The sequence below is a fragment of the Dipteris shenzhenensis genome, chromosome 25, assembly GCF_047967505.1.
Source record: "Dipteris shenzhenensis isolate YYH24624 ecotype China chromosome 25, Dip_SZ_1.0, whole genome shotgun sequence".
Classification (NCBI taxonomy): Eukaryota; Viridiplantae; Streptophyta; class Polypodiopsida; order Gleicheniales; family Dipteridaceae; genus Dipteris; species Dipteris shenzhenensis.
The window spans coordinates 47,755,163-47,899,341 of NC_141620.1; the positions used below are offsets into that span (position 1 = coordinate 47,755,163).

Genomic DNA, 144,179 nt, shown 5'->3' on the forward strand with positions numbered 1-144,179 from the left:
CCAACCTAAAATGAGATCTCAATAAACTCTTGATAAATAGGCATTAAGAAGTGTACATTCAAGTTTTCAAAGAACTTCTTTTGATATTTGAAAGCTTGGGTCAAATCATGCAACTTTTTCTTCGCAAAATGTCGTCAATTTTGTGAAGGTGCAAATAGTGATGATTATTAGTAGAAATTTCAAGCTTATAACCTAATTTTAGTTTCATTAAGTGTGCGCATTGAATTTATGCAACTATTCCTAAAAGATACAAATCCTTACATATTACAACAAGAAAATCAAAGATCTTCCTTCATCTTAAATATTAGCCATTTCCTTTGATTCTATTGCAATTCCTTGCAATAAGAATGCATCCTTGGTGCATTCACTATATAAACCCCCCCTACATCATGTGCATTAAATAGAATGGGTTTTAAATACCCCTTATGTATTTTTTTTTTTGACTCCAAAAGAAGATACCAATGATATTGGATTCATATAACAACAAAATTTCATGCCCACTTGAAAAACAAGATTTTCTTACATGAAGAAGTGTTAATGAATTGTTTCTCCAAACACATTCTAACCTGAATATTGATCAAGAGTGAAACTTTTGAAATCCTAGAGACATGTGCATCTTTTTATAGTTGGTTCTTTTCTTTCGAACTAATCTTATCTATGACTTGTTTCCTATTTCCAATTTTGCAATTGAAGAATTGCTCTTGATACTTTAAACAAGCGGTGTTGTCTCTACGATTGCCTTTGAATAGCCTCCAAATAAGATGTAGTCACTGACATCTAGTAAAGGAGGCATGGAATTTCTTTTTGTTCTTCATGCTAGTGAAATATTCCCATGTGATAATATTGTAGTTTGTAGTAGCTTGCAATCATAACAAAGGATTGAATGATGGGATCTCATTAATACAAATGATAATGGATTCATATAATAACAAAATGTCATGCCCACTTGAAAAACAATATTTTCTTACATGCTCATTGTGAAGGAGGAATCTCTTTTTAGATTAAGCTCATGAACCACCTTTTGACTCTTCAAGTTATGAGTGCTCCCATTTCCACAATAATGAGACATATTCTCCCATTAACTACTTGCATCATATGTGGAAGATGGTCTTCCACATATGATGCAAGCTATGAGTGCTCCCTTTTCCACAATAATGAGGCATATTCTCCCATTAACTACTTGCATCATATGTGGAAGATGGTCTTCCTTTGGGTATCCTTGCAATAATCCCATGGTATAATTGCCATTGAAGCACTTTTACTTTCTTTTGCATTTCAGCCTTACCCCTTTGATTTTTTCTCTCTTTCAATGTGGCTACCACTTCAAGCCTGCAAACTGCCCTTTTGTTGGGCAACCAAGCTTGGTTGCCCCTAGTGATGGGCGCAATGGCAACCAACCAATCAGAGCCCTCCACAGCCAAATGAAGGGGCCAAGCTTTGCACCATTTCATCTATTGAATTTTCGTCAAGCCACATTTCTCCACAGCCAATTAGGTCATGTATGTGCAAACCGCTCGTCCTACTATTTTAGGTGTGCCAACAATGGGCACTTGTTGGGCAGCTTCTAGCAGTCTGTAAACAACTCGCACTCATGGATGCCTAAAAAAGAATCTACTCGTTATCTTTGCTCACCATCCTCTTCTGTGTGGCTTCCCTTTGTCAATACTGTGTTTCACCAATTGCAATTGTTGAATCTGTGTTCATATCCGTCAATAGCTGTTTGCTCCTTTTGTATGCGATGGAGCGTCTATTTCAGAAGATGTAAAGTGCCGATGTTTGCTAAGCTTTATTGTTAGCTGTTCAATGATGGCACTTTCATAAAAGGAATTTCATTGCCCTCTTGCTAACCTACCCACAACTGAGCTACCTCATACACAAGTTAGCTCTCACAACTAAAAGCCTCTCACATGGTTAATCCCCTAACCCCTCCCTCTGGCCGTAGAGGGCCGTGGTCATCAAAATTTAGCTTGTGGCCTTGGCGACTCTCCATACTTTGAGGATGCCAAGGACCGCAATCAACTAGAATTAAATTTCAGTCGTCCAATCTCGAGCATTGAAAAATGAGAAGTTCGAATCTAGAGACTTGTATGTCAACATCAAGAAAGATCAATCGCAGGTTGCTTTCAACATTAGAAGATGCACACAATGCATCCTATCATGCGGAGGATTGTCCTCCCATAGACCACGACGTTTGCAAAATGCCAGTGGTTGGTATTTCTCCCCAAAAAAATGGCTCGCAACTGCACTGCTTGCCTTTTCTCTTTTGGTGAAAGGCAGCCTTAGTGATGAAACTGACCTTCCAAAAGTGAAATTACGAATTTTGATTTCCAAAAACTCTTTCTCCACTCTTAGTCTAGATTTGGACATATTCCAATGCAACTACACTCTTAGACATAATCCCCCCCCTCTCTCTTTTCCTAGAACTCCTTCTATTTTTGGCATGTCCCTCATGGGGTAGGGCTTAGTTACGGTATGAGTTCTTGAGAAGAGAAAATTGGTGCGTAGTGGTGCGAAATTACTTGTTTCACGTGCTTGAGCAAGGTTCATTCGTCAGGTTGTGAAATTACTCATGCATGCTTGAGCAAGGTTTGTGCGCCTTCTTTGTTAGGTTTGCCTTAGAGAGGGTTTGCCTTTCTTAGGCTTTGGCTATGTATGCAGAACGAGGTGCATGGCTTTCTCAGGGTTAGCAAGGTTCGTGCGCCTTCTTTGTTAGGTTTTCCTTTCTTAGGCTCTTCGCGATGCCTTCGTCTTTGTGGAGCAGGCTCACCATGCCTTGTAAGGGCTTGCCTTTGGCAGTGTATGGAGAAAGATCTTAGTTATGTTCTGGCGTTGTGAGTGTGACGCACTCATGGATTGACGCCTATATAAGGTGGTCCTCAACGAGCGCTTTGTTGGCACTACCTTCCATGTAGCGCTCTACTTACACTTTCATAAAAAAGTGTCCCACGCAACCTTTTGCCATATGGATTCTTTCTATTTTTCTGCTCTCTCTCTCATGATCTCTCTCTCTCTCGTTCCCTTTCCCTCCCTCTACCCCCTCCCTCCCTCTCTGCCTCCCGAGTAGTAAAGGCACTCCTCACGAGTACTTGTACTCCCTTGTTTCTCCACCTCTTTTTCCTATAAAAGCGCAGAATGTGAGGCAAACCTTATGTATGAGCATTCATCTTGAGTCCTCCAACTACCCCTTACCCCTATACAACCCATGGAAGTTAGCTCTCCATCTTGGCAGCTCTTAAACTTTGAGATCTGATCACTTCCTCCTTTTCAAGCTTTTGAGCTTCTGTTTGGCGAACAAGATCACCGTGCTCGTCTATGGCACAATTCTTCCGACGGAAGACAGGGAGGCTTTGCCTTCACGCAGCAGATTCATTGATCGGATGTAGTACCCTGGATCTATATACCCAATGGAGCCTTGGACGGCAGGCTGCAGTCCGTGGCGCCATTGGCTACATAGATCCAGACTGCCGTCCACGGCACCATGCTAGAATTGCCTGCGTTCCTCCTCAGTTTTTTTCTGATCTTGGTGGGAAAAGACGAAGTTTTCTTGAAGGAGAGGGTTAGCAGTGTAGCACTCTCCTCATCATTGCAGAGGTTGTTTTGTGTGAATGATTGCCTGGAAGTAGTTGTCAATGAAGGAGGTCGGTTGAGTAGAAGATGATTAAGATTTCATTTTATTAATTGTATGGAAAGGGTCTTAAATTCTTCAGGATGTCGTCTATCGTTGCATGCTTGTTTTGTTCGCTGTCATTTGTTGCTGCATAATGATGCTGAAGCTCCGCTCCATCTGCGATCACGGTCTTTTTCCTAGAATATTCGAAATGGTTGTGGGAGCAGCGGGATTAGTGTAGGAGGCGAGGTGCGCTTCTGTGTATTTCGTTCTCAGAAAAGCTTATAATTTGCAGTTGATGGTAGAAAGCTAGAAAACTAAGATAGGTGTCAAATTCTTACATTTGTACCGCCAAGGAGGGTTTCACAGGCTCACAAATGCTGCCGGCTTGTTTCTTGCATCTCAGCTGTTATTCCTGGAGATTTTGGTGCGCGAGAGTGTGCCTGCCAATTGCATCACTGAGGACAGAACCATGCAAATCTTAAGGCCCTCTTTTGCGAATCCTTTGCTCATTGCTTTCAAATTGTCATTTTTCACGAGGAAGGTCCACTGTTCACGGTGGACGGCCTGTAGTTTAGGAAGTTCCAAAGGTACCGATGGAACTTCCAAAACTCTTGTATTTTACATTGTTGATGATGTGGTTTGTCTGGCGTGGTTTATAGTTTTCAATTCGTGCAGATCTCGCTTTAATCGTTTACACTTCGTTCTCCAGTTGGGACAGAACCTGAACTTGTCACTATTGACACAGAAATTGTACTTGTTATGAAGTTTGGAATATAGTTTATGCAAAAATTGGACGTATAAATTTTCAGCTTTTGCTCAGCCTTGTATGACTTTCGGATATGAAAGGCACAGGAAAGCTCTAAAAGCATGGAAGTATTCGCTCATTGGTGGGTCCCCGTATAGAAAAGAAGGGAACATGATCCTCTGAAGATTTTTCTTCCCAATATGCAACTTAAGAAAAGCAATTAAGTAAAAAGAAAGAAGAAGGATAAAATATGTATCTAGAGATGCCTTGGTTGTCTCATCACAACGCTTGTACACTTGATTGTATCTAAGCCGACAAGAGAAATTGTCAATTGTTGTCAAAGCAATAACATGTGTATAGTGCATCTATTTGTCCTTGTTTCATCTGAAGCTCTCAATTCTTGATTTAGTCCTATTGCTTTCTTCCAATTTAAATAGTCGTGGTCTTTCTCGTAGGAGAGCAACATCCTTGTTGTGATTTTCATATGGCTTCCATTCTTGAAATCACATGATGCTACTATTACTTCAAATATCATTCATTCTATACGAATATGAATCTTTTTTTACCTCGTGCCCTTAGATTAAGTCATCTTTGGTCGTGGTGGCTATTCATCTTCCTATTCAAAAACTACTTCTACCAGTTCATTGACAATAGTACGCAATGAAAAGAAACAACCATAAATTTCTTACCTCAAGTCGAAATATAGTGATCCAACCACTTAAAAGAACCGGTGCATACCGTTTGAACAAGCCATCGTGAGACGTTTTTGTCAATCGTAATTGTAGCGTCGATTTTCAAAGCATCTTTGATAACTTTTGCATATGAATTCAAAAGCTAGCTGTCAAGTAGTCGAAAGAATCAAGAAGAACATTCTAAGAATGATTGTGTCATCATATTGGAGAAAATCATGTCGCTTTCCTCCCATAGTTAAGCTAGAGCATAGCCAGGCCTTGATACCACTATTACAGAAATTAGAATTAGACATCATCACAAATTCATGATTTAGCAAAACCATAGAAACCAAGAACAAGGAAACAAGTGGGGGAGAGACGAGAAAGAGAGAGCGACACTGCATGGGGTCCAATCTGTCCCCCAAGATGGTGGCTCTCGCTTCCCATCTAGAGTATTTATAATTGCATATTTCAAAAAGCAAAGAGCTAAAAATAGTACATCCAAAAGCATCCCTTGTCCACAATTAGAGGGATTTCTCAACATAGCTCCACGAGCTTAAAATATCAGAAGGCTTATCATCCATAATTAATAAAATAAATTAGCCCATGCCTTAAGATTCATTACTTTATAATATGGCCCATGGCCTTTAGCAACCATTCGATACTTCGATCAATTCCAAATCACCTTCACCATCTCTGTTCCTCTTTATCCAACTCATCATATGTACTCAAGCCACTAATTGTCTTATTTGTTACAATCAATTGATGAATCATCACACCAACTAATCCCAATACAATTGTACGCTTGATATACAGACATCCAAATACACACCTTGCGACTAATTGCAATAACACCAGTAATACTAGCGACATTAGTATTAACATGGAATCACAACCATCTAGCCTAGCAAAACACATGTAGTTAGGCGTCCCCAACTAAACCCCACAAAGTATCCACTAGGTTCCCCACTGTGTCCGGTGCGCTCCTAGGGAATACTTTACCATAGTCACACTTGAATGAAATAAAGTAATTTCCATAGCAAGAAATATGAGAAATACAATTATGTAACACTCTCCTCATCTCCACTCTTCTCCTCTCCTCTCTCCATATTTGTTGATGGTATTAGAGCTTGGTTGTACCTTTCATTGAGGCACCATCCTTCTTGGGAGAGATTGAGAGTGTTCTTGAGTGATTGTGAGTTCATTTCATTCTCTTCTGTTGAGACAAATTTCATTCAATTCCATCCATGTGAGAAAGTGTTCTCTTCCATGAGAGAAAAAAATCATTTGAGAGAATTTTCATTTATTTTGAATGAGTGATTCTGTTCATTTGTATTTGAGAGATCTAGTGAGAGTTTCTTAGCCAGGAAGATTGATTTGAGAAGTTAGTTTGAGAGATTCTTCCATCCACTTGGGAGTTGAAAGAGAGCTTTGAGAGAGAGAGACCCTCTAGCACTTGGTAGCTTTGACAAAGAAGGATTCCACAAAACCGGTCGATACTATGAGTAGCCATAGCCTAGATGACTTCCAAAGGCATGCAGCAAGCAATTGACAAGAGATAGCTTGACTTCTACAACAACGAAGCAACTAAGGTGCTCAGAAACTAGTGAGCAATCTCCAAGACTGACAAAATCAAACTCTAGATGCCAAGCAAATGGCCTCACACAACACACAGCGACGGTCGGCATAGCTTATCGACGATAGAAACCTCCAAAATCTACAATAATACGACTATCTACAAATGATCCATACCTTATGCTAAAGCACCCACTCCTTCAAACCACCTCTACTCTAGGCAAGCATTGTTTTGAACAATGACCAACTATGCTCTCCCTAGTACTATGCCTACAAGCACTCCAGCTCCCACACATAGCAAAGAGTAGAGTGCCCACGACCATCTACAATGACACACAACCATCTCCTATGATTTGACGAAGGCTAGCAGCACCTCCATCCATCTATGGCCCTAAATATTAATTGCCAGCACCTCCAACCACGATGCAGCCAACCAACAGCTTTGGATGACACAAGCAACTGTAATCAACCCAAAACAAAGGCTCATAGCATGGTAGCCATGCCTCTAGCACCACAGTGCCACCATCGACTCACGAGCCTTCATCACACGACCTCCGTCGAGCTCTCAACACTCTCTCAATGCCACCAAAAATGACCCTGACACCTCACCAACTAGCAACAAGCACTTAGATCGGCATTAGAAGCAAACCGATGGAGTACACACATGCTCCTACACTGACAACATTGCCTTGGCCAACCACCTGCTTCAACGGCCGACTATGACAAGCAAAGCAATGAAGGCTTGACTCAACAAGCCAACTATGACACGAGCAACTCTAACAAGTGCCTCAGCTAGCAAGTGAACAATGCCACCCCCTCCAAGCTTCAACAAAATTATGGAAATTCAAGAGCTTCAAGGGAATATGCCAAGATTCAAGAGCTTTAAGGGAATCTACCAAGATTCTAGCGAATCAAAAAAAGATTTCGACAGAAAACCTTATCCCCTCCTACATGTGGCACAACCTTACCCATAGCTAGGCCTAGTTAGCCAATCACCACATGGCAAACCATCCAAAAGTGCCACATCAGCCTGATCTACCACCTTATCACTACTTCCACATAACCAATCCAACCAATAGTGCCATATCAGCATCGACTACCACATCATCAATCTAATCAATAGTGCAAAGTCATCCCCTCCACGTCTGCAGAGACACATCATCAACTACCATGTCACCTTGCCACATCATCTTGGCCACATCGATAGGCCACATCATCATGCCCCTTGCTAGGCACAGCTACCTTAGCATTGCCATGTAGCATACCCCCTTGCTAGGCACATTTACCTCTTCATATTCATTTGACACTTAATCAAACAAATCTTTAAGCTCACCTTTACTTCCAATGAGCAACCCATCCCCTCAAATGTGATAGATACTTCCAACCTTAAAGTTATTATTTTTCATAGGGATACATGATTAGCCACACAAAAGATGAGGCCCAGAGCCCCTTGTAACTCGTTCACTTCCCCCATATGGGTTCTCTATATTTCTTAAGTGTTTATTCCATCTAAACATCTCCATACATAATTATGAATGTGTTACAACAACATTCTCGGTTCCCCCAATTCCCCTTTGAAATCATAGTAGGGCTTAGTGCAAGATAGATACAAGAGAATGAGATCATCTAGGAGGGAAGTGGGATGTGAATTTTGTAGCACATCACAAGGAACTAGTTGTATCACCTAAAGGCTTCAATAGTTCGCCTAGCTAGATGAATTGATGGTTTCAGCAGTTTGGGCCTAGAGAGTAATTCAAGAATGGAGGAAGGCATAGCATGATCACTACATTCTCAAGAAGAATTTCAATAGGAATATGCTCAATTTACTACACATTACAAAACTACACATGATGCTCATTTTACTAGACATTACAAAACTTATCCCCCTCAAATCAAACCTAGGAATGGACCATTCAAGCTAGTTGAAGTGTTCAACAATGGCACAGTTCAACTGGCCAACATCAAGAGTAATATGATTTCCCATTTTTTCAATGGGAGTAAGGTAAATCCTCATCAAACTTTCATGAAGGAGAAAAGTTGCACGTGCAAGGGCCTCAAATCAAATATACCATGTTGCATAATCATGAGTAGTGAAATCACTAGTTCAAGGTGAAGTAATACATGAAAAGAGAAAAAAAAAGGGTTATTTTTCTAACAAAATCTTATTGTATGAGAAAAAGTATGTTTTCATCTATTTAGTGCTCCATTCATAAGTGTCTTTCATATATTTAGCTCTCGTGCTCTATTTGCATACAGTTCCCAAGCAAGATTTTACTTTGCTATTGTCCATGGCATCCTCTAAGCTAGTTCCCATCCCATCCTCCCTCCATATCCAATGGACTGGAACACAAAGATTCAGCACCTCCTCAAAAGAAACCGGAAGCGCAATGGGCACTAACTTGTATGGGATGAGCACTTCAATGTAGCAAAGATATAAGTTATACTTGGCACCTACAATGACACAAACACGTCAATAATAATAAGTTCATGATCAAGTAGAACTTAATCAAACAAGTCTTCACTTCCAACAAGCACCCCATCCCTCAAACCTAAGGTACGACACTTACTAATATAACTAGAGTCCCCTATTTATGATATAACTTGCCACTTCCTTCATATGAGTTCTCTATTTTCTTTTTTCTTTTTTTTGGGAAAAGAAGGTGATTATATTAATCTCATTAAAATTTGGACATGATCTGAGTCTATCTCCTTAAATTTGGGCCATCATAGGACATACAACATAGAAAATTTTTCAAAAGGGAACACAAAAAGATCTGCATGTAGAAGCCCAGCAAGGTACTTCAGATCCTCCTATAAATGCAAGATGGGACTTGAAAGGAAAAACTCTTTGCAACATCTTCACTAAAGTTAATTATCTGAGTATTTGAAGAAATAGCACTCTGAGAAGGTAATCCCTATAGAAGAGAAATCAGTTGTTCCTAAGACAAGTCACCATGGGTCTGTAGCACAGCATCTAAAGAAGGGGACTGGCAGCACGTGCCTGTGTAGTATTGTTTTGAGCAGCTGAATGCTCAGCTTTAGCTTGGTTTCCTATGGAGGTAGTGTGGCATTTAGTCATGCTCTTCTTCCAAAATACACCTACTTTTGTGTTCAACAAGATCTACACTCAACTTGGTGTGTCCAAGGTTATAAGCACTTATCTAGAAATCCAATCTCCTCTTTTCTTGCCCCACCATGCAGCAAACATAGCATCAATACAAATTTTCACATCATTAAATTGAAAATAGTTTCTAGATATCCAAATGTACCATAGAGCATGAGCCCTTATTTGGGACCAAAGCTCCGGCTTGGTTTTGAATGCATCTCCTAATAAAATGTCCTTCCAGTTAACAAGCTTTCCACATTCAAACCGTATGAACTTCCACACCTTTCTAGCATGTGGGCATGCAACAAAAAGTGAAAAATATCTTCAAGAACACTAGGTCATATTCTACATTTACCATCCCCCTTCCCTATTCTAAGTCCTCTTGCATTAGTCCACATAGCTTTTGTGAAGAATAAACCAAGCTAGGCAAGACATATTTTCAGGGACTTGCTTGTTCCAAAGCTTACCAAACCTTTCATACCATTTTTTGTTGTTGTCGTGGAATGACGTAAAGTTCTAAAAATCTCATCCATGTCAACAACAGGTGTAGGTGTAGGGAGAATAGTAGAGCTTCCTAACCAATAAACTCTCTGTAAAAATTTAGCATAGTACCACCTTTCCAATTGATATCCCCCTGCCAAGCTTGAACCTGCTTAGTATCAAAGCCTACCTGACTTTGATTGGTTGGTGCAAACTCTCTTCTAATTTCCTACCAAGTCTTCCACCTTAAATGTTCCTTGCACCATAGTTGACCCCAAGTTTGCAAGCCTTTTTTTAAAAAAATACTGGCTAAAGAAAATTGATCCTCTGTAAGTTCAAAATTTATAAAAATACCTTGCATTCTTTTTCTGCCCCTTTTTGGACCTAGGGTTGGGGCCATTCAGCTATGTAGTACCTGCTTCATAATGTCTCCTTTTGTGCTGAACCACAGTGAAAGCTTTACCTTGACTGGTGTCTCCTTGACTTCTTGGGGTACCTTTGACTTGATCTTTTTTTTATTCTTCCTCTCTAATATCTTCCCTTTTTATGGCATCCCCTCTACCTCTCTTCAAAAATCTTACATTCAGTATACTCAAACAATTTCTGACCCGATTTGTTCTAATCCATGTTTCAATAAAAGCCATTAGGGGTCTGACTCTAGGAAGGAAACCTACTAGTGCATGGGTGCTCAGCCATCTCATAGAATTAGAAAGAAGCTTGTCATCAAGAAAGGCCATGATGGACTTACCAGGACCAGATTGTTCACCGTCACCCATAGTTTGGCGTGCTCCTTCAGCAATTGATGGTGAACAAGCTCTTGCTCCCTGATTTTTATGGGTCGACGGAACATTCTCTTTCTTCTCCCAGAAGGAGGGTAGCGCTTGGTCATTTGGAGTCTGCCTAGCATTTGTGTGATCATCTCCTGTGGGTCTTCCCCCTATGGGACCACTACTTGTTGTGGAACCACTCCTCAAGCTCACCTTGATTGCTATCACCTCCTCCAGTTCCCTCTTCACCACCACTAATGCTTCTTCCAATAATTGTGCTTTGGAGGTGTCTACCACTGAATGAGGCTCTATATCTCCTAGCTCCTAGACTAGCATTGGAACTGGTTCTAGCATCGTTAGTTCTTGAGGTCACATGTTCTCTTGCTTCGCTTGAACTATATGCTCCTCTTCTGAACTGGGGAGAGTGAAAGAGCGAGGCTTGGTGTAAGTACCCTGAGGCTAAGGACCCATCTGCATGGGCAAGGCTAGAAGCCATACGCAATCCCAGGGGTGTGAAGATAGTGGGAGAGAGGGAAGGAGTCTCACTTGCGGCTTTCTCACATACACAATGGGGGAATACACACAAAGGTGGAAGCTGAAAAACAGTTTTCCTCTTCTTAGTTGTGAAAGCCAAAAGAACTCTTGTATAAAGAAATAGAAGAACCCTATATGTGGGTCTCAAACCAAACTCAACTAACTAAGGTGGCATACTAACTGAGCCACGAACTAGAGTAGATAAGGATAGCTGTCATCCAGCTATTATTCGTGGGCAGTGTACCAACCGCATCTGCAGCTAACAAGTCGGTGACATAAATGCACAACGATCACCCTGGCATATCGCGAGTGGAGCTCGATATCTCAACACTCCCCCTCGAGCTCAATCCCAATTCCTGCACCCCAAGCAGGTCTCTGAACTTGTGCAGCTTCTCTGCGCCCAATGCCTTCGTGAATATGTCAGCTACCTGATCCTTTGTGCTGACATAAACTAGATCAGTAAGACCTAGTAAAACCTTCTCCCACGCATAGTGATAATGCACCTCAATGTGCTTTGTTCTAGCATGATAGATTGGGTTATTTGCCAAGTGTATACTGCTCATGTTGTCACAATAAATGACAATTGGCCCATCTGTAGACTGATGCATATCATAAAGTAGCTTATGCAACTAAGCTACCTCACATGTAGCCATCGCTGCACCCCTGTACTCAGCCTTTGTGCTTGACAAGGCAACTGTAGGCTGTTTCTTGCTGCTCCAAGTGACTGCAGCACTCCCAAAAGAGAACACATATCCGCTGGTAGATCGTCTATCAGAAATACTACCCGCCCAATCATCATCAGTGTATCCATGCAACTATATCTGAACCCCAGCCTCATAGAATAGTCCATACTGCAATGTGGACTTCACATACCTGAGTATGCATCTAGCCACATCCAAATGCGGTTTCCTTGGAGCCTACATAAACAGACTTACCAATCCAATAGCATAGCTCAAATCTGCCTGGTAATAGTCATATAAATCAAACTTCCTACTATGCATCTGTACATAGTACTATGCATCTGTACATAGTAGGGTCTTCCAGAAGCTCACCTGCATCTGTGCTCAGCTTCACATTCTGCTCCAAAGGAATTGAAATAGGCTTACAACCTATCATCCCATATTTGGACAGCATGTCCAATCCATACTGCCTCTGCAAGAGCTGTATCACACCTTGTGATCTAATCACCTCAATGCCCAAGAAATAACGCAGCTCTCCCAAATCCTTCATCTCAAACTTCTGCTTCAATAGCATTTTCACATGAAGGATATCTTCATCACTATCACCTGTGATGATTAAATCATCAACATAAATGACAAGCAGCATAATACCTTTCTCTGTTTTTCTCACATAAAGTGAGAAATCTGCCTTGGAAATCTGAAAGCCAATAGTGATAAGATACTATCCTATCTTGTCAGACCATGCTCTAGGTACTTGCTTCAAGCCATACAAGGCTTTCTTCAACCTGCAAACAAACTCAGGATGAACAGCATGAACATAACCTAGTGACTGCTCCATAAAGACCTCTTCTTGCAAATCACCATGCAAGAAGGCATTCTTTACATCCATCTGATGTAAAGACCATCCCTTTGATGCAGCCATAGCAATGACTACTCTTACGGTTGCCATCCTTGCAACTGGACTGAATGTTTCTTCATAATCAATGCCATATGTCTGTGCATTTTATTTGCAATCCTGTTTCTTTTTCAACCATAGCTATAAAAGCTTTGAAATGCCCAAACACTTCACTTCTCTTTTTCATAAAATGCACCCAAACTTTTCTACTGTAGTCATCAATAAAAGTGACAAAATAATGACAGCCTCCAATAGATGCAGCTTTAGTAGTCCACACATCAGAGTGGAGTAATTCCAATGGCTTCTTACTCTCTTGAACATGCCTAGGAAATGGTTTCCTTGCCTGTTTTCCAAATTAACAGGCTTCACATACCTTATGCATTTCTGGAACCTTGAATTTAGACAATACTGCAATAATATTTTGGGCCTACATTGATTTAGGTCGCTGTACATTAACATGACCAATGCGTTTATGCCAGATATCAATATCTGCAACAACACCGGTCCCATGTACAAACATTGTTGCACTCAATTCAGGCATGTCCGCATCCAACGTAAACATCCTGCCCTTCTTCTTTCCTTTTGCTATCAAGCAACCATTATTTTTCATATCCTCAACAAAGCATTCATGAGGATTAAATCTGACCTGCAAGCCCTGCTCAACCATTTGACCAATAGAAACCAGGTTCTTGGTGATGTTTGAGACATGAAATACATCAGACAGGTATTTCTTTTTCCCATCTTGCATAGACAAAGGAATTTTACCAATCTGCACAATAGGATGTGCAGTATCATCACCAGTCTCCACAAATCCTGGTTTTTCCATTTTCCTTGCATCCTGCATCCATTCTGCATGACCTGTCATGTGGTTTGACGCACTTGAGTCAACATACCACACATCATTTCGTTCTTCTGCACTTGTCACAGAATTGGTCATGTGCTGCACCATAAATAGATGCTCATTTCTGTTATCACCCTGTCTACTAGAAGATGCATAATTGCCTTGCTACAATTTTCCATTCATAATGTCATTCTGCTTTTTGTAGCAGTCTTTAGCCATATGACCCATTTTACCACAATAGTAGCATTCAACGTTGCTGTTTGCATTTTGGCCTCTCTGCCATCCACCACGACCTCTTTGGCTCCCCCTGCCTCTAGCGTTACCACGTCCTCCTCCAAAGGACTGGTTTTCTTGAGTTTGCTGCATATTCTGATTTCTACCACGGCCTCCAGATCGGCCTCCTCTACCTCTGCCTTTACCTCTTCCAGCATTTGAGTAGAAGACGGTTTCTTTTGAAGTTCCTCCTAAAGAAGATGCACCACCATTTCTCTGCTCTTCAAAAATTAGAAGAGCAAACAACTCCTCAAAATCAGGAAATTTTTCACGGACGGCAATGGATGTCCGGAACTGTGCATAATCCTTTCCTAGACCATTCAAGGTCACAGAAACTAGATCATCATCTTCCACTGGCGACCCAATGGAAGCAAGTGCATCTGCAATTTTCTTCACCTTCATGTGGTAGTCATTGATGCTCATATTTTCTCTCTGCACATTGTGCAACTCCTGCTTGAGCTGCATTTTCCTGGCTTGCGTATTTGTGTTATACATTTTTGCCAAAGTATCCCATGCCTCCTTTGGCGTACTTGCATCCTGAATATGCACAATCATAGAATTCGAAATACTGATAGACAGCCAATACATAATTTTTCTGGCTCTCTCATGCCATCCTTTAAATTCCTACATTTCCTGTTGATTGGGAGCATTAGGAAGAACTGGTTCTTCTTCATTTCCTGTAATGAACTCCCAATAGCCTTTTCCCATAAGGAAATTCATCATTCTAAACTTCCATGCTTGGAAGTTGTTCTTGTCAAGCTTTTCAATGACAATCTGTGAAAGAGAATCAGATGCCATTATAGAACACTGCAAAAAATTCTGTCACTGCAAAAAACACAGCTTCTGCCTCACACAGGCAAATCTGCAAAACTGACGAAAGTGGTATTTGACCACACAGTCACTTCCTAGTGACGATTTTCATGAACAGGTAACAAGGATGAATTTGTAACTCCCAATATCTATGCGCACAGGCATATGATGCAATTTTTGCGGTAACTTTTCACCGACCTGCAGAGCAGTGGTCGCACAGCAAAACCAGGGCCTTTTTCTCAGTGCTTCGGAGAACGTCCGCCTTCAAAACGGGCCCCGAAATGGCCTCAAAATGGCCCTGCAGCATATATTGTCCTCTCACCACACCACGAAGGGCATCTCAACCTGAGACAATGCACTCTTCCACTTTTCGACTATGCTACCTGCAAAGATTTGCTCCCAAACTCGAAAAAGGAAAGCAACATGACAAAACATGTGTGCCTCAGGATCTATGGAGCACTCTAAGGTGGATGAAACCTGTGTGGAAACATGATGAAGAGAGTGCTCATGACATGTATCTCAAGTCAATTAGGTTCCAAGATAGATTAGCTTGGACTCATAAAGAGAATCTTGAGATAGTGCAAAGTGCTTTTTATTTTTATTACTTCAAATGAACCTCCCTTTTATAGGTGAGGGTACTTACATCCATTTGCTTGCTCACATGTGGGATATGTCCTCCATGCCATGTGGCAGCTTTCCCTTTGCTCATACCTTTGCTCTACATGTGCTCATGGCACCACAACTCTCAACACCTCCCCTTGGTGCCATGATCCTTTGGCTACTGCAAGGTGGTCAGATGTGAGTTACAAATCCATCACCTCCCCTTAGTGCTTGCATTGCTACTTAAGGTGGTCAAGTGTGGTTTACATGTCAATACCTCCCCTGGGTGCTTTCATAGCTACTCTCAGGTGGTCAAGTTTGATTTACAAAATATAGGCAAGGTTGGCAAGGTTTTTGTTTCTCAATACATTCCATTGATGTCACCTTTTGGCTCATGGCTTGATGACAACTCCGTTGTCTTCTTCACTTGATGCATGATGCTTTGTTCTTTCATGTGCCTTGATGCTTTATGTGTGGATGCCATGCTTTCTGCTATGGTCATCTCATGCACTTGTGCTTTTGGCTTGCTTTTTACATCGATGTTTGCATTCATGCTTTGCTTTTCCAATTGTTGCAAAGGTCTTACCAATTGATTACTTTCAATATTGGCAGTGTCTAATTGCATACAATGATTCTGATCTGACAGGCGCGTAGAGCTCGAAAAGACGATCACTTTTCCTTTTTGGAGCGTGTGCAAATTCCTCTTGGATTGCAAGTTATGGCTTGTCAAAGATTCTATGAAGAAGAGGGCCTTTGATGATGTGGCACAGGGATTCACATGCTGAATTCCATACTGTGCTTAACAAGAGGCTGTGTGCTTAGAAGGCACTGTGCCATGTGGCAATCTTTAAACCCAGATAGGTTAACCCATGGTTACATTGACTTTACCATGGTCCACCTAATTGAACCTAACTATAAACTTAACCACGGTTCAACTTAACCCCACACAAATCCTACCTTATCTGCCACGTGTCATTTTTCTGTGAGACTTTGGAGAAGGAAGGTGATGCAGAGGGTCGTTCTTCTCCGAATCGGTCGTCGGACGCTGCCTTTCACAGGAGCTCTTTCTTTCGAGTGCCATCGTCGTAGGCACAGGTGCTTTGTGTAGTGCCAGTAGAAGCTGTAGCCGCTGTTCGTGGCTTTGTGGGAGCGGCTTGTTCGTGAAGGGCTGCGTGTGCATTGCGACGGAGCATGAAGCACATTGCTTTAAGGCTGGAGCAAGAAACCGCATCCGCTTCTTGTTCTTGGAGGCTCGTAGAGGCCGCCTTGCCTTGAATATCATAGAGGGTCGTTGAAGCTGGTCGAAGAGCTTACTTCAGAGTCGTTGCAGTCGTTGGTTGTCTGTTTTGCAGTGTAGGCTGCTCATTGTTGCTGTGTTGAGTGCGCGTGCTGTCCGTAGGAGCTGCACTCGTTTGCTTCCTGCTGTGAGAGCCTGGTTGCTGCTGTAGGAGTTTGAAGGAGGCTGTGGCTCTTGGAGCACGGTCGTTGTCATCAATAGTTGCTGCAGAAGGTGTCGCAGGTCATTGAGGAAGCTTTGGAGCCTTGCAAATGGAGCTTCTCGGCTGGTTGTAGAGATGCTACGCTGAAGACTTGCGAGTGGTCACTGGTAGAGTAGATGCATCGCTGTGTCGTAGGCCGTATGGAGTAGGCTATCGAGTGGTCCGTCGAGCCTCTAGAAACATTGATGGTCTTCAAGGTCAAAGAGCCGTCTGTGGTTCATGAAGGCAAGAGTTGCAAGTCGATAGAGAGCTTTGTGTGGTGCTTTTGCTTGTCGATGAAGCTTCGAATAAAGCACACTATTACTCTCTTTCTCTGTGGAAAGAAAAGGTCTATGAGTCTTCCTATCTCATTAAGCTTCTGAAGCTCCTTATCTCTCACAAATGAACAAAGAGAAACTCTCCATGAGCAGTCAACTAAAGAAATATGGACGGAATTTTCTCATCATGGGAATGAGAGAATGAACTCACTTGATCAAGAACACTCACATTCTCTCAACCTAAACTAAAACTAATCTAGGAGAAAACATGATCTCCTAAGTCATGCCTACAACTAATCTAGAAGACTAGACCTAAGCTCTGATACCATGACAAAACATGTGCGCCTCAGGATCTATGGAGCACTCTAAGGTGGATGAAACCTGTGTGGAAACATGATGAAGAGAGTGCTCATGACATGTATCTCAAGTCAATTAGGTTCCAAGATAGATAAGCTTGGACTCATAAAGAGAATCTTGAGATAGTGCAAAGTGCTTTTTATTTTTATTACTTCAAATGAACCTCCCTTTTATAGGTGAGGGTACTTACATCCATTTGCTTGCTCACATGTGGGATATGTCCTCCATGCCATGTGGCAGCTTTCCCTTTGCTCATACCTTTGCTCTACATGTGCTCATGGCACCACAACTCTCAACACAACACTGGTCTTCTTACCAGGACACCGTAAACTTGGTTTTCTTTCTTGAGCTCCTTACCACGAACAAGGCTCTGATACCATGTGAAGATAGTGGAAGAGAGAGAAGGAGTCTCACTTGCGGCTTTCTCACATACACAATGGGGGAATACACACAAAGGTGGAGGCTGAAAAACAGTTTTCCTCTTCTTAGTAGTGAAAGCCAAAAGAACTCTTGTACAAAGAAATAGAAGAACCCTATATGTGGGTCTCAAACCAAACTCAGATAACTAAGGTGGCATACTGACTGAGCCACGAACTAGAGTAGATAAGGATAGCTGTCATCCAGCTATTATTCGTTGGACAGTGTACCAACCGCATTTGCAGCTAACAAGTCGGTGACATAAATGCACAACAGTCACCCTGGCATATCACGAGTGGAGCTCAATATCTCAACAAGGGGGAGGCTAAAGAAGCCCCTCATGGCTTTTGAGTTGCATGGGCATGGGAGGGACAAGAGATTCCTCCTCCTCTACAAGCTGGTATTCCTCAAAAAAACACAAAGGAAGCAAATATTTGACACCAGCAACTTGTCATGTCCGTGTATCGTCATGACCTCCACGAAGAGCCTCGAGATCTTCAACAATATCAAGCAGGCCATATCAAAGGCTGGAATCTAGTTGGGGCAAGGACGAGTAGCGACCGTGACTAGAGAAGACATCACCATCCAACCTACTACCATCTCCATCTCCATCCTCCATCTCCAACTTCTCTCTTGGTTGTGCACTCAATTCTCTTCTTGTGCATTGATTCTATATAAAGGTCTCCATATATAATTATGACCATCTTATATATCAACCCGTAGGACATCGATGCTCGGTTCCCCTACTTCCCCTTTGCAATCTTCAAAGCACTTAGTGCAAAGCTAGATACAAGGGTACTAGATCGGTTGAGCCAAGAGGGAAATAGGTGTTGTGGATCCCGTAGCATATCACAAGTGACTAGGTGCCACAAAAATGCTAGTGCACAAAGAACAAAAAGCAAAATTTCATGAGAGCAGGCTCCAAGCATGGAGTGCAAAGCTCAAACTCCATGAGGTAGGCTCCAAGACTCCCCCACAGATTTTGCAAGTGTGTTGTACACGTGCTGGAAGGAGTATGAGGCACTAAGGCCAGATCAAGAGCCGCTTTCTTCTATACATGAAGAGTGTAATTCACCCCAAGCCCTCACCCCAAGCCCTAGCCCAATATTTTTCATTAAGGATGCCATTTTGTGTAAACATATCCATAGGTAGTTGCAACTGTGTTACAACCACCCTTGTAGGATGTTAATGCTCAATTTACCCACTTTCCCTTTGCAACCTTAGTAGCATGTAGCATGTACAATATGTACTAATCAACCAAGTAACTGTTGGGGTAAAGGGCAGTGTGCCCACCCACTTGTACAGTGCCCATGTATACTCATATATATATGATAGAGGAATAAGCTGGAGTAGCTTTTGCTCCACCACTTTTGGTGTCTCCTATCCCTTTGTGTGTGCTCTCCTCTTCCACAACTGGTATCAGAGCCCATGGCGTTCGATCTACGAGGAGCTCGGTGAGAGGAGAACAGGCACTGCTTCGAGAGATCTACCGGGAGCTTTGAAGAGCTTGATTATCTCATTCACGGAGAGGTTTTGGGTAGACATCATCCAAATCTGTTTGCTCTACAATGCAGATGCAAGAATCACTTTGGGTTATCTTCCAACGCTCCAGTGCTCTAGCAACCTAGCGTTGGAAGGAGACCGCTGTCCGTTGGTCTTGACGTTGTCTCATGGGAGCCTATCGTTGGCTGTTGATGCATCCTTTGCAGCAAGTGGCTGGCCGTTGTGTGCTTGTTGGAGGCATTGCTTCGTAGATACTTGCTGGAGATCGTTGACATTGGTGTTTCGCAACTCACGAGTGGATATCGTTGGAAGTTGTCGTATGAGTCTTAGAGGCAGCTTGTGTCTTGGAGGTCGGTCGTAAAAGCACCGTTTAGGCTTGCTGTTGCTGCTAAGGCTGGAGCTTTGAGCGATGCACTCTTGAGGCTGAGCCTTCATTGGAGAGCGTTGTTTGGAGAGGGCTGTAGGGAAGCTTTGTAGCTGCAGATGGCTCGTGAGCCACTGCGAGCTCCTAGATGGAGTAGATAGGAGTCTCTTTCTCTCCATACCCTTCTCCTTCCCGTGAGCAAAGGAAGAGCAGCCCAGTGATAGCAACAGCATCCACTTTGGAGAAAAAGAGTGAGTTCTTTGTTTTTAGTCTGGAAATCTGACAGTATTTCAGACAGTAAAAGTGAGCAGAATGCCATTTTCGATAGCAAGTATTTGCAAATCCATAAGGATTTAGGCTCAGTGCCCAACAGAGGAGTCGGAGAACTTTGGAAGGGCTACGTTTTCTCTGTTGACACCTCGGTCATCCGAGTTTACAGTACAGAGTTATTTACTGTCCAAAATAGGGACAGTTCATGATCAGTGTGCAGACAGCCATTTTGCAGACTGTATATCTTTTCACCTGTGCAGAATCTGCCACTGCGTTTAATTAGAGAGTTATAGATCCTTCAAAACACTACAACTTTGCTGTTGGATGCAAGTTGATCCAACTTTTGGATCAAAAGATATTGCTGTTTTTATGACAAAACAGTCATTTTCAGGACTGAATATCTCTTTCCTGGTGCGGAATTGCACTTTGTGCCAAACTGGAAAGTTGTAGTTCACAGAACATACTACAACTTTGCTTTTGGAAGAAAGTTGATCCGGTATAAGCTGCAGGAGTTACAGCCTCTGCAAAACCACAAAAAGTTGCAGTCTGCTGTCTATTTGTGACCAATGTGCAGGAAGCTATTTTTCAGGTGAGAATATCTGAGAATCCACAAGGATTTGGCTCTTGAGCTCAACTGACAAGTTGTAGATCTTTTTACCAGCTACAACTTTGCTGTTTACAGCATTGTCATCCGGTCTTTCAGTGAAAAGATATCACTGTTCAAAAACAGGGACAGCGTGCTATTTTGCCCAAAGTGGCTGTGAGGTATTGTTGTAGGGATTTCTCTTGCACAACAGTGAATTGGGAACTCACAGTAAATTACAGAAAGTGATTGGGATCTCACTTCAGTCCAAGGGCATTATTGGCATTTTGGCAAGTCACTTTGGCACATTTGGCAAGTGGTGAATGCTTGATTTTGTTGCCAAAAGTAAATGCCATTTCGATGCATTATGGATTTGCATTGGTGGATGCCGCACTGATGTTTATGGATAGTTGAGCTGGGCTCCTATTGCCATTGGTTGAGTAGGCATTGCTCATTTAGTTCAGTGCATTTCTTACTTGGATTGCCAGGCATTGGTAGATTACTGGGCTGCATATATTCTTGTTTATGCCTCTTTATGGCTGAGTGCTTTTGAGCATTGGATCAGCCAATTTATTTGGAGACCTGATTGGTCTGGACAACACTATATTTTTTGGTCATTTGGGTTGCCTATTGCACTATACTGCTCTTTGGTTGTGACCTATTGTGCCACAGATATGGCATCTACAGCTGGTAGTGCCCTCTTTGATATTGAGAGGTTGGATGGATCAAACTTTCAGTATTGGAAAGAGCAGATTTATGATGCGTTAGTGCAGAAGAGGCAGCATAAGCCCATTCAATGCAAAGGTGTCAAGCCTAATAGCATTAAACAGAGTGATTGGGATGACATGGATGAGCAAGCATGCTCTATCATTCAGTCATCACTCTCGAAGTCAGTCTACTTGCAGGTACAGGATGGTGTACAGGGTGTAGACTACCATGCATATGAATTTTATACTCGTATATGCCGGATGTATGACCATGATAGTGTTATGTTACAGCATGATGGGCTGAAATGTCCTGATGGGCTGAAATACAGTCTTGATATGCACTCCAAAGGTCGATCAATTGGTAGAAACAGGTCATATTCAAGGGGGAATTCCAGGAGCAAGTCTAGCTCTCGGACTTGTGTTAGATGTTTCTATTGTGGAAAGTATGGCCACATGAAAAAATATTGCTGGAAATGGCTAAGAAAATGCAAGAAGAAGAGCAAGGCTAAGAATGATAGGAAGAAGGAGAAGAAGCATGATGAGCTTCAAGGCGTGGATGCCAGGGTTTCCACTGACAATAGCAGTGATGAAGGCATTCTTTTGTCTATGTCTGACACCTCCTTCTTGCCCACTGATGTACCCATTCTTGGTGATTGGATGTTAGATCCATGTGCTTCATGTCATATGACCCCTCATAGGTCATGGTTCGATGCATATCATGAATGCATTGTGGAGAGTGGTTTGATGGGCATTGATCATTCTATGGATGTCTATGGTTATGGGGATATCCACCTTGTTATGCCTAGTGGCTCTATTCTTGTTCTACAGAGGGTTAGACATATACCAGGACTTGCTACGAGCAAGATCAGTACTGGACAGTTGGTTGAGGCAGGTTATCATGTCTCTTTGGGTAATCATGCGTGGAAGATTGCTAAAGGCAATCTGGTTATGGCTAGGGGATCACGGGTTGGATTCTCTTATGCATTGCATGTATCAGGTGTCTAGGATAAGATGCTTATGATTAGTAAGCAGCCATTAGTTAGTTTATGGTATGCCAGACTTGGACATATGTCTACTACAGGTATGGAAGCCATTACAACATTGAGATACATTCCTGTTATGGATGTCTCTCAAATTTTATGTCATGATTGTGATGATGATCAACAGTCAGGATCCTCTTTTGTGAGGAAGACAGTCAGTGAGAGGTATGTTGAGCTATTACAGTTGGTTCATAGTGCAATTTGTGGGCCTATGCCTACCGTTTCACTGGGTGGCGCCTCTTACTTTGTGACATTTATTGATGCTGCTACAAAGTACATATGGGTCTATCCGATTCGGCAGAAGCATGATGTATATGATACATTTCAGTGCTTCTTGGGTAATGCTGAAAATCAGTCAGGAAAGAAGCTATTGAACTTGATGACTGATGGTGATGCAGAGTTTACCTCTTTTAGATTTCAGCATCTATGTGATACACTTGGTATTAGGAGGGTGTTGACCACTCCTCATCTTTCTGCTCATGATGCCTTGGCAGAAGGCATAAATCGGATTCTATTGAACAGGATTGGTAGCATGCTACGGTATGCAGGTCTTACCGAATGCTATTGGACTGAGGCATGTAAGACAGCTGCATACTTGCTTAACAGGTCACCCAGGAGATCTCTGAATGGTAGAGTGCCATTTGACTTCTTGACAGGCAGGGCACCATGTTATGAGCATTTACGTGTGTTTGGCTGCGAGGCTTATGCTCATGGTTCCCGATCGAGGAGGTGTATCTTCCTTGGATACAATGAATCCAGTAGAGACTACAGATTATGGGATTCTTCAACTAGAGAGTTGATACGCAGCCATAATGTCTATTTCAGAGAGGATGCCATGTTTAGACAGCCCAGGACTGTGGATAGCAGGAAAGTGGTGTTCCAGGAGGGTGTAAGTGCACTGATACCTCCGAATTCTTTGCAGAGGCAGCCCATATCCCTTGGAGTGGGAGGTTTTTCCCACGGTGAGCAGGTTATAAAGTTGGGACAGCCACGATTACTTCCTTATTTTGGTCAGAGACGGTCATATGTCTCGAGTATTCCACAGGTTTATACTCCTATGGAGATTGTTGATGCATCTTCTATGGACAGTTACAGTTTATTCCCAGGATGCGGAGTGCCTCTTGCAAATGAGGATGAGGCTATGCATGGTGAGGAGGATACATTGGCTAATGATGCCCGGTATGATCCATTGGCTGGTTATGCCAGGACAGATGTGGTTTCTGCAGTTATTGACTCGGGTCATATTGCGCATGGGCAGGAATCATTGATATGTTTACTTCGTAAGTGCCTCCATGGCCAGAAGCAATCCCCTCGAGCTTGGCTTCATAGGTTTGATACCATTATGAGAGCTCAGGATGTGATGCGCAGTGAGACAGGTTATGGTCTCAGCATTCCGGAGGTCACTATCCTTCTGAGGTTACTTGCCATATGGTTCCTTATGGACAGGGATGCTTTGCAGTGGGAGCTGCATGGTCTTGATGATGTTTCTCAGATACTTGGTTGTTTCAGTATGGAGAGGGGGAAGTTACTGAGTACTCCATTGCCTGTATTGGCTCCATACTTGAAACACAGTAGGTTTGACGATCACAGATCAATTGAGCAGCAAGTTATGGTTGATATGGCAGCCATAGTACTTCATGCATCCATGACTGTGTTGAGACTTGGTTCTCACATGTTTGCCATTGGGGCTACACTTCCAGTTCTTGCTTCCGTTGCAGTGGGAATTGGTAGCATGATTATGGTAGATTTTGGCAGTAGGGAAGCGGTTGTGGACATCAGGTCCTTATGCTTCCAAGAGCAGCATGCAGGTGATGCAGGTTGGGTAGACAAGCAGAGGTCTATTCTAGGGCATGTGCTTATGGTCACAGGTGGTAAAGAGACATTTTCTTTACACAGTGATAGTTCAGGTGCTATGGACTTAGCACAGGAGCACGTGGTGGTGAGAGTTCACTCTCCCAGTGAGATCTGGCATGAGATCTTGGTTGACAGGCATCTACAGCTTGTCATTTTCTATCCTGCAAACCTGATGTCTGCTAGCAGCTTATCCTCTATGCACTTTGCACATTGTAAAGTGCCGATGGGCATAGGATGATGGTGTGGTCATCTTGTTTTTCAGCCTATGGCTGATTGTATTATATGTGTACTATACTCCCTTAAAGGCACACTTCCTTTAAGTGGGAGGTTGTTGGGGTAAAGGGCAGTGTGCCCACCCACTTATATAGTGCCCATGTATACTCATATATATATGATAGAGGAATAAGCTGGAGTAGCTTTTGCTCCACCACTTTTGGTGTCTCCTATCCCTTTGTGTGTGCTCTCCTCTTCCACAGTAACAAGTGAACGAGGCAAAAATCCCATCAAACATTGGTGGAAAGTCACTTTATTCCCATATATTTTTTAAATCAAAGGGAGCTCTATTCATGCAACAATCAGCCATTTGGGCATGGCCCCATAGTCCTTGTTCATAATATAACTCGGCAATTCCTTCATATGGCTTCTCTATATTTCTTAAGTGCTCCTTTTGTGTAAACATATCCATAGGTAGTTGCGACTATGTTACAACCACCCTTGTAGGAGGTTGATGCTTAGTTTACCCACTTTCCGTTTGCAACCTTAGTAGCATGTAGCACGTAAAATATGTACTAATCATACAACCGAGTAACAAGTGAACGAGGCAAAAATCCCATCAAACATTAGTGGAAAGTCACATAATTCCCATATATTTTTTAAATTTTTTTAATGCATTTGTTTCTTCATTCAATCATATTTGCCATTTATCTTCTATAACACAAATTGGCTATTGTATTTGCGTGATACTTTTAATAGACCTACTTTATTTTCAATTGCCATCAGACCGTAGGTCACAAAGAAGCAAGCTCAGAGATAGGAAGAAGAAGAGACCAAGTGTCTCCATGTAAGAGAGGTCAACCAGAAAGCTATGATGATGACCCAAGCCAAGGTTAAATAGCCAAAGTTTATAGGTGGTGAAGATCCAAAGGTTTCTTGATGTTCTTACTCTCGCACCTCACTACCTCTAACACTTGCAACACTAAGTACATGATTGCATACACTAATATCAATAATAGTGTCACTGTCAGAGTCGTCGTGTTGCTTATCGGCTTCCACTAGTTTTGTATGCAGCCCTTGTCCTTCTAAAGTTTGCCCATTCGGTATGGGCGACACTCGATTGAAGGGTCCAAACGGAAATCAAAGGGTGAATAAAAGTGAAGACCAACGATCAAAGCTTGAAGGCAAATGGAAAGGTAGGAACTAATTGTCACATGGGAACATGGTTTATGAAATCCAAGAAGATGCAAAACCTAGGCTATGTAGGTTGAAAGTACCATTTATGCTTTTATTAAAAATATCATCCAAATAGAATAGCCAATTTTTGCAAATGGGTAATGGAAACTACAAACTTCAAACTTTGCATTTCTAATAGTATGCTAGTGTCAACATTGAACACAAGATCCTATCCCAAATACTAGATGGGTATTTGAAGAATGCCTATCTTGATGGAATTTGATGTTGATTGCTTGCAAAAGAAAGGAACACTTACACTCATGAATTTACAATTATTGGAAAATTTCACAACAATTACGTCATGCAATTTAATAAGGAATACAATTTTCATATAAAAGTGATTATGTTCCCCCTTTGAATGAAAAATCGAAATTCAAATTAATATTAGTTCTCCCTCATCGATTAATATGTGTGAAACATAAGAGACACCAATTATTAAATTATAACATTAATACATTAATGCTAGTGAGTGTTAGCGCATTAATAAATGAGGGTATCAATGTGGGTAGGTGGCACACCATGAATTTCTCTCAGTACTACCATGACAAAGGGAGGAGGGAATGTGCATTAAATTTCCCAATCCTACCACCGTGACAAAAGGGAAGGGAGAGAGGGGGGAGGGAATGAGAGAAGGGGGCAAAGGGGGAGGGAGGGGAGGGGGATTGAGCAAGCCAAGTAGAGTGGGGGGAGTGGAGGGGGAGGGAGAGATGGCACGGGAGGTGCTGAGCAACAAACAAGGGGGAGCGCGGGGAGAGACTAAGGAGTGTAGGGAGAGGAGGCGGAGCGAAGGGAAAGGGTAAAAAGGGTGGGGAGTGGAGAGAGTGAAAGATGGGTGGGGAGGGGGGGGATGGTGGGGAGAGGCATAGGAGAGACAGGGTGGGGAAGGGAGAGGGAGAGATGGCAAAGGGGGAGATGGGGAGTGGAAATCTAAAAAGCTATGGAGTTCTATCTACATTAAGCCATTGGTCGGCCTCTTTTTTGTATTCTCTCACCATGGGCAATTGAATGACCATCTCTTTTGGAGTTGTCATTGCTTCTATCACTATTGTCGGTGCCACCTTGCCTTTGTTCTCAATCTTCCTTTTATGTGATTTGTTTATCATGTTCTACCTAGTCCTGATGTGGTACTTTAGTCATATGCTACTTTGAAATTAAGATGGAGAAGCTTTGTGGGTTAGGGCAATGGGATTGCCTTTCTAAAATTTGTTGTAGATAATGAAGGTTAGCACTCCTTTCTCATGATAAACTAACCCATGTACTCGATTTGCTTGAGCGACTCAACCATCAACTCCTCTCAACGTCCTCGTGCATGTGCATAACTACCATAGGACAATTTGATTATGCATTTTTGTTTTCCATTTCACCTTATTGCAATTGATCTTATCTTTTCTTGCTTTTCTCCCCTGCATTTGACATGAGATTTTAGGCAAGCAAGAGAAGTGGGGCTGGTATGTGGATTACACTTAAGGATCTACATTGTGGTCGTAATATCCTTGAGCTTTCAATAGTTTCACCTGGTCCCAACTTTCTTATGCCTGTATCAAGTACACCCTCTAACCTATTCAATGTCCATTGTATCACCATAATAAAGTAATATATGTGCTTTGTACAATGTTTCAGGTTCAGTCAGTAGTCACAACAAGACATAATACTCTGCCCTTTCTAGAGAGAACATGCCATTCTTACTCAGCTTGGCTGCCACAATATTGCCATCTTCAGAGTATTAGGGATCTCAATGGGCATTGAAGTCTCCATGAAGGACTAGTTCATGGTCAAGTTTAGGGGTTTTATGATTCACAGAATTAATTTGAAGTTGAAATCTTTTATTCTCAAACCATTGAACGAGTTCAACAATTCCCTATGTTCAAGGTGCCATACAGTCATTGTCCCATTATCATGGCAGTGCTTGCATTTGTAATAGCCCATTCAAAATCTTCGTAAGTTTCTAATTCTTAGACTGAGTTCAGAGTGTTATAGAATAAAATAAGCATGCCTTCAATTTAGGCTAAGTTTAGTGTTATAGAGTAAAATAAGCAAGCCTTCAATAAATTTTCTTGTTTTGATGTGTCTGTTGTGCCAGCTTGCTGTACCGAATGATGTTATCAAGTTGGAGTGTTCAAGAAGATATGTCTGCATGAAGGTAGTTCAACAAGAATAAAGGTACAGCCCAATGTTGATGAGCCAATGGCAGAGCTTTCCATGGTCACAAATAGTCTTCACATCCTGAGGGCTGAGCTATATACAATCAAATGGCAAACCCAAGAGAAGTAACATACCCAAGAAGCATGCCAAGAGGCTTCCCTAAGAGGTCACAACTCTATGGCAAGTCGTGGATGGTTTAATCGGGCAACTTAGTGGTTCAAAGCAACATGACTTGGCAGCATACTCAAGAAGTCATCCAAACCCATTGCATTGGAGTCAAGAAATTGATAGTACTTACAATCCACAACTACTAGTGGCACAATCACAGCTACCTTCGCATGAAACACATACTGAGGTATATCATGTTCAAACTCTCTGGCAGCAAGTTGATGAGGATCTTGCCGCAGCGTAGAATTTTTAAGTTGCCCATCTAATCAACATTACAAACCCAAAATAACTTCAATCGCAAGGATTTGTATTCAAATGTATAAGGGCACTAGCCACAAAATTTTCGACAAGATAAGCAAGCCATTTAGGATGCTTCATTCAATGTGGTAGTCGCTTGAATTATTGACAACCGCACGAACAAGATGACACAACCATAAATATTGACAATGAAGTAGCACCAAAGCTACATTATTTTGTCTTCATCCACTAACTCATTCTTTACTAAAAGACACCTTTCAAGACTCTTCGACTTGAATGCATTCTACATCACCGAGTTCATGCATCATTTACAATAGTACCCCTCTTTAATTATTGCAGCTCCACCACTCGCATAGCTTTCAAGCTGTGTCCCATAGATAAACTAGAACCATCAGCCATTTCTTATGAAAATTGAACTCTTGTATGAAGTGCTTCATTCCACCAAAACAATTTGTAATTTCTCATTTTGTATATTCCCCCTTAGGACCATCCAAGACAAATGCATGGCCAAACTTTCCTCAATGATTTCTTTAAACAATTGCCTTTTTTCCTTTTTAATACATAACAACTGGAGCAACAATGTCTCAGAAGCCTTGGCATACTGAAGAGGGAAAGGGATTCGGAAAACGCAGGGGGAGGGGGGGGGGGGGGGGGGAGAGAAAGAGACAGAGAGAGAGAGAGAGAGAGAGTATACTGCTGAAGGGTGCACGAATGAGGGTGATGCTGATTTGGCATTTTAACTATTTTTTTTTTTTTAATCTTGCCCCTTCACTTATGCAATATGTGAAAGGGTCGAGTCTTTGGGATGGGTGGGGAAACAGCTGGGTGGGTGGGGGGTGTTGGGGCAGAATGCTGCCCAATTGCTGGAATTATCTTTTCTTGAAGCTTGCCAAATGTCCAACAACACAAAGTATTTGCACCTCTCTTTTTTTTTTTAAGAAACAGAAAAAAGAACACTTCACTTGCTCTTAAAGCAAAAACCCTTTCTTAGGGCCTGCAACAGCCCACAACTAATTGCTTTACACATCATGGAACAGCCTACTTTTACCCATGAGAAGCTTATGACTTCTCAGCAACAATATTACAAGCCTCCAAAATTACATATATACCTGCACAGCGAATAGATGGAGGATACCTGTGGACAGATCTCACGGACCCAGACTCCCTCAGACCAGCATGACATCTTATGTCGGTCAGCCTTGGAAGAAAATTCAGTGTGTTATAATCACCGCATTAGATTGATAATCTGCTTCTCGGTGAGTTTTTACAGCTCCCTTTTTTCCAACCTTAGCTTCATTGTTATGGTTTGTCACCTCTGATTTTGACTCAGCCATGTGCGAAGTTGTCTCCCTGTTGATGGGTAAAAGAACATTGTGCCAGTCACAAAACAAGGAAAACTTATGCTGGGTATGGAATCATGAGTTTCTGGGTATATAATCATGAGCATCATCTCCCCGATCAGATGTAGAAGTCCTTACACAATCCTCCACAGGAAGATTCAGATCAATATCACGCCATGGCCTTTTCCTTCCTGAAGCTGAGTTACCAGGTGGCAAAGCAGAATCTCCCCTCTGTGAGGGCTCTTGATACTCTGCTATCTGCTCGACTAGGTCACCTCCTCCAAGAATGTCCTTTTCTACAGGCAGCAGGGTTTTATGAGCTGCAATCTCTTTAAGGGCCTTTGTCCCTGTCAAACAAATGGAACAAACCCGCTACCTCAACAAACAAGACAAAATATAGTCCATGAATATGCAAAAAATGGAATGGAGGGAGGAAAGCAGAAAGAAGGGGGACGTTTTCTGGGTGGGTGTTCTGACGGGTAGATATGGAAACAAATAAGAGCAGCAAGCCCCTCATCTCAGCCTCAAACGCAATGTGCACCTGTGTTTTTGGAGTTGAGTGGCAGCACTCACACACTGTACACACGTGCATGTACGTGTGTGTGTGTGGGAGGGGGGGGAGGGGGAATTTCAGATTCACAACAACAATGCCACACCAAAGAGAAAAAAGCAATGCAATATTGACTGGTGAACACCAAAAGGTTTGAAAAGATCCTGCAAAACAAAGTGTGCCGTTCAAAAATGCAAAGAAATGCCTGAAGCTACATCCTCCAGAAGTGAATATGTGGGGTCTCCATCTACCTCCACCAAGAGGAAAATTAATGTATTCCCAAATACCAGGAGACCTAGAAGACATAAGATAAGATTTCACCAAATTAGTATAAGGAGGCATATAATATCCACTAAGGGAATTTGTAAGTGCTATTAGGATGACTCAATCGAACCCATTGGAGTGGGTGTGATCAACTACTGTATCAGCGAATCAAATCAATTGGGATAGGGTTAATCTTAGCCATTGTTGCAAGGGAGTACCATCAACGTTGGGCATAGGAGCTAGTTCCATGCATAGCTCCCTTATAGGAGTTGAAGTTAGTATAAGGAGGCATATAAGGAGGCGACTGTATTCCTAACCAGTCACCCCTTTTCTGCTTATACACAGTCACAGGCTTACAAGAGTACCAGTGTGCATATCTCCATCTCAAAAAAATGATTGGCAACTGCAGTGACTCATCGTGCGTGTGCATCTGCTTGTGCATGCATTGCATGTGTTTGGAGGGCTCTTAGGCCTCCACTTGAATGATATCACAGCGGATAAGCGCAAGACCTCCAAAGATCCAATCTTTTGGTGGGCCATCTAGCATCTAGAATACAGACATGCTACATGCAAAGCAAAAGACCGTGCAAGAGCATAAGCTTCAGCAACAACGTTGACAACATTAGACTCCACAGAATTGAAGCGACTGACCTTTGTTGAGAGTGCACATCTGTGATCTGCAAGTGATACATTTTCATAAAAATGTACAAGGTCTGGTTGCTTCAAGTCTCCAATTTGTTGGATGGCGGCTGCCACATGGCAACAAGTAAATTAAAGCTCGAGATGCCATGCTCAAATGTAGAGAGAATATGATACATCTGAAAGATTTATTCTACTATAGAAATAGAAACATGATTATTCTGAACTTAACATGCCTAGATGATGATTAATCAGTTACAATGTCATGAAGTACATTTAGAAACTAGCATTAAAAAACTAGGTCTGTCACCTCCATCTATTGTTTTTGTAGTCTAATTGGGAGAATCGGAGACGGACTTTTGAAACTTTTGTGGGAATGCCAATAGTCAGTTGCCACTAGCATATATTTGTACCCAGTGTACCTGGCTGCTGGTTTACATGGTCAGACAAAATCGCCTCTTACATCAGGAGGAAGTCTTGGCTGCAACTCAGCATGGCCCAGGATGTACCACAACATGTAAGGCAAAGAACTAATGGCTCCCTTCGCACCTTCATGTCCAATCAACCACTTGCAATTTTGAGGACAATTATTTTGAGTGGGGATGGTTGTAATGAAGGCCAAAAGTTGGCCAAGTTACTGTTGCTAGGATTATTAGGACTTGGGGCTCTTCAGATGTTGCTCCAATGGATGAGAAGTGAACCCCCAATGGGCTCCTTTTATAGGGGCTGGTAGCCCCCCAGAATAGCCGACCCACGGGTGCATGGGGGCGACCTGGTTGGCTCTAGCCGACCCGAGATTGGCTGCTTTGACCAGCCCAACCTGGGCCTGCATGGCCATGTGGAATGCAGCCACTGGCCCAGGTTTCCTCTGCCCCCAATCGGGGTATTTCCAAGCCCATACTTGGCCTCAAACCTTCTGCAAAACAGCCGCCAGCTCTGCCCTGCTGTTCCGACCCTGTTCAGCTCTTGGAACCTCTTCCCACAGCCCTTACAAACAGCTCCAGCCATCCATATAGACACATACAGAGGCGCCTTCAATCATGGCCCTGTCCTGGTCACCCTTTATTGGTTTCTTCTCCACCTGCTTCAGAGCTCTATCCAGGCTAGCAGATCTACCCTGGGTCTGCCCAGTCATATTCAAGGCCGTACTTGTCCAGAATACCCTCCAGATGCTGTCGTGTCCGCGTGGCTGATCCTGGCAGGGTTTCATGCTGTATTGCTGCTCCGACTGTGTACCAGCATCTCCAAGCAGCCAGGTACATGATGTGATTGTGACCAGGAGGGACAGCTTGGAAGTGTGTTTGCAGGCCGTAACAAAGCTAACTCAAGCTCTACGGAAGCACACATCTAGAAGTGCCACGGAGGTAGAAGAACAGCACATTTTGGTTAGGACGAGGACCACGTTTTGGTGGGACTTGGAAATTGTTTTTGTCTCTTGGACAGAAATATATGTAGTGTTGTTTCTACATTTCTCTCATGGGCATTATTATTTACTTGCTTGCACATGTTTGTGCTAAGTAAAGAAGTTTTGGATTCCACCTGCAACACCACTGTGTGAGTTCCTGGGCTACATAAATCCATCTTCCGCTGCGTCTACCCTCTGTTCTGGTTATTTTTAACATCGTATCAATTTTTAACATGGTATCAAAGACAAGTGGTGGAGCTTGAAGGCAACAACCTTGCCAAAGCACAACCTTGATTCAAAGTCCTAGGGAATCTACATCCACGATTGTGCCCTTGCAAAAAGGAGGGTGACTCAGGTTTAGGCACATGTGTGCAAAGTCCATTTGGTTGTTACAGAAAGTTTCTTGTTGATTCTGTGATTTCTAGAAGCTATGTCTACAAAGAAGGTGGAGTAGGTGGTTCAAAGAATCCTAGTGGGGTCGGAAGTGCTCCCACACCTATGGTCACTGTTAATACAATGACCACGTCCTCTACAACAATTCCAAATTTTGGAGAGACTAGCAAGCTGGACGGGACAAACCAGCCTATCTGGAAGGTAAAGACCCGGATCCATCTGGTGACCAGGAAGCTGTGGAAGATCACAACAGGAGTGTATCCAATGCTTACGGACGTCAAGGATGCCCATGGACATCGGACAGCGTTATCTTCGCTGTAGATCCACATGAGCTCAACGCATGGGAGGACAAGATGCCCAAGCTTTTGCACTAATCATAGGGACGGCGGTAGATGCGGTGATTCCTCATATCTAGATGGCAAACACGCCGGTCGAAGCATGGGTCACTCTAAAGAATTTGTGCAAAATGGACAACAGATCCCGAATCTCAGCTCTCAATCATCAGTTGTTCAATATGAGCATGGATGAAGGAGATACAGTCCATGATCATCTCACGAAGATGAAGGTGATGAGAGATCAGCTGGCATTTGGTCACAAGGTGGACTCACGCCAGTTGGCCTTAATGGATACTAGGAGAGAGGAATAGGCCTCTAACCTATGAGGAGCTTGGTCCCTTATTGTTGCAGCGGTCAGTGGCAAAATATTCTTGGTGACATCTCCATGTGCTACTGAGGTAAGATATGCATGTGTCACAGTTAGGAAATCTAAAAAAGAGATGTGGACAGAAGAGGGGTCAAAAACCTTTGTGAAGGTGAGGGAAAGCATTGATTGCTTGGACTCTTCCAGGTGCTTAGCTGATAATATTGACATAAGGGAGGATTCCATGGAGAGGCTAGGGTTTCAGGCTCCGACGCTATGATCCAAGGGGGCATTACGGGAATACACAAGGCGGTTAGATGTGCCTCCAAGAGATGCATGGTTTCCTTTCAAAGCAAACACACAAGCAGGGTGTCATTCTAGTACGTACTTTATTTAATTGATTTAAGCCCTAGCATATTGTGGGAGGAATCTGCTCTCAACGTTCCTCAAGTAAGGGGAGATTGGAAGGTGTATGCCTTATTGGAAGGCAAAAGGAAAAGTGTGGGTGCTTCAGATCTCAAAAGCAAATTGCTGGAAGAAGGCGATCATAGTGAAAGCGTACTAAAGCCAGAAGAGTATGCTGAGAGCTCATTGGGAGCTTATGGTCCAGGTGATCTGGAGATAATCTTGGAATTTCACTTCTCAAGATGGTTGATTGGTTGCGAACCTTGCCACTATTTGAAATAGACCTTAGGAGCATGGTGCCGAGAGGACTCCCAAGTTATTCACTTATTATGAGAGTTACAACTGTAGGAAATTGGCAACTGGATTGTTCGAGCTGTAACGTGACGAAAGGAGGTAGCTAAAGGAGGTCGTGCACCAAGAATGGACATGTGTACCAAGATGGTTTGCTTACATGGGACCGAACGTGGAGGAGCACGAGCTACTGGTTGAAAGACTCGGAATCGACATCGACACCGCATTGTTCTAGAGGGCTTCGCAACATGGGAGCTGATCATCGACGAGCTAGCAGGATGTGGGTGAGAGGCGGTGTTGGAAAAGTCACCTCCATATTTGTAAGCCCCCGTTTGAGGAGAGCATGGGAGACGTGGACTTGGGAATGATGTGGGTGCCACATGGGCACAGGCTTCCATGTGGGCGGCATACTCATAGAGAAAAGCATGAACATGGGCAACACATAGGCTGCCATGTGGCAGCATCATGTACCTGGCTGCTTGAAGATGATTGGTACATATCACAGTTGGAGCGGCAACACAGCATGAAACCCTGCCAGGATCAGCCCTGTGGACACGTGGCAATATCTGGAGTATATTCCAGACAAGTACGGCCTCAACTATGGACTGGGTCAATCCTGAGATAGATCTGTGAGTGCCATGTGCATGGACCGTATCTAATGTGTGCTTTAGATGCTTTAGACGCATAGGACTAGCAAGCAATGTTGGACCATGTGGGGACAGCCCGAGATGGAGAGTAACAATCTGGTAGTCAAGTTGGCTAAAGGAGCGACAGCGGTGGGAGTGCTAAGGGACATTGAGATCAAGACCTTAGGACTCACCTACCATGTATGGTTCGTTGTTATGGATTTCCATGACCAACCAAATGGTTATGACTTTATACTAGGAAAACCCTTCACGCGCATGGTAGGACCGGTCCATGATTGGTCCTCTAATCGAATATATATGTGCAAAGACGAACTGATCAAGAGGGTCGATCTTCAAACTTGGAAGGCCCACCCCATGTCCGCTAATCTATTCGCCACTGAGTCCAACACTACCCAACGGACTACCTTCATAAATTTGTTCCAAACGTGTAACGAGAGAAGGATGCAAGAGAGTAAACCTACAGATGAAGAACAACAAATGTACTACTTTGCAGGAGGCCATGAATTATGTGCGCATTTATGATGATACAATGGCCACTATAAAGGGAACCTCCACAACAGATACAAGCGGGAAAAACAAGCGTAAGTTCTTTCCAACATCCTCTGGTAATAGGGAGGGGAAGTCCTTAGATAACTCCTCCAAGAAAGCCGACTCTTACTAATAATGATAAAGCCTGCTTCTTACGTCCCTTATGATTGGGCACACTAAGTCAGACACTACAAAGCGCAAGAACCTCATACCAGCAGCAAGACAAAGCTGACTTCGAAACCAAGAACCAAAGCTAAAGGGGTCACCCAAGCTATAATGTCAGAGATTTCTGTGAAAGTTACTTCTTACCCTCTTTCCTATAATTGCAATTTTAATAACTCTTTGTTTGGACCCCATGACCTTTCTCGCGCCTATGGAAAAGTGAGGGACAAACAAGTTCACATTCTCTTTGACTCGGGCAGCTCTCACAATTTTAATAACTACAAACTTGTGGAGAAGCTGGAATTGCCCACAATGCCCAACAATCACACCTATGAGGTGCAACTCCTTGCCAAGAAGCAGTTTTGGGATCGCAAGGTTGAAGATCTTATCCCCGAGATTCAAGGCTATACAAACATTTTGACATGCTATTTTATGCACCTAGACCATGTAGACTTGTTACTAGGAATAGAGTGGTTTAAAACCCACGACATTTAGATAAGATGGAAGGATCATACTCTTTCTCTTTTGCACAAAGGTAATGGTCACCTCCCCATCTGTAAGCCCCCATATGAGGAGAGCGTGGGGGAGGGAGACCTAGGGCAAGAGTTGCCACATGGGCATCTATTTGGATGCCATGTGGGCAGCATGCCTAGAGGAAATAAAATGGAGAGGGGGCTGGGCTGCCACATGGGCGATACCTCACAAGAAAAGAGAGAAAGGGGCTGCCACATGGACAGCATCATGGATGTCATGTGGGCAGCACATCTAGGGAAGTACCTGGATCCATCTGGGAGTATGGATCAGCACCATGGATAAGGCAACTGGCAGAAGCAGGTCCAGGAGCAGATCAGTGGCGATTAGCTCCAGACAGAGGCAAGGAGTGGCCGTATGAAGGCGGCACAGGGCGGGGTACTTCACCATCAAAGGCGCACACGTGTGGGGCAGGTTTGGGGCCTGCACAAGGGCCTGTTGATGGCAGGACAGCAGCAGCAAAGGGGCTGGGCCCTGCATGGAACAAAGGGCCAGCAAAGGGCCCTAAATAGGGCTGGATAGGCAGCCAACCAGCCAACCAACTGGTCGGTTGGTTAGGGCTGCTACAGACCAGCCAGTCGGCCCATTTAGGGCTGGCTGGTCGGTTACTTCAAGGGGCCCTTGAGGGCCTATAAAAGGAGAGGCCTCAGGCCTCATTTCATATCCAACATTCAGCCAGAGCAGGAGCAGACAGGAGCAGCCAGGAGACACTCCCTTGGGCCTCACACTAGGGGTGAAGGAGAGTTGAAGTTGTGCTGCAGACTGAGTTCCCTAGAGGCTGGACCTTGGCTGTCTTCTAGGGCAGCAAGGTGTTGTGATCATCATTTTCTGGAGCAGCCCAGACAGGAGCAGCAAGAAGGCAAGCCTTGGGCCTATACACAGGAGGTGAAGGTGACCCTGAAGGAGCTGCAGACTGAGCTTGAGTGGCAGCCCACCTAGGCTGGTTTCCAGACAGCAAGGTGGAGAGGATCGTTTTGGACGGAAAGTCTACAAACGCTCGAGGTGGAGCACGCGGGCTCGAGTCTAGAGATAACTGGTAGATAGGAGGACCTTGTGGTAAGATCAGAGGACCACACCATTGGTGGGACTCTGGATCTATCTCTTTTGTATTGTGTCCATAGCTTTGAACAGAAATATATTATTTTGGTGGTTTCTCTATCTGGCTGGTTCATTGTCTATTGATGAGTCTACACATTTATTTTATGCACATAAGTTAAGAAGTTTGTGATTCCACATTCCACACCACACTGTGTGAGCTCCTGGGCATTACTATCAGTCTTCCGCTGTGCGTACCCTCTGTTGGGTAATTTCTAACAAGATGGACTGAGCTAATGCAAGACTTTAATTTCGAAATATGTTATTGTAAGGGTTCTTTGAATAGAGTGGCTGATTGTCATGTGCACGGATTGGTATCTGACGTGGACTGTACGGCGTCCGTACAGTCTGCGGGTACCGTCTCGGAGCAGGGGGTGCTGACGCAGAGTTCGCTGCTGCAAGTACCGTACGGAAGTGAGCAGTGTACGGCTGCTGACGCGAGCAGTACGGTGCAGAAGCAGAGCTGGCGCAGGCAAGGTACGGCTGACGCAGGGTGTACGGTGCAAAAGTAGAGCTGGCGCAGGCAAGGTACGGCTGGCGCGAGGAGCTGTTTCCAGGCTCTAGGCTAGGCTGTGGGAGCAGGGCAGCCTTATTTGGAAGCTCTGCTTCCAAAAAAGGCCAAGCTCCCCTAGCTTTAGAGGGGGTGCTTTTTCGAAAAAAGCACCCTCTGCACAGGCTGCACACAGCCCTCTACGCAGGCTGTACACAGCTTGTTCGCTGCCCTTTGAGCCTCTCCTTGCACCGCGCCTGTTACCGTACTGCCCTAGGCGTCACCTCTACACCTCCCTTGCAGCCTTTTCGCCTCTCTCTCCTACCCTTCTGCTCTCTCTCCACTTCCTACAACCTTCTCTCACAGGCCCTTTCAGGGATCTTGAAATCTCTCCCTCCTTTTCTTCTTCCTTTTCCCTGATATCTGTCCACCCCTCCTATCCCAGGTACCCAGCAAAAAACGCAGCAACAGATTTCGAAATTTAGGGCATACCTGGAGGAAAGTTCTTGCATCAGAAGTTCCTCCCTCAGGAGCTGGCTCTGATACCAACTAACACGTCCCAGCTCTCCTGAAACCTCTGATCTGCAAACAAACACACACAACGTGAGAAACTGAGCAGGCTGCTCACCACCCAACCATGACATCTACGGGATGTGATCCCGAATCAAGAGATGTCCCCTCCGAGCCACGAGCTAAGCTACTGGCACAAACTCCCAATCAGATCCAAACCAACCTGGTGTCCCATACCACCAGGTGGCGCTGTGAAGCCTGGGATCTGCCACTGGGCCTTGGGCTACGCTAAGATGCAGGCGCGCGTCCGCGACTCAATCCAGGATCAGACCTAGCACCTGGGAACGAAACTTGCTCCCATCGGCTCTCTGAGAACTGAACCCCTGGGCCCCTTTTATAGACTCGGGCCCCAAGCGCCAAAAATAGCGAAGACCTATAAATATTTCGTACCCTTGCCACTCAACCCGAGAATCAAGCCTGCCTAGCTCTAAGCCTCCTCAGGCTACCTGAGCTAGTCCTATGTACCTAGTACACGTCAGATACCAATCCGTGCACATGAGCTCTTACATGTTATGTTATGCATCTGGAGCATGTAGACTTGTTGATCGGGATAGAGTGGTTTAAAACCCACAATATTCAGATCGGATGGACGGAGCATACGCTTTCTTTTGTAGATAAGGACACCCAATTTTGTATTCAGTGTGATAAAATTCCCTCTTCTCAGGGGCCTATTGTATCTGCGATGCAGCTTCGGAATAAATTAAACAATTCTCATTATGATGTCTATCAGTGTGTTTTGATTCCACTTTCTTCATTTGTTGTTTCTGTAATTAACAAGAATGAATTAAGTGTGTTTGAACACCGTGAATTGAGAATGTTGTTACATAATTTTAAGGACGTATTCCCAGCTCAACTGCCGGAAGGTTTACCTCCAGAACGGGTAGTAGATCATCGCATAGACTTAGTCCCACGGGCTCAACCTATTAGTGTACCACCTTATAGGATGAGCCAGGTAGAGGAGGATGAGTTAGCTACCCAGCTACAGGATTACCTGAATATGGGCTATATACGCCCAAGTAAATCACCTTGGGGTGCACCTGTCCTCCTAAGAAAGAAGAAAGATTCTACCTGGAGAATGTGTATAGATTATAAACGATTAAATAAAGTGACAATTAAGAATCGATACCCTCTACCTCGTTCCGATGATTTGATAGACCGTTTGGCCGGAGCGAAGTATTTCACTAAGTTGATTTACGTACGGGTTATCACCAAATCCGTATCTATGCTAAACACATAGATAGAACCGCATTCCGAACTAGGTATGGTCATTACGAGTTTCTTGTATTACCTTTTGGTTTGACCAATGCTCCTGCTACTTTTCAGCAGATGATGAACGATTTGTTCCGGGATTTTCTGGGCAAATTTGTTGTAGTGTTCTTAGATGACATCTTGGTATATAGTCGAACGCTTGAGGATCACATAGGACACCTCCGGATTGTCTTAGTTATTCTAAGACAGCATAAGCTCTATGCCAAGATGAGTAAATGTGACTTCTTTATGAAGGAGATCATTTACTTAGGACACAAGATTTCTTCTGAAGGTATTAGCATTGATCTGGATCGTATTCAGAAGGTTTTAGAATGGCCTATCCCTCAGACTCTGAAGCAACTTCGTTCTTTCCTAGAATTTACGGTATTTCTACGGAAGTCTATGCGTGATTATTCACATATCACGGCACCCCTGACAAACATATTGAAAGGTCGTGGACGCAGGTCTACCCAGCCGATCTCTTGGAATGATGCAATGAACAAGGCTTTTGAAACCTTGAAGTTTTCTATCAAGGAAGCACCCGTTCTTGCATTACCCGATCCTACCCGGCCTTATGTTTTAGAGGCCGATGCAAGTGATTATGCGATTGGGGCAGCTCTATTCTAAGAGGGCAAACCTGTAGCTTTCGAGAGCAAGGAGCTAGACGACACCCAATATCGTTGGCCCACACTAGAAAAGGAACTTTATGCTGTAGTGTATGCCCTTAAGGTTTGGAGACACTACTTGTATGACTCAAAGTTCCTTGTATTGACTGATCATCAGTCAATTAAGTATGTGTGTGATGGATCTGAATTGAGGGGACGGAAAGCTAGATGGGCAGAAGTAATGCAAGATTTTGATTTTGAAATACGTTATCGTAAGGGTTCGTTGAATAGTGTGGCAGATGCCTTAAGTCGAGTTAAGTTTGTAAATGCTCTGTCATTTACGGAAATATCCTCAGACCTATTTCAATCCTTGAGAGGGCTATACGCAACTGATAGTCATTTCAGTTCTTATTGGCAGAGTGTCCAGGATGGGAGCTCCATGGTTGACCAGGACTCAGGGATTGTGCCACCTATGGTACAGGCGGCGGGAGGTCAGTGGATGATTAGGAACGGCTTGCTGTTCCGGAATGAAAAGATTTGTGTACCAGATGTTTCGGGCCTTAAATCCAAGATTCTCTGGGAGTGTCATGATGCTTCTAGTGCTGGACATCCGGGTATACATAGGACTCTGTCTCTTGTGAAGCATACCTTTTATTGGCCTAAGATGCGTGCATTTCTTGAGAACTATGTAGTAGGTTGCCGGGTTTGTCAGGTTACTAAGGCAGAACGCCTTAGAAGCGCGGGGTTATTACAGCCATTACAGATTCCAGGTAATAAATGGGAAAGTATTTCCATGGATTTTATTACTGGTTTGCCTCGAACGCGCAAGGGTCATGACTCCATTTGGGTCAGAGTAGACCGTTTGACAAAAATGGCTAGATTCTTACCTACTAGAACAACTATATCAGCTGTTCAGTTGGCTCACGAGTTTGTGGACCACTTGTTTAAGCTATATGGTTTGCCATCTGACATAGTCAGTGACAGGGACTCAAAGTTTACAAGTAACTTTTGGACACTTGTTTTTGAGAAGTTAGAAACTACTCTAAGTATGAGTTCCTCGGATCATGCACAATCCGATGGCAGTACAGAGAAGGTCAACCAGTTGGTTGAAGACATGCTTCGGGCATATGTATCTAAGAGACAGTCTTCATGGGAAGATTATCTACCTATGATAGAATTTGCTTACAACAGTGCAAAGCATTCTAGTCCTGGTTACAGTCCTTTTATGCTTATGTACGGGTTTCAACCTAAGTCACCAGTTATGGTTGGATTAAAATGATGCTGCTAAGAACTTCTTGCAAGACATGCAGGAAATGTTGCAATTTGCCAAGGAGTCTATTAGAAGTGCCCAAGATCGGGACAGATTTTATGCTAATAGACATCGTTCACCCAGAGAGTTCTCTGAAGGAACGATGGTATATTTGCGAATTCCTAAAGAATCCAAGAGCCTAAGTATTGGTTTGGTTCCGAAATTATCCCCCAGATACTGTGGCCCATTCAAGGTCATTAAAAGAATTGGACCAGTTGCATATCGACTAGAATTGCCTCCTGATGTTAAAGTACATCTAGTCTTTCATGTCAGTAGACTGAAAGAAGTATTGGGTGCAGATGATCAACTTGTTTCTCCTCATGAGATTATAGAAGTTACAGTTTTGACTTTTATTCCACACGAACCTGAGTGTATTCTTGCATTTCGTGACAAACAGATTCGCAATCGATCTATCACGGAATACAAGATCAAGTGGAAGGATCGTGTTGAGGAGGATGCAACATGGGAGACACTACAAAACCTCCAAAGAACATTCCCGGGTTTTTTAGCAAACTCAGGAGTGAGTTCTTAGAGGAGGGGGAGTATGTCATGTGCACGGATTGGTATCTGACGTGTACTAGATATACAGGACTAGCTCAGGTAGCCTGAGAAGGCTTAGAGCTAGGCAGGCTTGATTCTCGGGTTGAGTGGCAAGGGTACGAACTATTTATAGGTCTTCACTATTTTTGACGCTTGGGGCCCGAGTCTATAAAAGGGGCCTAGGGGTTCAGTTCTCAGAGAGCCGATGGGAGCAAGTTTCGTTCCCAGGTGCTAGGTCTGATCCTGGATTGAGTCGCGGACGCGCGCCTGCATCTTAGCGTAGCCCAAGACCCAGTGGCAGATCCCAGGCTTCACAGCGCCACCTGGTGGTATGGGACACCAGGCTGGTTTGGATCTGATTGGGAGTTCGTGCCAGTAGCTCAGCTCGTGGCTCGGAGGGGACATCTCCTGATTCGGGATCACATCCCGTAGATGTCATGGTTGGGTGGTGAGCAACCTGCTCAGTTTCTCACGTTGTGTGTATTTGTTTGCAGATCAGAGGTTTCAGGAGAGCTGGGACGTGTCACTGATGCCTTATGTCGGATCAAGTTTGTAAATGCTATGTCATTTACTAAGATATCCTCTAACGTATTCCAGTCTCTAAGAGGGCTTTGCGCGACTAATAGTCATTTCAATCAATATTGGCAGAATGTCCAGGATGGGAGCTCAATGATTGGCCAAGATTCAGGGATTATGCCACCTACTGTACATTTGGCAGGAGGTCAATGAATGATTCAGAATGGGTTGCTGTTCCGAAATGACAAAATTTGTGTACCAGATATGTTGGACCTTCAATCCAAGATTCTCCACGAGTGTCATGATGCACCTAGTGCAGAACATCCTGAAGTACATTGGACACTATCTCTCATGAAACATACTTTCTATTGGCCTAAGATGAGAGAATTTGTTCAAAACTATGTAGTAGGTTACCGAACTTGTCAAGTGATCAAGGCTGAACCCCTTCAAAGCGCGGGTTTATTATAGCTATTGAAAGTCCCTGCTAATAAAAGGGAAAGTATTTCCATGGAAAATCACGGGCTTGCCATGAACGCATAAGGATCACAATTCCATATGAATTATTATATTGGATCGACTGACAAAGATGCCTAGATTTTTACCTACTAGATCAATCGTTATAGCAAGTCAATTGGCTCAATAGTTCGTTAACCAATTATTTCATCTATATGGGTTGCATAGGAATTTTAAGCTTACAAGCGAATTCTGGACGCTTATCTTTGACAAGTTAGATACCAATTTGATGGCCAAACAGAAGCAGTAAACCAGCTTCTAGAGGACATCTTTGTGCGTATGTTTCCAAGAAGCAGTCTTCATGGGAAGAATATTATCCATGATTGAATTTCTAAAAATAGCGCAAAGCATTCAAGTACAAGATTTAGTCCTTTTATGCTTATGTGCGGCTTTCAACCTAAATCAGGAGTAATGGTTGGACATTCTTGCAAGACATGCAAGAGATGTTGCAATTTGCCAAGGAGTCTATTAGAAGTGTCCGCTAATAGACATCATTCACCTAGGGAATTCTCTGTTGGAACAATGGTATATTTACCCATTCCAAAGGAACCCAAGAGCCTAAGGTTAGGAAATTATCCCCCAAATACTGTAGTCCACTCAAGATTATAAAAAGAATTGGACAAGTTACAAACGTAAGACTTCATCCAGTTTTCTATGTTAGAAGACTAAAAGAAGTACTAGGTGCTAAGGATCAATTGGCTATTCCTCAAGAACTTATAGAGGTTGCAGATTTAACCTTTATACCGCATGAGCCGGAAACTATTCTTGGATTTCGTGAACGTCAAGTCAAAAATAAGACAATCACGGAATACAAGATTAAGTGGAAGGATAGTGTTAAGGAATATTCCACATGAAATACATTGACTAACCTTCAAAGAGAGTTTCCAGACTTTCTTATGAACTCACAAGTGAGTTCTTAGAGGAAGGGGAGTATGTCATGTGCACAGACCGTATCTGACGTGTGCTTCAAATGAGCTCTAAGTTGGTCATTGGTGTTGACCAACTAGGGCTTAGAGGCAAATTAAGGCCCCTAGGGGCAAACTAAAGCGTGGGCTGCCAAGTAGCAAGCCCATGCAAGACCCTCTTTGGAAAGGAAGGCCTTATAAGGCCTCGTGAAGAAAAATGGTGACCGGGGCTTGTAAAGAGGGAGTTGGCGCTGATGGGAGATGGGGACTCTTGCATGAGATAATTCACGGGCAAAGAAAAACAGGGAAGGACCTGAACCATCCGTGGTACACTGCTATACAGTTTCATGGTGATGGGCTGCTTGTATGGGCTGACATGGACGGCTGCTCTTGTATGGACAGTCTGTACATAGACATGGAAGGCACTTGTACCGGGCTGGAACTGTACGGAAAGATTCCATTGTTGCAGCGTGGACTGCAAGGGTCCCAAAGCCAAGTGCAACATTTACAGATTCCAGGCTACTACATTATGGGCTGAGTGCGTGCAGGCTGTTTTTTGACTGCTTTGTACACATAGTTACACGTGTGTACGGTCAGCTATGAATGGAGGGTTAGGCCTGTCTTCTAGTTGCTTTGTACGGGCTTGTGGAGGTTGTCTTGGGCTGTGCGCACAGGCACAAGAGCCAAGGTTGTACGAGCAACGTGGATAGAAAGCTCTCCGGGGGTATACTTCTGCATAAGCTCGTGTATGAGCTGAGTCTATTGCTTTGGAGAGCTGTATGGTCAAGTCTGACTGCTGGGAACAGCTTCAGGCTGTGTGTAAGTCTTGAATGCCTTTGAATTGTTGTTGAGGCAGCATGGGAAAGGATGGGGATGCCTTGAATTGTTGTGGAAGCTTGGACAGCTTAACAGAGGACGAGTGCATTGAATTGGAACTCTTCTTCCATGATGGTGCAGAGCAGAGGATCGTAAAGGTTATGTTTTGGGCTGGGAGGCCTTCTAGGTTGTGAATTACCCGTGGAGCAAGTGATTTCATCCTTTGTGTAATTTGCAAATTGAGTTGCTCGAGTTGACTTATTAAGGAGGTGAATGGCTAAGAGGGCAGTCCGGCCAGCTAAGGGAGTCTGTGTGTCTCTAGGCTGAAGATGACGGTAAAAGGCGAATGCACTACATTGCATGGGACACTTTAAAGAACCCGAAGCAGCTGGGAGGTGTAGGGCTACTGGACATTTCCACCAAAAACCTCTCTTTGGTGGGGAAATGGCTGCCCCGCTTGCTGCATAGCAGTGCCCCTTGGGTGGTGTTAGCACTGTGGTTTATTGAGCAGGGGAAAGGTAAGAAGGTGGGGACTTGGAAAGGCCTGCTATGGTATGAGAAGCTGTTCTCAGATTTTCCACTGCTTTGATATGATGCAAGGGTTGATATATGCTTGGAAGACCTGCATTGCCAAGATGACGTGGAAGGGTTTGACGGGCTGAAGGGAGATGCCAGCCTGAGTGAATCAATTTGGTGGAGCAATGCAATAAAAATGGAAATCATGCTATTGCAAGACAAAACATGCAGAAAGTACGTGCCATATGCAAGAAAGGCCTAAAGTACTGGTCTCAACTATGGATCCCGTCAAAGGGGGATCGGAAGCCCATTGGGGATGTTTGCTGCCGCGAATTCGCTCTGTCAATTCAAGAGACAGCATTCGTACAAAGAATTCTGCGCGGCCTACACGAGGATTGCCCCACGAACTGCATTGACCAGCCCAGCCGTAGAAATTGCAAGTGTTTTGGACCTGAAATGGATGCTCTTTAGCTATGCTTGATGGAGGTCAGTTTCAGAAGAGCCTTCCGGCCTTGCATTTTGCCTCACAAAACCCTTCAAGGTCTTCATGAAACACTCAAGAAATGCTTTGGTTTCTTTAAGAGATGGGTCACATGCAGGCAGTGATTGCTAGGGATATGGCACATCTTGAGTACAGCCTCGTTGTTGAGTAGGAATCCATGCTTGGAATGAGAAGTATCCCTGGAACCCCGAGAGGGATGGTACAGGTGTCACCACAATGTAAATATCCTAAGTCAAAGTACAGTTGACCATTTATTTGATCATAATTAAAGAGTTTTATATGTGTTAATTATGGTCAAAGAATTGACTACGGTCAAAGATACTTGACTCTGGTCAAGTAAACCTGACTTCGGTCGGGGAGACTTGGTTTATTACCAAGAGGGTTAACTACGGTTAACCAGAGAACTACAGAGCTGACTACGGTCAAAGAGTGTTGACTTCGGTCAACGAGACTTGGCATGCGCCAAGAGGGTTAACCAAGTTGTGCCAACTTCGGTTGGAGAGACTTGGCTATAAATAAGGCAGCTCGACCCTTGGTCAAAGCTCCTTAATTATGATCAAGAGCGTTGACTTCGGTCAACCAGAGAATAAATATATTTTTTTATATTTGTTATGTGTGTACATGTGTTCAATGGGGACGCCCACCATGACTAGAATTAGTCCACAGTGTGTTATTTGCATGCAAAACGCTAACAATTAATGGGTGCCATGGTGGTGCGCTTTAATTAATTGTTGCAAGTACTAAGCGCTACGGGAGCCTAACAAGCATCTAGGAGGCGGTTCGCGTGACCAAGTGCTTCGAAGACTCCAGAGTTGCCCTTAGTGGCATGTAATAGGACTCAGTCTAGATTTTAGACAAGTGGCATGTTGCCAATTTGAAAGGAGCTTGAAGCTCTTGTAAGTTTGATTTTGTATCAGGCAGCTCTACGCTGAACTCTTGTAACAGATTCTCTCTTCAAGAAATAAAATACCTTCGTGGGGGTCCAGCCCGACATGTTATCCTAGGCCCTAGCTGTGTAGGTAGAGAGAGAGAGAGAGAGAGAGAGAGAGAGAGAGAGAGAGAGCTCTTATGAGAGTGTTTCTATAGTAAATTATGAGCGTGAGGTTCCACAAGAGAGTTAGTATTTCATTGGTATCAGAGCTTGGCTCGCCTTCTTTTTGAAGGGGGTGACGATCTAAAGCTTGAAGGCTGTAAGAACCGCACGTCGGTAAAACTAAGGCCTGAATTACAAGAGTGGGTGCGAGCGTAGCATGTAGCACAGGCGGCACTTCTCCTTCTTGGATGATTCGCCTACTTGCAGACCTAGCCCCAGGCGATGACAAAGATTGAAGGCATCAACGCTTTTGTTCGTGGGCTGAATCTCTACCGATGAGTATTCGAATGATAATCCCTACTAGAGGAGTCACTCAAAACAAGGAGTCTCCACGGGTGTTTGTATGGTGAACTACACGTAGGGTAGTCCGTGAGGCAATGCACCTGTTATCATACGAATTACATATGCTTGGCGCCATCATGGAAATTACCTCTGCAAATCTTTCGTGAAGCAGGGCATATCTGACGGAATTAATTGGTAGGCCTGGGATCTCCTACGCAACAACGAACAAAATGCTTTTGTCCTGTCCGGAGGCGCGACGCGCAACGCCTATTGCCCAAAGCTTCAACCTTTGGCTTTTGATGGCGTGGCGCAAGAGCTGACGTGGCCAAGGAGCTACCAAGAGTACACGTGGCAGATACGTGGATGTTGACTCAGTAGATGACGTGGCGGTGCATATTTGTGACACGTGGCAGGTGCTGACGTGGCATCCACACATGCGGTGGTGACATGGCAGCGCATGCAGGTGGCTGACGTGGCCTTGACCTGGTCACCTGACACGTGGCAGTGACGTGTCATATGCTTGAGAGGGAAGGAAAGAGGGAGAAGTACAACGGGGAGAGAGTGAGAGAGAGAGATGACACAACAGATGCGGGTGTGAAGTGATGAGCCACACCACAAACTCATAGGTTTTATTAGGATTAGGTTTTTCACCCTATGACTGTCTTAAGACAGTCATAGGTGTCATATCTTTAATAAAGGGGTGGCAATGTGCCTTTACCCCAACAACCTCCCACCTAAAGGCCAATGTGCCTAAAGGGGAGAAAAGAATAAAAATTACAGCAATATACAGTTACTGTATACAAGACCATAAAATAAGAATGGTCTCATCCTAATCCCATGATGTGGCGGCAATGTGCAAACCGCTCTGTAGGCAAGCTCTTAGTGAGCAAATCTGCAGGATTATCATCAGTATGCACTTTGACAAGCTCAAGTCGCTTGTCTTCCAGCACCTCCCTGATGAAATGGTATTTCACATCTATGTGCTTGGTCTTTTGATGAAAGACCGGATTCTTTGCCAACATGATAGCACTCTGACTATCACAATGCAAAACTCACATATCTCCTGTAATGCCCAAATCTCCCACCAGCCAAGTAAGCCATATTGCTTCCTTGCAAGCCTCAGTGGCTGCAACATATTCAGCTTCAGTGGTTGACAGTGCAACGCATTTCTGCAACCGAGACACCCATGATATAGCACCTCCTGCAAATGTGAAAATATAACCGGTAGTAGACTTCCGGTTATCTGCATTCCCTACATAGTCTGAATCTGTAAAACCATGCACCAATGCATCCTGCCTACCATAGCATATGCACAAGTCTTTGGTACCCTTGAGATACCTCAAGACACCTTTCACTGCTTCCCAGTGCCGCTTGCCTAGATTTGCCATATACCTGCTGATGACTCCCACCGCAAAAGCAATATCCGGACGAGTGGCAACCACGGCATACATCAAAGAACCAACTACAGATGCATACGGAACCTTGGCCATTTCAGCCTTATCATCGTCTGATCTGGGGCTGTCCTTACTGCTGAGTTTTAAATGTGGAGGCAACGGGATACTAATAGACTTCCCCCCCTCCATTTTAAACCTCTGCAGTACTTTGTCAATGTACTCCTTCTGTGACAGAAACAAAAGTCCCTTGGACCTGTCAGGAGTAATCCGCATGCCAAGAATATGGTTTGCATCACCCAAGTCTTTCATGTCAAAAGACTTATGCAGTTGTTTCTTCAAAGCACTAATCTCATGCTGAGATTTACTGGCAATTAGCATGTCATCCACATATAGAATGAGTAGCATCAAACTGCCATCCTTTGCCCGTTTGGTGTACAAGCAATGATCGGTCTCACACCTATGATACCCTTGGGACTGCATGAAGGCATCAAACTTCTTGTACCATTCTCTTGGTGCCTGCTTGAGTCCATACAAGCTCCTCTTGAGCTTACACACAAGCTGCTCTTTCCCTTTAACACAGCATATCCCTCTGGCTGACTCATATAGATCTCATCATGGAGATCTCCGTGAAGAAAAGCAGTCTTCACATCCATCTGACATAAATCCATGTCCTCATGAGCAACAAGAGCTAACACTGCTCTCAAAGTAGTCATCTTGACTACAGGGGAAAAAATCTCATCAAAGTCAATGCCCTTCTCCTTCTTAAATCCCTTGGCAACCAATCTAGCTTTATACCTCGGTAAAGCATTTGAATCCACTTTGACTTTGTAAACCCACTTGCATGGCAAAACCTTTCTGCCTGCAGGTAGCTGCACCAAGTCCCATGTATCATTTTGAAGTAGGGAGTCCATTTCAGATTGCATGGCTTTCTCCCACTTCCTTTTCTCTGTTCTTCCCATAGCTTCCTTGAAGCTGGAAGGCTCACCACAATCTGTCAGCATGATAAAATCAGCCACATTATTGGCTCCTGGAACAAACCTGTCAGGAGGCCGTTGTACACGGGTGCTCCTCCTAACAAAATGTTCCGGATTAGGCTGCTGTCTAGCCTGTTCGTCATGCATGACGGGTGGCTGTACCACCATATCTGGCTGTTCTACAGCCCCATTTGCTGGCATATCCAGTGGTGCATCATTGGCAAAATTATCTGGCTGATTTTCAGCCTGTATACCCTCTTGAACAGGGTCATCTACAGCAGCCTGCTGCTGCATATTAATGGGCATTCTTTGCTGTCCGACATCATCATAAACAACCCTCCTGTATTCCACAGGTTGCACGGGTTCTTTGTGTACACTATCCTCTTTAAAGATGACATCATTGCTGCGTATAATCTTCCGTTTGACGGGATCCCATAACCTGTACCCCATTTCACCTTCATCACCATAACCCATAAAGATGCATCTGGAAGACTTTGGCTCCAGTTTGGTGCGCAGTTCTTTGCGTATATGAGCAAAGCACTCGCAGCCAAACACACGTAAGTGCTTATATGAAGGTGGCTTGCCAGACCACACCTCCTCTGGCACTTTCGACTCCAAAGCCTTGTTTGGCGACCTGTTAATTATGTGAACCGCTGTTTGCACGGCTTCTGCCCAAAAGCCATGGGGCAATGCAGCATAAGACAACATACATTGAACCTTCTCCTGAATAGTTCGATTCATCCGCTCACTCACACCATTTTGAGATGCATTATGAGGGGCTGTGAGTTCCTGTTTAATGCCCTTAGCTTCGCAAAACTGTACAAAAGCATTTGACACATACTCACCCCCATTATCGGATATGAGGCATTTCAGCCTGCGACCTGTCTGATTCTCAACCTGAGCGACAAACTTCTTGAAAGCATCTAAAGCATCGCTCTTATGCTTCAAGAAATAGACCCACACTCTGCGTGTGGCATCATCAATAAAAGTAATGAAATACTTTGCACCCCCTAGTGATAGCTGTGGCATCTCACACATCTCAGTGTGCACTAGATCAAGCGGTGCTCTATTTTGGGGAGTTCTCCTCTTATGAGGAGTCATAGAATGCTTGCCAAATATGCAATGATCACAAGTAGGCAAATCTGAAAAAGAAAGAGACGGCAGATAACCCAAACGTGACAGTTCTTGCATTCCTTTAACGGACATGTGTCCCAACCGGCTATGCCACAATGAAACCTTTGGTAGCTCGGTTATGGCAACAACATGATTACCTACACTGGAAACATAAAGAGGATACAAGGTATCACTCTTATAACCCTCAGCCACTACAACCTGGCCATCAGTAATCACCCATTTGGAATCCCCAAATGTGGTGTGGTAACCACTGTCATCCAACAAGCCAGTGCTAATCAGATTTTTCTTGATTTGCGGCACATGGCGAACACCATCAAGCATAAAAGTATGTCCATCAGGGAATACTATCTGTATACTGCCAATCCCTGCAATCTGACATGCATAGTTGTTCCCAAGGTGAACAACTCCATGAGTACCTGTGTATGAAGTAAACCACTCCCTTTGAGGAGTAACATGAAAGGAAGCACCTGAATCCAAGAGCCAGGTGTGCATGTCATGGCCATCAATAACCAAAGTATGTGCAATTACAGCAGAAGAGCATAAAACATCATGTCTGTCACTGTCACTGTCCTCTGCTGCAACATTCACTGCATCCAAGTCATCTACCTTGGCCTTGCCTTTGCCTTTGCTTCCACTGCCTGCATCCTTTGCCTCAGCCTTCTTGGCTTTCTGATCCCGTATAAACTTGAAGCACTTAGACTTCACATGTCCCTTCTTGCCACAATAAAAGCATTCAATATCCTTTTTGCCACGGGACTGATTGCGGGATTTGGACTTACTAGCAGATCTCCCCTTCTGCTGAGTCCTGCCTCTTTCCTGTACCTGCAAAGCATTTGAAGGCTTGCAGCCCGCATTATTCTTCCTGCTCATCTCCTCCATAAGGAGAGAGCTCTCTACATCAGCATATATAAGAGTGACATTTGAATTAGACAGGGTGGTCTTGAAAGTGTCCCAACTCTCAGGGAGGGTACACAACAAGAAAGTAGCCTTGAACTCCTCATCAAGGTTCAACCCCTGTGCAATTAGCTGTGTAAAGATGGCATTGAACTCACTCAAGTGTGAGGTCATAGCTGTACCTTCCTTCATGCGAAGATCAACCAACTTCTTCAACCAATACACCTTACTGGCTGAACTCTTTTGGGCATACAACTCTTCTAGCCTCTGCCATAGGCCATAAGAGGTCTTTTCAGCCTGAACATTGAACACAAGAGAATCACTAAGAGTAAGCATGATAGCAGCCCTCGCGGACAAATCTAGCTCCTCCCACTCATCATCTGACATCCCAGATGGCTTGACACCCTTCACCCTTATGGGCTTAGAAATCTTCTTCAGCAGAAGTACATTCAAACACTGTTCTGCCCATAATGCATAATTGTGTGCCCCTTCCAATTTCTTTATGTCCAGAATTGATGATTCACTTCCCCCTGATGCCATATCAGATAAGGAAAGTACCTGACTCTCTGTAAGTCAAAAAAAGACTGAATAAAATTCTGATTTCTCATAAAAAACCTGCTCTATCAAGAGCCAGGAGCACTCACAATAGTGCTGTTTTTACTGTCAAAAAATCTGCAGCAAAACAGAAAAAATTTCCCTCCAGTTACTCTACCTTCTGACACACTGTACCGTGCTCAAATAGGCATAAAACAGTAATTTCAGAATGCTGCAGCTGTTCCACAAGTGTTTTAACAGTGCATCATCAGCTAACGAAGCACAAAACACTACTGTCCTGATCACTTCTCCCACCTCAGATGAGGTATTGCACTGATTTTATATGCATAAACCACTTGTCATACACTGTTTTGTTCACTGAAAAGAGGCTCCAGACACTTCAGCCTGTCACAAACCTGCAACAGAAAATGGGACAAATCCCAAGCAATCACCCTTCTGCCAAGGGGATAAAAGGCATCTGAAGGTCTCATACAGTAACCCAAGTGCTCTCAAGCAAAATCTGGGCAAAAGCCCCTTGATATGACACCTGTACCAAGTGAAAAACACCTCAACACTGAGGTAGCATACAAAATACAGCGCTCTCCTGGCACTTTCACCTGACAATGCAATGCATAAACAGCCCTGTGTACACAATAACAACACAGATCCCAACGTACAAACACTGAAGAGAATCTTTTGAGCACTGTCAACGATGGACAGTTAGGGACCGAGTAAACTCGATGCGCCCTGGCCAAGCGTGGCTCAACTGAGATTTTCCAAGGTGTCGTACACAAAATGTGACCTGCAGAAATGTCACTGAATACACTGCGGAAACAAGACCAATGTGGGCTCCCTGGCTCCACACTGCCTCAAGGCATACACTGCATAAGCTTTCAGGCAAAAGCCCTTTGAAAATGTCACCCAAAAGCTGAGATTTGCACTCAGCAAAAGCATAAAAGCCCTCTGAAAAATCAAGGCATTACCTTCCCGAAACAAGATAACTGTGCAACCACCACACACTGTGGTACTAGTCACCTCAAGCACGAGGGACAAGAGTGTACTTGCTGTACCTCAAAAAACACAGTTTTAAGAACTGAACAGCCGGGAATGCTCTCTCTTTTTCTTCTTTCCCCAAAGAAAACTGCTGTACTTTCTGTACTTTCTGTACCTGTGTACTTGTGCAGGGTACCGCTGTACCTGTGCAAGGTACAGATCCAAAAGAAAAAAAAATTTCGAAATGTACTTCCCTGATGCAGCTTCCTGACACAGCACGTACGGCGGTGTCCGTACAGTACGGACGCCTGTACGGAGTCCGTACGGCGGTATGGACGGCCGTACGTCCGTACAGAAGTTCCCTGCGCACCGCCCTGCTCGAGGCCCTGAGGCTGCCTGGGTGCGCGCCGGTGCTGCGCACTGGCTGCGCCCGCTTGGTTGCGGGTAGCAGCTAGCAGCAGCTAGCTGCTGCTATTGCAGCTGCTGGCGCTGCTCCGCGCCACCCTGTTCTGCCCGCACGCGCGCTGTCCCACGCTGCTGCCCCGCGCTGCCCCGCTGCAGCCCGTGCTGCTGCCCCGCGCTGCCGCCCGCTGCAGCCCGCGCTGCCTGCACGCTGCTGAGGGCACGAGTCCCGAGGGGATAAGGAGGGGTAGAGGGAGTGATAGGCAGGAGTGGGGAGAGTGATGATGGCTCTGATACCAGTTGAGAGGGAAGGAAAGAGGGAGAAGTACAATGGGGAGAGAGTGAGAGAGAGAGATGACACAACAGATGCGGGTGTGAAGTGATGAGCCACACCACAAACTCATAGGTTTTATTAGGATTAGGTTTTTCGCCCTATGACTGTCTTAAGACAGTCATCGGTGTCATATCTTTAATAAAGGGGTGGCAATGTGCCTTTACCCCAACAATGCTGATGTGGCAAAAAGACACATGGCATATAGCTAGAGCTTGCTGATGTGGCAGACAATTGCAGGCCTGAGTGGATGCTGGCGTGGCACACATGTGACCTGGTGCTGGCCTGACAGCGAACCCTGGTACAGTTAAATCTTGGTTGGTTGACCTGTGGTTAGTGAAACCCTGGTCAAGTTAACTACATCTAGTTAACTCTGGTTAGTTGAACCAGTACCCAGTTAGTTCGACCTTGGTCCAGTTAATCTGGCCTAACCAGACCAGTCTGGTTGGTGTAACTAGACTGTGACCAGTCCAGTTAGTCTAGTTGCAGACTAACCAGACCAGAACCAGTCAGTCTAGTTAGAGTAACCAGCCAGTTACCCATCTGGTTACCGTCTCCCCCAAAAAAAAAAAAAGACAGTTGTCTCTGCTAGCAGTTTTCACTTATCTGAGAAAGTATCTACTGTCAGAAACAGCAGAGATCAGAGGGAAAATCAGAGATTTGCAGAAAAAGAGAAAATGCATGCCTTTGTGTTTAGAAAAAGCGAATCAGATGCATTCTGAGTGCTTTCTGCAGCAGCCAGAAAAGGGGCAATATAGTTGTTGACGCCTTGGCAACTTTGTGGGTATATGCCTTGAGCTGACAGCCCAGTACTGGCATAGATTGTGAATGCAAGACACCTCTTGTTGAGGTAAATTCTCTCTTTGAAAAGCGAAGGCAGCATGCATCAGTTGCATACATAGTGTGTGAGTGAGAAACTTGCAAATCTCAGACGATTTGTAAGAAAATGGCTCAATCACCTATCCAGTGGGATTCACAAGATAGGGATGTACATCCAAGACAGAGAAGTGTGCAACAAACTCAGCAAGAATTTGAGCAGATGGTACGCACTCATATACAAGAGATGGAAAATCTCAGAAAGGATCCAAGCGCTCAACATTTGTTTCAAGCAAAAGCTATGCCTAATGCAGCATATGACGTGCCAATGCCAGAGGCACACTCTCGTGTACAGCCAGAGAAAGAGAGATCTCATAGGGGACGGTCTCATAGCAGGAAGAGATCAAGGCATCATCACTGATCTCCTAGTCCTTTACCGTCTACCTCGAGCTCGACTTCTATATCTTCTTCTTTATCAGATAAACCATCCAGAAAAAGAAGGAAACACAAGAAGTCCAGGAAGAGTAAGTCTTCCAGAGAGACCAAGGAATTCAAAGAGAGAGGTAAATCTGTCAAGTTTATGACCTACAATGGACAGTATGGTCATACAGACAAAGCATTGCAATTTATCAGGCAGTTTGATGCTGCATTTGGTAAAGAAAAGTTTTGCACTTGACAACGACAACTAGTGCATGTTGGAGTGCACAGACCACAGATGGGTCAGCCCCAAAGAAGTGGAAGGAGGACTTCAAGAAAGCCTTCTACCAGTAGTTTATGCCTAAACAGTTTAGAGACCATGTTCTTCAAGATTGGGACAGTTTGCATATGGATGCAGGAGATACAATGGATGTGTACAACCAAAAGTTTTGGGATGCTTATTTGCAGGTTGCACCTATCAAAAAGATCTCCAAAGCAACCCAAATGAGAAAGTACAGAGCAAGTCTCAGTCCGAGAATCCAAGCAGTAGTGAATGCTTTGGGGGCAAAGAACATTCAAGACCTTATGCATTCAGCTTCAGTAGCTAGTCTTGTGCCGTTACAAGATCCATCTACAGTACTATCCTTGCATGCAGCACGTGCTGAAAGAAAGAAAACTAATTTTTCAAAATCAGAATAGAAAGAGTACCCCAAGGTTGAAAAGAAAGGGTTTCAGCCTCAGAAGCCGAGGGGTACTCAGTTTTCAAAGACTTATAAAGGCAAATTCCCATTCACTCCTGAACAGATAGCTGAGTTTCGCAGAGATGGGAAATGCTTTAAGTGTGGGAAAGAGGGGCATGTAGCTGCCCAGTGCCCTGAGAAGCCTTCGGGTTCTAAGAAGCAGAAAAAGCCACAAGTACCACCGAGGCCAATGGTGGGAGCAGTCCAAGATGTTTTGGGGAGTACCTTAGACCCAAAAAAAAAAGAGCTTTTGCTATCATGGGGAAAGATAAGAGATCAGCAAGCATTAATCCTATTTGATCCAGGGTCTACAGACAATTTCATATCTAAAGATTTAGCCCTAAGATTAGGGATAAAAACTGAAGAGCTAGGCACAGCTCTTGATGTTGATCAAATGTTTCAAGGGAATCCAGTGCAAGTTACTCCTTTGATTGGAAAGCTTCGTGTCCATGTGCAGAACTATGTAGATCAGGAGGACTTTTTAATCTCTCCTCTCAAGCAACATGATGTTGTACTTGGTACACCGTGGTTCCATCGAAAGGAAGTAACGATAGAATACCCTGAGAGGGTGCTGAGTTTTATCCATAGGGGGAAAAACCAGCGTTTAGTTGCCAGGAATAAAGGGGAGACTATCCCTATTGTATTTGATGTTACATGTGGTAAAGCAATAAAGTCTGCAATTTCTGCGTACATGGTTTTTGTAAAAGAAAAAGAAAATGATATGCATGCTGAAATGAATGATGTAGACAAAGATAAATTTCAGTTTCTTGTGAACTTTAAAGATTGCTTTTCCGATGCTTTGCCAGGGGAGTTACCCCCAGAGAGACCAGAAGATCATCAGATAGAGTTAATGCCTGGTAGTGAGCCACCAAACAGACCACCTTATAGAGTCAGTGAGACTCAGAGAGAGGAGATTGTGGCTCAGGTACAGGACTTGCTGTCCAAAGGACTTTTATTGATGATTTCACCATGTACACTTGGCTGATTCAGCCCAGCTCGTCTCCTCTTTGTTCCCCTGTACTGCTAGTACACAAGAAAGATGGCTGAGCCCAGCTCGTCTCCTTTTTGTTCCCTTGTACTGCTAGTACAGAAGAAAGATGGCTCATTCCGTATGTGCGTCGATTACCACGCACTGAATAAAATGACCATCAAGAATAGATTCCCTATTCCGCGCATTGATGATGTGCTGGATCAGTTAAATGGAGCTTCAGTTTTCAGTAGGATAGACCTAAAGAGTGGCTATCACCAAGTAAGGATACAACCACAAGATGTGCATAAGACAACTTTTCGCACTACATTCAGGTTGTATCAATACTTAGTGATGCCTTTGGGGTTGACAAATGCTCCAACCACATTCAATAGAATGATGGATCACATCTTCTGAAAGTACAGGCATTTCACGGGTACTTTCTTTGATGATATCCTAGTCTTTTCAAAGACAAAAGAAGAGCACAGGGCACATCTTGCTTTCGTATTTCAAGAACTTCGAAATCATCAACTTTTTGCCAATAGCAAGAAAAGTGAATTTTTCTTGGAAGAGACCCATTATCTGGGGCATATAATATCCAAGAATGGGATACAGATGGATCCTGCAAAGATCCGAGCCATCCAAGAATGGCCTGAGTTGAAAACTGTGCATGAAGTCCGTAGTTTTTTGAGACTTTGCTCCTATTATAAGAGATTTATCAGGCATTTTGCTAATATCGCAGCTCCATTACATGACCTTACTAAGAAAAATGCAGCCTTCACATGGGGAATATCACAGAAGAAAGCATTCAATACACTCAAGGAGAAGTTGACTACAGAGCCTATTCTTGTAGTCCCGGATCTTTATCAACCTTTTGATGTTGATTGCAATGCTTGTGGAGAGTGTGTTGGGGCTGCATTACACCAGAATGGAACATGTAGTAGCCTACAAGAGCCGAAGATTGCGTGATGCTGAAAGATATCTGGGAATCTATGAGAAAGAGTTATTGGCTGTGATTCATGCCATCCATACATGGAAGCATTATCTTTTGGGTGCAGATTTTACTGTTAAAGCAGATCACCAAAGTCTGAGATATTTTCTAACTCAGACAAAACTTTCTGAGAAGCATATGAAATGGGCAAATATGCTGTCAATGTATCATTTTCAGATTGTCCATACCCCAGTAATGTGGAACAGAGTGGCAGATGCCTTGTCCCGAAGACCCCAAGTCAACAATGTGACTATTGCTTATCATCAGGACCTAGAAGGCATGAGGGAACAATATGCTAATGATGCAAATTTTGGCGAGATTTTACAGCAAATGCAAGAGGGGCAGTCCACCAGTCACTATTCCCTGAAAGATGGGTATCTAATGAAAAATGACTGCCTATGCATCACCCAGGAGATGAGGAAAAAGATTTTAGAGGAATGCCATGCACCTCCCTATGCTGGACATGGAGGAATTACAGCAACAACTCTAGCACTAGAGAGGTATTTCTTTTGGCCAGGGATGCGGAAAGATATACATCATTTTGTTACTGAATGCCTTACGTGTCAGAAAGTGAAGTATGATAGACGGAAGGCACCTGGCCTACTTATGCCTCTTCCCGTGCCTCAGGAACCATGGGAAAGTATTACAATGGACTTTATTTTTTATTTGCCAAGATCAAAGTCAGGGAATGATGGGATTTGGACTATCATTGATAGATTCAGCAAGCAAGCAAGCTCATTTCATTCCGATTCGCAAAACCATAAAGGCAGATCATACGGCTAAGCTTTTCATGGCATAGATTTTTAAGCATCATGGTATGCCTAAGTCCATTGTTAGTGATCGAGATCCCAAAATGACCAGTCTATTCTGGAGAGCTTTATTTGATAACATGGGGACAAATTTGAATTTTTCTTCTTCTTTCCATCCCCAGACAGATGGTCAAAGTGAAGTAGCAAATTCTACAGCATTGGATATGCTGAAATGCTACGTGGGTGACCAAGGTTCACACTGGGAAAAGTACCTACCATTGGTAGAGTTTGCTTACAATAATACAGTACACAGCTCTACAAGGAAAGCCCCCTTTGAGGTCATTTATGGGAAGGTGATTTTGCCACCTATCCTCAGAACCAAGGATGAAATATTTGCAGCTGATCAGTTTGTGAGAGACCTCCAGACAGCGTACAGCCAAGTCCGAACAGCAATCGAAAGGTCTCAAGAGAAACATAAAAGAGCTGCAGATAAGCATAGGAGACAGTTAGATCTCAAGGAAGGGGATTGGGTACTTTTGAAGTTTGAAAAAGCTAGGCTCCTCAAGTTTAAAGGCAAACAAAAAGTGTATGCAAAGTTATCTCCCAGATACTATGGCCCTTTCAGGGTTATAGAAAGAATAAATGAGGTTGCATACAGGTTATCATTGCCAAAGCATTGGAGGATTCACGATGCATTCCATGTGAGTCTTCTAAAGAAATTCCAGGGGCCAGAGCCTACAGAGCCAGTATCAGAGGATCCACCAGAAGTGGATGAGCTGGAGGAGGTCCTTCAACCAGAGCAAATTGTGTACCATACTATACGCAAAGGCCCTCGGGGCAAGGAGTTTTACAAGTATCTTGTAAAATTCAAGAATTATACGGCATTAGATGCCAAGTGGATGGACGAAGACATGTTATCCGATCATCCACAGCTTTTGGATGTTTACAAGGAAGCTTTTTAGTTGAGGTCAACTGAATAGAGGTGATAGACGTAGGCTTAAGTGAGGTAAGCAAACATAGTCCAAGCATGTGTAAAAGGAATGTGCATCATGATCATGGTTGGGGTAATTAAGGCTTTCTCCTTCATTGGGGGTTGAAGGGTTTAGGAAGAGTTTAAGGGTTAGAGGGAGGTTCAGGGTTAGAAGGAGGTCCAAAGATTTAGAGAGAGGTTCCAAAGTTTAGAAGAGGTTCAAGGGTTAGAAGGAGGATCCAAGGTTTAGGGTAGAGTATATGGTGGAGAACTCGTCTCCCTCGTAGATCATGGAGGTTAAGGTTTGAGGAACTAAGGGTTTAGGGGGAGCATAGGAGTGAGAGAGGAAGAAGATGTAAGAGCATGGGGGGAAAGAAGAGAGAAAAGAAGGGAGGAGGAGGGAGGAGGAGGAGGAGAAGGAGGAGGAGAAGGGAGGAGGAGGAGGAGAAGGAGGAGGAGAAAAGAGGAGGAGGGAGAAGGGAGGAGAAGGGAGAAGGAGAAGGAGGAGGAGGAGGAGGAGGAGGAGGAGCAGGAGGAGGAGGAGAAGGGAGGAGGAGGAGGAGGAGGGAGGAGGAGAGGGAGAGGATGGGTTGCAAGGTTGGAGGAGAGGGGAGGAGGAGTTGCAAGGTTAGGACATGCTTTTGGATGTGGAGTGCAAGGAAGCATGGAAACTTGAGACAATTGCTTGGAATACCAAAGTAAAACTCAACACAATCCCCCAAAGAGTGTAGGCTTCATTCATGGGGTATTTATACAAGTTCCTAAACATTCATTAGAATGCTAAATACTTGCCCCTTTATTTTGCCATGTGACAGAGACTCCATGACTAAGCACTTGACAAAGTGTTCTACCCTCCTTAATCAATTCCAATGAGATTTTGTGGTAAATGATCTGCAATCTCTTTTCCATTGGGTCCTACATACGTAGTAATCTATGGTTTACCTCAACACCTCCACTCATTATTTGAATTAATTAGGTTTTGGGAAAAAACAAAATCTTACAAATCTCTAACTTACAACCCTTAACCCTAGAAATCCTCAACCTTTGTATTATGAAATCAATAAAAATATCCCTCTCAAACCCTAAGTCCTAAAACCCTAGATCTTCAACCAAAAAATCCTAGATTTTAAGTCTTTAACCCTAAATTTGAGTCATAGAATAATCTCTAAGTCCTAAACTCTATATCCTAGAATCTAGACCCTAAACCATAAACCCTAAATCCTAAACCCTAAACCCTAGACCCTATAGCCTATATACTAAATCCTAGATCATAAATTCTAAACCCTAAAACCTTAATCCTAATCCCTAGGTCATGTATCCTAATTTCTAATGCCTAAATCCTAAACCCTAGACTCTAGATCCCAAACCATATACCCTAAACCAACTACAGGGTGGTGGCTGATGGTTCTATTGCAATGTTATGTAGACCACAAGTGTTTCCCCACCTCTGTTCATCTCCTTCACCAGCTAAGATCACTGAAATCAATGGGCAAGGAGAAAACTCCTGAAGATAAGGAATAACAGGTTACCAATGGTGGGAGATCCAACCCCTTGGTAGAGTAATTGGGTTGAACCTGAAACTGCTTCCACCATCGGTAGTCCAAAAGTCCTCATCCTTGCAAATATAGAAAGCTCAGAGGACATCATCTCACCAAGGCAGCAAAGCACGTTCGGGTTTTTCTATCAACAAACAAAACGGTGGCCCTAAATGTAGCATTCACCAGCGTAAGCCAAAGACACCATCTTGAAGATTTAGAATGGGTTGATTCGCCTAGGTGCAAGAGGACTGCCCACGATGGTGGCTGCTGCAGTCCGACAAAGGTGTTATAAATGAAAATTGCACCAAAGGGTGTCCCGTAGCGGAAGACTAATAGACGGGCCCAAGAATCACACGGAAGAGTGTCACTATGGAATCAAACTTCTTAACTTGTGTGTACTTACACAACCATCGATGCCTGAGCAAGCTAGTAAATAGACAGTGCATCCAAGACACATATAGAAACCACAATCATTTATTTCTGTCCGTTCAAAACAGGACACAATACAAAAGAGAAAACTATGTACCTCCGATACTTACCAAAAGTCCTCCTACGATCTGCCTCTAGATCTTTGAGAGCCCGCATGCTCCTCTAAGCTTATGTAGACTCTTTGTCCTCCTTTATGCTCCCTGAATGGCTGCTCCAAGTAATGCATAATGGAGGCCCCAAGTCTCCCTTTTATAGGGCACAAGGTCCTTCCAAAATAACCGGCTGGTAAGGGGGAAATTGACCGACTCAATCAGCCCCCCTACCCGACTTCTTCTCCTGCCTATAAATCCCCTAAGTGGGGCACTCCTTTTCAGGGCTGGCTGGCCCAGCCTGGCCACATGGCAGGCTGCAACTGTGCAGCCTGCCCAAACCGACCCTCAAACAGGCCTATATGGCCCAAAATCTGCCGCGATCCTGCTGCACCATTCCTGCTACAGTTCCGCCTCTTGGGGGGGCTCCTGCAAACATCCAGAACTGCTCCAAACGGTCCATACACCTGTCTGTACTGATCCCATGCCCTGGCTAACGTCATTGCCTTGTCCATGCAGCCCTTGCGCAACAAGACTGCTCCTAACTAATAGTAAACACTACTAAGTTTAGTAGAATTTGCAGGAGAGTTAAGTAGTGTAGTACCTTATGAAAACGGTAGGAGAGGAAGATCATGGGCTGGATCTTCAACAGAGACTTGTGAGGGGCTGCACAAGGACAGGAGGAAGTCAATCCTTTTTAGAATTCAGCTGAGTATTGAACTCTTGCTGTATATTCTATTTCAGTAATGAAGTACCAAGTCATGAATGTCTTGCCAAGTACAACTAGAGCCCTTATATAGGTATGGCCCCAGGTAATACAAAGCAGTATTGCTTATGGGATTACCTCCTAGGATGCCACGTGGCAACTTATGGTATCCCCTAAAAAAATAAGAAAACACTTACAAGCCAATAAAGGCCTTTCTACTAACTTTTAGCCTAAGTAAAAAGTAACCCTCTGTTACAATCCTCCCTCCTCAAATAGAAATTTGTCCTCAAATTTGAAAAGGCTGTAACCTGGACATACAATGCTCCTTGTAAACCTAAACAGCTCAATTCTGGTTATATCAGCTGAACAATGAAGTTTCTCAGTCAAATACCTCCCTATAGGCATGCTGATCTGTAAATGGATCATATAATATCCCCAAGAAATCAAGCAATCGGGTGGAAGAGCTATGCTGTCCAATATAACAGATCTGATCATATAATCCAGTGAGAGACATGCTGATCTGAGAAAGGATAGTGAATGTTGGCTGCAGCATGTCCATATAGCAAGAGAAAATCAAATCTGCTCATAAAGACTCAATTTTGGCCATAGAATTCAGCTAAGCAATTGAGGGTACTGCTCCACAATTGTAGATGGCTGCCAAGAAGACTCCTCATCAGGTAGACCTCTCCATTTGATAAGATATTCCATGTAGGACTTGTTCCTCAACACATGATCTGTAAATCCAAGGATCTTCTCAGGTATATACTCAATTTGGCCCTCTTCATCCATAGGAGGTAGCTCTTCCATAACTTGCTCCTTAGGCCCCACATACTTCTTGAGCAGTGATAAATGGAATACTTTGTGTATCCTAGAGGATGGTGGGAGCTCCAACTCATAAGCCACTTCCCCAACTTTCCTCAAAACCTTGTAAGGTCCATAATACCTATGAGCAAGTTTAACACTGGTATTACCTTTCAAAGAAGCATGCCTAGACTCGTGTAATCTAAGAAATACATAATTCCCTTCTTCAAAATGAAGATCTCTCCTATGCTCATCAGCATAATCCTTCATCCTTGCTTGGGCCCTTACCATATTATCTTTACATTGCTGTAATAAAGCAATCATGGGAGCCAAATCATCCTTGGCTTGCTGGCTTGTCAATGCTTGATCAATAATGGTTGATGGGACATGCTCTTTACAGCCAAACATGGCTTCAAAAGAGCTCATACCAATTGAAGTATGCTTGGTGGTATTATAACAAAATTTAGCTAGATGCAACCATTGATCCCACGATGCTTGGGTCTCAAAGCAAAAATGCCTTAGATACTCTTCCAACCAGCGGTTAACCCTCTCTGTTTGCCCATCAGTTTGAGGGTGATCTGCTGTACTTGGGGTAAGAAGTATTCCCATAGAACTGAAAAGCTCTTGCCAAAAATGCCCCATGAACTTAGCATCACGATCACTCACAATCTCCTGAGGAAGTCCATGTAATTTGAACACATTCTCCATGAATTGCTTAGCCACCTTGGAAGCTGTAAATTGGGTCTTAGTAGGAATGAAGTGGGCAGCTTTAGTAAGTCTATCAACAACCACAAAGATGCTGTTCCAACCCATAGAGGTCACTGGTAGACCTGTAATAAAGTCCATGCTGATATGTGTCCATTTACCTTGAGGTATAGGTAGAGGTTGTAGTAGACCAGCTGGCCTCAAATTCAACTCCCTGTTTTGTTGACAGGGCTTACAGCTTTGAAAATAAGCAAGAACATCCTTCCAAATCCCCTTCCAGTAAAAACTCTGTTTTACCTTATCATATGTCTTGTTGAGGCCTATATGCCCAGCCATAGGAGATGAGCAGCTTATATGAGGAATTTTCAGTAAGAAATATTCTATCATTATACCACAAGAGCCCATTGTGCAACTTGAAATTGGGATATTGCTGACAGTCAGGATCTTGCAAGTCTAAGATACTCTTCTTGAATGTCATGGATCCAATCTTTATAAACCTCGGTAATAGATGATAAAGTACAAGCCCATATCCTGGAAAGAGAATTTGCCATAATATTTTCTTTGCCCATCTTGTAATCTATGTCAAAGTCATAGTTTTGCACAATGGATAGCCATCTCCTTTGCTTGGGTGATAGAGAAGACTGAGATAGAAAATATCTGAGAGTCTTATGATCAGTCTTGACCTTGAAGTGGCTGCCATAAATGTAGTGGTGCCACTTTTTGATTGCATGAAGTATTGCCAACATCTCTTGGTCATAAATGTGCAAACTTGACTCCTTATCATCCAATTTCCGACTTTCCAAGGCAATAACTCCATGACTCTGCTTTAGGACAGCTCCAATGCCCCTTCCACTAGCATCAGCCTCAATTATAAAAGGTTGAGAGAAATCAGAACATACCAAGATAGGCGCTGAAGTTAATGCCTCCTTTAATGCTTCAAAGCTCTTATTGGCACTGTTAGACCATTGGAAAGCATTCTTTTTTAGAAGAACACTGAGAGGAGCTGCCAATTTGGCAAAATGCCTTATAAACCTTCTATAAAATGATGCTAGACCAAGGAACCCTCTCAGCTGGGTGATATTATGAGGCATAGGCCAATCCTTTACACACTTTACCTTGCTGGGATCCACCTTAATGCCACTACTGCTGACAATATGGCCCATATATTCCACTTCTTCAGCCATGAAAGTGCATTTACTTGATTTGGCATACAACTGGTGTGTCCTCAATACTTCCAATACTTGCTGGACATGCAATAAATGCTCTTCTTTCATTTTGTTGTAGATCAATATATCATCAAAGAATACCAACACAAATTTACAGAGGAAAGGCTGCAATACCTTGTTCATTAGGGCCTGGAAAGTTGCAGGTGCATTGGTTAGGCCAAATGCCATCACTTTGAATTGATAAAGCCCACGTTCTGTCCTAAAGGCAGTTTTATGTTCATCTCCCTCCTTCATCCTTATTTGATGACAGCCTGACCTTAAGTCAATCTTTAGGAAGTACTTTGCCCCTCTAAGCTTATCCAGTAGATCATCAATTCTAAGGATAGGAAACCTATTCTTAACTGTCATTTTGTTCAAATCCCTGTAATCAATACACATTCTAAATGAACCATCCTTCTTCTTAACCAATAACACAGGAGAGGCAAAGGGTAACTGACTGTGTGTAATAAATTCCTTGTCAAGGAGTTCCTTTATTTGCTTTGTCACCTCTTCCCTTTCAGCTCTAGAAAGTCTGTATGGAGCTTTGTTAATTGGCTTAGATCCTGGCTCCAACACAATTGCATGATCCACTTCTCTCATGGGAGGGAGATGGTTGGAAAGATCAGCAAATACATCAGATTATTGCTGTAATAGGGACTGCATGTCTCTATCCTCCACCAACAACCCATTACCTCTTGAGACTTGGTCAACAGAATAGCATAGACTCCACAAACACTTATGAGGTCTCTGGCCATTCTTCTTGCAGAAATTAAGGACAATTTAGGAGATTGGTGACCCATCAAAGTGATGTGCTTACCTTCATGCATAAACTTCATATATAGTCTGTTAAGGTCCATAGAGAATTCTCCCAAGGTTCTCAAATTCACAACCAAGGAAAATGTCAATAGGTCCCATTTCCAAGACAAATAGATCTCCATGACAAGTATAGTCTTGAGAAAGTTGCACTTGAGCGGCCTGACAATATTGCTTACTGTGGAAATGTTGACCATTAGCCACCTCAACTTTGATCCCATGATCCAAAGTGGATGGGCATAACCTCACTGTTTGAACTGTCTTTGCATTAATGAAGTTATGAGTGCTCCCATTGTCAACCAAAATATGGACTGGTCTGTTATTGATTGTTCCTTTTAACCTAAGGGTTTGAGAGCCCTTGCAGCCCATAAAAACATCAAGAGATATGCTATACACAACTGATGTGTATCCCAATACACTTCATCATCATCAACAGCATCATTTCCATCAGAATTTCTGATCTCATCCTCATATCCTTCAACAACTTCAATGTTCCATTGTCTAGATCTATTGGAGCACCTTCGCAAACTATCATCCATAAGCATGGTGTCAAACATCAATAACCCACCTGGATCAAAGGGAAAGGTGGTCCCTTTTTTGAAACTATGATCCTCATCATCATCAAGGCCTTCATTCACACAGTCCTCATATTCATGAAATTCAGATTCTGCTGTAGAAGTATTAGGAGATAAATCCTCATCAATCTCTAGAATCAAGCTCAACTTTGCTCCTATTTTTGCTTTGCACACATTCCTATGTTCAAGGATCCACTTCTCACCACAAAGGTAGCACAAATTCTTCTTCTTCCTGTCATCAATAATTGCTTGAGATAACTACTTAACCAACTTGTTTCTTTTATCATCCAGATCATCCTTTGGAGTGGGTTTAAAAAATAACATTACATCTGTAGCCTTGTAAGCCTTAGGTTGTCCCATGCCACTGCCATACACTGTGGGGAACCTAGAAATAGAAGAAGTTATAGCAGGTGCAGGAAGTTTGCTTTCATCATTGGAAACCCCTTTGACCATAGGCTTAGTTCCAAAGTGACCAATACCCAAAGTCTTCTCCTTCCCATTGTATTTGGGTTCATAAAGCTCTGCCAACTACATGGCCTCTTTAAGAGAATTGGGCTTTTGAGCTGCAACATCTAAAGCAATACTAGGATGCAGACCATGGATGAACTTGAGCATTCTAACTCTTTCATCAATACCATGAACAAACAGAGCTAATTTCCAAAACTGTTTGATATAATTTTTCACTGATCCTTGCTGAGTAAGATCATACCACTTACAAATATATTGATCCCTAGTAAAAGGAGATATAAGAGTTTTAAGCATTTCAGCCTTGAATTCATCCCAAGCATTAAAAGTTAACCCTTCTTGCTGTAGGTACCTCCACCAAGAGTGGGCATAATCTTCCAGATGAAGAACAGCAAATCTGATTTTACCTTGATCACCCTTTGGATATAGAAGAAAGTAGTCATCCATCTTGCTGAGCCATTCCTCCAATTCCTCAAGAGAGGTAGAATCACCTTTGAATTTAGGAAGTATAATCTTGTCTTTCATATCTTTGTCTTGATGAACACGTCCTTTTGGTTCAATAGATATAATTGTTTGTATATATTGCTGGAATGTCATTGCTGCCCTAAGCTCTGCTGGTAGCAACTTATATTCATGGAATTTTTGACACAACTCTTCAGCTGCTGAACTGTTATTATTAGGAGTCTTACCATGTGTTGAATCCTTATCCATATGAGCTGTAACTCCACTAGAGTGATAGGTTCTTCGGGCAGAAGCCATAAAACCAACCGGTTCAGCTACATGTATAGGATGATCATCATCATCATTTGAACCTGAGTCTCCATCAATTTGGGGATCCACAGGTCTCTTCCCATCATAAATTTGGCTTCTCTTGAACTGGTCGAACCTTTTATTAAAAGTGGCAGACATGTTCTGCATCCTTTGGTCAATCCTCTAATTATTGGTCTTAACCTCATTAGTTAGCTCCTTGAGTATCCGTAGCATTGGGTCCATCTTCCCATCATAAATTTGGCTTCTCTTGAACTGGTCCAACCTTTTATTAAAAGTGGCACACATGTTCTGCATCCTTTGGTCAATCCTCTGATTATTGGTCTTAATCTCATTAGTTAGCTCCTTGAATATCTATAGCATTGGGTCCATACAACTCTTTATGATCTGCTCTTGGTTAAGGGATGTTTGTACTTGAGGAGTTGCTAGGATCATTGGGTTCAGAAACTACGTATGATCATCAGTTGCTTCCTTCTCTGAGATGAAATCAAGGATACCCATTGTCTGCTTACTAGCTTGACCTGTAGACCTCTTTACAGGCATCTTTGATGACTTGAATCAAGAGTAAATGCACTGTCTTAAGCCCTAATCAAGAATAGCTCAATTTCCAAGGAGTAGCAGACTGTTGCAATCCTTTTGCACACTGTGTAAACCAATCTGTATAGAGACCTATGTAGGACTAAGCTATAGACAGAAGCGTTGTTCGACAATATACTACTGTACCAAACTGCCAGTGAGCAGTCAGGTCACTATCCACATCGTTGAACTCCAGTGTAATCCTTCTTCATTTGACACGAAGCTTAATTTGGTGCAGCGAAGCATCAGATCATTAATTTCTTCACATTCTTGCGCCAGAGAAGAAAAACCCTCAATGTTGACTCAATCCTCCATCCTTTTAGGAATCTAACACATAGAAATGATCAAGGAAGCAAGGGCTTTCCACTGATGTAAGAAGCCCCAAATTCTGAGCACTTCGAAAATCAGGGTTTCTCAGAGCCTGCCATGTGGCAGCTCACAACAAAGAGCACTTATGGCGCTGAATTTTTGCAGAGAGGTAGGCCCTAGGCTCAAGAGTAGATGCTCCAAATTTCAAAGTGATTGGACAAAGAATTTCCCACAAATTCCCACGAAAAGTGCTCTGATACCAATGCAACAAGACTGCTCCTAACTAACAGTAAACACTACTAAGTTTAGTAGAATTTGCAGGAGAGTTAAGTAGTGTAGTACCTTATGTTTAGGAAAAGGGTAGGAGAGGAAGATCATGGGCTGGATCTTCAACAGAGACTTGTGAGGGGCTGCACAAGGACAGGAGGAAGTCAATCCTTTTTAGAATTCAGCTGAGTATTGAACTCTTGCCGTATATTCTATTTCAGTAATAAAGTACGAGTCATGAATGTCTTGCCAAGTACAACTAGAGCCCTTATATAGGTATGGCCCCGGGTAGTACAAAGCAGTATTGCTTATGGGATTACCTCCTAGGATGCCACGTGGCGACTTATGGTATCCCCTAAAAAAAGAAGAAAACACTTACAAGCCAATAAAGGCCTTTCTACAAGCTTTTAGCCTAAGTAAAGAGTAACCCTCTGTTACACCTTGCTTGCTGGAAACCCTGCACAGATCTGTCCCTTCCAATTATGGACAGCCTCTGGACATCTCTGCCTCAGATCTGCCCTCCATGGTGGCTCCTCTCACATCTTGATCTACATACATGTCCATAGAGACTCATGCTCAGTCTTATAATAGCACACCTATCCCCCTTCTATATCGCAGAAACATCGCCAGGTTCCGTACCAGATCTCATACATTTGCCATTGAGCAGGGAGCTTGGATACACCAGCCTAGACATGCTAGAGTCTGTACCCTTTGTGACATGCAGACAGTTGAGACGGAGGCACATGTAGCTCTACAGTGCCCCCGATATGCACATATCAGGGAGGACTACCAGCAGATACTGGGGGACTCCGCTCAGTTGACATCAGTTCTCTTCACTGCCTCTCCGGCAGCATTGGGATCTTTTGTCACTCGTCTTTTTTCCTGTCGTCAGGAACTCATAGACTCCTGACCCCTCTCCTTGAGGAGACTCTTTTTACATTGTATCGAGACGAGTCCCATGGGTCATTTTTTGGCCCCCCGAGGACGCTAATAAATTCTACTTCTACTTCTCTGCCAGGTACTTCCCTGTCTCTGCTGCCCACATGGAAGCCCATGTGGCAGCCCCATGTCCCATTATGGTCCACCCCCCTGATGCTCTCCTCATTTGGGGGCTCACAGGCAGGGAGGTGACCACTCCTAATCCAACACCCCCTCTCACCGACCCCACATTGGCCTGACCCCAATCCGTCGATGAAGATACTCCAATGGCTCCTATGTAGTAGCCCTGTGGAAATTTTGGTGTCATTATAGCTTCCTAGCTTTTCATCCAACGGCTCATGTTTCGCCAAGTCCGGTTCCGCATAAGCACACCAGCCTGGTACACAAGTCCTTCTCTTGAAGGCACCACCACCTTCGATTACAAAACCGCCTTCGAACTCGAGCACTCCAGGTACTAGCACCCTCCAACTATCCCCCTCATTATGGGTGAACAGCCTCAAGTTCTCCAGGCACCAAGCTCTCAGGGCTTGGTCTACAACCAAATAGCATACCCGAAACATTATATCCCAGGCATAAATCCAGATTGGACCGTAAAGCTCCATGTGTGATTCTTTGTTGTCCACCTCTAAGTCACTAGGCACTCAATGCTGTCCATCATCTTCACAAAAGATTCTAACTCTTGTTCTAACCATCACTCAATGTCCAATATCCTGATAGTAACACCAGGGTTTGTATACCTAATCTCAACAGCACTGGGAGTCTTTTAACACCAAATGAGCTGACTCAACTGACTCTAAGCTGGCCCTCTTCTTCTTCTCTTCATCTGAAGAGTCTGCTCCATCGTCAGATTTGTCTTGCCTTTGCCAAGCTACCCTTGCCCTTTGCTCCTGTCCCAAGCTTTATCATCCGTTCCATCATAGTTCTTTTCCTCGGCTTATTGTTGCAACAACAATGGAATCAGCTCCTCGAAAGTCACCGGCGCTGCCCTCTACCCTTCAATCATTGTAGTAACAAAATTACTATAGCTCCGGGGAAGCATTCCCAACAACAGCCTTGCCATCCTGATCGAGCTCGTCCTTTGACCAACTGCTGCCAGCTGATACTACACCACCTTCATCTAGGCGAAGTGATCCTATACCGATGTGCCTTCATCCATGCTCATGCCATACACCTCTGTCTCAAGGTTCAAGATCCTCGCCTCGTTATTGAGCTCATACATGTCTCTCAATATTATCCAAGCCTCGAAAGAAGTGTTTGCCATCTGTATGTGAGGTAGTACCACATCCGCCGTGGTACCCACAATGATAGCCAAGGCTTGTGCATCATATATGCCATGCTCTCAGTTTGTCGATGTCAGCACGGCTGTTGTAGTTGATGTGGCTCGAGTAGTCACACATCAGCTCCCTTCCATTTGCAATTTCCCATGACTCCCGCTAAGTGGCTATGAACCTTCATTAGCCATAATGGGTAATTAGTCCTATTAGCTCACCAAAATTAGGGGTCTGATCTCTGTTGCCCATGACAATGAATTGAGAGGAATAAAGTTTAGAGTGTCATACACCTACCTGAACCTGAGTCTCCCGCTAGATACAATCCTTCAAACACCTATCTACACCTGAGCCTCCCGCCTAGGCGGAATCCTTCAAACGTCAAGGTTAACTCTCCCGAGCAATGAATCAAGGTCGTCCTTGAGCAAGGTCCTTGCCTTCAAGCTCCACTTTCCGTGAGCTTCCATCAGGGCTCTGATACCATGTTAGAAATGAAACTCCCCCCAAAGGGTACCCTGCAGCGGAAGATTGATAGATGGGCCCAAGAATATGTTCTCTCTTTGCTTTAAAAGCATTCAGCAAGTTGTTTGTGCTCCTTTTTAGACAACATTAAAAGATGAAGGGTTGAATTTTTCTATCATATAATTGAGCCAAGAAGTGAATGTATTCATGTATATATACCTTTGTAAGTCTAGAATATATCCACTCGTATCAATTTAGCTTTTTGTTGTTCTAAAGTCCAAAATTCTACAATGAAAATAAAAGAGAACGTAAAGGAAGAAAAATGAGCTAAACAAAAAAAAAAGATAGACATGCATGGTTAAGTTCCTCTCAATAGCCTCTTACATAAAAGCTTGTATGACATATGCCGATCACTCGTCTTCTTCTTTCGACATGTCAATCCAATCCTTGAAGGCGGTCAGATTGGACAATCTGATCCTGATCCAATAGACCATGTCCCCAAAGGTCCTTAGTCGACTATGCTATTTTTTAGTTGCTTTGTATGCCTTGTGAAACATCTTGCACCTTTGACAAAGCATGGCCAGCCATTATCTTGCACCCAAAGCAATCCATAGCAGTACATGACTTTGGCTCTATGATGATTATTTGATGCATCACCTCAACTCTTTGACAAGGAAGGGTCTGGTCACTGAGGGCCTCAGTAGCAACAGATGCTGCAAGCTAATTTATGTTGGTTACTCCAGTAAAATCCTCACTTTAGAGCAGAAATTGCAGACATGGCAAATTTTATGCAAGATTAAGGCATGGCAAAATACCACTGCCCCTGGACAACATCATGGTAATTCTGCTGCCTTAAGCAAGGGCCATTCTCAGACAGAGAGAGAGAGAGAGAGAGAGAGAGAGAGAGAATTAACACAAATAGGAGGAAAATTGAAGTCCCAACCCCTGCAGTTTAGAAGTGCCTATGATAATAATTTTTTGCAGATAACAGTATCACTATCTGTTGCTCCAAGTCTCAGACCGTTTGATCAAGTCCAATATTATCGCAGCTTTTGATTTTAATTTCTAATTGAGTTGTAGAAAACTCAATGATTAAGTTAAATGAACATTGAAAAGGGAAACCCATCTCCCTACTTTAGAGATTCTGCACTCAGCAGCTCTGGCATCCAGCTAGCTAGGCTCACAAGCAGTAAGCCCTCAATTGAAGGGAAGATGACAAATGTAACATGGCATGCCTGTGTTTTCCCATTAGATGTCCAAAACCAAACACATATATCAGATAATTTCCCCCTTGTGCATGTGGCAACCCATTAAAACCCACACATTATCAAAGAATGATCGCATATAACAAGAAAACACCTAACAACTTCTAGAAAAGCATCTCCCCATCAATTGTGGCTTTTTAGCAGTCCATGTTGTCAAATTATTATATCTGATACATTGAGCTAGTAATATGAACTACCGTTCAAAAGGTGATGATCAACTGAATACAACTTTGTACAAAAACTGAGACGTTTCAAAACAGTGCAGAGATGGACAACAACCTTATTAACCCCAATGATCCAATCCCAGCACACCAACGAGAACAAATTCTGAATTCCCACAAGCTCTACTCAATGGACTTCAGATTGACAGATAAGATGGTAGAAGTCCAACAAGTTACCTTCCTCATCATATAACTTATTTCTGTAAAGCTTTCTCGTCTGTCAGAGAACAAGAGATCTGGGAATATTGTTTGCATCTTGATTTAGTCACAGTTGAATGTGTCATTATCATTTCAACCTGTCCACTAAGCATTTCTAAGTATGCTCCCAAAGACGCCAGTACAGCACATTCCCCACAAACCACAAAAGCAAGTCAAGAAATTTATCTAGAAGGTCCTGGACAAACCTGTCTTAGTTAGTTCAGATGTTGCATTTCCTTGACTCTTAGTGATCTCTGACGCTTTCTCAGCTCCCCTTGAGGTATACTTTGCAATGTGATGAGTTGTCAATTGCAACTTTCCCAGAAGATCATTTTCGATGCACTCATACCTGCAAAAATCAATATAGAACTCACGACTTACAGAATAAACCCATATGCTAATATGGGACTGATGGTCTATGAAACACATACATTTTTCTGCAGAGAGTATCTGTAAGAGTACTCAGATTGATAACCTGCAACCGTATTTCAGAAACCTGGCCATCGTCAACATTAAATTCAAATGGTGTCTCTATAACTTTTGAAAGCCGCTCTATCGTCCCTTCTAATTGCTGCTGCTGATCCTCAAACAGGTTCTGATATATTTCATTCTTTTCTGGCGGAATTTCTTCTTTGAATAAATCATTCCCGAACATGAAGAAAGCGAACACATATGAAAAGGAGAGGGCTTTCCGAGCACGGAATAGGCGCTGCAATCCATTTGTAAGCCAGCTGTAGTCCTTCACTAACGACTGGCTTGCTTCTAGTTTAGCAACTTTTCCCTGCACAACTTCCTTCTGTTTGGCTTCAAGTTTCAAAGAGTCCATATGTGCTTGCCACCTAGAGTGATAGTGAATGTAGCGCTGCAAGTCCCGCTCAGCCCTGGCAGCTTCTCTTTCTCTATCCTCCTTGTAACGTCCACAGCTGTGGCCTTCAATACTAGTCCAGTTGTGCTCTCTACCCGTTGCGGAACCACAAAGCCAGCTGATAACGATAAAAGAGCAGTGGTTCAACACAGCAAAGATATAGCAGTCAATCACGAGTGGAAATGCAAGTCGACCCCTTGAGTACAATAGCAAAAGCTCAATAATATGTAAATAGGGCTGTTGGAAAGATTGTAGAAACACTCACCAAAAGGCTTGCCCACAGATGCATCCAACCAAATTGCAACCACCATTCTTTTCTACAGGCTTCTGACATTTTGGGCAGGGCTTAGTATGAACTGTCAGCCAATTCACAGTCTCTGACTCATCCTTGCACTTCTTATCCCACAACTGCCACATTAAACAAGAGCAAGGAGAATGCGCTTCTGTTGTACAGTTAAAGCAAAACTGCTTGCTACAGATGCATTCAACCTCGCAGTAAGGGTCCCCTTCCACACGTATTGCATTGCCACAGTGGGGGACGCTTGGACACCACTTCACCTTGCTGTTGTCTTCAATATAAGACTCCAGTAAAACCCTTTCAAATTTTTCTGCTGCCTCAGGATCACTTGCAAAAACAAGGGTTCTCACAACATCTTCATCACAAATTGCTTTGCAAAGATGAGCCATGCATTTGATGCGCCTACTTTGACCTTCCTTGATCTTGACAAGAAAGTGCTGCATCCAACCTGCCAGCAATAAAAAATGCACACAAATGCAAAGGACGTAAGCCATAGACTGTGGATAAGCATTGAATAGGTGCTGTTACTTTTGATAGACTCCCAATATAATGTGGATGGGTTAGGGTTCTCACAGTCATTGCAAAAGGTGTGGCCACAATCCATAGTGGTTGCTTCTTTTGCTGGCACATCCTCAAAGCAGGTTTCGCAGGTTAAGAAATCAAGTATCTGTTCTGCTGACCTCATACAAGGACGGGCTGATGCCTCGGGTGGTAAGCCTGCTTCCAAGAAGAGCTGATCTTTGCCTGTCTCAGCTAGATTGCCACAAAGTCTTTCGAAATCCCATCGATGATGGATGAGCAAAGTCCGTGCATGTTGCTGCTTTATACCCAGCATGTCTGCCACTTTCCTCAGATCATCACTCTGTCCAACAAAAGTATAAGTAAATATGCAACATTACATACTGTCCGAATAAAAACTATCACTGCATCAAACGTAGCAACAGGAAACTCCGATTGCTCAAACGAAATGATCGCTTGAACACATACAGTAGGATGAAAGCTGTGAGCCTTAACCGAAGATCGTACGAGCACCAAATACAGAAGATAAATCAAATCCAAACTGAAATCTCTGAGATTGGCAGGCTGCGTGCAAAGATTATATTACAAGGTGACCATAGGAACGGAACTGTGGATGAAAAGTTTACATGGCAAAACGACTTCCGATTGGGATTTATATGCCTTAAACGTGGCCGGAACAAGGAGAGATGTCTACAAGCCCTATTCGATCTAGCCTACCCTCGTAACTTGCCCAACCTATTGGAGGGCAATAACACAGCAAATAGTCATCCTAAAAGGCGATCCAAGTACGGCCAAGATGAGAGCCAGGTCAGTCCTGACTATCAGTTTATGTTATCTGAACTTGCAGGTGTGTCGGCTGTTTTGTCGGAGCTACTAAGTCACCAAAACTTCATAAAAACAACAGCACAGAGAGAGAGAGAGAGACAGACAGAGAGACAGAGAGAGAGTTTGTAAACTTCCAAGACGAAATCGAGGAGTACCTGAGCGGAAATCAAAGACTCCTTCGTAATGACCTGGTTCGACATTCAATCGAGGATTAGCGAAAAGCCTAGAAAAGCATCTGTCAGCGCGCAATCGTTCGCTGCAAACAAATTCGGGAGCCAAAAGATTTTGCAAAAATATGACCTTGTGGCAAAGCTCGTCGGCTTTTGGAAGAGGAGAATTCTCATCGTCGTCATCCGCGCAATAATCGACCTCGGAGGCACTCTCCTCGTAATCACTGGCATCAGCGCTGTGCTGGTCATCGCTCATGGTAAGCTGAGGAGAAGCGAATCGGGCGGAGCTGATTTCGGAAGAGGAAATTTTTGAAAAGCAAGTGATTTGGAAGGATGGAAGCAAACTCGGATTTGTGTATCTTGGATTGTTGTTCGCAGGATCAGAATACGAGGCGGAGGCGATGGCGATGGCGATGGCGATGGCGATGGCGATGGAGATGGAGATGGCTATAGCTATGGCGATGGCGATGGCGATGGCGATGGCGATGGCCACAGATTAACAGGGAAGCCTGTAAATTAAGACTTACATTCAACCGCATCCTATATCGCTTCACGTCCGCCTTTGTGTTCATATAATGGCTCCCTTTTGTCCACCTTATGGTTGGAACTTCTCTAAATTTTTATAATGTAAAAAGCAATTCTAGCCTATCAGCTATAAACAGATATCCCAAGCTCAATGGATCAAATGGAGGCGTTGATTGACCACGCGAATAAACAATTCGATTGAGAAAGTTTGTCTAGCACCCCCCGCCCACTCGAGCACTGACCAGGCCTAGTATCGTGACCTAATGGTTCGGGGTGTGTGTGGGTATGCCCAAATACATGGAGCACTAAGGGGCAGGTGAGTAATGAGTGTGGAGAGCCGAGTTAGCGAGGTGGGAAGGCGAAAGAAAAAGAAAAAAGAATCCACGACCCTTTGAATAATTTGGCAGACTACACGAGTACAAACCCACCGAGCAAGCAATAAATGATGAGGGATGTCCATCACATGACAACGGTAGTCCTCCCAAAATGAGGAGACAAATCACTCCACCAACTAAGGTTGGTTTCACACACGGGCGAACAAGGCAACTTGAAGGGGCGTTCAACTTTGATGGCACAAATAACTTCTTGTCCATTGGATTTTTTTCATCTGGCCTAGGCAGGCTGCCCAAGGTGCGGACAACCAAAAAGTACTCTATGTTTCAGGCCCCATCTTCTCTCTCATCCAATCGCGTTCGTGGAATTTGCTTTGATGTCCGCCCATGTGTGAAATACCATAATGCTTAAATGTGTTTTTTGTGAGTGGGCGGCGGATGTGTGTGAAACTAGCCTAAGAATGGCCATGCACCCCCATGCATAGAATTAAGAAAGAGTTGTCAATCGTTTGGCTCCTGAACTCACCCTAAGATAGTCCAATAGAAATGGCTATCCTTTTATTTATTCCACGTAGCTATCAGCACAAAATGATCCTTTACGAAGGGTAATGAAGGCATAAGAGAGATATTTGAAGAACATATACATGTGAAAATGGAATTGGAGGATAGCATTATGGCCAAAAGACAAAACAAAAGAAACTTAAGCACTTAAGAAAAGCCAAAATCAATGTAGATTAATGCAAAACTTTGAGGATTCTTTCATTCATCTTTGCACAGTGAAAGGAATCCCACCATCACTGTGTTAACCAAACCCATTAGCTAATACAAGTGCAAGATGAATCCAAATTTTGCAAAGCTTGTTAAATAGGAGATAGATCAACTATTGAAAGGTCGCTCTATCTATGGGGTCAGTTGTTTTCCATGACCAAAGAAGAATTGCCAGTTAAGAGTTTGTGTGGATTACAAACAGATCCTTTTCCTCCACCCTTTACTACTAGTAACATCATGGGCATGTCATGAGATGTACTCTTTCATGGATGATTACAACAACTATAACCAAATTTCAATGGCCAAGGAACATAGAGAAAAGGCAACCTTTACTATTGAATGGAGAGCCCATACACATAAAGTAATGATTGCTAGGTTGAAGAATGTGCCGCTAATTTTTCAATAGTTCATGGTTATAACCTTTCCAAGAATACCTCGATGACGTCTCCATAATTAGTATAGTTGACTATGGCACTAACAACCTCATACATTTAAAGAAGGTTTTTAGAAAAACACAGGGAAGTTTGAGTTTTACCAAATCCTTTCAATTGTGTCTTTGGTGTTTATTTAGGAATCATTTTGGGTCACACGATCTCTAAGGATGAAATAATGATGGATAACGTTAAGATTGAAGTGACTCACAGGATGACTAAACTTAAGAACTTGAATCGTTTCTATGATTTTTGAGTTCTCATATCAAAACATTTGCACAATTGGTGGAGCCACTACGTCAATTGTCATGCAAAGAAGCAAAGTTCGTGTGGAATAAAGCAAGCTAGCAAGTCTTATGACCTTGACAGGAATGACAATAATAGCTCTAATTTGCAAACTACCAAAATGGGATGTTATATTCTGTGTCCATTTTGATGGTTTAGGGTAGCTAAGGGTCAATCCTTGACCAACTTAGGGAAACCCTGACTTTCCAACCTCTTCCTAGTTGATGCATGGAAGGTGATAGATGTCGTTGCTACAGAACTCCACTTTTAATATTATCTATAAACAAAAAATGCTCATTGTGGATAAAATTGCTTTTCAAGAATGGAATCCTAGGTCCTCTTAAATAACATCCTAGATACTTTCCTTAATCCAAATCTCTTTGGAGTGGAGATCAACAATTCAAAGAAACAAGTAGGTTCTCTTACTGGTGACCAAGGCTGGAGTAGATGTAAGCAAAATGAACATTCAACCAAAAGTGCAATAAACCAAGGTGTTGAATTCCATCAAGGCCAAGGTGCTTCTAATGAGATTTTGTTAAGTTATCATCAATAATCAAGTACTAATCCATTAGTTTGGTAAGGTCACTTGTAATTTTATCAAGTCGCTCATCATACATCTCGGTAAATGCTGATTTTTGTCAAATGGCTTGTAATGAAGGAGATCACCATGTCATGACTACAATGTTGCTCGCAATCTACACACAGCCTATGCACATTCATTTTGATTGGTTGGATGGTGAATTAAAGTATCACAAATTCTAACTCTCACCTGCTTATCGAGGGACTATGCTTGCAAGCAACATAGTATACAAGTTGGCACTAGTCATGACTTTAAGTTGTAACAAAGGAGATCACCATGTCATGACTTCAATGTTGCTTGCAATCTAAACATTGCTTGTGCACACTCATTTTGATTGATTGGACGGTGAATTAGAGTATCACAAATTGTAACTCTCAGATGCTTATAAACATATCAAGCTTGCATGCAACATAGTATACAATTTGGCACTAGTCTTATGATGGCTCTAAATCTCTTCTTTGCTTCTTTCCTTCTTTGCTCCAATATTTATTGGAATCTAGATCACTTGGACCTGAAAGTTCGGGCATTACAAATCATAGCACTCACATGCCTATCGAGGGATGGTTCTTGCAAGGAACACAATATACAAGTCTTACAATGGCTCTATATCAATTCTTTGCTTCTTGCCTTGAAGGTAGCTTGGCTTACCATTGCATGATACACACTACAACCTTGTTGATGGTTTAAAATATTTTGACAAATTCATTGCAATAAAAGGAAACCTCAAATATTATGACCTATCATAGCTCAAACAAGGCTTACACAATAGTAACAAAATAGGCTATAGGAAGGCAAATTATGTAGGGCTTTTTTGTTAGTAGTATGGTTGGCTAGGTCACTTGATGTCTCCTTTGGCAATCAATTTGTCCAAAGTGCATGTGTGCATGAACACAAACACACACATGCGCACATGCATGCACAAGTGTGAACACACACACACATACTTTTCCTTTTTTTCTCTTGACCACACTAATTATTTTTTCTGCCCTTTATATTCGTTTGAAATTCCTTAAAAACTGCCTTTCCCCCTTTCTCCCTCTCTATAATTTTTTCCTCACTCTCCCTTTTCCCTTCTCTCACTTTCTCCAAAAATTTCCCCCCCTCAAACCTCCCAATTTGTCCCACTCTACCACCTCTTTAGCTTTCACTAGTTTCTCTTAATTGTTTGTAACTATTTCCTAATTCTCCCTATTATTTCTATATATATATATTTCCTAATTTTCTTTACTTTATCTTCTCCTAAATATTTTCCTAAAATTCTATTAATTTTAAAACCTATTTTTGCTCTACTCTCTCCCTCCCTCTCTCTCTCTCTCTCTCTCTCTCTCTCTCTCTCTCTCTCTCTCCCTCTAATTTCTTCAAAAAAATGTTTTCTTCTTTCTTCCTAGTTTTCTTTATTTTCTTAATTTCTAAAATTTCCCTAACTATTTCCTATTTCTCCTAATTATTTCCTAGTTTCTTCTTAAATTTTCCTAATTTTCCTAAATTTCCCCCTTCTTCCCTACCCTCCCCCTTGCCCCCCCTCCTCCCTTTCCTGATTCCCCCCTTTCCTAATTTTCATGATTTCCCCCCTTTCCCCCCTAATTATTCCTTTATTCTTTCAAAAATCCCCCTACTACTTTCCCTATTTTTTCCTATTTTTTAAAATTTCCTATTTATCTCGCTCTTCTCATTGTTTTTCCAAAATGTTGCTAAATTACTCCTAATTTCTTCCTAAATTTTGTCCTAATTTTATCCTTAAGAAACCTTTTTCTCAAATATTTTTCAATAAAAATCCTTTCCTTCTTTTTTTCTCTACTTTTTTAAGTATTCCCTTTTAGGTTCGTTTCCATTTTAGTTTTTCATAATTCATTCTCTTGTCATTTTCCTTTTTTCTAATTCTCTGTCTCTTCTCCCAACAAAAACTTCTTTTAGATTCCTATTGCTTCCTTTTCCCTAATTTACTGACTTTTTCTAATCATTTCCCAATTTCTTCTAATTTTTTCCAAAAACACCTTTTTCTAAAGTCCCCTCGATTGCTCTGATTTTCTACCCTCCTCAAACTACTCGCTTCCCCACCTCTTGATTTATGTATTGACATTCTATGCTATTAGCCACTGTACCCTTGCCTCCTTTATCGACTATGCTTTATGGCTCCCTGACTAAGCGAAACTGGCCTTTAAAACCTGCCCCTTCTCCCACCTGATCCTACTCATGTAATGTAGTCATAACCCTAAGCTATCCCACTACCTCGGCTGTCTCGCTACCACCGCCTGTGCTGAGCCCCCTTCTACCCTCTCTTAGAGGCCCTCTTTTTGGTGCCCGTGCCCATGCAAACAGATCTGCTGTTGACCTGCGCTTCTTCTCGTACCTCGACCTCCTTGGTTGTGCTTCTCCCCGTACCTCGACTATGTGCTGCTACCGGCCTACCCTTCCTCTCTATTTCTTGGTTGTCTCCCATTGGTCCCGCTCCCCAAATCTTCATAGTCTCCATTGACTCGACCATCGACTCACAGTTTTTTTTTCAATTTTAAAATATTTATTTCTTGCTTCGTTTTTTATCACCCCCCTTACTTGTTTCTTATCATTTCTTTCGTTTCTTTCTTACGCATTAATACACCCCCCTACTTTCTTTCTACTTCATTATTCCTTCCTTCAAACTCCACCTTCTAATGTCCCCCCTTCTCTCCATTGATATATTTGCTATTATTCCCCTTGCTCCATAGTTTTATCTTCTTTCCCCCCTTCTCCACTTAGTTAATCTCTTTTTTCTTGTTTCATTTTTCCCTCCCCCTTCTCTCTCAATTTTATAATTTTCATCCCCTCCCCCGGCCCTCTTCTCCCTCCCCCTTCTATATCTAATTAATCCCCCTTATTTTTCCCTTTAGGTTTCTCCCCTATATCTCCCCTTTAAACTCGTCCTTAAAAAATTTTTTCCATTTATAATCTCCCTCTTTTAAAACACTCCACCCTTTATGTCATTATTATTAAATATTTTTTACACTTCCCCTTCCCCTCCACTTTTAACCCACCATATTTACTACAAGACGGTTCACCCCACTCCCTAATCTATAAAACCTTTTTCCCTCCCCCTTCTCTACCTATTTACATTCCCTTTATTTCCCTTTATGTTTTCCCTTATATTTTCCCTTTAAAAACTCCCTTCATAATTTCCTCATATAATACTCCACCCTCCATGGTTTTATTACTTTGACTTATTATTTTCTATTACACCCCCTCCCCCTCCAGGTTTACACCAAGTTGGTTTACCCCACCACATTCACTTCAAGTTGGCTCACCCTATTCCATTATCTATAAACCCATCTTCTTTCAGTTTTTCTACATTGAGCTATTTAAGTTTATGGTTATGCTTCTAATTTATTGTAACCCCGATAACAAGGGAGGGGTGTTTATGACACATGTCTTCCCAACCAAAGTTAAGCTAATTCTCACCATGTTTTTTTGTTAGATGGTGGCAAGTAGGCAGATTCCCCTCTTCAATAAAAATGATGCTGCCAACAATGACTTATCAAAGCTCGACTTCTCACATTTCCTTTTTCATAAAAAAATGTTCACCCTCTAGTGATGCTACTTCATTCATACACGTCCCCTTGCCTTAACCTCCCTACCAGTGGGGGTTACAAATGTTCAAAGTTACCTTGATGTTCAAAATTACCTTGATGGAGGTTTGTCCTTTTTACCACATTGGAATATTTTGGGACATAAGGATTGAATATTTTGGGACATAAGATTTAATTGAGTATACTTTTTCTTATACGTACGGTCCCAATTACATAAGGTACTATGTATTTGCATTAACCTTGATAGCCCCTCATGATTATGTTCAAGTTGGTTACCACTAGGGACCACTATAAGCTTTTTAACACAAGAACGGAGATTGTATTGGTTTCCCAGTTATGGGTCTATATGGAAGGAGAGATTAAGAAAATTTCTTATTGTGATTCATTTTAATAATTTATGGTATATTCCAAGACCTATTTGAGTAGAAGAGACCATTAATAGATGATTCTTTATGCCTTTCTTCCTGGCATGACATGCATGGGCAGTTAGCACTGCTAATGGGAAAATGGGGAATATGAGTACTAAACTATGTTGACAAGTCACAACAGTTGGAACATTTATGAGTAGGATTCATGGTGTGCTTCGGTTAAATTTTGTAAGGAAACGGACATATTCATCCCCTTGCCTTGATCTCCCTATAATTGAAGGGAGTACTATCATTTGGGATTACTTCGGTGGTGTGTAATGGTTGTATTGCATTAGCTTATTGGAATATTTCAAAAGATTGACTTATTGTAGTATATATATTTTCTTCATGTACTTGTGATCCCAGTTATTGTATTGCATTAGCTAATTGGAATATTTCAAAAGAGTGACTTATTGTAATATATATATTTTTTTTCTTCATGTACTTGTGATCCCATTTATGACTCGGATCATGTAAGCACCCTATATTTATTATAATTCTTTATGGATTTATGTTGTATTTTGTGTTGGTCACCACTATGGACAACAATAGCTTTATCTGATTACTCCAGATGTGGATTTATTTGATCAAGAGATTAGCTAGCTTCACAATTCCTACTTTTTTTTTTCCAGATTGACCTCAATGATGATTAACATACTTGCCATGAGGAGATGATTTTGATATATCCTTTGAGAAAGTGGTTGACTGTCTTATACTCTTAGACATGATTGGGATCATAGGGTCACTATATATATGTATTAGTCCTTGTGAACCCCTACGTTCATTTGTTATCTCTAGGTTGTTACCACTATGCATGAGTGTAAAAGAAAAATGAAAAAGAGCCCTCATTATAATCCATGGTTAGTTCCAACAAGATTGTGGGTGTAAGGGATCGTATTAAAGTGGGTCTCTACACTTCATTCCCCAAGGTAATACGCATTGGCTGGGCAAATATTGTTATACTTGATTAAATAAATTTCCCAAGATAAGGAAGTTTTTGTAGATACCCTTTGCGCTCGTTGGCAACTTTTACCACATGTGGCATAAGATTACATTGCCCACTTGTGGCCCTCATTAAGGATAGATAGTGAAGATTGTGGGCTAAAATGATTTTCTTTTATTACCTCAATTTTGCATGAGATAAGGCAAGGTTTTTTTGGAGGGAAGACAAGGGGTATTCAATTCTCACAGCTTTGTCTTAGCTACTTGACCTTGAGGTGCATCATTCAAGGGATAACTTGTTTATAATTCGAAGAAGACCAAATCAATTTTATACTGAGAAATGAGTAAGAGAGAAAGCGACACTACACCCCTCCCAAAGCAAGGCTTTCATGCAAGAAGGAGTGGGGCCTTTACAAGTATGCATTGTGTGGTGGTTTTTCAAATGCAATTCATCTCCGTGAAGGAGGATTTTACTGTAGGGTAGATTAGACTTGGCCAAGCCCTAATCTGCCTTTAAAAAAATTTATCCACAAAAAAATGTGTCGATATTAGGGTGCTTTAAATTTGTGTTCCAAATTCTATTGAAGGTTGATTTTGGGACCTCCTTGTGCCCCAAGTAATTCCTCCCTATGTTGTTGCATCAATGAATTTCATGGCATTAACATGCCAAGGACCCTTGCAATTTCTTTAGTGGTGTCATGAAACTTGCATCTCATTTTATCTTGCCAAATCCATATTCTATTCAAAGTCAAGATACCCCTTGGCCATACCATATTTTACCATGGGATTATGATGGAAGAGTTAAGATTGAAGATGTTGAGTTCATGCTTGGGATGACCAGCTTGATGCAATTATGCACCTTCACAAATTTATTGCTTCTTTGGGGTAGAAAAATATATTTTGTATTATAGAATCAAAAGATATTTACATATTGTCCTTATATTCTAAACCTGTCAAAAAGAGGAAGCAAGATAGTGGCCTATGAAGTGCATGAGCACACATATTAATCCAATCAACCCTTGTGAACACATTAATAAGACAACAAATAATGAAAGTGACACATGTTGCCATAAGCCGATGTTGCAGCTGAAATTGACAACAATCAACAATCCAAAGTAATGAGTGAAACTAGTGGTGTAGTAGACCAATAAGCTCCGATATCCAGCTCTGAATATGCTGATTTAACAACTGCCATAGAGAGCATTGACTTCAAGTGTTGTCAAACCATTGACTTGAAATTCATGAAAGAATACTTAATTTAAAGGGTTTGAGTCTCTGAATTTTTGGAAAATCCTCTCCATTGAAAGTGCCAGTCGTTGAGGGGTATTTTGCAATGTAGCCTAAGTCATAGGTTAGCCATAAGTCTTAGGAAGATAATAGGTTAACAGTTATATGAGTAGCCGTTAGTAAGAACTAAGAAAATGGTTATAACTGCCTTTTGGCAACTTGTATCCTGAATTATGGTATTTGAACTGGAGTCTGAGAGTATGAAGATTGTGTATACCTTTATGGCAACTTGTATGTTGATGCTATGCACTATTTTCTATGTTCCTGAGTGAAAAGGATGTATCTTTCTATAATTCCAATGTTCCATATTGTTCTTTGATGCAAACTATATACGGATTATACTTGTCTTTTCGATTGTGATATGATTGTGTCTTGTTTGATGTTAATGGTTGGAAAGATCAAGTGTTTAACTGTTTAGGGATGAATGTACCTTGAACAATCCATCTATGCATCCATGGCTTCTTGCCACTCCTTCTTGCCAATGACTTTCTAAAAGCTACATGCCTCCACATGCTGCACTCTAGATGTCATGTATGCATAGTGCTTGCATATTTTCATTGTGTGTCAACCTCTCCATTGGGTGCTTCACCCTCGATGATCTCAATTATCACATTCTCACCACTTTTCACATTCTATGCTCTTGCATGCAAAGGCACATACTTTTGCATATTCTTCACTCCCGATGTTCTAATAATAGGAATCTCATATTCCTCATCCATGCTCTTTCCACCTGAACTCTCTCTAATTGGCTTCTTCCCTTGCTTTATTTCAGCTTGCTTTTGGGTTTCATGCAACCTTCCACTCTATGGATTTATAGTACTCGTACTCTCTAGATGCTTATGTGGTCTTATGACATCCTGAACATGTTGTCTATCATTATGTGCATGTTCTCCATGTCTATCCATATGCATGTGGGCTGATTTCCTTCATATGCATCTTCAATTTCCACATGTTGTGGTTGGCACCATGACTCAAATTCGATAAATTTGCCATCTCTACTAACATAGACCCTCTTGTTCACTATAGTGCTTCTATTCCATCGGGTATCCCCAGAAGATGCACTTGACAACTTTTGAATCTAGTTTTATTACCACCTCATTAGGCACATGCTCATAACATATGCATCCAAATGCCTTCATATATGCCACCATTGGCTTCATGCCATACATCCTCTCATAATGCGACATGTCATGTATGATTGTGGTTAGTGTCCTATTGATAACATGTATTGTCCGTGTACAGCTTCTGCCAATAATGCAATGGCATGTTCATTTGGTTCATAAGAGCCCTAGCAACCTCAACAAGAAACTGGATTATATTAGGGTGCATAGCTGAATGTAAGTTGTCATTCTCCTAGAAGTAATCACATTAAAATCCCAAGACAAGTATTACCCACCATTGTCTGACCTTAAACATTTTAAATCTACACAAAACTCCTTCTCAGGTATGCTCCTAAACTCAATGAGTTTCTACAATGCTCCGCCTTTATGCTTAGTAAAATAAACCCATGTCATGCAAGTATGATCATCAATAAAAGTGATGTAAAAGTGAGCTCCTCTAAGTAATACACTATGAAATAGAGCCCGAATGTCCATGTGCATAATTTCTAAAGGTCTATTGCTCACTCTCTACCTCTTTGGAAATGGGAGTCTGGTATGCTTTCCAAATTGGCAAGCCTCACATACATGCTCAAAATTAATATGGCCAAATCTAGAAAGACTGCACATTATGTCTCTAGCCTGTAGCTTCTATAAATCCACATGGCCAATTATTCTATGCCATAACTTTCCGACCACCATGGGCTATCAGTCTACCCACTTATCAAAGCATCCATGCTTACTACGTTGCACTTGCATATCCTGATCTGTTTAATGGAAGCCAAGTGGTAGGCATCTAAAGCACATCTCCAACCATATTTTGTCCTCCATCTCTAGTTGTTAGTGGTACATTCCCTATATGTTGATTAGCTACATACTATCATCCCTATAGCCATGTACTTCCTCGCTTTGTATAGGCTAATTATAGTCAAATCACTCGTCATGATGTGTCATGTGGTTTGTGGCACCAAAATCAATGAGCCAATCATCATTATTCAATGGCTATGTCATGCTCCTAATGACATGTTCCATGGCAAACAAGTGACCCACACTTGAGCTTACTCTATCTGAGTATCTAGATCCATTATATCCACCTACATAATGATTCTGGTATCTTTCTCATCCTTGCAAATGAGCATTTTGTTTATGGTAGCATTTATGCTCATAGTGCTTGTACTTTCCATAGTAATGGCATTCTCCAACTTGTGCATGCCCAAACTCGCCTTTCCCGTGAGGTTGTGTTCTCCCTGTACCTCTAGGCATGAAAGTACCTCGGCCTCTAAGCATAAACAAAAAATATTGAACATAGTATTTTAACATTGTTATAAAGACATTAAATATCTCTAAGATGATAACAATGCTTTCGGAACCACAAAAGAAGGACTTTAAGGGCTCGTTCAATACAAATATATGAAGACCAAGAGAGATAGAGAGATAGAGATAGATAGATAGAGAGAGAGAGCATAATGGCATAGAAGCATATAGAATTATAGAAATATAGAAGCATAACAATGTAGAAGCATATTATAGAAATATAGAAGCATAAACATACACAAAATTTGCATAGGCATAAACATAAGCGTAATGACATAGAAGCATTAACTAAAATTTTAAATTTACACTTATACAAATATATGAATAGAAAGATAGATAGATAGATAGATGGATGGAGAGAGAGAGAGAGAGAGAGAGAGAGAGAGCATGATGGCATAGAAACATAAACATATAGAAGAACATAGAAACGTAGGCATAGAGAAATAGATACACCTATTTGTATGCATATATTTAGTCATCTTAAAACTAAAGGATATGGGTATATATGCATGTATATAAATCTATTTCTTAACACTAGATACATATGTTTATTTCTATGTCGTATGCATCTATAACAACTTACCATAAAGATATGACATGATTTGTGGTATGGGGGGCATATTAAATTAATCTAGATATAAAATGCAACAAAGGATTAATCCAAAATAAAACTAATGCTGGGACATTTGAATGGCAAGTTGTATGTTGAATACCTCTTATCACGAGCACGCACAAGGAAGAGGGGAATCTGGATGTTGATATTGCTGCCCCAACCACATCGCAATCCTATTGGGAGCCCCTCACCGCCTCCCAATCTTGTTATGGGCTACAACTATTCATGGGAAATGAGCCTAGAAGGTCGAATCTGCCAACTGCACACACGGGAATGAACAAGCCTAGTTGAACCGTCAAGGAATCTGCCCGACCACACGGGAATGAACCTGGTGTATTGCAGCTGCTAGCCAACCAGATGATGAGATATGTGCTCAGGAGTCCAACGAGAGTTATTGGCCGAGAAATCGATGACGGGATATGTAGGAGCTCATGAGCATGGCACTTCGAAGTTCAAATTCCAACTACGGGAGGAGGGTGCCCAGACACATTGTACCAATGCAGGAGAGCAAGGAAGGTAGAAGGCAAGCTGTAGGCAAGTACAATTTGAAAGTTTTGTGGGTGTGAATCATGCGTGAGATGTGCATCAATGTACTCGCTCTTTGTTTCCATTGGGAGTCGTTTGCAAGGACCAGAGCAAACATTTTGGGGGGGGGGGGAATTCCCCAAAATGCATTTTTGCACCTTCCTCCTTTGACCCTTTCCCCCTTTAACCCTTCCCCTTCAACCCTTTAACCCTTTCCCTCATATAATGTATGTGAGAGCCATTGGTTGTATGTGGTTTGCTCATAAGAAGTCATAGGTTGGATAGCAAGGAAGATAAACTTGATGGGGTAGATTTTATTGAGACCTTTGCATGACCATATTATGGAACAATAATTCCATGTACCTAATCATCCGTGTACTATTCCACTAAAAGTTTTGGTTGATTTGTCTTGCTAGTTTTTCTTGGAATTTATGCGTGGGATGGTGGCACTAAAAGCCTAGGTAGTGTCACAAATATGTATAAATGGACATGGCCCTCTTATTGTAAGGCTCTTTCTTTTCTTGCTTGGAACTAGACTATACTAATTCATGAAAGTGGATGCCTCCATTTCTCTTTAGTCTCATTTGGTCTTTCTCTTTTCTCTCCTCCCTTCCCATTTTTTATAGTAGCAATGCCTATTGACAAACCACATTTAGCAGCTTTTGACCTTCAATATTTGATTCCCTTCATGGATGGTAGGATTATGTCTAGGTGGGGAGAGAGAGAGAGAGAGAGAGAGAGAGAGAGAGAGAGAGAGAGAGAGATTCACCCAAATCATTAAGGTTGGTTGAGCTATGAGTGGTTGCTCATAGGTAGGGCCCTTGCTTTGTTTGGTGCAAATTCTCTCTCCATTTTTCAAAACTTTAAACCATCAACCCAGGTATGTGGGTTGTCCTTTGCCTAACCTTTGAGCTCCCCCCTTCAAATGCCTCTTTCAAGAGTGGCGCATAGAAGAAGATCATTGTGAGACCCTTAAGCAAGAAGATGAAGTCAACAAACAAACATAGAAAAGCAACAACAAACAAAGTAGCAACAACAAAAGGCTACTTATGGTAGAAATAAATAGATAGAATACAATATAGTGCAAAATTGAAAAGCAAAGCAAGACAAAGAGAAGCAGCTAAGTATAGAATCACCATAAAAAAAAAGCAATGAAAGACAAAGGAAAGGCTAAAAAAAAGCAAAGTAAAGCAAGACAAAGAGAAGCAGCTAAGTATAGAAGCACCATCAAATCAAAGCAATGAAAGACAAAGGAAAGGCTACAAAGAAGCAAAAACAAGACCATACTGGCATCATTTGTTCACCCTCCATGTCATCGATTTAGTGCCCAAAATTTCTCTTGGAGCATCTAATAAGTACTTACCTTGCATAGACCCACCAAAAATCTGGGATCATCTGATAAGTACTTACCTTGCATGCATACACCTTCCTTGCATGCATCCACCATGGAAATACTTACCTTCCTTGCATGCATCCACCATAGTGGGACCATTTGATAAAGTTCATGCAATACTTACCTTCATGTCACCGCCGATCCATACACCCAGATTTTCCATGCATAGACCAAACCAAATGTGGGATCATTGATGAGTTCATGCAGAACTAGCTTCATGTTACCGGTGCATACACTCATATTTCCCTTACATAGACCCACCAAAATGTGGGATCATTTGATAAGTTCATGTATCGTAGCTTCCTTGCGTGCATCCAACCGTAGTGGGATCATTTGATAAGTTAATGCAGGACTTACCTTCATGTCACCGAACCATACACCCAGATTTCCCTTGCATAGACCCACCAAAATGTGGACTCATTTGATAAGTTCATGTATCCCTTCCATGCATGCATCCACCATAGTGGGATCATTTGATAAGTTCATGGATCCCTTCCTTGCATGCATCCACCATAGTGGGATCATTTGATAAGCTCTTTTGATAAGTTCATGCATCCACCATAGTAGAATCGTTTGATGAGTTGCATGTATTCCTTTCTTGCATGCATACACCCATCAAAATGGGGGATCACTCGATAAGGTCATGTGGGATGACTTGCTTAGATCATTGACTGCCCCAAAGTGGGATCATTCAAACAGTTCATTCATGAGTTCTATTTAATTTGTTTTATTTAATAAGCTCAATTAAGTTCCTTGCCTAATGGAAGCATTAGATCTACATCCTCTTGGTGATCGTCAACATTTGTCTATCCTGCTTCCTGCATAGGAGAAGAATTAGGTTTCGAATTTGGAGTAGTGAAAACATTAGCTGTTCCTTCATCCTATTTGCAAGCTTTCTCCTAGAACATTCTTTAGCTTATTCTGCAATTGTTGAATCTCCTCTGCCATAATCTCATTAGTGTATGTTGTAGATGCAAGAGCTTCATAGGGTCTTTTTGTGACAATCTATAGTCGATTCTTTATATTCATCCACATTTTTTGTGATGTTTCCATCAGTTGTAGTTTTAAATTTTTTGTGTCTATACTAGACAAAGATTCCATCCACTTCCTCAACCATTGACTACAGTTGCTTTTCAACATTCTCCAATGCTTTGATTCTCTCTTGAAGTATAATATTGTCCACTTGCAGCATGACCTGCCCTTTGCAATCCTTTGTAGTTCACTAAAGAATTCCGATTTCATCTCTTCCAGCCATTTTTGAATGGTAGGTAAACATGTATGTTGGATAGACACACTTTTCTGCAATTTCTCAAATTGATCCTCTTTTTGAGACTTGTGCAGCATAATCTATCTTCACTTCATCCAATTCTTTCTTCATCGCTCCATCTTGTTTGTGCTCCTCTTTGTGCATAGCAACCTGGTGCATCAATTCCTCTTTGTCCTTCTTCAATTCATGCATTTGAAAAATACATTTTCCTCGTATCCTGCTTTGTTGATCATGAAATGAGTGAATGATTCCCATAGCATGCTCCACCTCCTTAATTGAAATAGTCCTAAAGAAGCCTACACTCAAATTTTCTTCTATAGATGAAGATGATATATTCGATTTTTGTAGAGTTGGCAAAACATGGTCTTTTGTAGCAAATAAATCCTCCTGTACTTTAGTAGTGGAATTCTTCACCATCCACTTTACCTTCTTACTCCTTTTATCATCCGCAGTCATCCTTGGTAACTTGGCACCCCCATAGGTGTATCCCACAAGGCATCAGACAGTGGTGTTTCGAACGGTGCCATGTAATCCTCATCTATGCTATACTTTGTGGCCTTGTAATCGTTGAACGATTGCCACTTTTCTCCTCTTCAATGGTATCACATTTTGTTTTTGTTCTAGTCTACTGAATTTCTCTGATCAACACAGAAGATCTTTTACTATAATCATAGAGAGTAGATGTGAATGGACCCACCTTGGAATGGTTGTTTGTGTGTGATAGTGTTGAGAGTTGTGGTGCCATGAGCACATGTAGAGCAAAGGTATGAGTAAAGGGCAAGCTGCCACATGGCATGGAGGAGATATCCCACATGTGAGCAAGCATATGGATGTAAGTACCCTCATCTATAAAAGGGAGGTTCATTTGAAGTAATATCAATCAAGGACTTTGCACTATCTCAAGATTCTCTTTATGAGTCCAAGCTAATCTATCGTGGAACCTAATTGACTCAAGGTACATGTCATGAGCACTCTCTTCATCATGTTTGCACTTAGGTTGCATCCTCCTTAGATTAGTGCTGCATTAGGATGTTGTCTCATGACTAGGAGAGCTTGATCCCCCGATTTCACATGGTATCAGAGCTTAGGTCTAGCTCTCTTAGATTAGTTTTAGACATAGTTGGGTATTCTCATTTTGATTCATTTTGATTGAAAAATTTTCTGTCCATTGTTCTTTCTTTGTGTGTGAGAAAGAGATAGGAAGAGAAAGAAAGGTAGATTGAGAGAGATCTTTGTTCTAGAAATCAAAAGAGCAAGAGAGAGAGGTTATTGACCATGTCTTGATAATCTAGACCTTTGGTGGAGATTGATAGTCTCTATAACACCTATTCCAAGAGAGCGGGACAAAGCATAGTGCAGCAGCCAAAGACGACAGAGTTTGAGAATAGTGCCATCTCCAACCCAACAACCATCAACCTTCCAAGTAGAGACACGAACTCTAGTGACTTCCAAGCAACCTTATTGCCAAATCTTGGTTGTAGACCTGCACAACAACAAAGGAGGCTCTACCTATGACCCTCAGGTGAAAGCTTCCTGAAGCAGCGTCTCAAAGTTCCAACGATCTCTATCAGTGCAAGGAATGCCTAAGGGCTACTCCACTGGCAATAAGGCAACACCAATGCCTTCTTGAACGAGCAGGCAGCTCAAGGAACAACAATGAACTGCAGCCTCCGCCTCCTTCTACAACCCCACAGCCAACAGCGTAGATGATAAAGCTCACCATTGGATGACTCAACGAATGAATCTCCAAACATAATGCCATCGACTACAAGCCCATCCACCAATAGCACATGCCTAGCATGACAATCAGCCCATGGGTCTTTAATGATTGCTCATAGCCTCCAATGCCAGACAAATGAGAGCTCTTGCACACTAGTTGCCAAGTCAAGGCAGCAACGAAGGATTTGCAAGCTCCTTCTGTGGAGCAATGCCTCCAACCGCACCAACAACCTACATGAGAGCTCTAAGCTCTCACCCTGCATGCGCAGTGAGCCTAGAAGCTCCAAACGGCATCATGGGTGATGTAGCTCCTACAACAGATCGAGTCTGACTCTCGCATGAGGAAAAACCCAACCATGCACCCTCGAAATGATGACAACCCTCGCGGCTCCTTAGCATCTTGCCTACAAAGCACTGCGTCGCCATAGCCATCCTCATAGTGCCACGCCACCATCGTTGCTGCAGTAGAGAAGCTTAGCTTTCTCTCTTTCATCTCTAAGGTCCTAAACCTTAAGACACGTGGCAAAGATAAAACTTAACCATGGTTAAGGGTAGTTTAGTTAGTGGGGCTAGGTTCAGTTACTTGAACCATAATTAAGTTCATCTAGCCCTAGGTTAACTCAATAGAGTTAAAAGTTTACCATGTGGCATAGGGCTACCTCAGCACAGTAACCCCTTGCCAAGCACAATTTGTATGCTGCATGTGAATAGCCTGTGACACATCATCAAGGCCCTCTTCTTCACAGAAACTTTGACAAGCCATAACTTCCAATCCAGGAAGAATTTGGCCATGCTCCAAAAAGAGAAAGTGGTCATCTTTTTTAGCTCTACGTGCCTATTAGGTTAGAATCATTTTTAGCAATTAGACACTGCCATTGAAGCAAAACAAAGCTCATGGTAAGACCTTTGCAACAAATGACAAATCAAAGCATGAATGCACACATCATTGTCATAAGCATGCCAAAAGTGCAAGTGTATGAGATGACCATAGCACAAAGCATGGCATCCACACATAAAGCATCAAGGCACATGGAAGAACAAAGCATCATGCATGAAGCTACACCAAGCAAAGAAGCGAACGCCATCATCATCAAGCCATGAGCCAAAAGGTGACATCAATGGAATGTATTGAGAAACAAAAACCTTGCCAACCTTGCCTATATTTTTCAAATCAAACTTGACCACCTAAGAGTAGCTATGAAGACCCAGGGGAGGATTTGATCCTATAACTCACATCTGACCACCTTGTAGTAGCCAAAGGATCATGGCACCAAGGGGAGGTGTTGAGAGTTGTGGTGCCATGAGCACATGTAGAGCAAAGGTATGAGTAAAGGGCAAGCTGCCACATGGCATGGAGGAGATATCCCACATGTGAGCAAGCATATGGATGTAAGTCCCCTCACCTATAAAAGGGAGGTCCATTTGAAGTAATATCAATCAAGCACTTTGCACTATCTCAAGATTCTCTTTATGAGTCCAAGCTAATCTATCTTGGAACCTAATTGACTTGAGGTACATGTTACAAGCACTCTCTTCATCATGTTTGCACTTAGGTTGCATCCTCCTTAGATTAGTGTTGTATTAGGATGTTGTCTCATGACTAGGAGAGCTCGATCCCCTGATTTCATAGACAGATCCTTTTTGCTGACCTCTACCATCAACTTTTCATAGAGTCGATTTGCCCATGAAATCTTGCATCCCTCTTCTATAGCCTTGAGAATTTCATAGCTTTCTCTAGACATGGAATTAGTCTTCACCAACAATTGTACTCATTCAAGATACCATTCAAGTTGCTACCTATGAAATACATCATCGACATTGTACAGTAGAAAGTAATTCTTTGCTGATGTTGGAGTCCCAAATTCTTGGACTATGTCGGTTTCAACATCCTTCTCATAGGAGCTTTCCTCCTTGACTAAGGGAAGCTTGAAAGCATGTGGCATCAATCTTGGATTCACTATCAAACCAGATGGGAGTTTGCCCCCTGTTTGTTGCAAGTGCCCATATTGTTCTAGCACATCAGGTTGAGATTTCCATATATTCCATGGCAAGATGGCATAGTTTAGCAATCCTATCATTTTTAACTAGTGGATATTTTTGTGCAAATCAAGTAAAATGCAAAATGTTTTAAAGAAGCCTTGTACCAATTTCTTCTTACAGGGTGATGCTACGATCTCCTCTCTCGATTCTTCATCAGGCAGTGTATGTGCAACATGAGTTGTCTGCTATAGCTCTTTTGTCCTGGGGCTTTTACGAAGTGGCTATTGCTAAACTCGCTTGCAACCCATCTTGTGCTACTGCTGCATTGTTTCCCCTTGTAATGGCTCCTCTACATGACGTGCAAGCTTTAAGCTATTAAGTGCATTCTGGGATGGTACTGAACTCTTGACCATGTAAGTGCTGAGAATCAATGAACACAACACTTGAACTATCTATTCAAAGCGAAGCATAGCTCGAGTGAAGTGGCAGAAGAGGAATATGCATGTAGAGTTGGGCACACTCCACCATTTGAAGCCACCACCCACCAGTACTAATTGAAGGGTGACACTTGCTACACTCACTTGGCGACACAAAAATTGATGGCTCTGATTGACACTAGACAAAAAATTTGTACCCGCTTGCACTTTAGTAGACAGAATCAGCATGCATGATATATAATGGAATGGTCAGATAGTTGAACTATTCAAGTCAGATAGTCAAATTCCAGTCAGATAGTCGGATGGTTGAATACTAGTCGGATGGTCGGATACTGGTCGGATAGTCAAATACCAGTTGGGTTGCTGTAGGACTCCACCCAATAGTCAAACTAAGGACCCCGTTAGACCAAATCAAATTCCATTCTAACCATTCCAAAAGAAGATTGGAGTGATATCGGATCTGTATCCAATACAAAACCTACTTTTGCTGAATCTACTTGGATTGTGGTTGGACATCATTAGAAAAAAAAACTCTTCCCCTTGTAGTGAGATACTACTTAAAAGTGCTAAAGTAAATCAGACTCCGTCTGACAACATTAGATCAAACATGGGTCTACCTAGAATTAGATCTGATAGAAGTTGCCTTTGTAAATACGAAATACGACAAACTGTTGTTCTGTGGAACCTAATCGAATTGTGGTTGGACTTAACTCTAGCTCCTTTTTTCCACCTGGATCATATAAATCATAAGCACACCTATAGTGGAACTATGAGAAGCTTTTATGCTCACAACTTTTGGACTTGGTTGGGATGGATCAGGTCCAACATAAAGCTTTAGGCAGAATCCATTCACAGGCATAATACAAATATTTCCATGCAAATCATTTCCCTACTCCAACACTTCTACCACTTTGAAAGGACCATCATATTGCAACTTAAACTTGTCAGGCATTTTCCCTAATTTGGTATTGAGCATGAAAACTAAATCTTCCTTCTGGAACAACTTAAATGCAATATTTTTGTTAATCCAAGCTATTCTTCTCTTTTGAATTATTTTATAGGTGTATGAACTCAACACCATGTCTTCATCTAATTTCAACAATTGCTCAAGTTGATAATGAATTGAATCCTCAAGAGAAAGCTTATGTTGAATAGCTACTCGGAGACTACCTATAATCAATTCCATAGATACAATAGCCTCACACCCATAAACCAATTGGAAAGGGGTCATACCTTAGTCACCTTGTAAGCTGTTCTTAGAGCCCATAAAACTGAATCTAATTTCTGATCCCAATCACTTGGATTATCTGCCACTCTTCTCCTTTTTATTGGAGCTTTTAGCTTGACCATTTCCTTGTGGAGAATAGGCTATTGATTTCTTGTGTAATACCATATGTCTTAGTTAATTTTTTGATTGTCTTATTAATGAAATGTGAACCCCGATCAGAAACAATCTCAATGGGTACCCCAAATCTTGCTATGATGTTGTGATAATGGAACCATGCTACACTCTTAGACTTATTGTCCTTAAGTGCCATTGCCTCTACACATTTTGTGCAACCCTTGGATGTACTGATTACTAGTATATTTTATAGTTGGTTTAATGGGACGTACAAAGTCCAGCCCCCATTTTGGAAATGAGCCCAAAGGAAGAATAGGTTGATGTCGCATCCTATTAGCATCCAAGGGTCTATCATCTCTTTGGCAAGGCAAACATGCCTTTGCATATTAGTGAGCATCCTTCAAGGCTGTGGCTGCCCCAACACTACCACCAAAGACCTGCTTGTAGGATTTTCCTCCCTGTTATCTCTCCCGAGAAATGTCCTCTAGCAGATCCTCCATGAGCCTTTGCCAGCACTACTTTTTGCTCATGACGTTGCGCACATCTTCTAGTCACTTGATCGATTCCCCTTCTATAAAGAACACCAACAATCACCAAGAAAGGCTCGCTTTTAACACAAATTTCTTTCTTTTGTCTCTGGTAAGTTTGGAATCAAACCATCAATGAGGAAAAATAACATCTTATCATACCAGTCTATAGGATCTTGAAGCCAATAGACCATTAACAAATCTACATCAGGTAACTGATTTAGAATTCTAGTTGGATCTTTGCCAAAAGTCAGTTTGCTCAAATACTCTGTAACTAAATGTTGTTTTCCAGGTGTATGGACCACTGTGTAATCAAACTCCTATAAAAGAGGCATCCATCTAGCAAGCCTACCTATTAGTTGGGGCTTAGTCACCAAATAAATCAATGCTTGGTGATCTACTTGAAAGACCACTTTGTTTCAAGGAGGTAATGCCTATATTTGTGCAAAGCATAAATCATTCCCAATGCTTCCCTTTTAGTGATAGCATAGTTCTTTTCTACTTTTGATAGGACTCTACTAGCATAGTAGCCTGTTCGAAACTATTTCTTATGTTTTTGTTGCATGAAAACTAGGGAGTAACCTCCCTCTAAAATTTGGATTATACCAACACTTCTCCTTGTCATGATTGTCCTTTAGAAATATTCACAAGGAAACTTATCCTTTTGTGGTGAAATTCCCAAGATTTGCAACTGCTCCCTAATGAGCTGCTCCAATTTTGAGTCTCCTTTAGAGCTATTTTCCTCATGTTTTTTGTATTTATCTTTGTCTTTTGACTTACACTTTTTATCTTTAGCCTTATTATTTCTCTTCTAACTTGGATCCTCATCATTAGAGTCTTGCCAGATGTGTAAGAAAATAATACATCTGTGCTCAACAGATAATAGGATCTCGTATGCAAGAGAGAAAACAAGATAGTATGGAGAATCAAAAATTTGATTACTATAGAACTGATACAATAGATGGTGCTGCCTCCCAACTGTGCACTCCTGTGAAAGAAGCTTCAATGGCATGCTGGAAACAGTAGAAGACGGAGGCTGGATGCTAAGGAATCAGGGTTGCTGTAGCCAGTGATGAAATGGGCTTCACGGGCTTGCTCTTATATAGCCACCAGTCATAGTCGGTTAGGCTCAATTGGGTGACCGACCTAGTTCGCTCAAAATGGTCGACTGGGGGTCGGTCCCGAAATAGGCCATTGACCATACGATAGAACCGGTGCACAAAATAGAGCAACTGACCTATGGAACCCGTTCGGCCCAGAGCCATCCAGGATCATCTGAGGCTCCAAACGAGCCCCGCAACTCGAGAGTGGGCTGCCCCGAGAAATACTTCATCTACCCTCAATGCGGTTAGTCAAGGGATGCCTTCCCGCACTTGCATGTAGCCTAGTTGGCGATGTGCCAACTCTATCTGAAGCCGTCTAGCCATCAGGCCACACATGGCCCCCATCTGGTGTCCAAACCAGGACCTATCGGATAACGGAGATATTCAAATGCCTTCTCCTTATATGGGGGGCTTACAAATAGAGTTAGTTGGTTCCTGCGTAGTTACACGAGAGTGGAGCATTGATATCTAACACCCCCTCTCAATGTCCACCTGCAAGTGAACTTACTTTTTCGGCCCAATGCCAAGTTGATGAAGATGCCTCTCCAGTAAGTCTCTTCTAAGAGCCTTCATGAAGATGTCCACAGCATTCTCTATAGTCGGACAGTATACCAAGTCGACCTCTCCATCCATGATGAGCTCACGTACAAAGTGATATTGAATCTCAATGTGTTTTGTGTGAGCATGGAACACCGGGTTCTTTGCAATCGCCATGCAACTTGATTGTCACATGATAACTGCATAGGCTTGTTCTGCACTGCACCCATGTCCCCCAAAATCCTCCTCAACCACACTGCCTCACAAGAAGCAAAGCATGCAGACTTGTACTCAGCCTTGGTAGAAGAAAGAGCAACTGTGGGTTGCTTCTTGCTGACCCATGACACAACTCCAGATCCAAGTGAGAAATTGTACCCTGTCACTGATCTCCTGCTGTCCACGTCTCCTGCCCAATCCGAGTCACAGAATCCGGTCAAGATGTTGCCCTTGGTGTAGGTGATGCCATAATCAAGTGTGCCTTTGATGTATTTCAGCACTCACATCCCTGCCCTCCAATGGTTCTCCCGGGGCTTATTGGAAAACCTGCTTAGTACACCAGTCGCAAAACTGATGTCCGGCTGTGTGTTGCATAGGTAAATCAAGCTACCCACAAGCCTTCTATACCTCGCTTCGTCCACCGGTGGTGATGAATCCTCGTTTGAGAGCTTCGTGTCAACCTCCATAGGGGTACCAATTGTCTTGCACTCAGCCATGCCAAATGCCTTCAATATCTCTCCAGCATACTTCAGCTGTGAAATGAAGATCTGTTTCAGCTCCTGCCAAACTTCAATCCCCAAACAGAAATGCATCAGTCCAAGGTCTGTCATTTCAAACTCTCTTCCTAGCAAATGCTTCGTCTGCGAGATCTTCTCTTCATGGTTCCTTGTTATGACAAGGTCATCCACATAAAGGACCACGATCATACACCTGCCTCCTTCTCTGAAGATATAAAAATTTGCATCAGATGGGCTCCTCCTGAATCTGTTTTGTAGAAAGTAGGCATCAATTCACTGGTACCACGCTCGTGGGGCCTGTTTCAGCCCGTAAAGTGCCTTCTTCAGTTTGCAGACTTTACCTTTTGAACCAAGGATCTCAAAACCTGGTGGTTGTTGCATGTATACCTCCTCCTTGAGATCTCCATTCAGAAAGGCAGATTTCACATCCATCTAAAACACGCGCCAACTTCCCTAGGCAGCTAAAGCCAAAACACTATGAATTGTGGTTAGTCGAGCTGTGGGAGCAAAAGTATCTTGATAATCAAAACCATGTACCTGTGCAAATCCTTTTGCCACAAGCCGAGCCTTGTACTTATCCAACGTGCCGTTGGACTAGTACTTGGTCTTGTACACCCACTTGGTTCCGATTACCTTGCATTTTGGTGGTCGATCCACAAGTTCCCAAGTGTTGTTCTTCATTATGGAGCCATACTCCGACTGCATAGCCTCCATCCACCTATCATCGCCCTGCGCCTCTTCAAGACACTTGGGTTCATCAGCACGGATCACTTCTGTCATCAAAGCATAGTTGACCAAGTGTTCATGCGCCCTTCTTTGCTCCTCTAATCTCTTGGATCAGCGGTATTATTGGTACCCTTCATGTACCTCATGATGCACTTAATTGCCTCCCAATGCCTCTTTCTTGGATTAGCCATATACTGGCTAACAACTCCTACTACAAATGCAATGTCTGGTCTAGTAGTAGCTATCATAGCATACATAAGACTCCCAACTGCTGATGCATAAGGAACCTTGGTCATCATGGCCCTCTCCTCATCTGATTTAGGACTATCTGCCTGACTTAGTTTCACATATGAAGGCAATGGAGTACTTACTGCCTTCCCCCCCTCCATGTTGAAACGTTGTAACACTTTTGTAACATACTCCTTCTGTGAAAGCCAAAGGAGTTTCCTACTTCGATCACGCGTGATGCGAGTTTCCTACCCCGGTCATGCGTGATGCGCATACCAAGAATATGACCTGCAAGTCCCAAATCCTTTGTGTCAAAGGCCTCATGCAACTTGGCCTTCAGTGCATTAAGCTCGTAAGTGTTCTTGCTAGCCAATTAACATATCATCCACATAAAGTGCCAGGAGTATCAGGCTATTATCCTGAGCCCTTTTAGTGTAGAGGCAGTGATCAATCTCACTTCTTCTGAAACCCTAGGACTGAATGAAAGCATCAAACTTGTGATACCATTCTCTAGGCACTTGCTTAAAGCCATATAGGCTCTTTTTTAGCTTGCAAACCAAATGCTCTTTGCCCTTTTCTTCAAAGCCTTCTAGCTGTATCATGTAAATTTCCTCATGCAAATCCCCATGCAAGAAAGCTGTCTTGACATCCATCTGCATAAGCTCCATATCCTCTATTGCCACAAGTCTAAGTACACATCTAAGTGTGCTCATCTTCACAACCAGAGAGAATATCTCATCAAAGTCGACACCCTTCGCTTGCTTGAACCCTTTAGTAACCAAACGGGCCTTGTACTTAGGCACATCATCACCTGTGACCTTCATCTTGTAGACCCATTTACATGGCAATGCTTTCTTTCCATGTGGCAAAGAAACCAAGTCCCATGTCTTATTTTTTATGAGTGAAATCATCTCTGATTGGATAGCATACTCCCACTTGCGCTGATCCTCGTGCATCATAGCAATTCTGTAGTAAGAGGGCTCCCCGCAATCAGTAAGCATCTACCCTTGGAACAAATCTCTCAAGCAGTCTAGACACTCTTGGATGTTCTTCTCAAGGGCATTTCAGCTTGTTGTCCCACCTGCATATCAGCCACATTTGGCTCATCATTGCCACCAATAGATGACCCATCATCTGCCCTTGATTGTGTACCTATGGGAGTACCTGGTGGCACCATTTCCTACACATTTGGTGAATGGACAGCTTGCTATCCATCAACATATGCGGGTGGATTCACATCCAGGAAAGTGATTCTCCTCATTTCTACATCCCTCATGGGTGTCTTATGCATCTTCTTCTCATTGAAGACCACATCATGGCTTCATATGATTTTCTTTGCTTTTGGATCCCAGAGACGATAGCCCATCTCTCCAGTTTCACCATAACCCAGAAAGATGCATTTCCTAGACTTAGGATCTAGCTTCTTCTGAAGATCTTTTGGCACATGTGCATATGCCTCACACCCAAATATATGCAAATGAGAGTAAAAGGGCTTCTTACCACTCCATGCCTCTTCAAGAATACCACCATCCAAACTCATGCTAGGTGATCTATTGATCACATGCACTGCAGTCTTCATTGCCTCAGCCCAAAAACCACAAAAAAGACTTCCATTGGAAAGCATACATTGCAACCTTTCCTGAATGGTGCGATTCATCTATTCTCTGCAATTGGATTCTGCTAGACGTGAGCTCCTTCTTAATCCCACATGTATCATAGAAATGCTAAAAGTCATGAGAGATAAACTCTCCACCATTATCAATCCGTAGGCATTTAAGCATTCTACCTGACTGATTTCAGCCAAAGCCAACCATTTTTGAAATACTTGGAACACATCGCTCTTTCGAGCTATAGCATAAGCCCACACTTTCCTAGTTGCATCATCAATGAATGTCACATAGTATTCAGCCCTGTCTAATGACCGTGTAGGCATGGGACCACATATGTTTGAATGCACCAAATCAAGCCTTTCAAGCTCTTTCTTTCCCCTTCTTTTATGGGCTGATTTAGTATGCTTCCCATAGAGACAGTGCTCACAAAATTCAAAATTAGAAAAACTCAAATGCGGTACATAACCCAAACGGCATAAGAGTTTCATTCCATTTTGGCTCATGTGCCCCAACCTGCAATGCCACAAAGAAGTACTTGGTTGCTCGGTTATTGCAACAACATGATCAGACACCCCTGATACATGTAAGGGATACAAAGTCCCACACTTGGCACCCCTGGCCAAAACCATAGAGCCCTTCTGAATTTTCCAACTCTGAAAGCCAAAAGTGGTCTGAAAACCAACATCATCTACCTGACCCGCTGAAATAAGACTCTTGGTCAACTTAGGCACATGTCTCACATTTCTCAAAACAAATGCAGACCCATTTGCAAAAGAAAACTTTATGTCACCTGCTCCCACTATGTCACATGTATAGTTATTTCCAAGATGCACACAACCTGTCTTTCCATTGTCATAAGTGGAGAACCATTCCCTATGGGGAGTAACATGGAATGAAGCACCAGAATCCAAAATCCATGCATCATCTAAGGTAGACTAGAATGTCATTGTCACTATCATCAGTGACTGCATTGATCTCCTCAATCTTCATTTTTCCTTTGTCCTCCCTTGGACTCTCTTCCTTCTTATTTGCACCCCAATTTGCATTCTTTTTCTTATCCTTTTGCTCTCTTTTCATCTTGTAGCAATCCTTTTTCATATGGCCCTTCTTGCCACAATGGTAACACTCAATGTTCTGTGCCCTGGATTTGCTACGAGACTTCCCTCTTTCTTGAGACTTCACAACAACTTGCTGCTATTGCCACACAAGGACAAAAGAGTAATGCATTCTCTATGCAACTGCACACAAACCATTTAGAGATGATGATTAGTTGTCTTCTCTTCAAGAGAGGGGGAAACACATATGGTGAGTTAGAAATGATTTTCCCTACTAATCCTACAACTCCACCCTTTCAAATTTCATATCCAGCTGAATATTATTGCCTAAAATAGAAGGGTGGATTTGATAGGCTCATCCATGAAAAAAACCCTCAAACATAGGCTCCATAGAAGGGTGGATTTGATAGGCTCATCCATGAAAAAAACCCTCAAACAAGATTTTTAAAGCTTCCCCTCTTCATCATTGCAGCTTGACATTGTTTGAGTTCTGTGTCACGATTTGGTATAGTTATTTCCATATTCTTCAACAATGTATCATGATTTATGTAGAGAATCTATTCTTCAATCTTTAAGAGAGTCCCAACAGTTGGGTTTATGCTTCTATTTATGGGAAAAATTCTCAACAAACTTCACCTTTGCTCTTGGGCTAAGGAAGTTTTTGTTTCCAATTTTGCTTTCCTTGGTAAAGGCTTCTATCATGCTCACTATGCCTTGCCTGATATCCTTTAAACTTTTGTTCGTACCGACGGTGTTTGGGGCCATGGTTTTCTAGCTCATGTTATGCCGTGGGATCCCCAATTTTAAAAGAATACACGTCTTATCGTCTAGTATGGGTTACATTGAAGTCTCCTTCGGTCCATTTCTTTCCCCATATTCACACTCTTACAGCTTTGCTTGGGTGGGTACTTCATGTTCCTCAATGAACGTAAGGCAACCTATAGAAGATTTTGGGTTTTCATTTATTTACGTAGGGTAGCCTCATGAAGCCACTTGATAAATTTGCATGAAGCCACTCGTAACCTTCAACTTCAAATAAAGCCCAGGCTCCAAATTTGCAAGGGATCTCCAAATTTGGTACTAGTGTCACTCAAAAAAGCACTCAATTCTTGTAGCCTACAAGAGGGTTTTGCCTAGGTCGCCTAGCTTGTGGAGCTTGCATCAGAGCGTTTCATGATTCCTCTTGAAGACAATTCGAACCTCCTTGTAAGTTTCTCAAGTTCATCGGACTAAGGTTCCTTCTAGTAAGACCTCAAGTCTTTCAACTACAGAGTCGGATTACAAGAGGTAAAAGCGGGTTCACGAAATGTTCAAATGGCTCTATGGAAGGTGATACAAAACACAAGTATTGCAAGTGAAAGAAATAGGAGATCAGGATCGACATTGCAGAGCTTTTGGTACACAATGGACCTTGCAAAGGGATTTCTTAGGAGCTCCAAATGGGAATTGATCTAGATTTGAACCCGGCATTAATCAAACATGCAACCTTTTGATTCATACACTATCCTTATGCTTGGTGGACTGCAACAATTAAAAGGCATTCTGCCCAGCAACTCAGCAACAAGCAAATCGCTTGGAGATTGGCCAAATCCACTTTGACACTCAAAATGGCCTAGTAATCAAATGACCACTTCTTCTTGTGCACCTATTTAAGGGAGGATTTATGTCCTATGAATTGAGGCACACTCCCTATCAGGAGCACACTTCACTTGAAACTAGGTGTAGCCAGCAAAGTCAGGAGCGCACAATAGTTCTAGACAAGAAAGGCCAATCTCTTTGCACCTATTTGCTACCCCAAATTCTTCTTATGGCTGCCCTGAACTTTTAGCCTTCAGTTGTCTCTACCAAAGACATCCAAGCTACTCTCTGTTTCTAATTTTTCAAAACGACAGTTGCTTTGTTGTCACACTGTTCCTCATCATGAACACGGCCTCTTTGCAAAGCTGGGCTGATCTGCAACCTTCACAAGTCGAGGAACTCAACCATGATCGAAACCTTGAAGGAAGAAGGTTCAAAGATGAAGATTCCTATCGAGAACTACTGGTTGAGTTGGCAAAGGTATTGGAAGATCCTCACTGGAGGACTCAGTGGGAAGAGTGAATATGAAGAGGCCTCCTGTCTCTCAATCTTAAGCAAAATTGAGTGCAAAGTAATCATCAAGACGAACCAAAGAAGAGCGATCTCCAAGTAGTCAAAGAAATCATGAAAAGGACACGAAGCATGCCTTCCAGCATGGAAAGTGCACCCCCAACTCTTCTTTAGAAAGATCTTCATGATCTCATCAAAGGAGCCAAGGAAAGAAGTGTGGAAAAGATATCCTAGCCTCGATTCATCCTTTGGACAAGAGACCAAGAGTCTCCAAAATTTACTATTATTTTCAATGGTAGATTACCCAATTTGTTCGTATGCAAAGCGTAGCATACCATTGTATCTTGTTCGAGAAGTAGTTATTAGATATCAAGAAGTTGATCACTTGGGGTTCTCCATCCGCTTGTTGTGCACGTCTTTTGTTTAGACTACTATTTCTGGTGCTTATGTGGCACATTAGTCGCTTGGCAATGGTGAATCAAACCTTGTGTGCTTCAATAAAACTGCCTCTTGCAAAATTGTCGGTAGTATTGCTCACTGTTCTTTAGAATCGACACTTGTCCAAGGCTACCAAATCCTCTCACTCTAGATATGTTGATACCTTTACTTGTCCTTACATCTTTGTAAGTGTCTACTAGAGTGATAGATTGATCTCGTTGCTTTAGACTTGTGGCTAACCTAAGGGAGCTCGGCCCGTTAGTCGGACGTACTATAGATTCGATTAAATAGGAGTAATTTTCACGTACAAAGGTGATATTGAAAGCTGTCACACGGAGTGGATAAATGTTTAACGAGGCATAGCAAAAGTACTAGCAACCTCAGTGTTGCCAATGCAGCCAACTGAGGGATTATATGTGCTTCGAGCAAGGCAACCCTTCTTCTATTTAGACTTTGATGTAGGGATAGAATTGCTCGTATGCCATTTAAAGATACTGGGGCCGAATCTGGTTTGCTAGGAGTTTTTTTATTCAAGTTGCACAACGAGTCACCATGCTTGCAAGCAATTCTTCACTTGAGAAATTCGATAGCCAGTTTTAAAGCAAGTTCATCAATTCTATGTAGGTTGTCATGCTTACACAAACTTGCATATCTTACCTTCCAAAGTCATTGATCTTGAATCAGAGAGAAAAGCACAGTGGGAGTTCACAATATGAGGATTGGAAAAAGGCGCTCATGTTCCAAGATAGAAGCTAAGTATTCGAGCATGTTATTTTGTCAGGAAGAGGAAAGCTGGCTTTGATCTTGTAGAACATTTATCCCGAGAGAGCCTATTCTGATTGCACTAAACTATCTTTGGAAAATCGGCTTGAGAGGCGGTCTATCAGGTGGTAGCTACTTGGAGAATTCACAACGTGCAACGTGCTTGCCTAATATGTGATGTGGCGATAGCACACACGTCACAAAATGTGGTATGAGCTCATGGACTGTTATGCTTAGGAGCCGTTTTCGCGTAGGGGGTAGGATTTGCACAGGTGGGCAGAGGTGGCTAATCCAAATGCCCAAAAGCTCGTTCCAGCAAGTTCTCAAGTGCGAGCTAATCTTGTGCAGCACGGAGGTGCCCTGGGGCGCCAACTCAATATGTAATATGTTACTACCCTCGTCCAAAATCCAGGGTATGGGGGGACAAGGTCCATATATAATATGCATGGATTTGTTTTAAACATTTCAATTATGCAAGGGAAAAATATGAAAATTTCATGTCCTCCCTCCCACAAAATATAAGTTATATACCTTGAAAAATATGCAAGATTTTAGGATTTGTACATATTTTCATAATATGTGAGGTGCAAGGGGGGGTCTTTTGGATGAGGGGGGGTAAAACAAAAAATACACTAAAATATGAAAACCCATCTCCTTTCAAATTAATGTAACTTTTTCATGTGTTACCTAAATTTCAAGGTGTAAAAAAGTATTTGAAGCTCTTTTAGTGTAGAACACAACCTTATTAATTTGAATAATTTATACTAATGGCATATTATTAAATTCATCTGATACTCAAGATGTTGATAGGTTTTCTTACGAAAAGGAGTTGGCGCCCCAAGGGAGGTGCTAGCATTGCCCTGCTTGTTAAGAGGCTGTTTCTGCGCACACCAAGCACCCACACATGTTACCAAGACTAGATTTGTGGGTAAGGTTGACTATAAGGACTAATAAGTCTACGAGTTTTCCCCTCCACCGGACAGATTTTGCTTTGGCCTTGTCGCCAGGCTATGGCGAGGGTAAACTTTGCCGCATCCAGCACCTTGCTTGTTGCCCGGCTATGGCGAGATTGAGCTCATCCTTCATTTCTGCGGGCACCCAGTACTCTTAAGATTCAATTCGTAGCTCCTCTTTTGAACCGGCCGCCTTCTACTACCCTCATTTTGTGTTTTTCCTACCTAGAAAGCGCAGATTGTAGCCTCATTTGCAGGGTGGGATACACCAGCGCATGTTAAAATTCATGCAGACAAATAGGAGGCCCGTGCGAAAGGTTTTTACAGAAAATGTGAGTATTCTCTGATGAAGGAGCGTTCTTGACAACGATGGGGAATTTGTTCCCAAGCAGAATCGTGGAGTAGTAGAGGAGGATTTGAAGATGGAACCGTTATGGAAGTTGCTCCACTTGCTGGAACCTGCATCGTTAGTGTTGATTTCGACAGCAGTCGTGGTTGTGTATGCATCAGCACAACGTGCCCTCAATTATGAGAGGGAAATGGAAAGGCACCGTGATTTGGCAGATTCATCCATCACCTTGGACAGCTCACAGGCCCTAATGATCCCCGTGGCGAGCTCATGCAGTCTGCTCCTAATGTTCTACCTTTTTGCATCCATGTCCCAGATCATCATGGTATTCACTGCAATTGCATCGGCATCCTCATTTGCTTTCTGCCTAGCTCCATACGCTGCATCGATCAATTCACAACTAGGGCTTACAGATACAATTGTGACGCGGTGCTGCTGGTGGCACCTAACTCGTAGTCAGGTGGTCGTAGCTGTGGCCAGTGCCGGGATGGTGGGAGCGTGGCTTATTTCAGGACACTGGGTTTTGAATAATGCCCTCGGAATCTCTATCTGTGTCGCTTTTGTCAGTCACGTCCGTCTGCCCAACATTAAGATCTGTGCATTGCTCCTAGTGTGCCTCTTCCTATACGATATCTTTTGGGTCTTTTTCTCCGAGCACTTTTTTGGAGCCAATGTGATGGTTTCTGTAGCTATGCAGCAGGCATCAAATCCAATACACACTGTTGCCAACACTTTAAAACTCCCAGGGTTTCAGGCAGTTACTAAGAAGCTGGAGCTGCCTGTCAAGCTTGTGTTCCCAAGGAATTTATTAGGAGGAGCCATGCCTGGGAGCACTGGAACAGAATTCATGATGCTTGGCCTGGGTGATATGGTTAGTTATATTTTGACCCTATTATCCAAAATTTCCTGTCGACAGTTGTGAGGACAATATTTGTTTTGAAATCTCTCGACTAAGATTCCATCTGACGATCTTCTAGGGCTGGAATGGTTCTTTCCCAGTTTCAGCATGTAGCAACATTTGGAAGGCTCCAAAAGTTTAACCAGTTGGTTCATTTGTTGCACAATGCAGGCAATACCTGGAATGCTTCTTGCTCTCGTGCTATGTTTTGACAATCGAAAAAGCAAAGATTGCAGCAATGATGTGAATACTTCAGTCAAGGGCCAGAAGTATCTCTGGTACGCTCTTTCAGGCTATTCAGCAGGGCTTGTTGCTGCACTTGCTGCTGGGGTGCTCACCCGCTCTCCACAACCAGCTCTCCTTTATCTGGTATGATATGATTGAGAAATTTATCTGCTTACTAGATTTCCCTTGTGCCCTGCTAATGTGAGTTGAGAATTTCGTTTCTTCACCAGATTCCCTGTTTGCCTCTGCTTGTCTTGTCTTGGGAGAGCATTTTGCAAAAATGAAGATTACCTGAAAAGCACATGTATGGTGCTTGTACCAAAAAGCACCATACATCCATATTGCGTTTTCTAGAAAGCCACATGTAATTGTGAAGCACTTGGTAATGCAGGTCTGTATGTTATAAAAATTTGGCCACGATAAGCCAAGAGCTCACATCACATCAACATCTTTCAAATACAATATTGAGTATCCTACCTTACTAAAATCATGCAAAGCTAGGCTAACATGCCCTCAGGTTGATGTTAGAATGGGGAACATCTCTACCACTGATGATTGTTGTTGATGAATCTTCATGTTTTCCATGTCACACAACCTAGAGACGAATGTAAACATAGTACATGTGCTTGCATGGAACAAATGTGCTTTGTGTGTCATGGGCAGTGACATCCTTTCTAGGATTCAATGCACAATATCCTCCATTGTCAGAGTCGAATCTTCATACCCAAAACTCGTTATTATTATTCACCTAGTGCATATATTTGGTCTTCAAAAACAGCACACATGCACAAGCAGCAGGTTTTTTGTTGGAAATCAATGCCCCCCTCTCATGTAACTATGTGGCTCATCAAGAGAGAGGGCTCAGCCCTTGCGAGTCTTCCCTCAGGATCATTGCAAGTTTGAGGCATACCAGACGGGTGTTTACTTGGGAGATGGTAGCTCTCATAGGAGAGGCATGCATTCCACATTGAGATGGTTTCTTCTGCTTCCTTGGTGAGTCATGAAATAGTAGGAGGCACCCTATCCTCTAGCAACAACCACTGAGCTGTTTGGAGGAAAGTGTTATGAAGTTTGTTGCTAGCACCATAGCCTGGTGATGACTCATGAGAGGGCAGCAAATCTGACCTGTAGGGGTAGAAATGGGCTGACCTAACGATGTGGCACTTTTGCCTGCTGTGGTGGCTCAACGTCTGCTTTAAGCATTTATTAGGCTTCTGTTTGCGCTTTCTTGGGCTACTGTGTATTATTTCTTGGGCTGCTGTTGATGTCACTGCCAGAGGTAGTAGTAGTGAACGGAGGTTCTGAAGATGGCTTCTGCTTCTATGTGGAGTTTTCTTTCAGCTTGATGTCAAGGCAACATTTTTCTCAAAGGATTGCTATTTTACTGAAGCAGTTTTACAATTATCTTTTCTACCAAAGTATGCTACAGGGTTGGCATTGCCACCTTATTTAGGCTACGTGTTTGAATTTAGTCCCCATTATCTATTAGGTATCTATTATGGCTGTTTTTTTGCTTAGGTGGACTCTGTGATAGTGATGCTGCCTATAACAGCTACTTAGGCACCCAAAACTATGATGGCAGGCCTTGTCACACATCGGTAAGGTTGGGTTTGCCCCCTGATTATTAGTTAATGAGTGACTCTGGGGCCAAGTACTTCCCAGGACTAAGTTTTTCTAGCTTATAAAACGTAGCTTTAGTGCTTGAGCATTGCATTATTGATAATACTCTTTCTGAGCTTTTCTTTTTTGGGTCTGTTTGTAGTTTCCCCCTGGATTCCAGCAGAGCTAAGTGCCTTGGCTTTCCAAGTTCTCCTGGATACTTTTGTGATGTGGAATGATCTGGTGTCTACAGCTTCATCTTGATTGCAAGTTATTAAGCCAAGCCTCCCTTACGAAAGTCTATCCTGCATGTTGTGCTTGTTCTAGTTTGTTCTGCTCAATTGGTGATGCACATGCACTATGTCTGGAATATATTAAAGCTTTGAGTTGCGTGTAATTAAGCCTGCCCCAAAGTCAAGCCCATTCTTGTGTGCGTGTAACTTTCTAGCAACACTTATCCATGGCTAATGTTGAGATTTTTGTGGATGTAAATTGATTTTTCTGTGAAGAATTTGGATCCAGTCTGTGTGTTCAGCTGTCAGCTACAATCATTGGCTGATCCTACTGCTATCTTTTCTGAGGCTCCACCAGGTTCCTTCAACTCTAGGGCCGGTTGTGTTCTCTGCATGGACTAGGCATGAGCTGCAAGAATTGTGGAATGGACCAAGGCCAGTTGTGAATGAGAAGGGCAGAATGATGGAGGTCTGACATGCGGTTTTCGTTGACATTTGCGAGGGTGTTCATGTGTATCCTATGTGTCTTACCAAGCCATCATATTGATGTGTACTGAAAAATGTCAGGGAAGGAATTGAGTCACATTTGGCATGTCTAAGCCCATTAATGTTCACACGTCTACAATCCTTGGGGATGGTTGGGGCTGTTGGAGATAACATTAAATGTTTTTCTTCGTTGGTACGAAGGTGTGAACATGTCCACACCTGGGCTCCATGGGCGTCACTGTTAATTTCAATTTATTTATTCCATCAATTTCATCGCTAAGCTGTTTCCAATTGGATGACCAGACGGCAGTTGAAAACAAGTTTTGTGATGGAAAACCCTTTGTGGGGTTAACATAGTGAGAAAATTTATGGTAAAGTTTCATCTTTTCTCGTTTTTGTAGAAAGGGATTTGAAGCTCAATACCAAGTCAATCACGTTTGCATCAGTAGATTTATGGCTTGATTTATCATATATTTCAGCTTCCAATGCTAACCAAGATTTTCTTTCTTGATGTTAGCGAAAATGTGGTTTTTCTGAAAGTGACCTGCCTGCCACCTTAAGAGAAAATACTGCAGTAATGACAGTAATTCGGCTTATCCTTTTCTTCCTACATAGAACACCAAACGAGCTTGGAAACAGACCCGGAGACACAAGTGCGGTAATGATGGGTAAGCTTGTTGTGATGTTTAACATGGTTGATAAGCTAAATTGTCTTGAAAGTCCTGTCTGGGTTTACTGCTGTTTTGGGCATAGTTCTTGCCTACATGACCCTCTGTTTTGACAATTGCAAGTAAAAGCTCTTAAGCCCCCTCCTTTCCCCCTTTTTTGTGGGGGTGGCTAAGGGGTTGCGGTTGTGGAGGATTAATTGTACTCTCCTTCGTCCTTTCAATAAGAAAAAAGAAAAAACTAAAAAAGGCACTACCACAACATTTTCAGCATATCAACTTCGATAAGTGTCATCAGGTTTCAAGCAAGGGGCTTTAATGATAATTAGTGCTGCCGTTGTCATAGATTAAGCTAGACCACCTCCCAGAGCATTTCCACGCGCAACGTGCAAACAATACACCATTTGCCTACTGACAATATTCACCATTCTACAACCATGCTTGTTCGGGGGCCGTACCCCATGTCTCTTGCACACCGATCCCAACCGTCCACTAAATGGGATCCCAACGACATGGTCCAACCACATCGTACCTACTCGAGGGCTAGTCTAGCCATACCACCTTCTCATCACAAGACCAAGGCCTCATATTCCTTAGGGGTTGCTCACCGCATCTCACTAAGGGAGCTAACATGCTCTATCTCACATCTTCCTCTCACATGCCAACATGCATGGCCATCTCGAGCCAACATGGATTCGTAATGTGAGGATTGAGTACTTGGCTTGCTAGCTAGGACATGTGATTGGCCCTTATCGCAAACTAATTTCGGTAAGGGGGGAGGGGGTTCCTTGCACAAAACCATTTCCCCTTAATCCAGAACACGTTTTTTAATTATGCCATTGCACATGGTCCTTGAACTCGATGACCTAGTTTTGACCTTATGGATCCTCCATGACAATGCCTTTAGCTAGATGAGGGAAGGTGGATAGCTCTTGGGGGGTGTTAAGTGAGAGGACCTTTGGAGAGGGTGTCTTAAGATGTGCCTCTGCAATGGAGTTATGTATTCTAGATCTAGCATTTAAGGGTGGCAACCTAGGCATGCATAAGAAACCACAAGGCAATTGTAGGCCTTGTGTGTGGAACATAGTTAAGAGGATGTGGTGAGAGAGCAACTCTTACAGGTGCAAAAGTAGCTTGTAGTTGGAACAATATATAATGATGGACTTGATAATTTGAGAAAAATATTGAAGATGGGTTTCCTTTGCCTAAATTTTAGAGGGTTTATGGAAGATGGGGCAGGTGTAATAATGGTGGACCTAATAATGCATGTGATGGAGGGTAAAGAGAGACCATGTGGCTTTCACTAGGAAATGAACATGGTTGAGCATACTACGAAAGCCATTAGGGATCCTTTTCAAGAGGAGCGAAAGCAGATTTATAGAAATTAGAAGAGAATAATGTAAGTTGCCAGTGCATAGATTGGTAAAGAGTTTGCATGTGAAGGATGGCGAGTTACCTGCCCTTGAGACATGGTTGGCATGGTTCGATATATGGATTTTCCAATTGTGGGACTCATTTATGTAGTAAACTAATGATTTTGGACTCATTCCTACTATGAACTTAATAGAGACTAAGCACTCAAGCATGATGATTGCTATTACATTAGCTTCTATGAGGCTGTTGCTACAGACTTGGCAATGTCTATGCTTCAAATTACACACTATAATACCTATATGGTTGGGAAATATTTGTGAATCAATCCTACTTTGGACAAACTAAGGGCAAGGATATTGAACATGCTGCTCTTGCAACAACTTCATGCAACAAGATGCAGAGTGACTAGCATGTGAATGAGGGGGCTTACCACAGCTGAAAGCATCCTCATATGTTTCTTGAATATAGAATAAACACGTGCAACTTACCACTCTTTTCCAAAACGCCAATGACGATAAAAGTAGATATGTTTACATGGGATGTTAGATCATTTTTCAAGATGATTTATATGAATATTTTGTGTATTAGTGATATGTGTACAACATGATTTTGGGAAATAGAAGTAATCATAGCTAATTAATCAAACAACTCACATTTGACATTGGATATATTTTCTAAAGACCAGTGCATCTGTATGTGTATTTGACATTGGATATATGTTCTAAAGACTAGTGCGTCTATATGTGTATGAAATTATTTGTATTCAAGAAACTCATGTACATGTCATCTTCTATAAATTAAATAGAGAAACCTATATTTGGTGCATAAATATTTGCTTCAAAGGAATTGATTTGTATATATTATCATTGATTTAGATGGTCATATTTGTATGGTTTTTCAATATTCAAGAAATTTTTGTTATTTGTCTGTAAGTACACTGATTGTTCAAGAGTGTATCCTTGAAGTTTGGTGGGTAGGACGTCAACCATAAATGAAATACTGAAGGCTCTAGGGGGGTTCACTGTATTAAAACCTACTATATCAACATGCATTCAAGGGGTATATGTAAAATCCCTTATTTATACATCCCTTTTTCAATCAAATGTGGAAATGTTTTCCAAAGTCCTTTAGATGATACCCTTCTATAAATAGAAATTTCTCCAAAAATTGTCCTTCTTTTACACTAATGTGATAGGCACATATACATGTTCCCCAAGTGAAGGCTATAGTTGGGACATAAGTAATTAGACGAGAATGGCTTCATTTTACAAAAGTCTTCACTCGCTCTAGTAGCCTCACTAGTGCTTCTAAATGTAAAGGGTTTTTTTAAATTCAAGAACTCACATAGACATGTCATCTTTGCATAAAATAATGAGAGATCACTATATTTGAAACATAGATAATTTGAGTAGTGATTAAGATACTCATATGTATATGGATTTATAGTCTTTAAGAAACATTGTTGTTTGTATTTAAGAATATTGCTTCTTCAAGTGTGTAACCTGGAAGTTCTAGACATTCAAAATATCATGGGTAGGACAACCACCATAAAATAAAGCAATGAAGGCTACATTTAGAGCCTAAATAATTAGACTAGCATGTGAAATTTTCAAAAAATTATTTGCTCAATCCGCTATCTTGCTTGAATGTAGTCGCTCATTTTTTGGTAATCCTCTTGTCATGCCTATGCTATAGGGAGGCTATAGGAGAACTTGGATCTCCATGAGAAGTGAAGCATGGCTCCAACCTAGCCTAAAATTTTACTTTAAAGGGAAATCACACAAAAAATGATTTTCTTCACGTTCTTTCCTATAAATTTTTAAAAATAAATTAGTAGACTAATAATCTTGGTGGTTCACAGAGATAAAATATGACTATAACGTGCATTCAACATGACTTTTAAATCATGGTTTTGACATAAATATATTTACACAAGGGTATCATGAAAGACATTTGAAAAAAGTCATAGACTTGTTTAAAAGAAGTGTGTGTAGGCTATGCATCACTTCTAAGGAAAAAACCTATGATTTTATCACTAGGGCCATCATTTTGTGATTCTTTGAGTGATGCTCTTAGTGATGCATTTTTAAAATTACATCACTAAAAAAATTTTATTTGTTTAAAAATATCACTATCTTGTGTCTTTTAGATTGTAAGTGATGGTAAAAAGCAAGAGGGCTTGAAGTGTAGGTCATTTGGGTGAATCTTTCCCCAATATAAAATTACAAAAGTTAGCCCCACTACCATTTTCAAGGAAATTTTATGAAAATTTAGGCTCTAAATATTATCCACGTGCATTTTTGTGTGAATTTATAAAATTTTAAGCTCTAGAAATTATCCTAGCCAACCTAGAGAAGCCCCTAAATTCCCCATTGGGCTAAATTCTCCCCTAATTTCCCCCCTTGTGTAAGCCATACTAGTGAACATTGTTGAGTATTCATGCCACGATGCATCAAATTTTGGCATTGAATGTGATATTGCATTAGTCAAAGATGTTTTATGTTATATGCAAAATCTAGAACCACAGTGATGCAAGCAACACCAATAGGTGGTCAATTATTAAAATGTTTGAATGTGATAAAAAAATTTAGCTACAGGTCCCACCATTTCATGCAATTTAGGTATGAATGTCACAAAACCCCAAAATGATTGTAGGGTTAATGGAATGAAATATCCCAATGGTTCCTTTCATCAACAAATATAATCAGCTACTACATAATTCATGTCAAGAGTACTTGATCAAGTCAAATATGGCATAATCTAGTCATGTGCTCTTATTCAATGCATGCATTCCTTCCATCAACAAATATAATAAGCTACACAATTCATGTCAAGAGTACCTGATCAAGTCAAATATGGCATAATCTAGTCATGTGCTCTTATTCAATGCATGCATTTCAAACAATTGAAAATCAAATCCAAGAATTTATGCTTCCACATGCAAATTTAGCTCATCTTTTACTTATGGGTATGAACGCTTACTGTACTGATCAACATTGGGCCCACACGAACCCCATATCTAAATCCATCAATCAAGGAAAGAGTAGATCAAGACTGCCTAGTGCAAGCAAAGGGTGAATGGCAAGCCAAGGCTAAAGGGACTTTTAGACTAATACAAAGCCATGGGAAGTCACAAGGGGCACAATTGTTAGGTAATTATGGTGACACGTAGCTTTAAGGGAGAGCCATGTAGACTATTGGGGGGATCAGGTCCCAAATTATTTGGGGAGTGGTGTTTGTGAGAGAGATGCATGGAAAAAGGAGAATGTACTACCAACTTCAGTTGCTAATGCCAAAAGCAAGGGGGAAAAGGATTGGTGTTGGTTCAAATGGTATGAATTCCACTTAATAGGTGTTCAAGGGCAAGTGGAGATGGATTAGTACTAGTTCACATGGTTTAGGAGTTTAAGGGTTTTGAGTTTATTATTGTTATATTTATAAGATCGATCTCAAACATAAATCCCTTTTGTAATAGATTAGGGGCTTAATGAAAGTAAGGCTTTCCCCATAATGTTCTATAGTTTTGAAATGTACATATGAATCTTTTTCAAAATCTTTGTTATTACTTTTTATCTAATTTCCAAGTTCTAAGATTTTGGTCACCTAAAATTGTTCTTGTCATAGCAAAATGATAATATAGGGCCTCAACGTATATTCAAGTCAAATATGTAGGCTTTAGCATGGGTGTATGGGATTTCATGGGAAGAATATATTCTTAGAATTCTTGATGGAGATTCTCACTTTTTCCATGAGATTCAAGGGCTTAGAAATAGGATAGGGCTAGGAGTTTAAGTTAGAAAGAGAATTAGGTTACAAGATTTATTGTTGGAGAACTTGTGTCCTACATGGATCAAGGGACTTATGACTAAGCTAGGGTTTCATGGGATGTGTGGGAAGACTTGGAATTGGAGAGAAGGATGAAGAACAGTAGCTGATCACCTAGAGGATTGGGATTAGCACTTGGATTTAGTACTATGGGCACTTAGAACAACATACAAGGTTGCAACTGGATTAACACCTTTCAGGTTGGTGTATGGCTGTGAGGTAGTAGTACCTAATATGGAATTTTTGGCAGGTAGCCTGAGAGTGGCAATAGATAATAGATTATCCCCAGAAGATTCCATCAATGCAAGATTAGAACAACTTCTACAATTGGATGAGGATAGGCTCACAAGTTCACATATTGTTGATATTATTCAGAAAAGGAGGGTAGCTTGGATTAATAGAAACATAAAGTTCAAATTGTTCAAGAAAGGTGATTTAGTATTAATGCTTAACACAAAGTTGGGAAAAATGCCAAGAAAGTTTAAGCTTAGGTATGATGGCCCCTTCAAGGTGCTTGGAGTTTTTGATCAAGGTACCTTCCAATTAGCTGACCTTAATGGCCATGCATTTGAGTGAATGGTTTCAGGCTAAAACCTTACATTGGAGCTGACCCCACTCAAGCAAAGATAAATACAATCTCTCTGTAGCTCTGCACTGACCTCAATCAAGATGATATATATGTTTTAGCTATTCAAATTAATGGGTTTATGTCCAATAGACTCCAACAAAAGTCTGGCACTAGTCCGACATACACAAAGGAAATGGGTTGTTTCATCTTTGGCAACAATGAGGTATGCTCTAAACTCTACAGGTCCAATCACATAAGTGATGAAGGTACATAGAACTTAACCAACGTGCCCACAGTGGAGAGCCTGGCCCCAACGACCATGCAATGCCAGTTTGACCAACTCCAATACAATGGATACAACACCAACAATTCGATGAGAGTGCAAGTGGGTGAACGACTCCGACTCCGATCCACCCGACACATGCGACATTAACCATCCATTCCGACCCGACTCTGACTCACATCCAACAAGTATTTCCAAGTTTGCTTTGCCAACACAGCTAGATTCCGAACTGACTCCGACATCCACTTTCGATCTTCTTTGTGAAAAAGGAAACACTACGCCTCCGATCCGACTACTACTTCGCCATCCGACACAACTCTGACGTACAGACAAGTATCTGACAACGCCCTGACTCTGCTCCAACAATAACGCCATTTGAGCCATGCATGATGGATCCTCCATACTGACAGGACAACCCAAGGACATACAAGGTATGAGCCCGACCCTTGTTGACAAGCCTGTTGACTCGGATGAGACTCACACCCCCACAAGAGCCGTTCTCATTGACCCCTCCCGATGAACTCCATCATCAAGAATACCTCCTGTAGTGCCAAACGAAAGATGATAAGTAGTCCCTCACACATGTTGAAAAGTACTGCCAATTCATTGCATGTGGCACTGATGGACCGTCCATTGCAATAACAAATTGACACAAGCTTCTCCCACGAGCCTCCTCTACTTATGGCACCCAAACGAGGCCATTGGCTCACATTTCCTAGCCCAACTCTTAAGCACTACGACGCTTCTTGATGAAGCCATGGGCCCTAAGAAATCTCTTACCCTGGCTTAGAAAAGCCCACGCCAAAGCCCCGCCATGGAGAAGACTGTACAAATCCCAAATCCGAAGGAGACGGAATCAGATGAAGAACCACCCCTTCCTCTGCAAAAGAAGTAGCTGCTCATAGCAAGCTTCACAAATTTCAAGGTATCATTGCACCTATCCAAGCATCAGAAGTGGCTCAAGAAGATTGGCTTATTGCAGTATGCTAGCTTACCCTGGGCATCATAGAAGGCTTCCCCACATGTTTTGACACAATACGAGAGTCTCCAATGCAACGGAGGTATGTTTGTTAAGAATATCATGCTTTCCCCTGATATTATAGCATAGGTTTTTTAGCTTCCTATCATCAACGAGAAGGTTGTGTACAAAAAAGATGTCGATTCTGACATGCAAAAGGAGTTCAGACCACCAGAGACACAAAAAAATTAATTTTTCATCAATAATGTTTAGGATTTGAGAAGATGACAACAATTTGTTTGGTATCTTAAAAGGATGCAATTGCTCGTCAAAACTAATACCATGAGTAGAGATTCTTATGCTACGCTAAGTGCAGCCAAGAAGGGAACCAAGCTATCATGGGTACATCTGCTGCACTCACACCTGATGAGCGATATCGCTAGAAAGGACTTGAGTGCCTCCAATGCTCATTCAAAGATAGGGCCATTCATTGCTACGTTATTTGAATTTGCCATTCAGATGGGTACAAAGGCCTCGGAGGTAGCCCATCACTATAGTGAAGAGCACACAAAAACAAAGCACAACAACCAGCATGAGGAGGAGAAGACAAAGAAAGACATGCTACAAGCGTTGGAAGATGCCCTGTACTCTAAGGAGGAAGCCCCACTATGGATGTGTATGGCCAATCCTTGGCAAAATGTCTATGGGATATGCCCCTAGCAGGAGAAGAGTTGCTAGCCACACCTGTAGAGCCCAAATCATCCAAGAAGATCAAGTTAAATCCTCGACCAAAATATGTGCTTCAAAAGATAGAGACCTGGAGCAAACCAGTAGATAACATTGCTAGCATACTGCTTAGAATGCCTTCCAAAAGCTCCTTCGAAGCATTCTCCCTTGTCCACAACATGACGGACTTACAGGCATTCCCAAAACAAAATATGAATAGTCCAACTACAAAAGGAATACATGCCAGCATGGAGCCAGAACATGAACTTTGAGTCTTGTAGGACTATGTTGATCAGTAGAGAAAAATACAGCTGCTGTTGAAGCTGCAAGTGTAGGAATTAACATAGCTGAGAGGATAAGAAGGTCGGACATGAATATATGCTTAAGCATGCCGACATGCAGAAAAGTTCCATGCCACACAGTTGGAGCTCGAGGAAATCAAGTGGAAATATGCCCAGTACAGAGCTATGTAGGAGAAGCAAGTCTCCAAACTCACTACCTAGGTCAGAGTGCAAAAAGAATGCCTACCAACTGTGATAACTTGGTTGGAAGAAATGAAGGCAAATTTTTTTCTGCAATTGGATTGAATGGGTGCAGCCCACACTGACTTGAACATTGAGAATCTTATACTGAAAGAACAGATAAATGCCTTGGAAGGAGTTGATCAACAACTCAAAGAAATGGCAAAAGAAGTTGATGGAGTTTTTTTCAGCTCTTTCGATCTCATGGATATGAAGACACAGCTGGCAAAGACATCACAGGACCTATGGTCCAATCTTAAAAAACACTCGTTTGTTATTGCACAAAGACCTTATGAGGACTTTGCATCTGCTACTTACGCATATGAAATCATGGCACAGGAATTAGAAATGCTCAGAGCTACACCACAGGGTGCAAAACAAATATAGATGCCAATGGATGTTGACACAATTAACTGAATTGAAAACAGAGCCTGAGAAGCTAGCTGCAACATAGTAGAGCCAGTCAACACAATTGTTTGCAAAGCATACCACTTTCAAGGATGCCAAATATCAGGATATAGAAATCATAACCCCCAGCCACAGGTCTTAGTCCCTGGTGCAGATTTTGAAGAGGCATAGACAACACTTGAGGAGGAACCAGAACTGAACAAAACCTGTAGAGAAGATACAGAGGAAGCAAACCCAACTGCTGCTAAGGGAGCAGTTATAGATTTGAACTCAACCCACACCATCAAGGTTTAGATGATGGATTACTTCCAGTGAAGGGTTTGAGTCCTCCACTTCTTTTGCACAAAGTTTTACCACCGGGTGTGCCAAGTGTTGAGGATGACCTCTCCACCCACGTGGATGTCAACTAAGGAGAGTTAGTAGACCTCTAGTAAAGGGGGGTTACAATAGTAAGTAATGGATAATTTTGTAGCTGTAGGGATAGCTATAGCTGTCCTTAATAGCCAGTGGTAGTGGCCTTATCCACCACATCATTTTTGGAACTATGCTTGTTTCCGACTGTTACTCGACTAAAGTCAAAACATTATCAGATGTTGTTATAAGCTTATCATCATCTCCTGCATTAGGGTTGTTGTTGCTATCTACTGCTGAAATACAAACTATTTGCAACATTTCTACTCTACAAATAGTTGTCTCAATTCTTTGTATGTTTTTACTATCTTTTTCTCTTCCCGACATTAGTCAGATTTAAGTCAAACCCTGGCATTCCCATTGCTAGGAGTGAATATGTGTAGGTGTTTTTTAGTCTTTTGGAGACACCACTAACAGACCATGCAAGGCATGCAAGATGATTGGTTATCTTTGCATGGTAAGTCATGTGGCTAGTGTGGCCCTTCAAGGCTTTGATGTATGGCAATTCTTCTAAAGCTAATGTTGCATGGCGGTTACTCCAGCACGTGCTCTTGACACATAGGTGATCATGGAAGTGGTGGTCCTCTACAAAGAGAGCTCAATGCAACTATCTTCATTCTCTTTGTCCAAACTCTCATATGAGAGTCAGTGTCAGTAGTATAGTAGGTCGTTGAGCAAGCTCATAGGGTCCTTAGTTGAGTCGCTCTTTGTGTGAGTAGTTTTTGGGTTTGTATTGGCAACAAACCTGGTCGAGTTGCACCTCAAAGATTGAGCAAATAATAGTTATTTGTTATGATCAATTGGTTCTCCTAGTATCTCTCATCATTCATCGGATTCTTGTCTGGTTAATTTACTAGCCAATTATAACTTACATGCATCTAAACATAACAATGGTCTTAGAGTAGCATCAAAAGGTCGTGCAAGCACGAGGGTCCGAGTATAGAGTTGATTCGTGAGGTTCTCTGGGAGAATTGCAAAGTGATCAACATTTTCACGGAAGGTCTATTGATCATGAGTATACTAAGAAGAGAATGTCAAAGATGATTCAATGGAGCCATGTAGGAAGCTACAATGACAGAAGAGCTAGCAGATGTTCGTGGGTGACTGAAGACATTTTTACTAAAGATTGAGCCTTTTAGGTCAAAAGAACACGTTTCAGAATTGTCTTGTGATGGCAATTGTTTTAGATGATTGGATCGATCATATATCAGTATGTTTATTATAGTTTTTACTCAAACATATGACAAAGGCACTTTGTATTTACTATTATGGATACTTGGTCCAAGAGTTAACAAGTGTATTGTCAGTGGAAAGAATTAATTTTTTCATCTTGACAAGAGATTCTCAAAGCTTTGTCTACAACTATGTTGTAGTGTGGTCTCAGTGGTGACACACGTGTCATGGGGTAGTTGAAGATATGCCGACAGAGCTTCCACTCCTAGCTACTCCTTGTGGGAGCAATGCATAGCATGAGCCATCTGCAAGTGTCACTCAAGCGGCCTCCGAAATTGTTGCAATGTAGTTTCACATGAAAAAGAGGGAAGGGGAAGAGGGGAGGGGAGAGGAAGAAGGAGGGAAAAGGGAGGAGGAGGAAGGGAAGAAGGAGAAGGGAGCAAAGGGGGATAGAGTGACAACCACAAAGGCACTACAATGGAAACAAGAGAACACCCGAAACACTCTCTTGGAAGAGAAGAGGGAGCTTGAATTCAAACTTGTGCAAATAACAATGAAGACCAAAGTCAAACTTTTGGCCTTTTATACGAGTCACCTTTTGAAGGGAGGGCCAACCCTTTTCCTTTTTAGCACTCTCCCTCACTTTACAACCATGGACTCTTGGGCTGGTAGGGCACCAAGGCATATTGCTCTTCTTACTGACTCTCCCTACTAGCAGAAATAGCGCTTCTGTTAACTATATTAAAGCACTTGGGACAACCCTAGTATTAGGAGGTGATCCTAATAGGTTTCCAAATAGCGCTGGTATTAGCCTCGCCACTCCTAGGCTCGGGTGTTTTGGAAACTCCCTGAGCGCCCTCACACCTTCACCTGTTTGGTGTTTGAACCTTATGAATGCGGCTCAAAACCTGGAGTAACAAGGCTAGGCTTCCGTGAGACACCCCACAACAACCCTGAATGTTGATGGGAAGCCTTTTCTTCGAAATATTTGGGGATCAAACTCCCTGAGTTTGAGCTAGACTCCCTTCGTGACTATTCGTTGGCATCGCTATTTCTTGTGGATGTGGAGTTGAACAGTGCAAAAGGCATATGCACTCTGAAGTGTGCATCTCCTTGTTCCAACACCTCCTTGTTTTGGGCGAGGGTAGCTGGAATGTACAACCTATGCACATTGCCTGGAATCTTTGGACTTTTGGGCAAGCTTGGGGTATTTGGGGATCAAACTCCCTGAGTTTGAGCTATACTCCTTTCGTGTGCACATTGCTTGTAATCATTGACCTTGATGTATTTGGGTATCAAACTCCCTTGAGCTTGTCTTGTTGAAGTAGATCATTCGGCTTGGTCACCTTTACTCATTGATTACCCTGCATTTGGCTGTTGTACTTGTGGATGTTAACATGCCCCCTTTCCTATCGCCGATTTGTCCTTGGGTCAGCCACACTAAAGGAGGGTGGTGGAGAGGACTCTGACTGCAGGATGGCATAGCGGTCCAACTGCCTGGACGTGAGGCAAGTGAGGTACGAGCAATACTTTCAAAAATGGATGGCATGCATATCCTCGTAAGTGTGGATGTGATGCCCATGGAGGTTGCGGATGCGTAGGTAGAGCTGGAGGTCCTAGAATTGAGATGGACCAACATCGGGGTTGAAGACAATCTGGTTGTTCAGATTGTGAATGCGGTTGTCAATGGGGCGACTGTGGGTGGGAAGATCACGGAGGAGTAAGAGGATGAGGTGATTGAAGTGGACGGTGGCGATGATGGCTAGATCTGGGAGCCATAGGCATCATTGAATGATTGAAGGCAAAAGAAAAAACCTTCCTGTGTCATTTTCTTTGGGAAGTACTTTGGAAAATTGTACAACACATTGGGGTCCTCTTGCTGGAGATGTCGAAATGCGGTCCAAGTCCAATGTCATTCCATGGGCATGTAGAGTGTGTGGACTCGATGATCAGGGTGCGCTGCAGTAGTAGCACCAAAATTTCTCCAGCTTAAAAAAGGGGAGCCGCCACTTGGGCTATAGACCGACATCTGCATCGATCATAGGGACAGGGGCATAGGAGGTGAGGTTGTATCCTCCTCTTGTGCGCTTGGGATGCGCATGCCATGAGTTGTCAAATGAGTGTGTTATGAACTATGTGAGAGGGAGCACCTCCAGAATTTCATAGAGATGGAGGTTGGAGCCCTCGAGCTGGCGCTTCCAGTGGTGCATGGGTGCACTATCCGGTAACTCTTGGAAGGACTATAAGTTCAAGCGCCAATGAAGATCTTTAGGAGGAGATTTTCGCGAGGATGGCAGAGCTTCGTCATCTACCAACAACATTGGCACTGTCTCTAGGGGGCCTGTACGAGACACAGCGTTGGTGCTTTGTACAAAATGTGCTACTTTGAGTAGCGTGTTGAATGCCTCGTCAGGGAGGTCATCTGGAGCGTTGGAAGTGATGGATGGGGAGGGTCCATGCTATGCAGTGGTGGTGTTGGAGGCGTTGGATGAGTACTCAAGCAGTGTTGTCCGAGGGAGGAGAGGTTGGGTAGCTGCTTGGGTGGGTTGGGCGGGATCTAGTGGAGGTGGTAATGGAATATCAGTAGGGGGGGTGGTGTTGTTCTTTGTCCTCAGTTATTTCTTCGGGGTATGCTACATGAATTGTTTCAAAATTGCTCACCAAGGACTCAAGTGAGTCTTGGAGAGCTTGTAGCACCCGATTAAAGAGTATTATTATTCTGAGGGGATGGTAGGTGGTGGTCTGGTATGCCGCAAGGTGTCAGGCTTGGACTATGGAAACTCTACTATAGGTCTGCATCCAAGTTATGTATGTGTGTAGACTTTTTGGTGTACAGATCCATGGCATGAGTTCCTTGAGTTTTGCGAGTTGCATCACTTCATCATCCGCAGGATAATTAAGGGAGTCAGTGTGATGATGTGGCACCATCCTTGAAAATTGAGAAGAATGGGATGGGAGGATAGGGTTTGGAGATAGGAGGGGCAAAGAAGAGATAGGGAGGTGTGGGCTGAAGGTCAAGAGAAAAATATGACATGGCTAAGATGGGGCGGCAGTGGTCAGGATTACGACGACGAAGGATGGTTTGAAGGGTGTTGGGTGCTAGAAGAGTAGTGAGGTCTAAGTGGAAGGTGAGGTTTTGTGTGCGGAGTGCATCAAAGTGCATTTGGAGGGTTTGGGTGATGGTGCGTGGTGCAAGTGTATGCGTGGCTAACTATGTAGAGATCTCTCTGCTGCTCGCAGTCTTTCAACCTTAACTCCTTCGAGTGGTCAGTGGCACGTTGTCTTTCGATCTCTTCTTGGAGGTAGACCGTGAGGCATCTCTCTTGTGGCAAGAGATCCTGTAGGGAGCAAATTTGTTCATCGTGGGTCTCTTGGGTGCGGGCGTACTGCTGCTCTGCCGGTGCTTACTACTTTAGCAATGTGCACATGGCTAATTCCACCTTTTCCACCTGTTCCATACACCATCAAAATCGGCCTCCATCCAGGAGTCGAGACTACACCAACAACCCTAGCCGCACCCTTCGTCTTAGTCTCCACCACCCCTCACAACACCGCATTCTTTGCCGTAGGCACCTCTTCCATGCCAGGCAAGCCTAGCAGAGGCCATATGATTTTGCAACGTGCCCCAGTGCCATATGATGGCAGAACGGTTGTCACACGCCGACATCATGGAAATGAACCTCTTTGAAGCCATGGCACAACTATGGCAAGTCGCCTACATAATCTTACAAAAAAGGCAAGAGCAAGCCTCACAACTCTCCTCCAACCTCGTTCAAGCCTAGCTCTCAGCATAGGAAAGCCAGTTGACCATGGTCGCAGTGTAAGCCTTGGAGGTCTTCAATGAGAATAGACCCTCCTTGCACCTATTTACCCTTATCCTGAGGACCTAGCCACCGCTACATGCATAGGTGTTGTTGCACGAATTTGTGCAACTAGCTTTCCTCATACCGGTTGAGTGGCTAACTTGGTTTTGGTTGCACTTGGGTGACCGGAGTGGCACTTGGTGTTGTCCTCTCTCTTAAGCCTAGTTTCTGTCTCTTCCTACTTGGTTGGCCCGGGACCAATGGTGGATTTCTCGGCAAGTCCGAAGCCGATGGGCGGATGCTGATTCTTGAGATAGTAGAGGACCGGCATGTACAACATGGGGTTGCCGATGACGTCCCTGTGGGTGCTGAGGTCCTCTCTCATCTGGGTGCAGTAGTAGTTAGCCCAGTTCGTCTTTTGAAAGTTCACCATCCTTAGCAAGATATTGGGCACAATGGCTTGATGATGATCCGAGTGCTTCACTTGAGTGAGCCATTGTAGGTCTCTTATTGGGCGCTCTACCTTGGGATTGTAGATGGTGTTGAACTAGATGCGGCCTCTGCACTTGTGGCAGTTGTAGGGATAGACCTTCTTCAGGGAGTCGAGGTTCTTATTTTGCAGGGAATATTTTTATGCCACCACTGGTAGGTTGAATACTACCCACACCGTGTCTTGATTGACTTGGTAGTGGGGGGGGTTGCCTGTTGCATCTCTCAAGACATCGATCTTGGTGTTGTTGTCATATGTTGAGGAACTCTGCCAATAGCTTCATGTCTAGGTGGCATGGGAAGTGGCCTGCTACTCTCTACAAGCCTGAAAAGTTAAGGGCTTCCACGACTGCCGAGTCCTGGAGAGCGGCATATGCTGCTATGGTGTGGTAGTGGAGGGTGTAGTCCTAACCCTCGAATGTGAACCATGAGTGGACCACACAAGCATTTAGCTCTTGGAGCCATGCTTCTCCAAATGGCGAGTGCGCTTGTGAATGCATGATCTTGTACTCGCTAGCAGTTGGTGCCGAGTTGCGCTTTCATGTTTTTGTGGGGGTTGTGCCTACTGCAGCTGGCTCCTCTTGAATAGCCTATTTGGTGGAGCTGTCTTCATCTTGTAAGTCCTCGGTGGGTATTTCGTTCGGCATTCGAATTGTGGCCGAAGTGGTACTCTGCGAGTTTGATGGGCCGGTGGACTTTGTGATAGGGCAAGGGTGGAGGTCTAGGTGTGACTCAAATTCGAAAAAGTTGTGTTAGGACTCCATGGCAAACAAAAGTGGAAGTTGCATGATGAGGGAATCGGTGGATGAGGAAGAACAAGAGGACATTTTGCTAATGGGGATGGAGGGAAAGTGGGCAAGAAACTATTAGATTTTTGGATAAATTTTGACAGAGTTTGGCTACAATTGCTATGGCGATGACCTTGCGGGGTAAGCCTGCTTTTATAGATTTTTACCCCCCTGATTGGTGGGATACTAGTATGGCAATGGTCGGTGTTGAATTTAAGGCGAAGGTTGGCGACGAGCATCGATGGCGACGATCGATGTGAAATAACTTGGGCCATAGCCAACGTGGTACCCAAATGGTGACGGGGCGATGCGGTGTGGAATAGCGACGGCCCGGTAGGGATTAGGGTCGTGACGGTCCGTGTCGAAAGTTTTGATGATGGTCGATGGGAAACTTTTCAGTGACGATCGGTGGCGAACCTTTCAGTGATGGCCGATGGCAAACCTTCCAGCAACGGTTGGTGACGAACCTTTCAGTGATGGTTGGTGCTATAGTACCTATGGGAAAATAGAAAAAAGAGAAGGAAGGGGGAGTGGGGTGGGTGAAATGTGGGTGGAGTGAAGTGCACTTGTGTTGGATGATGTGACAAGGAGGTCAGCATGCGAGAACATGAGCCCTTATAAACAATGCCAGAGCGGACCCTAGTCACCTGGTGCTGAGATCGTGTGTGTATGTGTGGTGTGATCGACAGGAACTAGTGTGCTGCTGGTGCATCAAGTGAGGTGCCTACCATACTGACTCACTTAGACCTAGATGTGATGATTATGATGAATACAGTGGAGGCAGACATCGTACTGCCACATAGCGAGTAAGGAGCCATGTAGAGCATGTGTCCAACTTGTTCTTTACCTTGGATGCTAGAGGCACCTTTGTGTCAAACCTTGCTGCTGCTATTGCAGGCTTCGACGTCGAGTAGTCGTTCTCAAGGCAAGGTTTTTGTGTAACTCTTGGTGGGATGGAATTTTAGATTCTGAGGGGTCTCTCGACTGGTGGTGGCAATGCTTGCATTGAGTCAACCAGCTTGTGGCACCATTGCATATTTAGTATCTTTTGGCTGGCCTGTCATCTCCAGATCATTGGCAAGTTCTTGTGGGGGTGTATCCTAGGAGGACGCAAGTTCTTGTGGTGCTACCTTCATCACCTTTGGGGTTTGTAATGTCTTCTTCTGGATCCAGGTGACTTTTTTGCTTTGGTGGCTCGAGCACGCGGTGTTGCTCAAACTGTTGGTGAGGCCTAGTGTGAGCATTGTATGTGGCTTTCTCTAGGTGGCGAATGGGGGTGGAGGAAGCGATCTTGAGGTGACCTGAGCTACTGTTGTTGCGTTGCCATTCTCGGGGTGTTGGATTTGATCGAAGTGACGTTGGGCATAGAGGATAGCATCTTGTACTTGCCACTCACGGATTTCTTGAGCGAAGGATGGTAGCATGGGTTGAGCATGCAATGGCATCGGTTTACCACTGTGGCTATCTTTGTGCTTCTTTTGAGCTGGGCCCTTGGGTGGTGTGCTGGTGGAAGCTAGGGTCTCTGGTTGACTTTGCTACATTGCTTCATTGTCATGAATCGGCGAGGTCGGGGCCAAAGAGGGGGGGCTTGGTTTGCATAGTGAGATTAACCACCATTGGTAAGCGAAGCCATTCGGGCGTGCCAGTCGATTTGGCAATTGACAGCGTAACACCAGGTCCTTCCTAGAATAATCTGCTCTTCAGTGTCTTCTGTAGGAAGAACATAAAAGCGTATATCCACAGCTTGGCAAACAACCATTAGATTTAGATTTACATAACCCAAGGTTTGTAGTAGCTGGCCATTTATTGCTCTTATTGAGGCAACCGTGAGGATTAGGGGTACCTGTAGCTTTTCCCATACCTCTCGGGAGATGAAATTGTGGCTTGCTCTTGGGTGTATGAGTGCTTTGATGTGCAAGCATAGTACCTATAGCTGAACAAGCAACTTGGTTGGCTCTATTGTTAGCTCATCTATTAGTTGAATCTGTTCAGTCGTTGCTCCTGGCTATCTCTGCCTTGAGATCTTTTTCTCTATGTATGGCTTAAAGGGTAAGGATAGTGAGTGGTCCATAGTATCTTTTCAATTTGCTTCTATTCAAGTAGCCACCCATTTCTGTCCCATCAAGGGTGGGTATTCGGCACGTCCCTTGGGGGGTGATTTCAACTACGTGGTAAGGACCCATACCTTGGTACTTAAACTTGTGTTACAGGAGTACCAAGTCTCCTTCTGCCAGATCCTTGTTCTTGAGGTTGCGTTCGAACCACTTTTTACATCGGGCCTTTTCTACTCGGAGAGCATAGGCTACTCGCAACCTTGTCTCCTCTAGCTTTTTGAGGTTGACTAGCCGTTCACCTAATGCATTTTCTGTGAGTCTTTTCTTTACGGCAAGATGGAGGCTAGGCACTACATACTCCATTGGCATTGCTGCCTCTACCCCAAAGGCTAATGTGAAGGGGGTACAATGCATTGCCACCTTGTAGGAGGTCCTATAGGCCCACAACACTGCTATGAGCTTATGCGCCCAGTCGGTACAATTGGCTTCTATCGTGCATGTGATAATCTTACAGCAAGTTTTGTTGGAGCCTTTGGCCAAGCCATTTGCTCTAGGGTAGTATGGTGTTGACTTCCTAGGAATGATCATAAACTCGCTTGTTAGGATTGCTATGGTTTTGTTGAGGAAGTGAGTTCCTTGGTCACTGACTAACTCCAACGGGCATCCAAAACGTGTGATGACTTATTCATATAAGACCTTGGTGGTGGATCTTGCATCAACCTTTACCACCCCCCCACTTGGTGAAGTAGTCGGTCCCTAGGATGATGTATCGAGCCCCGGTCCCCTTAGTGATTGGGCTTATGGGACCAATGAAATTGATGCCCCACTTCTCGAAGGGTTGGTCAGCTACTACTAGGATCCTGGTTAGGGGCATCATGTTGGCCCTATGTGGGATTTGGATGCGCTTGCAGGGATCACATCTTTTGACAAATTCGGCAGCATCTTCGAAGAGCATTGGCCACCAGAGACTAGCTTGCAGCACTTTTCGTGTTGTAACCTCAGCGGGGCAAAATGGCCTCCTATGATTCCTGAGTGTGATTCTTCAAGCACCTCGATGTATTCATGCTCGCACATGCATCTTCGTAGTATGCCATCCTTACCCATGCAGTAGAGTTGACTTGCCATTAGTTGGTATGGCGCTGCATTCTAATGAGTTTACAGGCTCTATCCTTCTTAAGGTCTTGGCCCAGGGGTAGTCTGTTGGCCAAGTAGTGGCCGATTTTGGCGGCCTATTTTGGAATGACGTCAAGGAAGAAGAGGGAAGCATCGGGGAGATCATCTTCCGCTCCGGTTGGAGCTTCACCATTAGGGATCCTCGATAGGTGGTCAGCTAAAACATGGGTTTTGCCCTTGTGCACCGTGACTATAAAGTCAAATTCTAATAGGATTAGCATCCACCTAGTGATGCATCCCATCATGCAGGGTTTGTTGACCAAGTACAGTAGTGCTTGATGGTCCACAAAGAAGACAAACTTGCTAGCTAACAAGTAGTGCCTGAATTTATTGATGACATAGACCCCAGTCTGAGCTAACACACATCCAATTTATTGAATTTATTGTGTGTTAGCTCCCCAGTCTGAGCTAACACACATCCAATGGCAAAGTTAGAGGCATAAAGGTGGACGTGGAATATTAAATTCCAGTTTGGGAGACCTCAGTACTAGGGCGGTGGCTAGGGCTAGCTTGAGGGTGTCAAAGGATGTTTGACATTCATCAGTCCACTCAAAGGATACTAGCAGTCTATATAACGGGTGGGCTATATTGGTGTAGAACAATATGAATCTTCGGTAATAGCCTGTATGTCCAGTTAATCATTGGACTCCCTTAGCGTTGGTGGGGGGCGATAACTCCAAAATGAGTTTGATTTTATTGTGGTCTGTAGAGATTCCATTTCGGGACACTATGTGACCTAGAATGACACCATATTTGACCTAAAACTAGCACTTAAGGGGGTTGAGGGATATGTAGTATAAGCAGCACTTCTTGAGGATGAGCTTGAGATACTTCAGGTGGTCATCCCATTTTGAGTTCAAGCAGATATCATCCAGGAAGACTTCCACAAAGTCCCTTAGGTATTCCTTGAATACCGTGATCATCATATGCTAGAAGGTAGCTGGGGCATTGGTTAGACCAAAGATCATAACCCTGGCTGCGTATTCTCCCCATTCAATTGCGAAGGCAGTATTATGTTGATCTTGGGGGGAGATTGAGACTTGGTTGTATCCTAAAAATCCATTTAGGAAGCTATACGCTTTCTTTCTGCCAACCCTTTCTAGAACAGGTTCTATGAATGGTAGGGGGTAGTGGTCACATCTTGTGGCCATGTTAACCTTCTTCAAATCCATGCATACTCTGAATTTTCCATTCTTCTTCAAGACTATCACAATGGGCGATACCTTGTCTGTATGCTCATTCTCATAGATGAATCTTGCATCTATGACTTCCTGGATTTCTTCCCTCACTATGAGTGCATACTTAGGATTCATAGGATAGGGGCATTGCCGCACTAGCCTGGCATCATCCATCATGGGGATTGTATGCTACACTATTGCGGTAGGTACTCCTTTCATGTCTGTGTATTTCCAGGCCATGCAATCCCTAAATTCCCATAGGAGAGCTATTAAGGCATTCTCGTCATTGGGGGTGAAGTCATTGGTGACAAATATGGGTTGTGGGTCCTACCCTTCCGGGGCTAAGTTCACTTCTTTGATCGGCGCCTGGTCCATCATATCCTTGAGAACAACTGTTCTCTTGGGTTCTTCTGGCCTGTTGGTATAAGATCTTGCGATCTTGAATTGTATAGGCCTTGCAGTGGGCTGGCACCTACCGTAGGTCTTCTTTATCCTCAATCTCTTTCTCATTATCTGTGGGGGTAGGGGACTTTTTGGTCCTTGCCTTGCCTTTGGATGTAGAGGATTTGGGACCTAAAGGGGGCTCTTCCCTTGTACTTATAGAGCCAACGGGGGTGGTTACCCTACTCAACCTGTTTTCCCAATTTGAGAACTCGTGGTGGCCGATCGTGGCACCTACGTAGGTCAACCAATGAAGATCTGAATTTAAACTTATTGTTCCCTTGCTAACCTCTCGTGGGTTGAGCATATTGAACATCCTTAAGGGAACTACTGGGGTCAGACCCTCAAGCTCTAGGGTGGTAATTTGAAACCCTACTCTTTTTGGGACATCTATGTTGGCTAAGATGTGCATCTAGTTCTATGAGAATTCTGGCTCGGGAAGAGGTGCATACCAGAAGTCATCAAACTCCTTTTCATCCTCTTCCTTGCCACAAGGTTGGAATAGCTTTACGGAGGTGGATTGGGTGGTGGTGTTGGACTCTGCAACAAAGAAGTGTCATGACAATGGGTGGGCCTTGTAGGTATGCAGGTCCACTCTCATGGTTTGCTCCTTGTGCCACATGCAAATATTATCATTACGCTAGTCATGCATGAGTTCGAACATTTGCAAGAATGGCTTGCTTAGGATAGCTTCATACCTAGGCTGGCATGTGAAGCCCATGACCACAAACCTGATAGGGTACATGAATCCAAAAACTTTAATGTTTATGCCCGTTAGTACTCCCAGGGGTTTAGCAGTTCCTCCATCTGCTAGCTTTACTACCAGATTGGTCTACTCAAGTGCAAGCTTTCCCCACTTTTCCTAGCATTCCTTGGTGCAGACACTCACTCTTGCTCCCCCATCCAAGATGGCTTCTACCTTTTGGTTTTAGTAGACTATGGGGATTGAGGCGTTTGCGTCATCACCTTCAAAATATTGGGCTAGCTTGTTGATGGGAATCTTGGGTAGGTTCTGCCCCTTATCTAACATTGATTGGTTTGGAAAGGGCTAGAGGTAGGAACGGCCTATTCATCCAATTGGATAGATCATGCCATAGGATGGGATTTCCTCTTAGCAGAGATGTGATCGGCATTTTCACTTATGTAGATAGGAAGGTAGCCAACCTGGCACTATCGTAGGGTTCCGGTGAAGCTTCTTCCTCCATAGATAACATGTCATGGAAGCCATATAGGTCTCCTTCATCTTGGAGGTTGTGCAGCACGGGGTCCTCTTGGAACATCTTTTGCATCAGATCCGAAGCGTCCGATTGCTCCACACTGAGGTGTTCTTCCTCCATTCTTTTTGGAACCTTGAGAGATTTTGCTCCTCGATGGCCCATCACGTAGGCTTGATAGATAGTATCTGATCCCCTACTGGTCCTCAGTCGATGCTTGAACTTATCCTGGCACTCACGTACCAAGTTCTGAGCATCCTTTATGTGTTGCTTTTCTAAGACTGGGTCAGGGTAGGTTTCTTTATAGGTGGGAGCCGAGATGCTAGGCCCTGAGCCTGCACTAGTTTGTTTACTTCTAGAATCAAAGGTACCTCACCTTGGATGGAAGACTGTTCGAAAGTAGAGGAGGTGGCAAGGGTAGCTGTCTCCTCATTAAAACCATCCTGGAAGAACACTGGATCGGAACCGTCACCTACTCGAATGGCTTTCTTGGAATGGGTTAGCGGTTGTGGAGGGACTTCAGAACCAAGCAACGGGGATACCTTGCCCTTCTTAGTGAGCTTCTTCATGGCCTTGCCTAGTGCCTTAGCTTGCATCTGTGTAATGACTTGTAGTGGCACACTGGCCACATGGCCTTGTTCGATGCTAAGCAGATTGAGGCTGGTGCTCTTTGGTGAGGTGAGTGGAGTGGTCGATCTTCTCGTGGGACAATCCTGGAATAGATGCTCCATGCCACATTCTGCACACAAGGGGGTGGGGTTGGTTGTGGTCAGGGCGGTGCACATATGATCCCTGTGTGGATAGTCCTTCACGAAGTGTGGGCCTTGGCATTTGAAATAGGACACTAACAGGTTCAAAGTGCCTTGGTAAGGGCATTCATTTGCTCTATGGGGACCTTGGCAGGTATAACATTGGAGTGGGGGCCTCCGAGCCATTGAGTTCAAATCTCTCGCCCTTGCGTATATTGGGCAGTATGGAATATGGGGACTTGTTGATCCTCTAGTGGGAGGTAGTGGGCTAAGGATCCACTTCCTTCCTCGTAAGGATAATAATCATGAGGTCCAGGATCAAAGTTCGTTTCCTCCCAGTTGTTGGGCAACTCTTCGACCAACACTTGATTGACTAGGGCAATGTGAGGTAGCGGGGGTTGCAGGCCCAGTAAGGGTGGAGGCAGTAGAGCGGGATGAGCGTGGTACTAGTTAGAGCTAGCTCCGGGGCCACCTTGTGAGAGTTGGGGGTTGGGTGGGGCGGTTAGGGCCAAGCAGGATTGTTGGCTATGGCAATGCAACTCTAGCTATCACAGAAGATAGAGTTTGCTTTGCCATCCTGTGCATGATGCAAGTCATGCAAAAGCTTCCTTAACCACATTAACTCTGTAGTGGCTGAATTTGTAGCTTTGCACTCTGCTTCACTGGAGGAAAGAGAGACTTGCTCTTGCTCCTTACTGAGCCATGAGATACATGCTGAACCCAATGAGAAGTAATAGCCAGTAGTGGACCGCGTCTGTCGTCAATGTCGCCTGACTAATTTGAGTCGGTGAAACCACTCAGCTTTAGATCACAATCTGAAGCATAATGCAAGCCAAGAGAGAGAGTGCCATGGACATATTTGAGAACCCTCTTTGCTGCATTCCACTGTGTGATTGTGGGACAATGCATGAACTGGCTCAAAAGCCCTGTGGCATAGGCAATATCAGGCCATGTAGAGCATAGATATATCAAACTGCCAACCAACTGCCTGTACAAAGTGCCATCAAACTTTTCAGCAATATCATGCTTACTCAGCTTGAGTCCCTTTTCCAATGGAGTAGCCACAGGCTTACAGTTCTCCATTTTAAATTTCTGCAACAACCCCTTTGAATTCTCTGTCTGTGACATAGAAATCCCATCATGGGTCTGCCAAAACTCAATGCCAAGACAATAATGCAATAGGCCCAAATTTGTCATGTCAAAGTTGTGACATAAAGCGGACTGCACTACTATAATTTGCTGCAAATCACTGCCAGTGAGTATGATATCATCCACATATAGTACAACATGACCAATTCTAATTTTTGCTACAGAACATACAGATTTGGCTCTGTATGAGTGTTTACGAAGCCCTGGGACATCAAAAACTGATGTATCTTCTAACATATAGAGCCTTCCTGAGCTTGCATATCTTGTGCTCTTGTCCCTTCACCACAAAACCTTGGAGCTGATGTACATAGACCTCCTCTTTCAGATCTCCATTGAGGAAAGCGGTCTTGAAATTCATCTGGTACACTAACCAACCATAAAACACTGCAAGAGAGATGACAGAATGAATGGTGGTCATCTTGGCCAGTGGAGTAGAAGTCTCCTCATAATCTATCCCCTTCTCTTGTTCATACCCCTTGGCAACCAAATGGGCTTTGTATTTCTCAACTGTGCCATCTGAATGGTATTTCACCTTATAAATCCATTTCATGCCAACCACATTTTTCCCAATGGGCACATCAACCAAATCCCATGTGGCATTCTTCTCAATGGATTTAATCTCAACTTCCATAGCTTTCTGCCATGTTGGATTATGTTGAGCATCCTTGAAGCTCTGAGGCTCATTTTCAGCTTCCATCACAGAGGTCATCAAAGCAAAATTGACCTTTTTCTGATTTTTCTAAGTGCTGGTTGTTAGATATGGTTAATGCCCCACCCTCCTGGTAACCAGCAGTGTTCCAAGGTGCTCAAGTTGTAAGGCCCCCATATGAGGAGAAGCCATGCGTGAGCCCGAGACATTGGATGGATCTTGACTTGCATGTCAGATGAGGTCTATCAATGAGACTGTTGATGGTAGAAAGGTGATTATGTGGGAGCCCCTTATTCTTGCTGGGGCTTGGGGGAATATTCACTAAATATTCCATGGATGACTAGTCGGTTCCATCGACTAGGTTGACTAGTTGGCTCCATCGACTAGGTTGACTAGTCGGTTCCACCGACTACGTTGATCCAACTACTGCCCTCGTAGTTATAAAGAGGCAACCTCCCCAGTCCATTGCATCAGATCAGTTCAGATCAGATCAGATCTTCCAGCTAGTAGCTCTTCACCTAGTATCTGTCTAGATGGCATCTAAGCTCCACTGTGGGAGCACATGGGTGGACAGAGCCATCATTTGTACTACATCAATATTGAAGGAAAATTTTGTTCCTCTCCAGTTTGATGTGCACTCTCTATTCTTTGTTCAATTTTCGTTCTGCTGCGCTGTGTAATTGAATTGAACACTGGCCTTGGTTTCCCCCAAAGTAGGCTGATCCTTAGCATCTTGAATGGTCAACCTTGCCCAACGTGGAATATATTTCTCTTTTGTACCACTTGGGGCTACATCAACATCTTTAGTGGCCTTACGACATTGATAATGCCTCCAAACATGAGGCGGTCTATTCTCATTAATTGGCTACAAATCTGAAACCTTTGAGGGAGAGCCATCCTCAACATGTGGCAAGCCATCTGAACTATGAGAAGTAGAAGGGGAAGCATCAAGAGACTCCATCTCATCATCCTCAAACTGGATGATGTCCAAAGGAGTGTCATCATATGGTGGTAAATCTGCACTAGCGGCCTGCATGCACTCATTCTGAGCAAAAGAGAACATCTCTGCTGATTATTACCTTCCTAGGAGCAGGATTATAAAGCCTAAATCCCCTACTTTTAGTGCTATACCCCATGAAAATGCATTTGACACTCTTGTCAATATCAAAAGCACTAGTACAAAAGTGTGCTTAGTTATATCAAAAGCATGCTTTTTTATAGCAATTTCTTTCTTGTATCAAAAGCACTCTTTTTTTAAATACAAATGTGCTAATATTTACAAACTTGTTATGAACTTTGGTCATAAAAATGGCCCTTGAGAAACCTTTTAGAGTATTGATATTTCAATGTCTATTGAATTTAAGTGTTTGTTAATTGATGCCAATTATAGATCGACTAAATCTTAACCCAAACTAAGATAGCATAGCACTAATTTGAAAATCTTAATATTTCTATGATTTTTGGAAAGTGTTAAAATGCATAGCACTTATTTTAAAATCTCGATATTTATATGAGTTTGGGGAAATGTTAAGACACAATCCTCGTTAAGCTTTAGGATTTCCCAAGTTGCAAAAAGTCTTTTGCATGTAGCATTGACATGTTTGGTTTTTGTTGGCTATTCCGTCCATTGTAATGGTGGGCATGGCTAGTTTTGACCATCATGATGGTGGATGTGAGGGTGGCTAGTCTTGACCATCATGGTTAAGCTTTATGATTTTCCTTAATTTAGAACCTTTTGCATGTAGGTTGACTTGGGCTAATGTGTTTGGTTTCATTTGGCTGGCTATAGCCATTGCAATAGTAATGGGCATGGCAAGTTTTAATAATAGTGATTGACAGGGCCACTACACCTACACTATAATTTTAGCCATCACAGTTGTTGATGCCATGTGGTTGTAGTAGATGCATAGGTTGACATAGCAATATTGGTGATCCAACAACTGTGGTAGTTGGCGTGGTTGTATATCCTCCACCAAGAAGCCTATCCATGGCTTCAAAGATGCTCGACTAGTGCCATGTGCAAGTACCCATATGGTGGTCTCAGTAGCTTAAATTCATGTGGTATGCCACCCCTGCACAATAGATCTGATAATGCTAGCAGCATTGGTGCACTAAAGTAGACTACAATGAGATGATGGCTAGTAAAAAAATTATTGTGTGCGAATTGGGGCCCTACATTTTATGCTAAAAAAACCTAATGAGTGTTTTCACTAGTCCATGTCATCATGGCATGGCATCTATTTTGTAATCCCCTTGCCCACATGCATTGCCGCAAGCCCCAAAAGTGGTTCCATGATTGGCTACACATGATCATGCATTGCCCCTTAAACACTCCACCTCTAAGTGTCTCACATGTAGGATGTGATTGCAACTAATTACCACATAGCACTACATGTGTCACAAGGCTAGCACACAACTCCACCTAGGCACACATAGACCAATTGAGATTTGATGCTATGATCATCTATTTTTCAATACCTCAGTGAGTTTGATAGTTCATGCAAAAGAGTATGGGATGCAAAGTATAAATAAAGACTTTTACAATGAGGGGTTAAATGTCAATTGAGTGGAGATCATTCTTGATTATTGAAAAGCCATCAAGCACACCTTGTGTCAAAATGGAAAATGTAAGTGCATTAATGGTCTTGATCAATCATGTTCTTTAAAATACCATTTTGTCACTATTATAGTCCTCAGTAGACCCACTATGGAAATACTATTGTATCAATAACTATATTTAGTAGCACTATATTAGCATTGTACCATTGTCACAATACTATTATTTTAGTATCTTAGGTTGAGCTCACTAACACTATATGAATATTGTACCATTGTCAAAATACTATTATTTATGTATCTTAGGTTGGGCTCACTAGCACTGTATCTAGACTATAATAGTATTGCACCACAATTGTATGTCCATTGCAACACTAGTACTGGACTATTGGAACTCCACTGTCAAAGTCCATTACAACAGTGACTACTGTGCTATTGTAACTCCACTAAAGTCCCATCTTGGACTGCTATGGAAATGTTGCATGACAATTATTGTTGTCATAGAAATATTTATGTAGTTATACCGCTATTATGGTGGAGTATAGACATTATAAAATTGACATGTATCATGTAACCTACACACAATAAGAGATAAAGGGAGATAGGAATCCTTCTTCTTCTTCGAAAGCTCAGCAAGCTGGTGAATGCGAGCCACAACCGGCGAAAGCCAAGTATTTTTATCTTCCTAGTAAATACATACAAACTATAATATATCATTTACTATTTCACATCCATGTATGAGTAGTTATCGGTTGGCATATGTGGACCACCCATTGGCACATGGTTCAAAGATATTCTATATCCATATGCGAGTAGTTACAAGTTGGCATACGCGGTCTCTCCACTCACACGTAGATACTTGATTTCAAAACCATCTATATTTTTTACTATTTTTTGGTAACCTATTTAGCTAATAACTACTAAACATGTAATTTCTTTACAGGTTTATAAATACCAAAAACCATAAGGTTTCACTAAATTTTAAAAGATAATTGGCTAATGTCTACAAAACTAGCTTTCTTTTTTATTTTTTCATGAAAATAACTTCAAATATATTTAAAAAAATACCATTCTTTACGAAAATAATCCTTTCAAATCACAAACGATAAACTATAAACTATAAACTAAGAGCTTTGCATTTATCCATTTTGCATCGTAGTGTGGGTAAATATCAGTTGGTCTAAGAGCGAGCCCACCACTGACACTGGACACTTTTTAAAAGGACATAAAAACGTACAAATTAGTACGGAAGCTTTCTTTATACCTTTTTGCTTGTCCTTCTTTGTTTTTTTCGAGACTCCATGGAGAGAGAGATTCTTGGGAATGCAAATAGTATGAGGTCGGCGCACAGTATACATAAGAAATTGTATCGTGCAGTATGTCTACAATACCGCATGGTATGTACAGCAAACCTACACTGTAGTTAAAATGTACCGTGTGATATATTTATCACCACATGGTATATATAAATACTGAGCGGTATACCTATCTTCTTACTGCATGGTATGTGGTTTTCCTGCACAGTAATAATAGGTTGTAGTTGGTCCCGATAAAAAAAAGTGGTGAGGTTGGTTTAAATCGCTCTAGCGGGGGTCTAAAAAACGTTTAAAACATTTTAATTTTCCGGTTTAAAACACCCATTTTAATTCCCTTGCAAATCAGGACTGTTATTACACCATTTGGTGTGCAAGATACAATGCATGAGACATCCGACATGAAAAAAAAAAGACAATGAAGGCCAGCTCCCTCATTGTGAGAGTCCAAGGATAACCCATGTTGGTTGATTTCAAACACTTAGAGTAGAGTACCATGAAGACCATGAGTACAAGGGGCTGCACATGACCTCCCAAAAAGCTCTTAAAAATCATCCTAAGATGCTGGGAAAAAAGGCATGGAGTGGTGCAAGAATGTGGAGAAGCTGGAGCAACTTGAAGATAGAAGATTCTTGGGCTACAGAATGCATGAGTAGTAATCTAGAGAGTTTGGAAGGTCAATTGGTGGCCCAAGGTGAGTAGATAGTGTAAGCTCAAGTGACTTCAACAAAGACAACAGAGAGCTTATAGGAGCCGAGTGATACATGAGGGAGAGGCAATCAAGTAGCTTGGTGAGAGAGAAACAAATGGCTTGAATGGCATGTGTAGACAATGTAGCTACAAAACAAAGCCCCAACAAAGGAGCTATGTGAAGAAAGAAGCTCATCACAAATAGAAGTTGAGCAAGCAGCACAAAGCTATGTTGAAGGGAGTTATGGAAAACTATGAGTAGCTGTGTGCAACTTGCGATGATAGCCAAGTAACATGAGGAGAACATGAGCAAGAGTATAACATAGAGGAGCTAAAACAAATATCATCAATAGGTGGAGTTTCTAAAGGTGACTAACAAGAATATACAGGAGCCATGATCTAAGGCAGCAACATAGGAGCGACTGAGTTGGAGTTGCAAGGGGTGGAGTAGAAGGGTAGGATAGGTACTTGAAGCCACACGAACAAGGTGATGGAGGCTTGAGAGCTCAGGCTAAAGGAGAAGATAGAGAGAAGAGATGAAGGGTAGAAGAAGAGCAAGGAGTGTAGAGAGGAGAGAAGTTTCTCATTCCCTTTTGCAATTTGAAAGAAAAACTTTAATTCAACCTTAGATTCATAACTATTATTATTTGTCATTGTCAATTATTATTTATTGTAATTGAATCCTTTACTTTAGTCATTGTAAATATTATTACTTACAATAGTTATGTTGCTCATTATTTTACTCCTTTAAAAAAGGTGCGAGAAGAAGTTATACATATGGGGTTTTATGCGATATATTGTTTTGTTGTAATTACGTGCAACAAAAACATGAAGGACAAGTTGGCTAATCTACACTTCTTAGGATAAGAAAAGCTATAGTGGAGGAACCTCAATCTTACTGAGAAGCTAGCAAGGGGTGAGGTATCGTGGGAAGATATGAAAGACTTGCTCATGGAACAGCTCAACCCTCCTAACTACAAAATTAAAAATGTGAATTTGGTTTTCAACCTTTAGCGAAATGCCTTGCCAGTCGATAAGTACTTTGCTAAGTTTGCTTCTCTTAAAAAATATGGTCCTAACCTGACAACAAAGCAAAAGAATACTACGTTTGTTGAAGGAATGAATTTTCAAATAAGGTATCTCTGGTAAAAGGCAATAGGCCTACTTCTATTTATTATGCCTTGTTATGATCGAGAAGTTTTGAACATATGAAGAAAGAAAGAGATCCTCATGTCCTTGCAAAGAAGAGAAATGGCAACTCTAAGTTCAAAAAGGGAGATAAGCAAAGAAAATTCACTCCGCATGGCACTAATGAATCAATCATCCAAGTTTAGGAAACTAGACAAGGATGAATCTAGTTTTGGGTGGCTATTAGATGAGATCGACACAAGGCCTTGAAGCAATGTGCTTCAAATGTCATCAAGGATTTGAAAGTCCCCATACCAACCCTATGTGGTCTAAGGGAGGGAAAGGAGCAAAGAAGCCCCCAGAAAAAGCAAAATATCTCACTCTAGGTGAAGAAATGGAGGAACATGCACACATCCTTGTAGCAATTGAGCAACACAAGGTACATTAACAATCCTGGGCAATAAAGGTGCGAGGTATGATTTCCTCTTTTCCCTTAAACATTTTTAAGTGATACAGGTAGCACTCATTCTTTCATCTCACCTAGACTTTTTATGAAACATCATGCGCATTTTAGTCATCTTCCTAATTGTTTTGTTAAGGAAATGGGTCCCTCTGTCTAACACTTTTCCAATAGGAACACCAAACCTGGTGACAATGTTGTGATAAAGGAAATGTGCCACAGTCCTAGCTTTGCATGTTTTGAGTGCTGCAGCTTCAACCCATTTTGTACAATAGTTAGTGGCACCCAAAATATATTGATTACCTAAAATATTTGCTGGAGGTTTGATGGGTCCAATAAAATCTAGTCCCCATTTCTGAAAAGGTCCCAAGGGGAGAATTGGTTGATGGGGCATCCTATCACTATCAAGTGGTCTATCATCTTTTTGACATGGCAAACATGCTTTGGCCCAATTATGAGCATCTTTTAAAACTATAGGCCACCATAAACCAGCTTGCAAAATCTTTTTACATGAAATGTGAAGTGTCCTCCTACTAGTCCTCCATGGGCTTCTGCTAGGATAGCTTTTTGCTCATGATCTTGCACACATCTCCTGATTACCTAGTCAATTCCTCTTCTATACAAAACACTGGCAATGACTAGGAAAGGTCTTCTTTGTAAAACAAGTTTCTTTCTTTGATCCTTAGATAATGTTTCATGGATCAAACCATCAGTAAGAAAGAACAACATTTTATCATACCAATCTGGTGGTTCTTCAATTCTTACCATGAAAATGCCTGCATCCAGAAGTTCATCTAGTATACCTATTGGAGCTTCCCCTGATAGCAACTTGCTCAAGTAATCAGCAATGGCATGTTGCTTTACAAGCCTATGCATAATGCTATAGTCAAACTCCTACAACAAGAGCATCCATCTGGCCAATCTTCCTGTTAATTGCAGTTTCTTCACTAAATAAATGAGAGCTTGATGATCTACATGAAAATTCACTTTGATGATCTACATGAAAATTCATTTTGTTGCCCAATAAATAATGCCAAAATTTGTGCAATGCATAAATCATTTCCAAGTGTGAGTATAGCATATGTTAGCAAGGTATCTAAGAAATCTGCAGTGCCATTTAATCTGGCCTATAAATCTCTGAATCTAGTTAATGTTTTTGGGTGGTTTGGCATGTTGTATGGCTGACACTTTGTTTGGATCTATTTCTATTCCATCTTGTGAGATAATGTGCCCTAGGAGAATTCCTCTACTCATAGCAAATGCACAGTTGGCTGGGTTTAAGCTTAGACCAGCCATTCTACACTTGGCAAAACATAAACTCAAGTGTTCCACTCTTTTCCCAAATATTGAAAAATCATCAAGGAAGACTTTCATAAAAGATGTAAGATACTCAGCAAATACCTCCTGGATGTACTTTTGAAAAGTTGGCAGAGCATTCTTAAGACCAAAGGTCAGGACATTAGAAGCAAATACTCCCCATTCAATGATAAATGATGTTTTGTCTTTATCCTCAGGTGCCATTCTTATCTAGTTGTAGCCACTGAAACCATCAAGAAAACTATAGATTTCATGACCTACTATAGCATCTAGCAAGGAATCACAAAATGGTAGAGGAAAAGGGTGGCAGCATTGAGCTTTCTATAGTCCATACATATTTTGAGTTTGCCATTCTTTTTGGGCACAATGACAATAGGTGAAAGCCATGTAACATGGGTGAGAGGATATATAAAAGCAACTCTCAACAACTTATCAATTTCCTCTTTTACTTGTTTTGCATAGTTGGGGTTCATTTTGTATCTTCCTTACACCACTGGGATAGCATCTTGCTTTAAGTTGATCCTGTGTTGATAGAACTGAGGGTCTACTCCCTTCATATTAGTATAATGCCAAGCAAAGACGTCTTTATATTATGTCAATAAGTCTTTTAATGCCACTCTGTGGAGGAAGACCTGTACTTACCAAAACTATCTTGGGGTTGTTAGGGTCTCCAAGGTTCATCTCTTCCAAGTCATCCTGTTGGACTCTGGCACTCTTTTGCATATCTTCTCAAATTGAGTTTCAACTTCTAGGATGGCCTGTGCAACTAATTTTTGATTGTCTTCTTGTAGGGTGTCATTTGGGGGGGCATGAATGTCATTTGTCATCTTGTGGTTGATAGAATTTGGCTCTTCGACTGCTTTTTGGCCGTGTTTTATTTTACAGTGGGGTTGGTTGTAGGTTGGGCTATTATGTTTGTTGATTTGAGCA

General features: G+C 42.6%; 2 protein-coding genes across 8 annotated transcripts; one reads left to right on the forward strand and one right to left on the reverse strand.

Moving 5' to 3' along the window:
* Positions 1-28,777: 28,777 nt before the first annotated feature.
* LOC147885978 (putative E3 ubiquitin-protein ligase ARI2) lies at positions 28,778-76,281 on the reverse strand. 6 transcript variants are annotated; one of them, XR_015543420.1, is made up of 8 exons: positions 75,962-76,280; positions 75,817-75,849; positions 74,891-75,179; positions 74,285-74,765; positions 73,586-74,137; positions 73,361-73,503; positions 73,134-73,252; positions 28,778-28,819 (listed from the first exon to the last, which is right to left on the reverse strand). XR_015543420.1 is itself a non-coding variant. In XM_087396352.1 (8 exons), the coding sequence occupies exons 1-8, from the start codon at positions 76,085-76,087 to the stop codon at positions 29,782-29,784; spliced, it is 1,857 nt and encodes a 618-aa protein (XP_087252478.1). In that variant the 5' UTR covers positions 76,088-76,278; the 3' UTR covers positions 29,189-29,781. The 6 variants fall into 6 exon arrangements, 3 of the variants coding, with proteins under 3 accessions (XP_087252478.1, XP_087252477.1, XP_087252479.1); XM_087396352.1 differs by lacking the exons at positions 28,778-28,819; positions 73,134-73,252 and adding exons at positions 29,189-29,805; positions 29,934-30,142 and having other exon boundaries at positions 75,962-76,278; XM_087396353.1 differs by lacking the exons at positions 28,778-28,819; positions 73,134-73,252 and adding exons at positions 29,966-30,142; positions 31,261-31,358 and having other exon boundaries at positions 75,962-76,281.
* A 31,052-nt stretch (positions 76,282-107,333) lies between these two features.
* LOC147885979 (signal peptide peptidase-like 1) lies at positions 107,334-111,577 on the forward strand. Of its 2 annotated transcripts, none has more exons than XM_087396700.1 (3): positions 107,334-108,616; positions 108,815-109,012; positions 110,977-111,577. In XM_087396700.1, the coding sequence occupies exons 1-3, from the start codon at positions 107,819-107,821 to the stop codon at positions 111,100-111,102; spliced, it is 1,122 nt and encodes a 373-aa protein (XP_087252826.1). In that variant the 5' UTR covers positions 107,334-107,818; the 3' UTR covers positions 111,103-111,577. The 2 variants fall into 2 exon arrangements, with proteins under 2 accessions (XP_087252826.1, XP_087252827.1); XM_087396701.1 differs by having other exon boundaries at positions 107,340-108,616; positions 111,059-111,577.
* The last annotated feature ends 32,602 nt before the right edge of the window (positions 111,578-144,179 follow it).

What these genes read in the sequence shown, in the direction of transcription:
- LOC147885978 (XM_087396351.1), bottom strand. Translation starts at nt 76,087, where the DNA reads ATGAGCGATGACCAGCACAGCGCTGATGCCAGTGATTACGAGGAGAGT. An exon ending in CCGACGAGCTTTGCCACAAG is followed by an intron (nt 75,850 to 75,961) that starts GTCATATTTTTG and finishes ATGTCGAACCAG; the next exon opens with GTCATTACGAAGGAGTCTTT. An exon ending in ATCTGTGGGCAAGCCTTTTG is followed by an intron (nt 74,138 to 74,284) that starts GTGAGTGTTTCT and finishes TATCGTTATCAG; the next exon opens with CTGGCTTTGTGGTTCCGCAA.
- LOC147885979 (XM_087396700.1), top strand. Translation starts at nt 107,819, where the DNA reads ATGGAACCGTTATGGAAGTTGCTCCACTTGCTGGAACCTGCATCGTTA. An exon ending in TGCTTGGCCTGGGTGATATG is followed by an intron (nt 108,617 to 108,814) that starts GTTAGTTATATT and finishes TGCACAATGCAG; the next exon opens with GCAATACCTGGAATGCTTCT. An exon ending in AACCAGCTCTCCTTTATCTG is followed by an intron (nt 109,013 to 110,976) that starts GTATGATATGAT and finishes TTTTCTGTGAAG; the next exon opens with AATTTGGATCCAGTCTGTGT.